At 39.2% G+C, this 144,179-nt stretch overlaps 1 protein-coding gene across 1 annotated transcript; it reads right to left on the minus strand.

The window, feature by feature from the left end:
- Positions 1 to 2,973: 2,973 nt before the first annotated feature.
- Positions 2,974 to 62,658, minus strand: LOC139732431 (N-acyl-phosphatidylethanolamine-hydrolyzing phospholipase D-like). The gene is made up of 5 exons (XM_071643292.1): positions 62,415 to 62,658; positions 36,260 to 37,055; positions 21,035 to 21,672; positions 8,484 to 8,598; positions 2,974 to 3,312 (listed from the first exon to the last, which is right to left on the minus strand). The coding sequence occupies exons 1-5, from the start codon at positions 62,465 to 62,467 to the stop codon at positions 3,181 to 3,183; spliced, it is 1,734 nt and encodes a 577-aa protein (XP_071499393.1). The 5' UTR covers positions 62,468 to 62,658; the 3' UTR covers positions 2,974 to 3,180.
- Between the last annotated feature and the right edge of the window lie 81,521 nt (positions 62,659 to 144,179).

Consider the following 144,179-nt stretch of genomic DNA (forward strand, 5'->3'; position numbering starts at 1 on the left):
ATTGCAACATGAGTCATTCATTCAAGTACAGCCTACATGTACAATGTATTACAACTGATGTTCATCCCAGAGTAGACTGATCTTCTAAACACAAGACCAACAAACTCAGAAAGACATTCTTTCATATGAGAGAGCATTGTATACAAAAGATTATCTGGAAACCACTGAAATAAACAAGAAAAGTTTAAGTAAATACAAATTCCTCTTCAGTTTGCTTAGATCATTAGCCAATACATCTTACATCTCAAACACCCTGCCATACTGATATGCAAAGTATCGAGAGTATGTCAATAAGATCCCTATATGTACATATGTGCCATTCAATTGACACAATGCCTCAAATTGCAGGTGGTACTTGAATTGAAGACATGGCTACCACATGTACTGCTGGTTCACGCCCACTTCGTTTGACCCTTCCTCCGTGACCTGGGGCCCAGCCATGGCACGTATCTGCCATAGTGACATAATCCCAAATCAACTTGGGAGGGGGGGGGGGAGGGAAGGGTGAAAACAGCAATAACAACAACAGCAATGATGCTGAAAAAAAAAGTGGGTAACAGGGGCAGGTTGAATCAAGAGGCTCAACTTTATGAAGTGTGTGCCCCTTATAATTTGGCTGTGAGAGGATTTGACCTCAACAATCAATTTTCGATGTATGACTCATTCAATCGGTAGATGCATCTTGGAAAAAGATCTTAAGTGGACTTCACATATGAAGGACAGGCCAAATGAAGGTCATGCACTGATACGCTTTTCACGTACCAAGTCAACAGTTGGGGTGATAAAGTTATACAGACAATAAGTAGTAAGAGTACTTAGTTTGGTTTAAAAAGATAGAAAAGAAAAAGAATTCCACTTGTGGCTGAATACTTAAAAATTGACTAAAAACATTCAAATCCATTCAAATACTTGAATGCTAACATATGTCTGAACAGAATGCAGAATGTATAATATGCAACCAAAACATGAGAAAAAAGTCAATGAAAACAAAAAAACAATATCTGTCAAAGAAGTCATTAGTGTGTGCATCTCAGACAACCATATGTCTTATCATAACACATCAAATTCTTTTAGCTTTGACAAAATATGAAAATCATTTCCTCTCTTTCAAAGCATCATGATATATATTAATAATCAGTTGATATATTTGTTCAAATGAACTGGGTATATGGTCGGGTGATGCATACTGGAAATTATTACAAAATATGAAAAATGTAACAGCTACAAACAAGGATGTTGAACCAATGCAATATAAACAAAGTAAGTCATCCACTTGCTTATATCAATTTACAATTACTTCTCCAAGAAAGATGAGTGCACCATTTAAAAGATCACAACTCCAGTACTGGTAGACAAGAAACACCACATTTTCTCTTTAAAACTTCAAATTCTTTTTTTTTAAAAATACAATCTAATCTAGCCACAACTGCACAATTGCCATTCCAAGTTCATGCTACGGAGTCTAGGAGCTATGCCAGCCAAGCAAAATTTCATCACAATCCCAAACCCTGAAGCTCATAGATGACACAAAATGACTGTGACTCAAGCTTCTCTGCCAGCAATTTGCTGGGGGGTAAAAAGTTCCTGTTTTCTAACGAGGCGGGATTACCACAGAACTCACAGCAGAACTTAAATCTATACAGCACTAGTGCCATCGATACGCCCAAAGCCATACTTACACTGCAGTTACACCCAAGACTATCACATCTTCTTGCTAGTTTTAAAGAAAGACACTGACAAATGTTTGTCTAACTATTAAAAGCAGCTTGCTTTAGCAGCTTATCACAAGTGACCTTAGAGACACGGAAAGAATTTACCAAGCTAGAAGCTCATCATTTCATTGTCATTTTGTTTTCACATGCACAAAAGATGATTTGCATTCATTTGCATGACAAGGCATAAATATTCATGAACAGATGCTGCCGAAGTAAAGTTCTCATCAGTTTCTGGGATTCGTATGGTCAAAGACACGGATGATGATGAATTTACATAAAAAAAACTTTGACCTCATAATATTAAGAGACAGAGTAACACAGACCATGTCATGATGATACTGACCCATACAAGGACAGTGGGAGAAATGTCCATCAAAAATTAATAGAAGAGCATAAAAAGACAAGTTTGGTAGTATTCAGACCAGGTGTGTGTGACAGTATTACAGAAAGCTGTGCAGAAAAGAAAATGGGGAGGGTGAACGGGTGCATTGTGTTTGTCTTTCCCCATCTACTGATACCACTGCAATACTTCATTGCAATGCATAAGTATTCTGCAGGTGCCATGAATACGATGATAGTACCATTCATTAATATCCTTTGTACACATCACTACATGTACTAATGAGCAGAAACCTCATGAGAGCATTTCCACTTTGTAGCAAAAAAGAATGAAATAAAAATCTGTAATTTTCAAAAGCAAACACAAATGGAAAAAAGTCTACAGACTGTAAAAAATAGAACTGATTGGGATTTCCCCAAAACATTTACTGAGCAGAGCTGTCACAGAGGTCTGAACCTAAATGACTAGACAGTGACTCATACAGTCTTCCTGAAGAAATAGTCTTTAAATTATCATCTCCCCATATTCTGATATTGTTTGGCTGTCTTTTTCCTTCGTGTTCAGAGAAACATTTTCCTAACTATAACCAACGTTAGAAGAAGTTCATTGTGGCTCGGAATGCAATTAAGAATTAACATAGGGACATGAATAATACTTGCATTATCCTGTAACTGTGACTGTACTGATGCTCTTTGCTTTTCCCTCATTCAAACAAACTTTTACCATACAAGATATCCACGTCACTATCCCAATGTCCACTGCTTCCAGTTTTTGATTGGCTGCCTATGGTAGGCCCTCTATGGCCAGCAGTGGAAAGTGCGTCACCTGCTGTTGCATGACTTTTCATTCCATATCTTTTCCCAAAAATTTGTCCCATCCAATCCCACCCCTTCCCCCCTTTCCTTTTAGACATCCTCGCATGAATCACTAATTTCCTGCAAAGTTTTATCTCTCTGTTACCATCTCCCGCTTGGTTGATTCTTGTCATAGAAAGACATTCACAAAGAGAAATCAAGGAGAATACATGAACCGATGTAGAATCACTGCATCTTCCTCCCATGTTCCACATAATTTTCTTGTCTGCACCGCAATGTCACTCTGCCATTTTTTCTGCCTCTCCCATCTTCAGTCGATATCGATGTTCAAGTCCTCCAGGATGAGACGTGACTCTCCGTGCTTCATGACAAAGAAGTCCTCTAGAGGGAGCCCTTTGTTCTCCATGGCTTTGTTCACCTCCTTGGGCGGGTCCAGATAATACTGTATGAAAAACAACAACAACAACAGCAACAATCAGACAAATAGAAGAAGAAACAACGACTGACAGGAAATCAACTCAGCAATCACAGAAAAAAAAAAATACAGAGAAATATGAACAATGATTTCTTGGCATATCGGCCATGAGAATTTGCCGGAAACGTAATGTAGGTGAGGTCTGCCATCCTGCCTTAACCCTTTGCAGTCCCATGCATAGGATTTCAAATGGCCTAATGGGATCGAACGCCTGTGTCGAGTACGCAGCCCTGGGATTTAGCATTGATGGGACGCGTTGATGCGCAGTGAGTCACGCACTGTACAGGAGGTAGGAGTCAGCAGCCATGGAAGTGTGTACACGTGCCGCATCACACATCGATGACAGCCGAACAAATGTTGACGCACACACTTCTCGTATCGGCATGAACTAATCAGGAGGAAGGGTGGGAGAGCATGGTCTACTGCTAAAAGGCCCTCTGGCTTACAGCATAGGCTGGCAGAGTGTGTACACTTGTCCCATACACAAATTAACCCACTGAGGACTACTGGCTGATTTGCTATTACACACATTTCCCATAGACATCTGCCCGAGTATACTTGGGACTAATCTTCAAGGGGTTAAGAAGAGTTCACGAGACATTTAAACTACTGGCACAGAATTTGAGACCGTTGGAGATTGAGAAAAAGAGAATATATTGATATATTTAGACATCAATTAGTCAAACAAAATATGGACAGATGCAATCTTTCCTCTGAATGTAATTTCCTCTATCCACACATTTGGGTATTGTGTAACCTAATATAATTTGTGACAATATACTGTAAAACAAGGAATGTTTGATGCATTTTAATTTCGCGAATTTCGCTAGAGCCAATATTCACAAAAGTTCTTGTCTACACTATATGCACTGAATGCCAGTGGCAATTCGTGAAAATTTCATGCCAAAAAAAAAAAAGGCCGTCGGCTCCTGTTTGCGAAAATTTCATGCTGCGATTATTTCTTGTTTTTGTATACAGTATGCTGTTCACTTGATGTTTGTGGTCTTCCTCTAGTAATACAAAGGTAAACCAGTACCAAAATTTAGAATAAATAATATGTTCATATTACAAATGAATTGAATGGGACAGGGCCATGATTGAGCTTCAGAAAAGCATCTCAGTGAATAATCTAATGTGACCACCATACATAGTACCCAACAATAATAGTGCTTTACACCATACTTCATTGGCAATAATTTCCCTAAAGATTTCAGGCAAAAATGGGAGCAGGGTGGGGGCAGCATGGGAATAACTGCTGTATATGTGTTTCATGTTGAACAAATACCTGTACTTCAATAATAGATACCAGCTTTCAGTATTTTCTGATTTGTATACAATTTGTGCATATCTGCAGTGTTTGTGTACCTGTGGAAACCTCATTTTCATAAGATCATTTTTATGCATTGAAGGAATAGGCCTATTTAGCTATCTTTATCATTCTCCAGAATTAGCAGTTCATGTCATGGCTAAACAATGAATGAGATGAAAATACATTGCAAAGTCTGTCAAAGAGTGGGCTCATGACCGATAGATAGATGATAGATAGATAGATAGATAGACAGATAGATCGATAGATAGATAAATAGATAGATAGACAGATAGATCGATAGACATATAAATGAATGAATGAATAAATAGATAAATAGATAAATAATTAAATAAACAAATACATAAATAAATACATTCATTAAGTAACAACGAAATGCATAGATAAACATATAGATTAATATATAAATGAATAGATTGATAATTAGATAGATGAATACATAGATAGAGAAATGAATGAATAGATAAATAAACAAATAAACAAAGAAATAACTATTATGAATAAATAAATATCAAAAAATGAGTTTGGAAGCCTCATTCAACTTCCTTGGTAATGATGGCAAGAATTGGTTGGTTAAGAAAAGACAGTTGAGAAGCAGAGGGGAGAAAGGGTTGCTGTGTTGTAGAAAACAAGATGGAGAATGAAGCAAGATGAAAGTATACAGAGCGTGCATGAGAGGGATTTAGTACACTTCAAGCAGTAGATGTGATTGACAAGTGGGGTACAACGTACTGACCAGCCTCATATTCTGTGGGACTCAAGGATTAGTGAGATTTATACTAATCATCAAAGGTTGGCCTTTCAAGGACTGAGTCATCTGAACAAAAAAAACCAACCAACAACAACAACAACAACTTGTGGACATAAGACTGTTCAAAACATATTTCAATATATTACCCACTATCAAAACGTGTTTGCAAATGCCTTTCAAATAATGTTTCTCCAGTTGTTGCATTTATCAAATCTGTTGTGAGTCAAGTGGGAGGCCTTGTCACTGTGCAGCTCCATTGAGCAGTTTGTTTCAAGGAGTGGAGATGTGTATTTGGCAGTGGTTGCTGTGGGCATAAAAGGCAGGTTGAGGTATAAACGCATTTCAAAATGACTTTGTGTTTATCAACTCTACAGAAACACATTTCTGGCTCCAACATATGTGTGATCACATTTTTTTTTTTTCACCATTTAAGAAATGCATGTCTAACCCCATAATCAAAACAGTTTTGTATTTATCAACTGCCCAAAACTCCCTGAAAGTTATTTGGAAACCTTTAATTCTGTGAGTTGATAGACGCACCCTTAGAAAACATTGAGGTTTGTACATGATCGGAGGCAAAGCTGTTTAGCCTCAGGGGCAAAGGTTTGGGGTTTGGTGTCTGAAACAAATTCACATCCACAGAGAGTGTGGGGACCTTGGGTACTCCACCAGGTATCAGTTCAAACACACGTCGGTCTCATCAACAGTTTTGAGCCGACGTAATCCATATTTCCTGAAGAAGAGAGATGCCTGGCCTAACATTTTGAGGATCATGTTTGACATGTTTACCATCGAAAACATAACAACGTAAGGCTGGGCTGTGTAAATGTGTCTCTTCCAATTGGGCCCATGTTGGTGACATATATGGCAAGAAATGAGTCCCGCCCCTTCCACAAAATCTGCCACACCCCTCTCTTGGTTGAACAAGGTTTTTCAGCTCTAAAAAGGCGTAAGGACATGCATGCTAAAATGACTTTTTGCCATGAGAAATGGGAGAAAAAAAAATTCTGTAGCAGAGTCTTGGTTATTTGACCAGGGGTGGTATAGTGACTTAGTGAAAGATTTACTATGCTTGCGAGACATCGAAGAAAAATCCTAGAGTAATGCTGTACTCTCTAAAAAAAAATCGAGTGAAAATATTCACTCCCAAAAGAGTGAATACAAAAAAGAATGAATTTAGAGTGAAATTGGAGTGAAATTTGAGTGAAAATGTTCATTTTCACTCATTTTGGAGTGACCTAAGGGATCACTCGAAGATTTTGGAGTGATCCCTGAGGTCACTCTAAAACGAGTGAAAATGAACATTTTCACTCAAAATTCACTCCAATTTCACTCTAAATTCATTCTTTTTTGTATTCACTCTTTTGGGAGTGAATATTTTCACTCGATTTTTTTTAGAGAGTATGGGAGTTTTGTTTCAGAGGAGTCAAATGCTTTACAAGAGTTGTCACTGGCACAAAGTATAGACTTAAAGAGGAAATCCAGTCCAAATATAAGCCCAATTCTCATCTCTACCCTACTATATCAAGCGCTGTTGTTAAACAGCAATAGAGTTGCACATAAGAATCAGACATTACATTGCCAGAGGGTGGGGAACAAGTTTGCATTATGAATGGGCCTCATCCCCAGTGGAGCTAATTGAATGAATTAACCAACGTCTGAATCATACGACAATATCAAACATGAACAAATCATGCGAACCTGTCATACTGGATCATAAACCTGCTTTACGCGACTGTCAAAAGCGATGTGATGCAATACAGAAAAAAAGTTGCGACACGGGTATGACTGGCCGAATGTTTTGTGCTGTATCATGCCCTCATCACCCAGCTTGGGTGAGCTTGCAATATGCATTTATTGCCTTAATACACTTGGGTCAAATCTTTCAACTTATTAAGGGAATTAGGAAATTAAAGGGGGAGGGGGAGGCAAGGGCAGAGAAGGGAAATGTTAAATAGTACCTCAAATTGCATAATTAATGCATGTCGGTCAATTTGTTTGTGTACGTGTGTGTGTGTTCTGGGTGTATAGAATACGGAGATACCCATAGTGCGAAGTGGCCCTTACTTGAATAAATGTCATATTCAAGAATTCTTGTTACAATTCATAAATGATACCAATGGATTGTACTTTGTATGAAATTCACAATGGTTTTAATCCTAATTCTCACCTGAATTTCACAAAGGGTGGATAATATAATCAGTATCACTACTGTTGTCTAAGTAATTCTACTAGTACTTGGTACCATTGTGATCACCATTATCATTGTTGACATCATCATTGTTACCATCAGTGTTATTTTATCATCATTATCCTTGCCAAAAATTGCCCTTAACTAGGTAGAAGTTAGCTGGTTTAGTTGCTGTAATCATAAATTCACTCAGTGATATCCTCCCAGCAAATAGTCCACCAATCTGGTGTATCCCTCCAACGCATCACGTGGGCAAGCTGGGTGTGGGCAGGGAGGTATTCGTCTTAAAAGCCCCCCACATTCTGTCTGATACCGGCATATACCTCATTTCCGAAGCGGAAGGTCCCCCAGTGGATTCCCATAGCTTGGCGCGCCTGCACGTCCTCCCGGATCCGCACCGCCTCGTCGGGGTTGCAGTGGACCTGGGCCTTAAACCACCTGGCCACGGAGATACCGTTTCCATGGCGAGGGATGCAGGGGTTAGGGGTGGGGATGTGGAAACCAGGGAGAAATGAGAATTGAAGAGGAAAAGGAGGAGGAAGAGAAACAAGGCACAATAGAGGGAAACAAAAATGTGTAAGATGGAAATAGGTGTGGCCAAAAAGAGGAAGCAAAGTGGACAGCCGAAAATTATTGTAAGGAAAAAAAAAAGATGGAAAATACGATTGGATTGTTCTCAGAATTAGAAATAAATGGAGAATTTGTTGTAGAAACGCAACAGAGAATACATAGCGTAGATGAAAGGAGCAAGAGTAGAGGAACAATTCAAAAGAAGGAGGCAAGTTGAGGGTAAGAGGGGGAGGGGTGGGGGAGGGGCAAAAATGAAAGAGAGAGAGATATAAAATGGATTTAATGGCTTGCATAATTACCTCATATGTTAGTGTGTAAGTACCCCAGTGGATCCCCAGGGATTTCCGTGCATTTACGTCTTGGTGGATTTGAACAGCTTCAGTGGGATCTACATGTTGGCCACGCATCACGTCCCTATACACAGAGAGAGATTCACAGAGAGAGAGAGAGAGAGGGAGAGAGAGAGTGAGAGAAAGTGCTACAATTTCTAAGAAAGGGAAATCATAGGAAGCACATTTTTGCTGCAAGATAGTTACCTATTTTCCATAGTGTTTAGTTCTCAAGACTATGTAGATGCGAAACGAGTATGTAATATAATGAGTATCAATTTGTTCCTGAGTTTGTAATTAAACAGGAAATGCCTTGTACAAATGTATGTGTGTAACCTCTCCAGGTATGCTTGAGATAACAACAAGAAAGTTGATCTCTTGTGCAAATGAGAATTATCATGACAAAGAAATTTATAGCAAATGAGTATGAAGAGCCAAGATTCATGAAAGTCAAATGCATGCAAAAGTTTTGTCTACACGTATTGCACTGAATGCCAATTACCGATTCATGAAAGTTTCATCCTGCGAAAAGGGTCATCGGCTCCAATTCGCAAAAATTTCATGCTGCGAATATTTTTGGTTTTACAGTATGTGACACCATATGTGACCCGCTACAACAAAAGGATCCTAAAGTCGCTGTCGGCTGAGCCGAGAAAATCGGTTTTGAAGATACATCATCAAAATTGGTCAAAACAATCGGATTTCTGTGTTTGGCACAATTTCGTAGTCTAATGTTTTGTCTATCATCTGCAGAAATTTCGAAGCTGAATGATCAAACGAAAGGCAAGATATTAACGTTTTTCTGGGCCATTATTTTCCGATTTTCAACGTAACAGAAACGTGTCCGAAGATTTGGATATAGCGTTGCAAGTAGACTCCACCCCTAGCAACGAGAGAGTGATCTTATTGGATCTTATCGCGTGGCATCCTGATTACTGATTGGTCATGCGTAGACCGCTGGCGCTAAGCTTGAATGAACATCGCGGAGGTCGCTAGGAGCATACCTTCTATTTTCAAGCAGGGAAAACTGTCTCGCCTTCCCTTGATCATGTTAGCATCGGAAGGAAAACTTTCAAGGCATTTTTCTCAAAACTCTGATTTCCTCAACCACTTGACATGCGCTAATAAAATCATCGATATCTCCGCAACCAAGTACTTTTATGAGTTGTGTTACATATGAAATTAAAGTAGAAGAGTAAGGGAATAATGTCATGTCATTTTCATAAAATTGTCCTCCCCAACTTTTGGATCCTTTTGTTGTAGCGGGTCACATTTTCTAAACTCAGCGTTCATGGCTACACAAGTGAGAATACCAGTCACCGATTTCTGTAGATGTGCACAAACATTCATACAACATCCTGAGTTCACAAACATCTACAAGTTAGGTAGAAACAGAAACCCCATTCGAATGTACATAGAAAGAAATGACAAAACTATAAGCACAGATATTAACCATTTACATGAGAAGAGAGAGAGTTAATTGAATTAGGCATCAACAGAAACTACAGGAGTAAAGAGATCAAAATCAGGCTGAAATCCCCCCAAAATATTAAAGCTCGGGGATCTCAATGTCAAAGGTATCATTCAAAAACTGAGATGACTTATTCATCTGTGATTCATATTCCTGTAGACATCCAGAGTAATTGGTTTTTTGCCAAGTCTATCAAACCACTAAGTTGCAAGCCTGAATCAAGCATATACTTTAATTGGGAGATTAATGGCCTCTGCCCAACAGTGCCAGTGTAGGCTTGATACGTAGACTCTTTTTCCACTTCTAAAAATGCATCTGGCTATTAACTCTGTAAATAAAAAAGAAAAAAAAAATCCTGGCTGTAGCATTTGCAAAATTTACACTACCATACTTGTTCCACTATGAAATTTTATACATTTTCAGTATGAGGAATGTGCTAAAAATAGAAATACTAATCAGATTTTGGCTAAACTGGAATGATGTTCATTTGCAAACATGTCTAGGAAAAGGAATCAGGGATTACAGTGTGTTCTGGAAGGTCAACAGAGTCGGTTTCCTCTAAGATTTCTCACAATGATACTTTTTACACTTGCCCGACTCTAAGGTAATACATTGTAATTTAGCAATTAGCAAAAAGTGAAACAAAGACAAAAGTTAACAGGTCCTTTGTTCTTGTGGTGCTTGTTTTTTGATGTGTGTATGTGTGTATGTGTGTTTGCGTTTGGCTGTGTTACTGTTTATTCAATCACTTTAATTATTTTGTACCCATGTCATATCATAAAGGAGATACACACTGCTGTGATGATCACAGCAGAAACTAATCAACTTTGTGCTCGACTCCCTCCCCCCCCCCCCAAAAAAAAAGACAAAGAAAAAAGAAAAAGGAAGAAGTAAAGACCAGTATGTGACTGGTAACGAGCATGAATGGCTGCCAGGGAGGATTATGAATAAAGCATGCGTGATTTCCTGCAAAAGGTGACTACCTCATTAATGGGTATGATCACAGGAGATTTGCTCATTCATAAAACTAGCGATGGCATGCAAATCAAATCTTTGCACGAACACCCCCTTTCACACCAGCAGCCAGAGCACTTCAGGAGTGGCCCGGAAACATTCTAAATCCCAGTATGAAATGGACCTAAAAACTACTGTCCTCAAAATCTTTTGATGTTCATGTAAAGCAAGCAGAAGGTGTAGAACTCTATCCACTACAGGAGACCTGTGGGTCATTTCATCAAGTGTTTCATCAATGACATTCACTGACAAATTTGCTCTCGGCAAATCAGATGCAAGGATTTCAGTAGCTTAAAACAGTTGTCAGTGACTGACAAGTTTCATGTAACACTGTCCTGATCTTGTATTGCAAGTCATTCACTTTCATGAGATGGGGGGTTTAGGATTAGGTTTTTTGTTATGTTTTGTTTTGTTTTGTTTTGTCCCTGCATGGGTCTGGGCATGAATGCCTCAGGTTTTTGAAGGGGCTTTAATTTAGACTGCTCCCAATATGTCCACTTTAGTAGAGCTGCAAAACTTGAACTCATAAGGAGTTATGTGACTATAGCACCGTAGAACATGTCTACTTGCAAAACTTGACATTAAAAAAAAAAACTCTAAATGTCAAGAACATTGATTTATGCTCTGATGGAAAGTACATAAGAATGAAGAAGGGAAGAAGGCTGAGGGACTACTGATCTAAACTGATGTGAGTTCTTCACTGCTCTCAAAGGTACTTGTCTTCATAGCCACTACACAGGTACCTTTTCTTTCCTATGCAGATTTTATCCACCTTGTTATCCCCCTCCCCCCCCCCCCCCCCACACACACACACACATAAACAAAGGGGAAAAACCCAAATAAAAAAAAATCTATACACTACAAAAGAAAGGTCAGCTGCACCAACATCACATACCTTATTTGTCTTTGTCATTTGAAAGTTTGTCAGTCTGTTCACATATGTGTGTGTGTGTGTGTGGGGGGGGGGGTACAGTGGAGCAAGGGGCTGTGTGAATCAATTAGCAACTTTCTTATGGTTGTCAAACTACATGCGCCTCAGAAGAACGTGAGACCCTTGAGAAAAATGACTCACAAAAGAGTGTCTAATGATGCCCCTCTAGCCTGCTTCAACCGGTATCATGATTATCTGTTAGGGTGAGAACATTACCCCTATCATGGAACTGGAGCTCTGGTGAATACTTCTATGAAAATGGAAGGAATACAGTGGCGGATCCAGAGGGGAGCGCACCCGGTGTGCACCCCCTCTTTACTTTTTTGTTAAAACAAAAGAAATAAAAAGAAAAAATGGGGGGGGGGCATGTGCGCCCCCTTAAATTTTGAAATGGCGCCCTTTCTTTACGGAATTTCTGGATCCGCCCCTGGAATATGTAGGCCTAGAGACTGATCTAAATGGTATCCAAAATATGATGGCAGTCTACAGGGGTTCATCAAATAAATTTCTTTGGCATGTGTAAAACTTCGTTAATACCACCACGTTAGGGTTAGTGGCATTTCTGATATCTGATAGCAGCTGGTAGTACTGTTTTGTTTGAAAATGTCATTTTCTTTTTTTGAAAAAAAAAAAGATGAGAGATCACATAGGGGTTTATATGGAGGGATGATAAAATAAGAGAGCAAAATTTCTCTTACTGTCATCAGAATTTAAAAAGAAAAGAGATATTGGTATTTTGTTAGCACTGAAATTTACATGATGATTTTATTTTCATGAATTTGGCAATTCGGGTTTTAATTTTAAGAGTAACAGTGCACAAAAATATATATTGAAAAAAATGGAAACAAAAAATTGCCCCACAGGCACTGTCTAAGGCCAGCACACTGAGTGTTGCATATTATTATTATTTCTTTATTTTTTATTTTTACTGAGAGATTTGATCTAATGTTTTAACAAAACGGTTTGTTTGAGATGTCACACTTCCTTCAGAATGTTCATATTTTCATTCATTGTTGTTGTTGCAATAACGATGATAACGAGAGGACCACGAAGCGTGTAATACAGAACTCCCCAAAATGTCCGATCACCTGCCATTCTCCAAAATTGTCTGTATGCAAAAAATAGCAGCGTTTACAGTATGCAAATGAGCAAGAGAAATGGACACTAAGCTACTCGTCAGGTGAATCAGAGATACCTGTCATCCACAAAATCAATTCCAGGTCTTGCAGCCTGGAGGCCCCAGGCCTAAAACAAAGGCAAGCTGTTTCGATTCAAATGTCATGGAAGTAAATCCACTGGTGGTACGAAATCCCGTCCTCGAATGATGACGAAACCCTGGAAGAGGCTTTATGGGATCATCTCAGTGTTACAGCTGCTATAGCTCGAGGTTAGCGACGTAACTGCGTTTAAACAATAATGGTTTGGTAGTGTGCTCTTTACATTCGAGACAGGCTTTTCCCTTTTGATGCCAATGAATTGGCCCATTAATTTTAGCAATCCACGGTTTATATATTAAAGCCATGACACACTTTGAATAAGTGTAAATGTGACACAATTGGCAATTGAAAACATACATGTAATTAGCACTGCCATCAGCGTTGATGATCAGCCATTTAAAGTTATGACATACACTCAGAATATGGCCATTAACCTTCCATGTGCCCATTGGGGTTTTGCAGCCAGTGCCAATGTGCTAAACCTCCATTGTTGCTTGATATAATTGGAGACAGAAGACAAATAACCGCAGTCCTTTTGTGAAAATGATTTCAGTTTAACGGGCAAACAAACAAAAAATGGGAAGTCGAGGGATTACGGAAACAATGGAAGCATTCACGCTCACAATGCAATCTGTCCATCGCTCACTGGGCATTGACAATGGTGGCATGCCTATTGTGAGGAAATGTGAACATGGCACTCTTCTTTGACTTGTCCTCTTGAAGGGAAAATCCCTCCTGATATTACATTGCTTTGTGTAAAAACAGAATATGCAGAGATCAGGGAAACTTTCAAAAAAAGATCAGATACATTCAGAAAATATGAAGTGTAAAAGTTTAGGAAGTACTGTATAAAAGGCAAATTGGCAACTGTGTGTGATCCAGGTGGTTATTAGCATATAAAAGGTGACTGATCGATTTTTCGTCCAGAGAAAAATTTTCTTCAGACTTGTTCTTGGTATATGATAGGAGTAGTAATTATGTTTTTGCTGTTCTCCTCAGCAAATAAGTTCTGCCTGCTCTCAAATATTTGAGAATAATCAAAATTAGTGAAATTTTGTTTCAGTGTAAAAAACCAAATGAAGAGCTGCTCAACACCTAGATCACAAAGATTTGCCAATTTGCTTTGCTCTCTAAACTTTTGCAATTCATAACTTTTTTATGTATCTGATTTCAGTCCCAAATTTTCACTGATCTACTCCTCTGATTTTTCTGTTTTCAAACAAAGCGACATAATACCAAGATGGACTTTTCCTTAAAACTCTTTGGGAACCATTCCCAACATGTTTGCATACGATCACAATGGCATTTTGAGATACCAGTCCTGTGAGGGTTAAACTCATCATGACATTTTGTCACGAGGCAAGTGTTCATGGATGTGACAATGTGACTGGTAACTGTAGCTTTCCCCAACTTTCCTGGAAAGGAAACTAGTGGATACATTAAAACCAAAACATGCACAGCAGGACGGGCACAATGCATCATTCAATCAAATGACAGGTTGTGGAACAAAGGGCAATGACAATGGATGGGATGTGAGCAGCCCCACAACATTTCCCCCACCAGGTATTGGGGTAGACCAGATTTGAGGGGCTTTGTTGCACCCTGGAGGGGGCCTTGTTGCACCCTGGAGTCGGCCGGTTCAGAGGTTCCTGCACGCTTCATTTTCCATTCGTAAGCCTTACATGCAACTAAGATTTCTTCTCTTCTTGAAACATCTGTAATATCCCTCACATTATGATTGGAAATGACACAGAGGCCTCAAGCTCTTTGCATTGAGGGATTTTGCTTTGTGTTCTTCTGTTAAAAGATGCATCAACTGTAGCTTGGAGCATGTAACCAGGGAGGTGTTCTCATTGAATCAAGACACCTGTCCTTTCATCTTTCTACCTTTACTATAACATCTATTAGTTATGACACAACACCCATACTATCTGTAAAGCAGGTGGTGGTCATTGTACATTGTAGTCTTTGAAGAAGCATCCAACTACCTACCTGCTTGTTTGTAAGAAACGGGGGAAGGGGGGGGGGGGGGGGGAGAGGGGGGTAAGGTGACATGACTTTTTAGCAGGGTGACATGACTTTTTAATCTGCCTCATAATACAACATGAACTACGTCCATCAGAGTCACTTTACTTATCACATAATTGAATCCACCATCCATGAGATTTGAAGGTGAAAACATGGAATTTCTTACTCTGAAAATGATCACGAATTTTCCTGGACAAGTGATTACCAGCAGGTAAAATGGCATTATCTTGCCCAATGGAAAGACTAGGAGGTTTATCGGAACTTTATTTTTTTTTCTTCTTCTAAAAAAACACCCAACAACAAACAAACAAAACAAAACAAAACAAAACAAAACAAAAACCCAAACTTTACAGCCTACTCTTATACAAATTTCAAACTTTACAAATAAATTTAAAATACATTGCATTACTTTTTCACCATTGACCTCTTAAATCCCTACACTCTCCTTTATCAACTTGTACATTGAAAAGGGTTGTTTTCACACACTTTAAAGAAATGTTTGGTAATGGTACGATTAAGGTCTTGATGCAATGACACAAACTTACAGTTAGAATGACACAATATTACAATCACATGTTCTTTATCCAAACAAGCAATGCTGTCATAGGAAATTGTCTCATTGGGTACATGTATGTGACTTCACAGGAAAGTCATTGCTTTATAAATTCATTAGAAAAATCATTCCGCCCGATCTTGCCTGCATTACTGATGACACTGGGGCTAGCATATGATTCACCTGTACTCCTCCCATACCAGGTATTTGGGTTAATCCAGGGCCATCAGTGCCATCAGAGGAGATATCTGGGCAAAGTGACTGTTAGGTGACGATGGCTCAGATAATCCCTTTGATCCCCGACAAGCTAAGTGGGTGAGAATTAAGTAGACTTGTGCAGTTTCATACCTGTCAAAAGTCCTCGAAGTTTTGGGGGTTCAAATTTTTTATTGGGAAGGGGTATGGTATTTAACCCGTTGAGGACGGGCTATTTTGCTACAACACGCATTTCCCCCACAGACACCTGCCTGAGAATACTCGGGACTAGTCTTCAACAGGTTAAGCGGAGAGAGCTTTTCAAAGCGACACACTGCTGCAATCAGCCAGAAAAAGACTAGTTGGTACAACCGGTAAGACATTACAGTTAGTGGTATGGGCTCTAACTAGGACTGTGAGTCTAGTGCCCTATTTATATGGGGCATTTAGAGCCCTTAGCCCATTGAGGACGAGCTGATTTTGCTACAACACGCAGTTCCAATCAACACCTGCCCGAGTATATTTGGGACCAGTCTTCAACGGGTTAAGGAGTGCTTCTGAGCCCCTCTGACCTCTGTATAAGCAGACAATCGGGCCCTGGAGCACTCTTAAGTTATGCCCCTCTCTGGGCCTAGGCTCAGGAGTACTCCTGAAGCACTCCAAATGGTCACCGACGTTTAGAGCGCTCCGAAAGTGAAATGTGGTGTGCACTGTGCATTTAGATTGAATGTTAGAAGAAGTTCTGTTCATAAGTTAGAAGGTCATCATGACAGTTATGCCCGTCTCAGCCACTTTAAATGTGATCTCAGGAAGCGGTGATTCTCTGTATGAACAGACTCAGAGGGGCATAAGTCAGCTCCTGGGCCTGACTTTGTGTATAAATGGGGTATAGGACGCAATATACTAATGTAAGGCTTTGCCTAAGCTCACCATGCAATATCAAACATGAAGACATTGCGTTACTTGACAATGATGTGGATCAAACTAAGTTGCCATACACTCACTCTACTGCGTAAGGGAAGCATGATGTTTGCATTAAGCCTGCCTCATTAATATTTCGAATCATGTTTTATTTCATGTAATCACTTAACAGTTCAGTGTGCGAATAACTGCTTCTGGTGATTTCCTTCAAGTATGCCACAGCTCAAATGTTTTAAGGCACCCTGTCACTTTTGATAAGAAAAACTTTTCACATAGTCTGTTTCTTTTCTCCTTGTTGGGAAAAATGAGTTTACAAAATAAATCCAATAGAAGAATTTGCACAGATTACTTCTAGAATTGCTATACCACCCCCATAAATCAAGAAGAATAATCACGCCAATGTGAAATTCCTAGACTTTATAATCAGGTCAATCTTTAAAGATCCTTTGCGGGAAGTGAGTAATGGTGATACTGTATGTGGTGTCAAGGAGTGAGTGTTTCAACACCACTTCCAATTTTTTTTTTTTTTTTTGCAGAAAGTGCAATAAAAAATCCCTCCTACTGATAACAGGACCAAAAGGGCATGGGGATGAGATATTTCATCATGCTTACATACTGGCCACTGACCATATAAATCAAAATCACCAAATGTTCTGAAATTGATGTGTTCCTTCTGGCTTTCAATCAGAAATTAAGCTTACATTCCCTCTGTTGTCAAAACTATTAAAAAAAAACAGCTAAAATTAATTGTTGTTTTTTTCTGTACACGGGTAACAAGTGTAATTCTGTATAATAGAATTTGCTTTCAGCAGACAGCAATCAAATATTGTGAGAAAGTATTCAAGGGGATGAACACATATAACCTGAGTATATTTTCCTGCATGGAATAAGGCACCATCTAAAAGATCACAATGAGATCACGGATTTCATATTTCTTGTTTAAATGAATTAGATGCAATGATTCAAATATCATGAATAATACAAATTTACAGGCAGGCTGGCTCTTTTCTCACAAACTATAGGCTGGGTCACATAGCTCTGAGAAAAAAAAAAATGGAACTATAGGGAAGCTTAATGTGACACTATTCATAAATGTAGAAGACAATCATTAAACTCATATTCTGACTTATATCCAGGTGTTACATACAATTTTCCATTGATCATGAAAATAGCCCTCTTCAGACATGGAAGGGACTTAATAGCTTTCTTCACGGATGAAAGGATATTCAGAAGAATATTTGGGGTGTTATGAAGATACTAAAAGCCATCTAGGTAAAAATCTTAATAAAAACAGAGCAGGGCTCCTCAAAAGGTGACTTCTATTCCTACAGACCACATAAGATGGAAAATTTGCCTTGGTTCACCCCATACAGGAGGTCTCCAAGAATCAGATAGAGTGGGTAGAGGACCTCAGGAGTTCAGACACGTTGAAGGCTTGGGAAGGAGAGGAAGAGACTAGCCTGTGTCACAGTCATTTGCATGCCAACATCAATTTCCCTTCCCTCGTCACTTGGGGATCGGTTTAAGAGGGGCATGGTGGGGGGGGGGGGGGGGGTGAGGTAGAACATCTACTATATTATTCAGTGAAGAAGTATGCATCACAGTGAGATATATCAGTATTGAATCAGCTTTCTTTGTAGATTTTTATCGCTACAAGCTCTGTCCCCGACACCTTAGGAAGAGTAGATTGAATCAGATCTTATTCCCGGAAAGGTGACCTCCAATTCATCTACTCATTTTTCAAAATTTCAGCTCCGTCCTTGCATTGTTACAAACTAAAATTTGATTCATTCGGCCTACGACTGTTTCAAAGAGCAGTGCATAGCAAAATGTTGAAGAAAACTGGAATCTGAAACTTTAACTCTAATATATCAAAGGCAAGTTGTAAAAAGATGAAATAAAATGAGTGAAATTGTGACAATGCTTTGGCCAAGGCTCTTAATTCTATTTGATATTTGGTTCTAAAATCTAAAAGATCTCTTATTTCTCTCTCTCTCTCTCTCTTTTTTTTCTGAGAAATTTTGGCATTTGTACAATCAAATATTGTACTGCCAGAGCAGAAATAGAATTGGATGCATGTTTGGAGCTCTGTTGCCTCAACGTCAATTCATTCTAAAAGTATAGACTTATGTCGCCTCTTTCCATGTTCCATTGCCCAAAAAGTCGACAATTGGCAACGTAAGGACTGTTTTTTTTTTTTTTTTTTTGGGGGGGGGGGGGTTAGGGGTGCAAGAATGGTAACTGCTCTGATACACAATGCATTGCTTGATGCACTTTATAACACAACTTTTGAATTTCCTTTTTTTTTTTCCGATCAGAGGTAATCTGCCTCACTTCAAAGCCTCGATATCAATGCACATACAAATCAGACACCCCCCCCCAAAAAAAAAAAAGAAGAAAAGAAAAGTCAAATTTAGACAAAAGTTGCTCGGTTTAAACTGGAGGACCCGTAACAGGGTCCCTAATTCAAACCTGCTTCACTCATTGGCAAATGACTCTCTATTCACACCAAAAATCTGAGCTTGAATGTTTGAATTAAAATCGGGTCACACCTGCTGCTGTCCCATATTTCATTATCCTGATCCCAGCTACGAAATGCATTAGATTCAAGTTCTAGCTAACAGATAATCGTGCCCAACCTCTTCCCCACACTAGCGGTATATGGCATACCCGGTAGATAGGCAAAAACACCTTGCCATGTGGTGGATAAAACGTGGAAGATGAGGATTACAGTAGGGAATAAGGTCAAAAGATCTTATCGAGATCACTCCTTCAGGTGTGTTTTGGCAGGCGTATGTCAAGCACCTCTCTAGGTCGATAAAGATCAGGTATTCCTCCGTGTTTGGTGTGCATACCCTGACCTGACTGCACTGTCAGTTTACTGCTTAAATGCAATATATATCTCTGATGCCGTCTGTCACTGACGGATTTCATTTCATAGGTCATTAGACCTAAACACAATCACAGTCTATCAGCATAATATCAAAATCGTCACAGCAAAAACAAAAAGATGCTTCATCATCGTTCTGACTGGCTCTTCTAGACAAAGTGTCTTTTTTTTCTTTTCAACATTTAAAATGCTTGATTGTAATTCTTTTAAACACTCGTGGATTGTGCTCATGCTTCAAAGAAGCCATAAAAATCATATGGTCTGGTTGACTGTGAATGTGAATGACACTGCAACTGTGCGAATGCTGGAACATTCTGGAACATTCTGGAAGATGATCCATGAGGTTAGTCAACGACAATAAGCAAGTTTTGATGGTTTGTCTTCTGTTGGCAGTCTGTTGGCTGCAAAGTTTCAGAAATATATATGCACACTCAGCTGAAAGCTTTACCCTTATAAGCTCAAAACACAGTATGATTGACAGGCACATATTCACTCATGGTTATAAATGGCAAATTTAGCATCTTTTCATCTACATGCATGTCATATTATACATTCACATTCACTTTTGGTTTCGTTTCTCCTTCATTGTACATTAATCAATCTCAAGTGGCCATTTTCTTGGTCTGTTTCCTTTCGTTGTCCCTTTCTCATGTATGTGATCTTCTATAAGAATATGGAATGTGACTAGTTCAATGACAGTGCTTGATGAATGTAAGTGTTTATAGTCCTGATTGTCTGTGTGCTCTGTGAAAGTCTTAATGTAGCACAGAATTCATACTGCAAGTTTGTTGAGTCATTTTAATGTGAGACATTATATATTTATATTTTCATGCCATTTAAATTTCTCATCCATCTACTATCACTAAAACAAGAACATACAAAAGAATCCATTTAATTCTTTAATCTCTTATTTAGCAATGTATCATTTTCTGCCTAAATAACAAGCAAAATACACTCTTTACTAACTACTTTGACTTGAGGTCAACACAAAACTTATATAAGCCATATATTCCTTTGGTTGGAATGCAGAAAATAAATCAAATCAAATACAGATACATACAAATGATTAATATTTTACTGTGATTTCTATGTAACATAATCAGAATAATATTTGCTGCATATTTTTTAAGTCAATACTTTTTAACATCACATATAAAAAGTGCATATCAAATTTAAAACAGCAATTGATTCAGATATTTGTGTGAAAAGAAGGTGCTTCCATAAATGCATTTCTCAGGGATGAATAACATCTCTTTTACAAAAAAGCTTTGGGCAAAATTTGACTCTGAACTTCAGCATACCTTGGTTCATACGCTCCAATGGGGATGGCAGCCAGATCAAAAGGTCCGTACCGCCTCCCAATCTCCTCAAAGCCACGACAGTACCCGGTGTCCCCGGCAAAAAAGAAGCTATGGTTGGGGCCCATGATGCACCACGATCCCCACAAGGTCTTGAACCTATCTGTGGGTGTGCGCTGCCCCCAGTGTTGGGTTGGGGTGAAGGCGAAGGTGACATCACTGTGTTCCGGGATACAGTTCTCCTGCCACCAGTCCATCTCAATGACGTTCTCACATCCCATGTCCGTCATCCAGTCTAGGAGGCCAAGGGGCACAAACCATCTCAGCCCGGAACCAAAGCGTTCGTTGAGACTTGCCACTGACGGGGCATCAAGGTGATCAAAGTGGGAGTGGCTTATCACTACAGCGTCGATCTTGGGGAGGTCCTGGACGGTACAGGGTGGAGGCCGGTAGCGCTTGGGACCAAACCAAGACACGGGGCCGCATCGGTCGCTGAAGACAGGGTCTGTAAGGACTGAGATGCCATCAAACTGAACAAGAGTAGATGCATGGCCGATCCACGTAACCCGAATCCCAGCGATGGGTGGGACTTTGATTTCATCTTGGTCTGGTTTCAGCACAGGCAACGTTTTGTCTAGGACCTGTGAGTGAGAGAATGGTAAAACAGTCATCAAAAGGTTAGCATTTGTATCTAAATCAATCACAGCGTAGATAGAAACAAGTAAAACTCACTACATCCTTACATAGGTGAAGGGTTTAATGACTTATGAGATCCAACACATCAATGATTGAAATGTGAAAAGATTCATAAAGTAACATGAGTGAGACAGTCAAGAGTTTATTTCATTTATTTCATCTCATAAGGTAATTTTCAATTTGCTCGTTTACAAAAGCAAAAGCATGATCACTATAATGCTGCTATTTTTTTTTTTAAATAATGACAAATTCCAATTTGAATAAGTCTCTTACCTGTCCACTAGCATAATCATGCCTTTCACCACACTTAAATTGATCTATTACCATCCAAACGATCACAAATTGTTTAAGCATATTAACAATCTGTCACTTGCATAATTATCCGCTTCCTTCACTTCATTATGTCAACCCCTCGTAATGAACGCATCTTTCGTTAGAAGGTGACAACGGACGGCAGGAAATTCAATTAGGGGCAGATGACCCGTAGGAATTTTCCCTATGGTTGTTCTTTCCAGTCTGGTTATCTCTGCTGCCTCATTGAGAGTGGACTGATACCCGTCCTGCCAATTTCTGCAGGAAAACGTCTGCTAACGAAAACGTTCAGGCTCTTCTAACAATCTGCAGCATGTCATGTGAAAACCAAAATCGTCTCGATTTATCTTGACTCACTGAAGGGTCAATTCTGTTCTTTAAACTCAGAGGAAATATGTATGTAAAGATATCGTATCTTGCTGTTATGTTACCCTAACATCATACCAATCATTAAAGGCAGAACAACTTCAATACCCAAAGTACAAGATTTGGATGGGGGAAAAACCACTATACATTCTTTTTTTTTAACCTGTTGAGGACAGGCTGATTTTGCTACAACATGTATTTCCCATAGACACCTGCCTGGGTGTACTCCGGTCTCATCTTCAAAGTGTTAATCTTACTCAGGGATGAAAATCTGAATACATTGCTATCTTCAGTATTAAGTAAAGACTTGCAACAATTATCCGAGTAAAATTACCTAACAAAATAAAAGATTTCAAAGACCATATGGTGTCATAAACATTGAAAGCTAGACCAAGTAGTAAGGAGACTGCCATTGAAAGCTAGACCAAGTAGTGCAGAAACTGCTCCTGTGAAATATTGGAAAGAGCAAAGGAAAACACCTGTTGTGGTTTTATTTTGCTTCTCTACGCTCATTTGCGATTAAAAACGTTTGAAACTCTCTTGAATGAGGGATAATCTTCAGCGTAAGCTCGAGGCACTCATGGTATATGGCCGTCACAGATGATTAAATTGATTCGGTCTGCTGCGAGGTTAACAAACTCTGAAACTCTCATCTGCTGGTGTTTCTACGTTCACCTCATCCATGTAATAAAAAAAAATGTACTTTTTTGAGGGTGTTCCATTCTCTTGTGGGATTTGAAATGTGGTTTGACTTTTCCAACCTCTCCCTCTCTTGCTCTCCCTCGCTCTTTCACTCGACTCTCTTTCCCTCGCTCTTCCTCTAATACTCTGAAGTCGGGGAATACGAACGATCAAATGAATGAATCAGATTGAGAGATGGCAGAGCCCGCCCTACAGTCTCAGACATGTGAATCACATCACTGGAGGTCGCAGGACGGCTAGCTCCATCCGGACATACCAAGAGTCCTCCTCGGATTGGACAGCTTTGATAGTGATGCACTTTTCACTCACACTCGAGTAGGGCACACATACAAACTTCAAATGCTCTTCGAAGCTAACAACGAACATGAGTGTCAATCAATAAATCTACTTGCTACCCGTAATGTTTAAAGTCTTCAATGTTTAATGGTTAAAGTCCAAACTCAAGTGGTTGATAAGTCAGTAGTTGTCATAATGATAAGGAATGTATCAAAGTGACATGGTAAATAACTAATGTTAGGACGTGATCAACACCAAAGCACAATTTGTCATTGTGACAGTTACAAATGGCTATGGTTACATTGCTCTGTGGGCTTTGAGTATGACTTTTAGAAAATGGATGAAAATTCTATATCTGAACTCCCATGGATGTCTACTTTTTACGAAGTCATATAGACAGCAGATTTTTAATGTCAAATTCATCTCTGAATTTATGTAAACTTCATATGAAGTTGTGTATGAAACAAGCACAACCTTCAAAAATAACTGTTCATACGTCGTTGTTACATTAAACACAAATGCCAGCATGGAAAGTGCCTGCCTGCTTCGTTATACTTGGAGATGAATTTAGATAGCTGAGGCATCATTCACACAGAATTAATGTCAAACAAGATACGTTCCAGATAAATTGCATGCATGAGAATCACTCATCCTCTATTCTGAGCTAATTCATAACCTCTAAGACACATCTAATCAAATTTCCTCCCGAGGAGCAGATTGGTAGCAAAGCCGAACTGTTTGGCACAGGTGAATTTTCTCCATACACTCTGAATCATTCCCCTGGCTCTTATGGATACACACAAACATCAACATAACACAAACAAACACAAACACAAACACACACACACTTTGTTTCTGTCTGAACATACACATACTGACAGACATATAAGCTGTACACAACATACCCCCTACATTATAAAGCACATGACTAGGCAATTTGAAACAATTACGTACTTGACAAGCATCGCATTAATCACTTTCAACGCTATACAGAGAAAGGAACCCCACAGTCACAAGGACAGAAAGAGAGAGAAATATAAAAAGACAGATATAGAGAGACTGGGGGATGGAAACGTGACAGATAGTGCACATAATAGACAACATCAAAATATGTCTACATTGATCAGAGAATTTCAATCTATATTGTGCATCTATCTTAATTGAAACAGCATCTACCCTTGAAAATATGTGCTCAATGATATTCATCTTTTTTTCCCCTTTCCACACTTGCCTGTCATGGGGAGTAAATTAATGTCATTTCTAATTGGTAATTACAAAGTAGATAACCTTCAAAGGATAAGTTTCATTTGCAAAAATAACATACTTTCAAAAATTGTGTTTGCATATTCTATACCTAAGCTTTACAAACTGCATGACTAATATTGATAGAGTAGGTAGTTTGGTTGCATCTATCTTTTCTTTTTCTTTTCTTGTCTAACAAGCACATCAACGTGCAACTGGTACAAAACAAAGACCGAACAATAGAAGAACATTTGATGTGACAAACTGTACAACAATCCTTTCATTATGCTGTTCTGATGACTTGTACTCACTCCTGTTCTGAAGACAATAGCCACTAAATCAATTTTAATATTACAGTTCCCTGATGGCGTGGAGCCTTGTTTATAACTTACATGGTACTTCATACTTCTTCAAGGTCTTTGCTCTCATTTGGACCCAGAAGTTGCATTTTTCTTGTAGTCTTGATAACTGACTTACACCTCACACTCCCTCAAAGGCCTAGATCTTGTATTAACTCCTTCAGACTCATTGGTATTGTGGCTGTACACAAATTCAACTGGAATACAGACAGGTAATCTTGAGAGAGTTAACAAGTTCATTGAACTTCGATCCATGGAGCTTCAAATTTCCACTTTGACCCCACCTGTTTCACTGTAATCTTAAGTCTCATGTTGAGTTGGGCAATACTGCCCCCTGGAGGTGTAGTCGATACAACTTAATTCGAATCACTCTTTCCTAAATGCCTGTGTCTCACACTTTACTACTGATGCAAACATCACAACGACCCATATATCGAATCTCTGTAGCCCTTATATCACCCTCACCTGTATCTTACATTTCCTTATGCACACTTGCGCTCAATTCTGACCTTAACCTCATATTTCCTTATACGTCCCACTCCCTTTACGTTGACCTGACACTGCAGCTCCCTATAGGCAATATTTCTATTTCTGAACCATACAGCACACTGTCCTACAGGTGGCAGCCTTCATAATTACCTGTGCATGGGAGTCCCTTACATAGGGTTTATCTCTCAACCTTCACCTATAGTTGGAGAATAAAGGCCATAAGGTTTGTTAAATTCATGATCAAAGTGCCACAGTCATTGATTAGTCATCTAGCTGATGCCTGGGCCCTGGTGCATAATAGTTGAGATTAAACATAAGTCAGGAAATCAAACATTAGTTTCCAAATACTCAATAATAATTGGCCAATGCTTGATTTATGTTTGATTTTCTGACTCATGTATGATTGCATATTTTATGCAACAGGGTCCTGCTGATTTCTCATGTGTGTGTGTGTGTGTGTGCAAGTGTTACAAAATTAAACACACACATATTAAAAAAAATCACAAGCTAGGATGAGTAGCATATGATGTTCATATATGTCATCGGTGTATCTTACAATGCATATGCCAATTCTATTTCCATCGGTCTCTGATTGATGCCATCCAAATGAAGGTTTCTTCTCACATGGATGTCCTGACAGTTTCATTTCAGTCTCTCTCATGTAACAGCTAACATCACTAATGTCAGGGGCGGATCTAGCTTTTTTCCAAGGAGGGGGTTTAAGGGTTGAGCTGGGGTATTGCAAAGTGAGTGAGAGCAAAGCGAGTGGGGGGGGGGGGGGAGGGTGTGGGAGGGGGGTATCCCCCCTCCCACAGTAGGGAGATTTTCAATTTTTAGGATTGCCAGCTTGCAATTTTAAGCATATTAATTACTTTGCATGCTCTATTTTCTCTCTCCCTCTTTTTTTGCCAAACATATATACAATGTATATATATATATTTTTTTTTTTTTGGGGGGGGGGGGGGGGAGGGGGGTTGGTGCAGCCCCACCCGCGCCCCAAGCGCGGTGGAACATGTCTGGTTTGGGGGGGGGCAAAATTTCGACGGGGATGGGCACATTGACGTGATGGTTTGAGATCCTCGGCGAGGGAGCGAAGCGACCGAGCGGGGGGAGGGGGAGTACAAAAGTCGCGTTTATAGAGCATTTAAAAGCAAATTTCTAGGAAATTAAAAAGTGAATAGAATCATTTGTAAATGACTATGATTATACGGGGGTATAACATTATTTCATGAGACGGTGTGAGATCCGCGGCGAGAGCGAAGCGACAGAGCGGGGGAGGGTGTGGGAGGGGGATATACCTCTTCCCATGTCCCACGCATAGGGACTTTTTGTAAAAACAGAGTATAAAAGTCGCGTTTCTAGGGCATTTAAATCAAATTTCTAGGGAACTAAACACAGTTAAAAAATATCCCCGCGAAGGACTATGATCATAAATTATGCAAACTATTCATTCTATTATAAGTATGGACAGAGCGAGCGAGCCACTCTCACTTTGCCATTCGTCTGAAATGTATTCATTAAAAGCTAAAACGTAATCGCATTGTTTGAGCAATAAAAATTATTTTTGTATTACAAGAAAGCATAGAAGAAAAGAAAAAAAGTAGGCTTTACTAAAGGTATGTTCCACGGGGCACACTCGAGGACGCGAGGCTATACCATCTATACACTAAATTTACTCATAAAGTAAATATTAGTGTATAAAGATATGATAATGTATAGTGTATTATAATTTTCGCCCCGTTAGGGGCGAAAATTTTGCATATTCAGTTTTAAAATTGACAGCTTTTACGCAAGAAAAGTGCCTTTATTGTTGATTTTGGTCTTCAAATAATTGACTAATTAGTTGTTGTTTGTTTGTATGTTCTTATTTTTTTTTTTACTTGGCAGCCCAAGAGGGGGGTTTAAACCCCCTAAACCCCCCCTGTAGATCCGCCACTGAATGTCATGGTCAAAGCGTTCTCTGAGGTACTTTCTTTGCGCTTCATTCATCTCTCCCTCTCTCTCTTCTCTCTCTCTCACCAAGGGGGAAATCCAACCATTACACAAAGTGATAACATACACGGGGCTGCAAGAAGCGTTATTCACAGGATACGGACACGACACGACCCGACCATTCCCCGAACATCTCCAGCTGACACATTTCATTCTCAAATCCTTGACCCTCATCCCAGAGACAGCCCTAGAGACAAGGAGTCAGGAGAGGGAGGCCTGGGGGATAGACCGAGGGAAGTTAGGGTTAGTCACTTGCTGGATGTCAAGACCCCCTGTGATGGATGCTGGTAGTATTGGATTGACGGAAGCCGAGCCAGGTGGTTAGTCAGAAAAGTATAAATATTGGACATGGCCTTCCTCCTTTGTCCCCTTGACTCGATTTCACTGTCCCATATATATTATCTAGCCTTGATGCATCTATTCCTACACCAAAGGTCCAAGCTGAAAAGGAAGTGTTTGGCAGCTGTGTGACTGAGTGGTGAATACTTTTCCTATTTCCTTTGGACATGAATCATTCCTTTGAGTGCTTGATCCAAGCAATGTCTTTGGCAGGAGGGAGGGACAATAAATGAAGAGAACTTATAACATTTGTATAGTTTAACTTATTTTCTGAAGCCAAGGCTATGTGCATAACTATGTTGAATGTGAAAAGTTGTAGAACTCTTACAAGCAGAGATCAAAATATTCCTAGAATGTTGATTTCTCTCAGAGCTAAACGCTAAAAGAGGTAAAAAGATTGGAAATCTGAATCCCCTATCAATTTACATCGGGAACAGGATATCATAGAATTGGATCATTAATGCTTTTGATCACACATAATGCATATAGTTTCAGCAGTCAATTGCCTAAACCACCAGTTCCTAAGAGATTTGCTATCTTTGCGAGTGAAGTGACAGATAAATCACATGGCGGAAACTGCAAAATTTAGAACCAGTATAAACTGCCCCCAGTCATGCATCCATCTATGTGCTAATCGAAGATATGATTTTCCACTCCCAGAAGGCTGATAAAGATATTTAGACTCATTCCCTCCAGCATCCAACATCAAATTAAGTCTATCAGTACCTCCGGCAATCTGTGTACACACAATGTCAGTGGCATTGTGGAATGATGGTTGTAAGAGGGGTACATACTAACACCAGTCTAATGAGCTTGCATCACAGATTTGGTGCTCATATGATAGACTGAACACAGGACAGCAGTGCATTATAGGTAAAAAAGAAAGAGTCCAGTCAATTTCTGCATCTCCCTTATAGATCTACAGTCAAAGAATAAAGACTGCATAAAACTGATAGCAATAAAACTCCTGGGAATGAGTCTCAGAGAGTTTGTCACCATTAACAAGGGTAGAACACCATGTGGAAGGAGCTATCATGGTAAAATCATGTACAAATAAAGGTAATCATTACATGATACTGTGTCCTACATAATAAAGCATGAACAAGGGCCAAGTTTTTTACCAGCAACAACTTTCTTTAGGTATGACCTCGGAATCATAATTGTTCAGCGCGTCGGCATTCCAATTTCACATTTTGGTTAATAAAGAAAAACTGACTGCCTTGAAGGAGAAAACATACACATGACTGGTGCATAAGTTTTCCGTGCGCCCATTATATTTGGAGACAATATGGGTCATTTCATGCTTCTTTTGCCTATGGGTGGCTTTCGTTGGTCTAGAGAGGTGAATCAGTGGTCCCTTCCCCTGAATAACCCTTCTCTTCCGTGAGGATAGGTTACTGTGATTTCTTTTCTTTTTTTTGGAAGTCCCCGAACCTTTGGATGAAATCAGCATTGGGAAACATTATTTTCTTTTTGGTTGCCGCAAATTCCTTAGCAAAAGAATTCACACTGAAAAATTGTAATTTGAATTGGAATGGAAATATTCCTATGCCCAACAGACTTCAAATCTCACATAATCTAAAGGGATCCACATACAGCACCTAACTCTAGTTTGGTTAGCCATTGCCTCATCGAATATCATTAGATTACATCAGAGCACTCACAAAAGTGTATTCAAGCACCGGAAATGAAATCAATGAGTTTTGCTACAACCTTCACTGTGCCTCATGAAACATGAGGTTTGTATTTACTTTAATATGTTGGGGCACAAGAGTTGTTTTTTTTTTTCACTCTAAGCTGCCATAAAAAGAGACTCAGATAGAAAGACTGTGTGTGAGAGAAAGAGGAAGAGAGGAATATGCTGATGAATAAAGCACTTTGAACTGCGTAATTTCAGTGGTCAAAATATGAAATGCGACAGCTGGCCACAATTGACTGTGGAGATGGGACTTATCAAATTCGGAATGGATTTGCTGCTTCATTAGGGGGCAAATTCCATTTGCTGTAATTCATTGGTCATCTCTCTACCATGATGATAAATTGCAGAGCTCGAGATCTTTCATCTCACAGGGATTTGTAAATATACTCCATATGAGATGCAATGAATTGTGATTTGTGGAATGCAATTTGCACAAATGGCATGCAAGCACACAGTCAGGAGCATAGGCATATCCACAGGGTGTACCTTGGGAGCCTCAAATTTTCCCCATTTGCATCAGCCATTTGGGATTTCCTTTAAATTTACTTTCATTGGAGAGTTACTGTATCATAGTCTGTTACAATTGCAGTGATCATTGACTCTCTCAAACAAGAAAACACACACCTGTGGTTGCTTTGGAAAGTGAAGAACAAATCCTATCCAATTTTTTACCGTTTTCCAGATTTTTTTTTTTGAATTTTAAATTTAAAAGCAGTTAACTCCAAACCTTTCTCTTGTGAACTTCATGTCTCTAGCAATGATGAAACAAGTGCTACCATAAGGACTCAATACTTCCCTGTCCATCAAACCAGACACCAAAGTCATTTGAGCAGAACTCCCAACACGGCCGTTCACTGCATGGGGAATGATGTCATATCTGCCTAAGATAAGTCATCTGACAAAATACTCACGCAATTATCTACCACACAATGACTGCATGTACAGAAAAGGTGTTAGGAAGTTCACCTTTACACTTCATTAATGTGAGTTTGTCGATCAAAACCTGCACTTTAAGTCAGGGAAAGACCAGGATAGCCAAAAGCTGTATATCACAAGGAACAACCACTAAAGACAGAACCTTTTCAAAGCCCCTCTTCACAATGATTTCAGAGTGTGGGAAAATCAAGCTGCCTAACATGGCCTTACAATGCTACCATAAGGTAGCATTGAAATTAAGGTAGCATCTGAATTATTGAGTTTCACATCAAGCAATTGAACCCTGCCTGTCATAAGTGAAACTGAAACCCTACACAGTTATAATAAAATTGTACTAATATGAACAAAGAATTTCATCTCTGGTAAATTCCCCTCTAGTCCTTTAATAACATGGATACAAATATGGCTTGAAGGCTGGTATCGGCTTTTTGTGTAGTTAGTACAAAGCCGGATGGATAGATATTTTAGTTTGGAGGTTCATATTAGAAATCAGAAACTTATGGATATGATCAAAATTTGACAGAATTATATTTACAGGGTGTTAATCCTTGCAAATTGCATGATCTTGCCCTGCAGAAGTATTTGACCTGGCTTTTGATGACATTGTCTGTCTGCAGCCATCATGTGAGAATGAGGACATCCAATTAAGGACACGTATGACCTACTACCCTCAAACTGCTCAAAGAAGAAATGTTTTGAATTTCAATTCCATTCCAATTTTTCCCATTCTCACAGCTTTTTTGACAGCACCTTGTGACACTATCAGCTCAAAACCAAACGAGCCAAATGAGCACAGAACAACAAACATATTTTCTTCTTCTAAAATTTAACAAATTTTGATAAATCTTGGTCCCTTTCTTCCAGCCCTTTCAAAAATGATACACGACTGTTTTCATTAAGGAACTTTCCTTCACTAATTGTGAATTGCAGCTAAGCATCCTCCTTTGCTGAGAACCTCTCATGAAAGTGGTTTCCAAGAAATGTGTGCAGATTGTTGAAAATACCATCTTTCTCATAAAAAAAGAGAGGAATACAAAGCAAAGTCAGCAAGGCAATAGTCTCATCGTATTGAAAAGAATGTGATATGCATGGTACTGTTAAGATATCTACTGTATATTTCCAAAATATAATGTTATGCCCCTCTTGCTCTCAATAAAAAAATACATGCCTACGTAATACAGTTGGCAGCAGAATTATTCAACCCCCTTGCATTATGGACACTATGGCAAATTAAATAACATTACAATTACTAAATCATATACAAGTGGTGAACAGATAGTTTATTACAAATGCTGACCTGATCAATAGTCTTTGATTTGCATATAGTTAGAAACTTTGATCATTCATGCATGAAGAGATATGGTCCAGTGAGCACATTATGGTCATTTCAGACCTTTCTGTGATCACTGAAGCATGACGTGTTATGGTCTGATGATCACAATTAATTTCTTTTGTTTTTATGGAATTTTAAATAATATCTTGCCATTCTATACACAACTCTTAGCATTTCAATGGGTTATATTCATTTTGACATGACTTAAACTTTGAATTATAAATATCATGGCTAAACCTCTGTACAAACTCTATGGTGGCAACTTTCACTAGAAATTAGTTCATTTAAATATTTTTGTACAATGAAAAATACCAATTGAAATATTAAGAATCCTACATCAAATTCAGTCATATTGTGTCACCTATCAAAACAATGAGTGAACAAACCATGTTCAACGAAGCATTCCACGTTACGCTTCAGTGATCACCGAAAGGACTGAAAATGACCATAAATGTGCTCACTGGACCATATCTCTTTATACATGAATGATCAAAGTTTGTAACTATATGCAAATCAAAGGCTACTGATCTGTTATTTACTTGTAAAAAACTATCTGATCACCACTTGTATGATTTAGTAATAATCTGCAGTTATAATGTAATTCATTATGCCAGAGTGTGAAAAATGCAAGAGAGGGGTTGAATAATTTTGCTGCCAACTGTATATGACTGAAGAGTGCACAATGCCCCTATTTGGTAAGATATGTAATTGCTACAGGAAAACGACCTATGATGCATTTATCACATTTATCAACCCTACTGTGGATTTTACAGTGAAAGATTCCAAATTATCCCTTAATCCAGGATTGACTCAATCTTAGATATCATCAGACGAGTTCATGTGTGTGCCACCGTCATATCGGATGATCAAATATCACAGTCACGTACGACGTATTGAGTGCGTCTGATGGCTTGGTATATGACAGCTTTCAAACTATAGTGCAGGACACCTCTCTGACTCAATTCCTAAAATATGAGGGGAAAGTGATGGGAATATAAGTTTCAGTTACAAAAACCCATCAAATCTTTGGAGTTTTGTCCTAACTCTGAACTAAAGCTCACCGATGACCTGGAGTATTATGTTAAATATGATGCTCCCGACATCACTCCAGCAGGGAAGATTTGAATTCTCTGCTGTTCCAAATAACTACAGCATATTTCTTGACTGACACCTTAAAGCCCGACATCACAAGATCTGGGTTCATCCCCTAATCCAGTCAAAGACCCAATTTGCAGCTTTGGTCTACAAAAGGGGAAAGGAAAGAATCCTCTGGGGGGCTAAAAATACACGGGGCATTATCTCTGGAACATGGGCCTCCAGCAATCTGTCCATACCACGTGGTGCAATCAGACACCGAGACCAGGAAGACTGCGAGACGTTCCCGGCCACAATCGTCCCGAGGAGATGGTAAAAAGGATGATAAACCATCAGCATGCCTCATCGGGGCTTTGTCTCCCAAAAGGGGTACACAAATTATGTTCTTATGGGACTACAATACCCGCCTTGGGTAAATTACCTTCTGGTTGTTGAGAAAGCAATTTAAATTCACGAGCAATCATGTTTATAAACTGACTTCATGCTGAAAAGGGAATTCCAGGGTGAAATCTGAAGATAAAGGCAGCAAACACTTATTGAAGTGGTGCAATATTATCCCTACTTGTGATATGGTTGGATGTTGAATCAAGGTGCCTTTAAGATGACTTGGACCTCTTGTTTGAATTAAATTACAGAAACAAGAGAGGAGGTGAGGACAAACAATGAAAAGAAACAAATCAAGCCATTCTTGTAATCCTGGAATGAAAATATTCTGCGATAGTCACTACATCGATAACACAAAGAAATGACATAATTCCAGAAGTGGCAATTATTTTACAGCTGCAATCATTTCAGAGAAGCTTGAATTGATCAAAATCCTTTCCTGTCGTTACATGTGAACAAACTGGAAAACAAAACAATGTTGTCGGTCTACCCTAGCATCATGTCAGTAGTCATTAACATAGGCCAAACCTGATGGCTCAGCCAGCAAATGTAGGTTTTCGATCCTCCCCATTTAGCAGTGCACACAATGCCATCACCAACAGTTGGTCTGGACATTTGTTGTGGGTGTTAACAAGTGGCTGTCTGCCACACCCACGGTGGGATATACAGGGACTATCAGGGATGGGGGAAGTAAGGAGGGAGAGGGGGAGGTGAGGACAATGGGTGACATGGTACACTCTCTTGGCTTGTCCATTGTCAGGGGGACATAGTGACTATATCACCCTTGGAAAAGTTCCATAATGGCACTCTCATATTAGCTTGAAAGTGCAGACAACAGATACTGCATACCCTCCACAGTATCAGTCCATTATACAAACTTGAAAAAAAAACAAACAACTTTCCTTTAAATTCACAGTGTCAATTTTCTGCAATACCTATTTACATGTATAGTCACCATCAACCTTCATTCTTGCTGTGACAGGTTGAACAACTTACCAAAGGCTAGATGAATATTTGGTACCTTGGTATTTGCTGCACCACAAGGATTGTTTTCATGCAGTTCTAAATGTATCTGACAGTTTATTCCAATCAAATGCAGGATATCGCTAACTTTATGCTAGACAGTTAATCCTACCATCATAACCACCAATTAAACAGCAATGACAAACTGCTTGCCCCTCTGGGGAAGTGATGATACAGGCTTTGTCTAACATTGGTTACAACATCATTCTGTGCAAATCTCTGCACACCTAAAACCTCCCCAAGGGCATGTGACACAAATTTTCCCTTCCCGGTCTATGTCTAGACATTGAAGGTAAGACCTCCCTTTTCCCCTACAACACATACAACCCCTGTCATGAATCAAATTATACTTTGCTACCGGTAGGAACATGCCAATTTTCATATTTACAAGTAACTTTTAATCCAAGGCTTTTATTTTAGAGGTACAAAAAGCTACAGATGCATTAATGTGGTTAAGTTGGCTGTACATTGCCCTAAAGTTTTTAATCTGCATACAGCTCATTATATCAAAACAATCAATAACACAGAGTACCACATATTTCTCTAAAGTTTTGTCTTCATTTGAATTTCATCTTGTGATAGGCAGTTCCTGCTTAAGTATTAATCACTGTTCCTTTCCAAAATATTTGCAAAATTTATGTGAGAGGCGTAGAAAGGACCTGCAAAAAGGCAATACAGGATTTGTCTAGACTGTGTACTTTTCTCAACGAATACAGCGTGGGCGGGACGAGAGAGTGGGTATGGCTGGGAAGGTCAAAGGGTCAATCCGAGGGGCTAGTGAATCAGCAAGTGCAGCCCAGAAAACAGGCTAGCAGGGATGACAGGGGCAATTTCTGTGAGAAATGGCGGTCGATGAAGAGTGACACGCCAACGGTTGGTGAGCAGCGATTAGCACCGTGGAGGTGACATCATCCATTTCATCTTCCTTCTGTCCTCACCTCAAATTGCCTGCCTTCTTGTTTTGTTTTTTCTTGTTCAGTTTGTGTGTGTGTGTAACAAACTAAGCATAGCATCAACTTTGCCTCCAGGAGGTGCACCAGTTACTGGTCATGACTTTTAAGACACTGTCTCCAGTAACACACTGTCTCCAGTAGCACACTACAAATTGCGCCAGATTGTCGCTTACAGCCTTTGTGTGGCTGTAAAGTTTTCACCGAGTGCAAGAGTGATTCAGAGCATAAGAAGACTAAAAAAGACAAAGATTACGAGTATGCGTCATGACCAGAAATTATATGACTTTTGTACTGGATTTTCACGCATCTCAAACATTACAAAACTTAAGAAAAGCTCAGCAGCTTCTTTTTGATAGGCCTTACACAAAATTGAACCAGTGGAAAGTTTTCTCACACCATTTTTGAGGTATACTATCTTTGAAATCACGAATGGATTCACTTTACGCAGGGATTGTGGGAAGTTCACCCCCTCTGTCCATGTCGTACTAGATTGATCAGCAAATATATAACTCTGGTGAATGATTCTTCAGGAAATCATGAGGTGACGTGTCACTTCCTTCAGAAGCACCGCCAAGAAATCCCCACAACACTGGAACCAGGGAGAGGAATTTGTATGCGGTCAATGCCGGAGGATAAGCCTGCGCCTCTGCACTAGAAGTCTCACAATTCGTCCAGCTATAGGAACAGAATTTCTTTACATTAATGCAGCTTGAGATCTGATGTGTTGAATTAGCGAATGCCGTGGATGTTATCATAATTATATAAGATGGTACAGCTTAGACTAAATGATTATCACAAAGCTGAAGATGAATTCAGATAAAATTAAAGCTGTTGTTTCACTGAAAGAGAAAAGAGTTATGTACTTTTTACAAAAAAGCAGAAGAAAACATGGTGAACTGAGGAAAGAAGACATGGCAATTTTCATATCATGACAAGCCTTCACATCTCTTCAATTAGTCCACTTACCATGAGCTACCTGAAAATGTAAGCATTTGTTGCTCAACTTCACTAATTTAAGATGGAGATACTAACCGATTTGGATGGGACATTGCTATTGTTCTTGGTGCAGAACCACCATTTAAATATATTGCCTATAGAGGGCATCCTCCATGTCTCCCAAGGATTCTCGTAGCGTCCATTCCTAAACTTAGAAGGGGTCACATCCTCCAGTTTACGAGGGTCCAATGAACCAAATTTGACACGATCATTACAAATCACTTTAGTCCTGCTCGTGTTGATATCAAAGTCTGAACCGCTGTTGCTCTTGCTTGAGCGCGGTGAGGATCGCGAGTTCGACCGCGAGGGTGGTCTCCGCCTGACCTCCGGCAGTTCGGGAGGCTGATCCTTCTTGGGAAGGGATGGACTGTGCGGTTCTGAGAAGGTGACCACGTGTTTGACTGCAGCGTAGTCTGGGTTCACGGGGTCATCCTCAATGACCGCCAGAGAGTGAGTCTGATTGCTTTGGTTTGTGTTGGCCGTTGCCATGGCAGAGCGCTTCGATAGCCACGTCCTGTCGATGCTCTGGTAAGGCGGATCCGACAGATCTTCGTAGAAGGTGTTGTTGTTTTCGTAGATGAACTTTCTGGATGGGGATGACTGGGTCTTTGTGGCTGCGGTGGTGGTTTTTGATGGGGATGCCAGCGGGTCAGCATCAACCAGGTTTTCTTTGCTTCCCTGAGTGGTGACGCTCTCTGAGTCAATGAAGTCGAGACCGTCCATGGACTCCGGGAAGACTGTAGAGGGCCCGAGGTCCTCGAGGCAAGCCAAAGGGTCAGGATCAGGCTCCCGGTCCGAGGACGAGTTCATTGCAGACACTGTGTAAGCTGACCTAAGAGAGGAAAGCATCAAGATAACACTTTCATTAGAGAATTACCACGGTACAATAATTTGTGATGAGAAACTAAAATTATGATGATTGACCAGTGCATCTTTGTCATGTTTGCACACCTATGGCACAGTATCACTCTTCAGCTAACTTTAAATTACATCTATTCAAATATAAAAAAGAAGTGAATGATTTTGCTGATCACAAACAGTGTTACAGGATTTACCAATGGTCTAGTGGTTTCTGTACATTCCACAAATTCTTACAAAGTTTAAAGATAAACTAAAAGAAATAATTTAGAAGGAAACAATTATATCTCTTACATTGAAAGAACCAAAAGTAGTACAATGATAAAGAAATTGTCATATCACTTGAAGAGACATTGTAATTATTGAATAATTGCAAAAAAAACCCAACAACAAATGATTTTCAAATAAATCTCTACATACAAGCAAATGGGAGTGTCATAAAGCTATAACATCACTGGTGCCACCATTGATAGATCTTCCTATCTATATCACTGTGGCTACTACTGACATTTCGCAAGAGCATGTTTAAGGTTAACATTCCAAATTTCTTTTAATCTAATCTCAGAATCGGATCACATCTTTCCCATCAATTTTTCTGATCTTAGTCTCTTTCTCAAGTCCATTTGAATACGGAGAGAAGTTACGGGTGAAGTCACCCTGTGCTACAGCATTCATTGGGGGAAGCCAATGACTTAGTGTCTCTTGACTTTCCAAGAAAATGGACTCAGTGAACGAGGGAAATATGAGCTGACAAGCTGAAGTCGTCACTCATTGTCTCAATTAAAGCCACACCTTGGTGTGACTGTTTCTTCTCTCCATCAGTAAAAAAAAAAAAGAAGAAGAGCAAATTTTCCTAATTGGCTTCACTGACTTTAAATGATTCAACATTGGACTTAAACCTCTTGAGTGAATCAAAGATGACACTTTGGAGAAGATGTAATATGAGACTTCAATAATTGGAAGACAACACAATGGGATTAGACCATTTTGACAATGAGGGAGGGGGAAATTTGGAGATTGTAGGGCAGGCGCCAGAATGCACCTTCCTTCTGAGCTGACGGTTGAGAGCCTGTGTGGATGCAGTGAATGGTAGGCCAAGTTTGAAAGAGACAACTAATGAGTAGTCTAGACTCCCAAGACTTGAGAAGCAGAGGCGGAAGAGATGGGGTGGGGAGAAAAAATGCATCATTACCATAATTGCTCACTCATGGAGCCTGATTCTAACTCACTCAGTCACTCCCAAGTCTTACAACAGTTCTCTCTCCTCTTTTTTCTCTCCCTACCGTTCTCTATCTCTTTCTCTGTGTCTCAAGACTCATTAGGTAGTACAATTTACGACAGTATACGTCATCCTATCAGCTCCTCATCAGTCCATCTCATCATGACTCTTAAGAAACATTCCCTGTGCTCAAGCAGGGATGGGTCGACACCGGTCTTATCTGAACTGAGAATTCTTCCCTTAACAGTTTGGGGCAAACTGTCCATGGGAGAAAGTCAGAAGTAGCACCCTCAGAAAAGAATAAACCAAACAAACTGTAAGCAACTATAGGCAAGTTGCATACAAAGACATAAAAACTGTCAGAAGTATGTCACTATGTATGCAATGAACTGTCCTTTAATTGCAATGACAAGATCAAAAGGAAAATTTCACAAAGATGTACTGCAATAGGTCGATAGAGTGCAGAATTAAGTATTACATAATAGGTATGAGTTTAGTGCTTAAAAGAAAATAACGAGTGTATATTATGAAAGAAAGATATCCAGAGCGAGACTTGAAAAAACTCACACCTGAAGTGTATATGTGGAGATATATATATATATATATATATATATATACACATACATACATACGTAGAGACACAGACAGACATACAGAGATGTCATGAAAGTAACAGCTAATATTCTAATATATAATTTTTATATCAATATATTTTTAAAAGCTATCATGAAAAATTCAGAATTTGGGCCTCTCTAAAATGAACCTCTTGCTAACACTTTAAATAGCTGTAAGTCATACAACACAAGAGACATTAATTACCAGTCTGATGACGCACGTAAAGCTTGCCATCGGCTTTCACACGGCAGAGGGTACTGCGTGGTCTTTAAATCTGTAAATACTACATTTTGACACAAAATGCACCATGTATTAGGCGGTCTGAGTGGATAAGAGTGGATATTTATACACTCTCATATGACCCTGTCCCCAAATTTAGACAGGAGATTCACCTCAGCTAATCTATGGCTGTACCAGTGGCTATTAATAGCCAATCCCATCCCTCACTGGCTCATTGATCTAAAAACCTTGTCGATCCAGTGTAATACGCACACACATTTGATGCTATATCCCAGGCATTTTGCATGAAAAAGAATCATTGTTGACCATGCCTTACAAATTACAGAGTGCAATCCTATAAAATTTTCAAAATCATACTCCTGTTACATGGCAGAGCACTGCTGCTATCTGAACAGCACACTAGAAAATATGATGCTGAAATCCATAGCAAGTTTTTGTCTTTCTGTAGACATATTTTGATGCTGATTATCTAATTCTGATATGAAAGAAGTCATTGATATCCTCTCATGGGAATATCTAGGGCTGCCTTCCCTGGGTATAAATGTACCATGAAGAGAAAGCACAATGAACAATCCAACCTTCTTTTACCGAGATGTATATTTCCTTCTTTATGAGGCACATCATTTGAGACAAATACATTAGATAGCAAGGTAGGTGGCAATCTTATACCTGAAAGTTGAATACAAAGACATGCAGCTTGCTACTGATAGAATATGAAGTTGGGTGTTAAGTTATCATGTTTGTTTGTTTGTTCTTTTTTTTAGGGGGGGGGGGGAGTGATGAACCTCAAGCTTGGTGATCTATCTAGTAGACCAATTCCTAGGTCAGTTTTCCTGTGCAATGATAACGCACACTATCTGAAGTGGAGAAGAGAGAAAAAAAATCCAGCACTGATTTACCATTTGATAGTCGCCATGACATTCATGCTGCTTACTTCTAGGTGGATCATGATACAGATAGCATCCCCCCCTGAGAACTGAACCATCCACAAAATTTATCATTTGATCTGACGATATGATGATGATGGTTTATAAGCAGATACTGAACGACATGAAAATCTTGGGCATCGAAACTGATACCGGAGATGGATTCCTTTAAAGAAAAAAGGAAGAGGGGAGGGCACGGAAGGGAGGGGGATGGAGTATTGTGGTTGCCGAGGAAATGTGGTTTCTTGGCAAAGGGTTCATCTACTCATCATGTTGCCATAGACCCCCCTGTTTCCTATTTGATCTCTAGTAAGACTTGGACTGCCTAATTAAATGCAAAACTGGCATTAAAGTAGAAGGATTGTTTGTACTTCAACTTGTAAAAAAAAAAGAATGGGAGGGGCGATGCAATTTTTGAATACTGACTTTACCTGTTCAACAAACTTTTATGTCTTCAAATGTATAATGGTAAATTTGATTTGATCCAGACAGCAGCTTACATGTCAATGAATGGTGGCAATTTTTTCTTTGTTTTTGTGTACTTCTTACTGTTTTCTGGCAAAGATAAAGGTAAGTCACCAGAACAAACATCATGATGTCATTTTTTAAACAAGACAGACCAGATTGTATCGATGCCTCTGAATTTGGTGATTTCTGTATCTCTGTCTCTGAATTTGGTGATTTCTGTACCTCATAGAAGATATTTAGAGAGAGGGGTAATTATGTGCAAGTGGGGGGGGGGGGTGGGTTGGAGAAAGCTTCATAGTTGGGTTGACTGCATCTGAACTCCAAGACTACATTCAGGGTGTGTCCATCTGCAAGGCATATGTATGTGGGCTACATTCTGTGTGGAGAGCTACCCTAGTGACCCGTGCCTCATTCTGAGAGGGCATATTAGAGGAAGGGGGGAAAATGCCATATCACCTACGTATGTACACTACCGGCTTCCACACAGCCATCTCCTGGACTGGCTTTGATTAGCGGACTTGGGGCCAGAGAGGAGCTCATTAAAGAAAGACAAATCTTTCATGTGGGAAGGAGGAAAGGGGCGCCATGGAGCCCTTTTGATTGACACGCAGACTCTCCATGACTTGGAGGAAAAGGAGGGAAGTGGGAATACACTGCACAGGGCAACCCAGAGAGAGGGGAAAAGTGTGACTCGACATCATCAAGACGGGAAGGCATGCATGGGGTGCTGACAAGCACGAATTGGCCCCGTCAATCAAGGGCACTAATGAGCCTGAAGGGAAAAATGTCCCTTCCTAACCCCCTTACCCCTCCTCCCCCCCCCCCCCCCACCCCATGAGAGGCATAGCATCCTGTATTGCCTGACATATCTGCATGTACATCCTACAAATACAGTCCAACTAATGAAAATGCATAGATCTAGCAACACCTAAAGTCATTAACATTCCAACAACACAGCTTACCTGATACAATAGCAGGCACTTTTATCATCTCGACAATACCATTGCCAATACTCAAATTCAGACTGGCACTCCAATCACAACATTTGACGGCACATTGATGATTGTTAATCTCACTGCGTAACCCATGCACCCAAACAAGGACTGGGTGTCAGACAGTACGCACATGATATCCGTGGCATTTGTTTGCGGCATGCTGAAAATGTTTTATCTTACTGAATTAGCAGTGTGGATCTTTGATACCCAGAAAATACCTTGCTCATCTCTGGCCATTTCTACGAAGGCTTCACATGTTTAAATGAGCTCATCCTTTCCAATCTCCTCCAGCATCCGACACGAATCCGTGATTACATCTCATTCGTCACTTCCCTTGGGGTAGAGAACGCTCCCCCGCAGGAAGCCAAGAAGTACCGAAGTGATCTCCACTCCAGATTGCAGACAATTGCTCTCATGAACATTCAAGCTGGCCAAGAATAACTCCCCAAAACCTCCAAGGTATTACTTTCTTCTATCACAAGACATCTTCTTCTACTCCTGAACGATTTGAACAGACCAGGTTATCAGCTCCTTCTCAGAGATAAACCACAACAAGCTTGGAAATGGACTGCCACTTCTATATTCTGCTGATACTAAAGATTAACGACAAAAATTAAAAGGGGATACAGAACAAGCAAGACAAAAAGCAAGACATTCACACTTTATGAAGAAAAATGCAGTTTGTATTCACATCATTTAGAAAGCTAATGTCAGTTGCTCTGAGAGTGCAAGAAAAAAAACTAGGCAGTCGTCCAAATCAATTTTATAGAAAGCAATAAATGTTGTACGTCAACGTTTGTGGTAATCAAACACTTTCCCTCAGAAACATTGTCATTTCAAAGTTCCCCCATGCGACTAACATTACACATTATACCAAGTTGAACGGGAAGTTCTTTGACTGTTTACATGCCTAGACGCACATGGCTGTAACTTGTCAAGCTACATATTGTATGTCATTTGCACTTTGTTAAATCCAACCTAAACGTTTTTTGTATGTGACAAAAGTGCTTTCAGGTGTAACAAGTCACACTCCAAAGTGAAATCCATGCTGTTAACTTGTGGATATACAACATACAACACAGTGAGATGCTTGTAAGTTGACAACGGGACTTCAGGACAGCTGAGCTGAATGGTAAAGAATGCTCGCCAGTACATGTGCCAAACAGCAAACAAATCACAGAAAACGTTAAGTAACCAAACTTTCTATTAAATGCTGCCTCACTCTTTCTGTCTTATTGTACATATGTACATCAGTCATCCCTGTCTTTGTGCACTAGCAAACACATTCTCATTCCTTCTCTGTCATCCTTACCATTACATGCCTTCCGCTAGTCCTTACCACCAAGACAGACACCATTAGACTTGACACAAAGTGAATTTGGCCCAGACAGGGGCAGAGACAGAAATGGACACTCAATTTTTTTTTCTCTCCTTTTGTGTCAAATCCATCAAGCTAAATTTCCAGCTCTTTTACTGTAAGACACCAGCAGCTGAGAATGGAGGAGGGACATTACACTTTCACTGCTTGAGAAAAAGAACATGAACTTTTCATTTCATTGTTGTATTTGTTTTGTTCTTTATTTAAGCATCACCAGGATGTAAAATCATTCAGCCTTGCCAGATATTGAGTCCCTGCACTTTAACAACTGAAAAACTCTAGAGCTCAACAGAGGATGTTGCTTCTCTTATCAATATCCACTCCCCCCCCCCCCCCCCCCACACACACACACAAAGAAAAGTATGAGCAAACTTTCACATTTCAAGAGCACTTATAAATTCTTTCTAATTTGGCTGAGGAATCCTTCAAGAACATTATGAATATAAAACATGATGCAAAACAAACAAATAAACAAAAAGACTAAGCATCAGTGGTTTTGGTCCCTTACTTTACAAATGTACTGAAGGTCACTCAACTTTGAATAGTACAATAACAGATGGGCAACAGAGTACAATATGGAGAATTTAAATGGCTGCCAAAGTTAACTTCCATGAATCAAGAGGGATTCCAGCATAGGAGGTGTGGCAGTAGGAACCTTCTTGATGTACAAACCACTATCAATGACTCCCTGAACATCAGGGAATAACATCGTAGAAAAGGGATTGGCAAACTTCATGTCATAGAAATGGTGAGTAGCCATCCCAGAGTCAGTTAGTCATCAACCAGCCGTATCCTAGCAACGGCCAAGTCATGGCTGGATGCGGTGAGCGCCATCTCCATTTCCAGCAACCTCCTTCCCAAGATTCAGGGCAGAAACTTTGGCTGAGCCTCCTTAATGGGGCAATAAAAAGGCAGCTACATCTTCAGGCACTTCCGAAAGCTTTATTTCTTTAGAGTAACTTCCGATGGACATAATGGCCGAGATTATTAATGGGCAATAGGCAGACATAAAATTGAAACTACACCTAAAAGATAGAGAGAAAAAAAACATCCCTCTCCCCTGTTCTAGTACTATTTATGGTCTTAATTTGAACAGAGAATTAGATATTACAATTTATACGGAAGTTTGCACAGTGTTGTGGTAATATCTTCTCCCATGAGTCATTGGAGCTCTGATACACACACCAGCTATTGTGATGTGGAATTGCCTGGAAACACTAGAACCAAGTCTACACAAATACAGTACTTTGAATAAATTCATTATTCGAATTTAGTCCATGGACAAAAACAAGTATGACATAGGTGTATCATGCAAACGCATGGTGTAGTATGCATTCATAATTGAATATCTCATGGTAAACTCATTTCTCATACATGGATCTACACAGTTAAAATTTGCATGATCTATAGAATAAAGTTAGATTACCTTTGTGAATTTTTGCAGAAGACTCCACCGAGGTACTCTTTTTTGTTTTTGTTTTCACTTCTTCAACAAAAAGGACAGTCATAATTCTTCCAATTACAATACTTCAGACACCTTCAATTGATGTCTGGCTGTGTCTAACTGTAGAAGTGAATCTACCTGCGATGTCTGAATCTGTGTTTATATACAGTGCATTTCACCAGCCCCAATGCATACTTTGTGCTTTTTGAAGTACTGGTACCAATAACAATATGGAATATTTTACAGTGATTGTGTGTGTGTGTGTGTGTGTGTGTGTGTGTGTGTGTGTGTGTGTGTGTGTGTGTGTGTGTGTGTGTGTGTGTGAGAGAGTGTGTGAGAGAGAGTGTATAGTTTGCAGTCCGTAAAACTAGCTCACTACTGAAATTAAAACATTACTTATGTTGCATGTTGTATTCAGCAAAAGCTAAAGGTAAAAACAAATCATAAAGGTTACTCATTAGAGTGCAAAATAAATAAATAAATAAATAGATGGATAAATCAATGAATAAATAAATAAATGAATGGCAAATATGTCTACTTTTAAGCACTTCTCTACATTCATTATTGACATATTTATATACATATCCAAGAAATAGAATATCTTCCAGTATTTTTTAAACATTTGCTAAATCTCACAGCCAGAAGCACTGGTGTACCTACTGTATCTTTTGCTTTTGAATGTTATACCTACGATAAGCCCCATGAAGTCTGATTAGGCAAAAAGAAAATGAAATACAGTACCGGCAGTATAAAAAAAGCACAGCGATGCCAAAGAGACGAAGCAAATCGCATCTGCATAGCAGAGAGGTCACCCACCAATCCTTAAGGATTCCGAAACTCCTCGAAATCCAAGACTTCCTGTTTCACTAGAAACCATCTCTTGGCACGGCCCAAGCCTCCCTAAAAGTAGCAACACAGTGGCAGGGTTCTACCACTCTAGTCCTCGCCTAATTCGGCCCCACACCTGACGTGTAATCCAGATTCGTATCGGGGGGAAACAGTTAAATTTGATAGAATCCGGTAATGCTCAGCCCAACTACAAGCAGAATTTGCAAACATGGTATCGATCACGTACTGCACAGAGTGATTTCAGAAAAAAAATGGGAAAAAAAACCCCTTATATATCCACAACACTTATTAAAGGTGTTAGTCGGTGTGACGTACTGAACTGTTCGGGCCCCTTTCAAGCATCAAACGTCAAGCGTGTTAATTTTGTCTTTGCTACAGATGATGAGTATGCACTTTTCTCTGTGTATTTCATCAAACATATAACTACAGTGTACACACTAGATGTACACTCAGAAACTTACACTCAGAAACTTAACTCCTATACAGACTCTGCACACAAAGCTGTAGTTAGTAAATCTATTGTTCAACAAATCATCCCATTCATGTCCAACTGATTTTAGAACACTACACTGCCATATCATTTGTTGCATCTGTTGCATTTACACCTCTAGTTTTTTAGTTCAATATTACTGCTAATTCATTTGATGAAATAGCTTACATGATTTCAGACTCAACAAACATTTACCCATTAACAGGACATTGCTCATCCCATCACAGCTACTCAATAATTTCCTGCAAGTTGCCTTCGCAAACCGTAATGGAAGTTATACATTTGAAATGAGGCCGACTTTTAGTACGCTAATAATGCACTACTGCACGAGCATGTACATGTGTAATAATGCTGTACTGAATGAACATGTAATTTTGAAAATATAAATAAAACATGGAAAAAAAACTTGTGCAAGATCATGCATGGAAATTATGAAAATAGCATGTACAGCAAGCATTGCTTCCCTTCCCGTGGTAATATCAACCTACATCAGAAAAGAACACTGATGACCTAGATATGATCCCAACCAGCCAGCCAATCAGAAAGATAACGGCTGCTTTCATCCTCAAGTCCTGATCACGTGTCTACCTCGAAAGATCACAGTCACCCACGACTTCTACAGCCACACCGCGTCCGCCTGCAGCAAATGTGATCCCCCTCCCCTCCCCCCCCCCATGATAAAGACAGACCCGCCGCTTCTTCAAGCGTTGCCCCAGCGACGGAGCAATGTATCCATCCTAGTCGCGCTCCAAAGCCAACAGTTCTGAAAAGTGTTTGAATAAATTAGGTCTACAGATTTCAGCAGAGGAAAATCTTACTGATAGCAGGATTTTGAATATATATCATGTATCCTTGATGAATCCGACTTAATGTTCCTTCTAGCTCTAAATCTGTTACACATTTTTCTGAACATCAAGTTACTTTAATATGCCACCCTTGTGGTGACCAGACGTAACAACTGTTGAGATAGTAATGACATATTCCTCAGAGCTACCTGATATGCAGCATTTCTAGTGATGCACAAACCACAATGGTACATGATGAATCAGTAATTTGGTACAGCAGAGTAGTGTAACCTTAAACGGGAAAGCTCATGACGAATTATATGTACAATTGTATTCTCTTCACGAACATGTTCCAACACCTATAGTTCAGAAGTCAGTTAGGATTTTCTTTAAGGGTTAGCAGGATGGCATGCAAAATAACAGATTGCACAAATTTCATAACTTCAACTGGTTCTTGAAAACCAAATATTATTTGTACATGTACAGTGTATGTTAATCTTAGTGAAAATATAGAGGGTGTACTGCAAAGTGGGCTACATCATAACTGTACGAGAGTCCTGACATTTCATAAATGGTGGCTGAAAGGGTAATTTGACACTATTTGCTGTATATTTGATAATCATCATTACTTTCATGCATGTCTATAAGAGAAACCAGAAATTGCTTGATCTCATGTTCTTTTTTGATTTGCCTACTGACAATTTTTATCAAGATATGGGGTTCAAATTGGTAAGCTCTACGGAGGACAACTCTCACAAATTTTCAGTTGAGAGGCCCCCGGGAGTGCTAGGATCTTATTTTCTCGAGGGATTGGGTCACGTGATCAAATCTACGTCACGAAGAGCGTCTCCGCAAAGAGGCCAACTTCACGCTAAACACATCAGCGGCCACACCTTGGCTTAATAGCGCTTTAGTCCCGCCTCACCTTTATTGCGAGTAATTCACAGCTCCTTCGCTGGCGCAAACGTCTCAGAGGCCCCTATAACAAAATCCCCCTGGGTGGATAGGGCGTGACCTTGTTCACAAGAGCCGTTGTTTGACCACAATTACTGGGAAAACATAGCAACGGCAGGATTCCAAGCTTTTGAAGGAACCAGGAAGGATCATGTGCATGGACATGATACGTTATAGATCTGACTGGCCAGCTGAGTGGTAGGGATTTACTTTGTTTGGTCCCGTTGCATTTGAATATTTATATTTACATCAGTTTCAGACTGAAAATGTTTGAGATATGAATCCAGAAGTATGAAAGAAGTCAAACTGCAAAAAGTCACTGAAATGACATCCATGATTTCAGGTACCTGATTTATCCTTCAAAATCATATAATAAGTCATAAGTCTAGGAATTGCTGTAGGAATATACATCCTCTTCATATTTCTGTATTTACATGTCAGTCCGAATCCCCCCCCCCCTCCTTATCAAAATATTTTGTATGACAGCATGGAATACAAATGCAGTGAGCCTGACATGACTACATCCTGGCATTCAAATAGTCAAAGCTTTCTCAATACTGTAAAACGAGGAATGTTTGTGTGCATATTAATTTCGCGAATTTCGCGAGAGCCAAGATTTGCGAAATGAAAATGCACACGAAAGTTCTTTCCTACACTATATGCATTGAATGCCAGTGGCAATTTGTGAAAATTTCATGCTGCAAAAAAGGCGGTCTGCTCCAATTTGCGAAAATTTCATGCTTGATGCCATGAATATAATACGTTTTACAGTAGCGGCAAAATTTCCACCTATCATTTATCTTCTAATTTTACTACAGCTGATCAACATGTTTTAACACTGTTTTGACCGATTAATTAGCGGTCAAATATATAATTCTTGATGTACATGTACAGTGCATATTACAAACCAAATTGTAAAAAAAAAAAAAAAAGAAATCGCTCAGTTTGTCAGGGAAAATCATTCTATTTTTTGTTTTCCACAAAGACAAATTTCTTTGGGATGTCATTTGAAGCTAAATGCATTAGAACAAGGTGTACTATAATAGTTGTGTGCATTGCTGCTACTTCATACAATTGTCTGGATTACAGTCATTGCTGACAATAGAAGGGTAGCAAGATATTGAAATAACCCCAGAGACTATGAACAATCAGATTAAGCAATTCCACTACTGTGCATGCAATATTATACGAATAATTTATGAGTTGTGAGTGCATAGGGCACGAATATCGCACGAGGCGCGAGATGAGCCACTGGTCTATTCAACAAGGCGCGTAGCGCCGCGTTGAATAGACCAGTGGCGAATCTCGCGCCGAGTGCGGTATTACGTGCCCCAATGCACGAACAAAATCATAAATTATTCGTTTTATACAACACCTTGTCCACAATCACAATACAAAATTAGTGACCGCCAACTCAGGAAGGCCCAAAAATAAATGTAACAATTAGGCAGAGAATTGTAAACCACCCTGTGTACTGCTTTCAAACACTCGTCATGATTCGACCACACAGTCACAGGAATCACGAACTCCGCAGGGTCTATACCCATTCTACGCTAACGTTAGATCGAGTTAGGCCTGGCTGTTAGGTCGATCTGAGATGTCGGTAGATCTAGTAGTAGGTCTAGACTTTGTCTATTTCCGAAAATGATTTTGTATAAAAACACAGAAAAATAATCAAATTACGGTTTCTCAACTTGAAATGAAGTCTTGATGTTGGGATCACTGTGGTCCACGTAGCAGATCAGAGTCAAAAGTAAAAACACAGCAGTACCGCTAGGTGTATACAGGCCGCGATACATGCAACTAGCTAGGTAAAGTAACTGCGCGTATACGTTAACGTTGCAGTACTCCGCCGCGCCTGGTCTGTGAGACTTACCGGCAGCGCAGCGCAGCCGGCCAGCACGTACACTGTACAATGTAGTTTGCTGGCGCTTTGCTATGGGTGTGAGCCACAGAACTCTGTGAGCGGCCATGCATTAGTAGCCCCCCGCGAAGCCGTGCTATAGTACCTTCGAGCCGTGCTATAGGCCCATGCCAGGGGCCTATTGTATGGCTGTCACTCTCAATGAGTTTGATAGGTATTTTCTATTGAATGTCATGTGACATGTTCTTGGCCAATCACAATTCGACATCATTCTGAGGTGTTGTATAACAATCACTATGTATCCCTCCCTAATTTTCCTATTGCTTGGTCATTATAGTGGAGTTCTATTCTGTGGTATGAAAAAATAAAAATAAAAATAAAAATAAACAGACAAAACAAGTACAAATCGGTATCCATAACACATAGAAAGTCAGTGTACAGGGCAATACAGAACATCAAAAAATATCTCTTGTGACAAGATTATGATGCTCCCATGGAAAGTATGTGGGAGCTATACAGACTTGGGTACATGGGTGTGTCAAGGGCGTGACATACAAAATTAAGAATTAAACTCTCTTTGGGCCAAAAATCTAACAAGATGTCAATTGTGGATAAGGGGATGAAACTGAGGGTAATTAATTTTGACAGCTTTTAGCCTGGGTGGTCAGAAAAAAAAAAGTCCTGCAGAGGGATGACTGTAGTGTGAAACCTTGACACGTGAGGGGCATTTCATGAGGCATTTTGCCCGACAAATTTTCTCTAAGTCAATCAGATACAATGATTTCAGTAGCTTGTAACAGTTTTGTGAGAACAAAAAATTCTGACAAAAGGCTTCATGAAATGCCCCCTTGGCCCTGTTTTACTAACATGGGAACTACATTGAGCCAAACAATGAACTTAAAGTTGGGACAGATTCAGATCTGATGTTCTTGGGAAGGACACCTTGACATTCAAAATGTATTCCAGAATGTGGCAAGGTGGGCTAAAGATACTGTTACCAAATGGCTGAGTCAGCTACAATGTAGTTCCTACCTTCATAGGACTGATTGATCCACACACTGGCCCTAAGATCAGTTGAATCGAATTTAGGACTAATTTTAGCCCTTTGTGAAACAGCCCATGCACCCCAGTTGCCTCAGTAGTACAAAATGCATGTAGCAGTAAGAAATAATTAAGTAAATTATATCTATAACTTCCAATACAAAACAGGATGTCCAAAATCACACCTGAATTTGAGTACTACATACAAACCTTATTGCAGGCAAAATTAATACACACATTTTTATGATAAAACACACAATGTGCATACTCTGAAGTTATTTTCTGAATTAGCAAAACATTTTTACCAAAATAAATGTAACCTTGTCATTTCATTTCTTTAAAGGGATTATATTTATCAAGTTTTATGGCAACATGCAAGCTAAAATCTAGAAGGCCCTCTCTGGTGAGATAATCTGTAAAAAGGAGTTAATACCATATAAAAATTAATAAAAAATAAATGCTTTTTTGATTTATCAGAGTAGAGCATTGTCCTACTATAACATAAGAAGTAATCTTTCATTATTATACATAGTCACCAATTGGTGGGTCCTGTCACCTCAGAGATATCAAATGCTAGGCATGAACAAGCATACTACCTTTGATCACTGAATTTGGTAATCCTGTCATACTTTTCTCATCAAGTAGCTAGAAGTGATGGAGCTGTAATCCCAAGCATCACGGTTACATGATAAGAAATCAAAGTTGCCATGAATGGTGACCTGTACAAGACATCTACAGAGATACCACGTGGTACTTGGGAGAACAATCTGCAATAGCTTCAGAGGGCAGGGATGACTTACTTGGTGCTGACATAACTCTCCTCCCATCTGCCGGGATGGCATCCAGGACCAAACTCCCCACAGGAGGTGATGATGGCCCCCCTCCCATGACACATACTAAACGCCATCCTCCAGGAATAAAAGCAGGCACATAGAAAGAAGGACCCTCTGGCTCCCTCCAGGTACAATGTAACTCCTCCTCGATCCCTTCTACCTTCTCCAAGCAGAGAACCCAACCCACCTTTCCAGAGATATCACTCTGAGCTTCCAAATTTTGCACACCTAGGCAGAGAGAGTCATACTATCACCAGCCCGAGGGAGAGGGAAGGGGAAAAAAAAGCACTTCTATGTACCAAGGCGAACATCTGTTGACTCAATGGCTTGTTGCATTATTTATGACGACCAGATTACTCAATTTCTGCATAAAATGCCTCACACCTTCCACCGGTCAAGTGGGAACCAACCGACAGGAATAGCAGAAAGAGCAGGAGAGAAAGATTGGGAGAAAGGTGTGAGTCACAGAGAGATGCTACATGGATCAATGATGCGGTTGCTATGGTTACATACTGACAGCATATCATGCTGCTCCACGCGGACATTTTGCTCAGTCTGTGAGTGCGGGAATTCTCTCCTTGGGTGATTTATACTGCCTCGACGTGCCAGCAGCAGCAAACACAAAGCTACGCCGCAATTAATCATCGCATGTGGCATGGATCTGCACACCAATGATATTGCAGTATGAAATGTTTTAAGGGGGCACAATACCACACAATAAATTAAACTACAGCCAACTAGTACTCCAAAGAAGGAAATTACAGATCTGCTGCAAACACAAAAGATCTCTATTAAGTGATATGGGGCTCATTAGAATTAATAGAGGAAAAAAAATACATCCTAACAGATTAGAAATAACATCTCATACACAAGGTACTGTATAGACAACAATGATAACCGTGGTCCAAGCTATGGATATGAGTTTTATGTATGTTTTGTAGATGTGTATTGCATTTAAGCAGTTTTAATCTTCAAAGATTACAACCTATCTCTAGTTCCTGAAAACCTAGGTTTCAACGATTAAAGATATAACAAATTCTTATCATGGAATTCATATAGTGTTTGACATTCATTTGCTAACATGGAAAGATATGAAACATAATATATAAGGCAACCAGCAACCTTAATGTAGATGCATCAATATCCATGTAATTACCCAGTCATGCTCTTTTGTGCATGCCGTGTGCATGATTCCGAGCCGTGGTAAATTGCGCTGCAATATTGCTTTCATCATCATAATGCAAACCTATCCTCCACATGAACGGATATTGAGTGAGTGCATTTTTCCAACATGAAGGTCGAGTTGAAGGCCGAAGGAATCAATGGCGGCTGAGCCAAGGGATTTTGGGCTTGGAGAAGTGGTAAGGATGGGTAACTATTCCCTGCGTTTTGTTTGATTCAGAGTAAATTGCTCGATATCAGATTATCACCATGGAATTATATAGTGATGTCTGCACACAGTAAAACTGAATAGAAAAAAAAAAGAACACCGTCGGTCAAAGAATCACTAATGTCAAGGGGTAACCAAATCATAGATTTACCAAGAGAAGGGTACATGAAACCGTGACACAAGCCCTGTCAGTAATTATCCCACCACTTGCTCACCATGATGAGCCATGACATGGATTAAATGTCTCTAATTCTCTAAAACCCTCTCCCACATTTCTACCCTAGGACACTTTGTCCCCAGGCAAGTGCACTTTCACCTATACAGCAGGTTTTCTGTTCTGGGCAATCCATTATCTTACATCCCTCATCTTATTCTATATGTCTAAAGAGTTTCCCCTATTCCAAGTCTAACTTTTAAACATTAATATTTTGAATCCACTGTGTGTGGCAGAGAAGTTCCTATACCACTAAGCAACAGGGCGATAATGGACAGAATTAATCATATTCTAAATAATTTATCATTCCTGTCCAGTCTGAGGGTTTCTACAAAGTTGCTTACTTTGCCATGGATGTTAAATGAAAAGAAAAAAAAAATCTGCACTGATTCAATTTCTCTAATGCATCAGCATTGCCTACTGACACTTAAAATTTGATGAAATGGGTGAAATTAGTGAATACCAAGAGACAAGTAAGGTTTTCTTTGTCAGAGGCAAACACAAAAAGCATGCCTTGATGCAGTAAAGTGGGGATGGGCACGTTTGGCTGCCCTATTTGTTGAGTATCCGCCGACAGCGAGCTGCAACCAATCAAAGTAGGGATGGCGAATACTCATCGGGCGTCGGGCGCTCAGGTGAAGGGGAGACAATTCACCTGCTCGGAGACAGGGGGATGGGATAGGTGAGGAGGATGTTATTCAGACGGTGACTCACCTCAAGTTGCGGCATCAAGGAATTGACTCAAATGTTTCTCATCGTCCATTAACTCCTTGAGAGCCAAGTAAGACTCCACTGTACAATAGCAATGACATGAGGGTTAATGGGATTCCTCCCGCCCCTTCACTCCATCTTCTCCCTTCTGTCTCCCCCTCCCCCCTCCCCCTCCCCCCTCCCCCCTCCTCCTTCTCTTTTTACAATTAATGGAAGACTGAAATGTGATGTTACAGGAATTGTGTCTAGATCTCACACTTGGCAAAACAAAGGAGCGGAAGCCTGCCTTACTCATGCGCCAAGATCCAGGCAGAAATATTAAAAAAAAAAGAAGCTGGGTTCGTGCGGCTGATACGGTCTGTGGGAACTTATCTGATCGCAAAAATGACACATTTTTGTTGCGGTAAGATGGCATCGCATGATAGTGATGACAGACAAAAGCAAACAGAAGGAAGAAGCACTGTGAAATAGGGGAGAAATGATACGGGGTAATAGAGATAGTGCACATTACATTCAAATACGCAGTATGCTCGCACGGCTTTACTGTGCCGAAATACACACCAGTGCACTCTCTTAATCTAAAGCTGACTTTCTAAGTTTGAAGTATAGGCGTTGAGTGATGACAGGGAGTTTAGAGTGAAAGTCGAAGAAATTAAGACTGTAATGATGAATAGCACTATTTCAGGTGAATGATAATTTTTGATGGCACATAGGCAGCAAGAATTGAAAAAATAAAATAAAAAAGAGAGATAATGAGGGAAGTACCACACATGCAGGAAATGAGGTTAAATTCCCAAAAGTAGGATGAAAGACATTACACAATTAGTTGCAGACTTCCAGATTTAAATATGTGAACGTAAAAGGGAGGAGAAGCATATGGAAAAAATTCCAAATATAGCTTCAGTCTCATATAATAAAAAAAAGCAGCAGTGTAGCCAAATGCAGTAATATTTGGCAAACTGTGAATAATAGCAGATTAGGTGCCTATATTGCTGATACCTGAAAATGGAAAACAATTTAGCAAATAAAGTGTATAATGTTGGAGCAGAGTAAAAAAACCCCCAAAGGACCTATTTGGTTATTGAAAGAAATAAATTCTCTGTGTACATACACACACACCCAAAAAAAAAAAAAAAAAGTCACTGGTTGACAGCCCAGAAAAGTGCTTATTCAGAAGTAAAGTCTCCTAGAATACTTGGAACCTGTTCGTGCAAGTGCATCTGCAAAGCCCAATCGGAAACTACATGTAAGTACATTCTGGCCAGTAAGTGCACCAAGGACATTGTAATACAGAATGTTATAAAGAAATACACTCAAAGTCACTTATTTATTCAATGATCCTGTGGTTCCCATCAAGGTGATAATTGTTGCACCCTCCTGTTCACATACAGTGTAGACATACAAACAAACCCGACAAAGAGAATGGTAACACGCACAGTCAAACACGGAAAACACAAAAGAATGAGAACTGAATTCTTCCTGTACAGGACAATGAGATCGGCAAAGTATAGCCAACAACTCAAAACTTACAAACTGACTAAATATCTATTTATATAGCTCTCAAAACTATATACTGTAAAACATTATATTTTCGTGGCATAAAATTTTTGCAAATAGAGCTGATGGCCTTCTTCACAGCATGAGATTTTCGTGAAGTGCCTCTGGCATTCAAAGCATATAGAGTAGATAAGAACTTTCACATTTTCATATTTTAATTTCACGAATCTTGGCTCTTGCGAAATTCATAAAATGAAAATACACAAGAGCATTCCTTGTTCTCTTGCAACGTCCTATCCAAACAAGGTGGGGGGGGGGGGGAGGGATCATAGTCTTGCAGCATCATCACCAAGCCCACAGTAGGCACTTGAACAGCTTTTGTGCCTCCTGTGCACTGTCTACTCAATCTCAAGACACACTGCTTCCCTCGTCTACCATTTGTTTACATGAAAATGTTTCCCCCATTGGAAACCATTCCATCAATGTTCTGCCCCTGACATAACGCTACAACTGATCCATGATCACATGACCGTATACATCCAATTGCCGACTGGCATTTGACTAGAAACCAATCAATATGTCCCTCTTCATCTCCTGCAAACTAAACACATGATGAACTTTGAATTGCCCTCACATCATTTCCAAAACAGCTTTTATCTACGCATGTTTGTGTAATGGAACACCCCCAAGCAAGCCCTTAATATTGAACTAGGAAGAAAAAGAAACAAAACTGAAATCTTCATTAATCCCCTTTGCCTCTCGGGCAATAAGACAGAGATGTTTTACAGGAGGCCAACATGATTACCCCTGACCTAGATTAATGTTTTCACACAACCGTCATAATATCTGGTATCCAGACACTTGGAACAAGATAGCAATCAATTCTCACATCTCAAATTTCTAAGCCAAAGAGGAAACTTATACATACTTCATGCTGTTTGCATTTGAAAAATCGTTCACGCTTAGAGCTAATCAAAGACAACTTGAAGATAGATAGAAAGAAAAACTCCTAACTACTTCAATAGGAATAGCATTCTAAGTTGCTGTGAGAAATCAAGAGAGTTACTCCCAAATTATTTCACATCCATTCATGGGTGTAACATGAATGTGGGGCTATGGAGGTAAGCAGACCATACTGACTTACAAGTTATGAAGGGACACTTTGAGAACTCCGAGTATACTTTAACAGCAGTGTATCTTTGATTTAGTGCTTTGAATAGGACACAGAAATGCCTATTTTTCTGCAGAGGCAGACATACTTTCATATTTTCACTTCGGAGAACTTTGGAAACAGGATATTGCCCAGTGAAGAGGTGGTACCTGAGATTCACACTCTGTTTGTAAGCAGGAATTAACACTCTCAAGTGTTCCAAGGCACGAATACACATTCAAGTACTTTGTAAGCTGGGGCCCTGCAACTATGGAAGAAGAGCGAACCAAACGACACGAGAAGTGATCGATAATTAATTGTTGGATGGAGTGTCCTGTTTGGAAAGTGAAAGCAATATCACCTCATCAAAATACTGACGACAGGTTTCCTCTCACTACAAGCATACATCAAGACAAAGAATAACAAGGAAAAGTAGAAATTACGCGGTGCGTAATATATGTCCCCGCCGGAAGTAGCATTTAGTAGCAAAATGTACAATATAGGTAAAAAGATCAAGGTCAAAGAAGTCAAAGGTCAAAATTCTATGTAGAAGTTTTGAAGCCCTCACCTAGTGCCATCACATAAAGCAAACGGAATTGAAATCGGGTTAGAAATGGCGAAGGAGTAGCATTTTGTAGCCAATGTACAATATAGGTAAAAAATCAAGGTCAGAGGTCAAAGAAGTCAAAGGTCAAAATTCTGTGTAGAAGTTTTGAAGCCCTCACCTAGTGCCATCACATAAAGCAAACGGAATCGAAATTGGGTTAGAAATGGGGAAGGAGTAGCATTTGGTAGCAAAATGTACAATACAGGTCAAAAATCAAGGTCAGAGGTCAAAGAAGTCAAAGGTCAAAAGTTCTGTGTAGAAGTTTTGAAGCCCTCACCTAGTGCCATCACTTAAAGCAAACGGAATTGAAATCGGGTTACAAATGGCGAAGGAGTAGCATTTTGTAGCAAAATGTACAATATAGGTCAAAAATCAAGGTCAAAGGTCAAAGAAGTCAAAGGTCAAAATTCTGTGTAGAAGTTTTGAAGCCCTCACCTAGTGCCATCACATAAAGCAAACGGAATCGAAATCGGGTTAGAAATGGCAAAGGAGTAGCATTTTGTAGGCATTGTACAATATAGGTCAAAAATCAAGGTCAAAGGTCAAAGAAGTCAAAGGTCAAAATTCTGTGTAGAAGTTTTGAAGTCCTAACCTAGTGCCATCATATAAAGCAAACAGAATCAAAATTGGGTTAGAAATGGCGAAGGAGTAGCATTTTGAACATTTTGATCACACACGGACGCACGGACGGACAGACGGACACACGGACACACGGACACACGGACACACACACGTACGGAGCCCGTTTCATAGTCCCCTGCTCGAACTCGTTCGGCGGGGACAAAAACATACACAAACTTGACAGCCAATTGGCATGCTTATGTGGACATCGGAGATCCTAGAAACTAACCGAAATGCAATTCATCTCGACAACAACATTGTTATTGGCTCCCTACAGCCACCATAGACCACATATCACATGATCAGTTCCTGTCAGACATGAACATAATTCTCTCTGCCTGTCAAACCAGGGGACCATTGAGGCCCAAACTGTGAGGGAACAGTTTCCCCACGCGACATTTCTCACCAGTGCTGGGGGACTGAGAACCCGACCTTCTAAGAAAACTAGCGATTAGCTATGTTATCCAAGGTGGCACAAGCGAGTCAAAGCTGACGTACAAGTGTAAGAGGGACAAATTTGACCCAAGGAGATTAGGATGATATATCTAAGCTGAGACTTGCTGAAAAGAGAGATTACCTCTGGGGATGGATCTTACCCTGATTTATGTCATATGTGCATTTCCACAGTAATTGTATGACAACGCTCTATGTGACTGCAAAATGGTACCCTGTTGTGTGTTTTGTAGTCATTACATCAATTTTTATTCATGAACTGAGTAGGATTTACTGAAAGAATTCACTGTTTTGAAAATAAATTTTGTTTGGGGAAAAATGTTGGAGGCTCTCATACATTAGATATGTGAGAACACACACAAAAGAAAATTGTACAGATTTTTTAATAATTCGATGGACGAACATGACCATCTCTCGATTGTTCATACATTCATCTACCAAATCAGGACTATGTGAATTTCAAAGTGATTGTACATCTTTGACAGATCTGGATCAGAATTTATAACTACACAAAATCACTTCAGGGAAGTCCATCCAATGGCACATAGTTCATATTAATGCACTCCATCAAAATTTCAAAGAAAATATATATAATAGTAGGTAAGCAAAGGTGGTGATATGTCTGGTTTGTTTCTTAAACTAAAAGGGACTTCATTTCTGCATCTCTTCTTGAAAGCAGAAACTTTCCCTCCTCTCTCTGCAAGACTAGGTTCAATGAGAGTTTGGAGAAACACCGCTGTACTTGCAATCATAACAGGGCATTAATGACATAATCAAAAGTGGGAAAGAAGCAAACTTCTTCACTGTACGGTGAATACAAAGACAACAAAACCTTGTCAGCTCCAGGAATTGATTTAGGCTTTCTAGAGCTTACGGCGCATAATAAGCATACAGATGTGAAACCAGAGAAATTGTGGGTTAATTCATACTCATGAACTTTATAGGAAAACAGTGCTGTTTTCTTTGAGCAATGTAACGTGCAGTTGTACAAACATTACAGCAAGTTTGTTTTTTTTTTTTTCAGAGCTCAATATTGAAGCCTAAACCAATGAAATTCCATCTGGGAGAGAAGGAGAAAGTACTTGCATGAAACAACAACAACAACAACAACAACAACAACCAATTTTGAACATCTGGCATCATCTTGATCATTGTGGTCATCACTATGAAAACAGTGACCATCTATCCCCTATCCTCCCCTCCCTCCCCCTTCAACCAACCAATCAGAGGAAATGGATAGCTAATAAGGTTATGTCACTTATTTCCTCTGTACGACCCACTACCAAATATCAGGAACAATTTGGCCCCTTCTAATTTGGCCCCTGTCCCAGTTCCTTCAAGTACGGATCAAAATAGTTCTTGAATGAGAAAGTGCATGCCACACACGCAAGATGCCCCTCCCCCTCCCTTTCCTGAGCCATTCTCAGTGATGGAGAGAAACAGTCTTGAGAAATCTGTCCACACGAATCCAAATCCAATGCATGTATTGTATCTGGAAAATATAAAATCATTCAGTTTCCATGTCAGGCATTATTGGCGCTTCATTGTAAAGTTCCAGGTTCTGAATCTCATCACAAGGTGGCATTCAAGCAATATGCTGCCTTATTTAACATATACCATCCAATGACAGCAGAGGACCACTTCACCAAATTCTCGTTTGAATGTATTATCTGAAATGCTAAAAGAAAAGGTCTCGGTACATTTAGCTGTATCAACTCAAGCAATATGCAAAATGTAAAATTACAAATTGTCTCAAAGGATCATACATTTTTAGAATTCCTTTAGAAAAACAAAAATTTCCTCAAACAGTTTGTCCTTTCAAGAGACGGCTAAGCAAGCAGTTCATTAAACCTTCCATAGACAGCACAAAAGTAAGCTCAGATAAATCAGAATGAAACTAAAAACAGGTCTATCATAACGTCAATTGATATAAAAGTATTACCCAGAGCACAAAGCTTCTCATATCACGACGATATTGACTTCTGAGTGTTGTAACCCACTTTTCAATCACTATTGATTTGATATTGAGTTTCACCAATGAATCAGCTTTCATTTCTTCAAAATAATATCTAAGAGTCTGAAATTCTGTACTCTGTCACCTTTTATTTTCAGCCTTTGTCTTTCCCTCCTCGTTTTTGGTTTTTATTGTTTTTTGAATGCTGGAAATAGCTCCTTTTTGTTGTCATTCCAATTCAAGTGGGTGAACACTTGTAGGTACAGTGTAGCTAGCAAAATTGGGCCTCCCTGAGGTGGGAAAACCTACACAGTCCTGAAATGTCTCTCGATATAAATTGCCTCCTGCCTTAATGTCAGTGCACCGAACCAAAATGACTTTGGACCATGAATAATTTGTTTAAATATTGACTTGACATTTCATGTTCCGCATTGCCAATCCGCAATGCCAAACTTTGCTAGAGGAAAAGCCCAAATGGGGAAGCTCACAGCTTGGCATGAAGACTTAAAAGGATACACAGAAAATCACCAGGCTTTCAGTTTTCATTTTATAAAAAAAATGTGTGGTTATGCCTAGCGTGTAAAAGCAACACAGTATTTAGCTCCTGCAACACATCAAGACAAATGTTTCAAAAAAACAGAAAAAAAAATGCTTCCCCTTAAGATATCTTCATCAAAAGTGTGAAGTAATTTTGCTCAATAATTCTGTTGCTTTCCCAACCTTTGCACAATTTCCAAGTGCCATTTAAAGGAAGTTCAAAACTGAACAGAAATCACAACATTGCAATGGTGTACACACACTGCTTATTTCAATCTCAGAATTATAAGACTTTACTGAGTAATTTCATGTTTTGGTTATCATACTTTCAGAGGAGAGAGAAATAAGAACTTTCACCTTGTAAATTGCACAGAAATACACAGCCTCTCAAATCCTTTGCTGTAAAACTGCCAGAAGAATACACAACGGCACATGGCAAATTCATAATTTTAGAAGTAGATGCTCATGAAATCTTAACAGAAAGTGACTTCGTGAAATTCTTCAATGACAAATATTCAACTGTTAAAGGAAAAAAAAAAGAAATCCATGCAAGGATTTCTTCATGAATGTAGACATTCACTTCACAAAAATCTGTGAATCAAAATGCTCTGCTTATTGAAATGTCACTTGGAACCCATGACCTAATGAGAGATTAGAGGTTACAAAAACCAACAAAATTGCTTCAGATAAGATCAGTAGAATCTAATCTGGATTGCTCTTCATATGGGATTAATGGTTTTTGCGTCTATCACGTTTTGTCACGACGGTCGTGATTAGACCTCAATCATTGGTGAACCACATGAGGCCAGCCTTGCACAGAGTCGCCCTCGCCAAACAACGACATGCTCACAGCTGCTCTGGCCCGTCTTCAAGATGGTAACAACATGGGCAATGCTTCCTTCAAATAGTTCCACTTAGCAGGGCCAAGACTGTCAAACGAGGCCATTCAAATCTCACGCAGCACCCAAGAAATCTTTGACGAAATGCCAAGCACTCACTCAGAGAGGCAAAGCAATGTAAACAAATGTGACAACTAATACAAAATAGACAGAAATCAAGATCATATTCAGGGCAAAGAGGGTAAGAGTGGAAGAAAGGAAGAAAAGGACAGAGTAAAATGAATGAATGAATGAATGAATGAATGAATAGATGAATAAATGAATGACAGACAGACAGAACAAAATATTGACTAAGTATTTGCCATTGCAATGTAAATGAACATTTAATCAAGCTCTCCCGGCTAATGGTCAGTAGGTAGGCCTACAGCATCAACCATTTCTCTTGCTCTGTTGAGTGCATGAAAGTAGTATGGACTACATTGTGCAAACACAGGCATAGTATATTAGTTTTCATTAAAGGCAATGTAACACAGCTGGTTATCAGCATTTCCATCTACTAAAATTTCAACTATCTCCTATGCCACGAGTTATTGAGGTTCTATCTAACCTGAACTCTGGGGTATGAACAAATTAAAGGGTTTAATATAAGTTTTCTTGTCCTCAGCATTTGGTGTAATGAACAATTTTAATGACACAGAGTTTGAAAAAAAAACACAAATGAAAAAGTATTTACAAAATGGAAGACTCCATATAAAATGCAGCTTTTAAATGGAAGGATTTTCAACTGTCCGATTTTATCTCATAGAGTAGCTTTTCCAACAAACCACTGATTATCAAAATGCCAATTGTTTTCTTTTCCATTGAAAAGCTCACAAAGTGCAGCATTTATGTCGCTATTGATACAAACAGTACATCCATATTTCTCACATATCATAATTTATAACCGAAATTTGAAAACTCAATATTTGGGGGGGTTTTTTGCGCAAATCACTAAGATCAAGCTAAGAGACAATTTTGCCTGATCGTTTCCTGATTTGTGCTGCTGAGTTTGTTACATTAAAACAAAAGGACAAACTAACAGAAATAACTCCACAACAAACCAAACAACAAAAATTAATGTCATTTGTTGGCAGTTCTTTGCTTGAATACATTTAGTCTTGTTGCTGCATTTATTCAAAAGAAAAACACGACTACAAATGCTATTTCTCTCTCCTAAAACTAAACAATGACAAGAAAACAAAACCGAGAACCCTGCATACCTTTTGTAGACTGCAGCATCGCAGTAAAAGAACTGATGTGACATCGGAAGCATCTTGGAGCAGTGAGCTTTCCAGTCATCAACAACAGATACAAGAGATGTTTCTCCAGATAGCCCAGATATCTAAGAAGCTAACACTGGTTTATTATCACCAGATAGATCAAGAATTCCACTTGGGATCCACAGAAACAACACACACGAGATGGAGAGGAAGGGATGAAGCTCCGCCTAGCAACGGTATATCCTCTGGAATTCACTGGATGATGCCTCGGCCGGCAGCCGAACACACACTAGGCTCCAACAAAGATTGCCAAGAGATTGATTAAGACAATCTATGCAGTGTCCACTAGAATGGAGATGGCCAGCAGACTCAACGTGCCGATGTTGGCCCTATGTTTAAGAGCACGGATTACTTCTCAGCAGAGAAGAATTTGCTCAAGGAGAAGAGCTGATGAGTTGCATCTGCGATGACAAGCCACCTATCCACTCATCTTTCCTGTTGTGAAAGAGATGGCACCAATCTTGCTCCCTAAAATTCTGTGGAAACTTCCAAGACCTCCCTGCTTCTCCCTGCTGCGCCTTCCTCTCTTTCTGGGTCGGACTGAAAGTGCGGACCCAAGACAGAGCTTGCAGTCACAGCTTGCAGTGAAGTCCTGCTAAAATCCCCCTGACTCAAACCCCCTTCCCCCTCCCCTTCCCCTTCCCCTCCCCCCCCCCCCCTTTCCCCTCTGTCTGCATTGCTCTTCTCTGATTGGCTGAGCTAATGCACCACTTTGCTACTGTGTATTCATGGGCTCTGCAAAATCCAAGGATGATAATTGGTGCAATGGCTGCTAAGTGTCACACTTTTTAATGAATATTCATCAGCAGGATGCTTGCTGCATAGTCTAAACATGCAGACCCAACTGAGATATCAATGTGTCATAGTGATTCTCAAATCTCATAAAGAATGCTCTGACTGCAAATGCACAAATATCTTAATACTGAACAGTGACCTATTGCAAAATTACCTCTTATGCACAGACTTGCCATATTGAGATCAGATAAGTTAACTGAGCAGTGCAGCCTGCAGAAGTGCATCTACTGGCATGGGTTATCACTTCTTTGAATATTTCCATTAAACATAATGAGGAACGATACTCCTGATTGTCATCACACACTGCATGCACAACTCTAACTTGCACCAGATTGTGACGGGAAGGATGATATCCTATCATCTGAGCTAATCAGATTTTCCCCGCAATGCGCTGGAACCATCACGCTGCAGCGAGCCAGCTGGTAAACTGGTTGAGGCATCAAGCTTCAGCACTTTGCAGGTGACGTGATGAGAAAACGAATTTCTCCCCTCCGTGCTAAAGTCGTCAAACTGAAGCCGAGGGGACCCTGAACTCCTCTTCTTTTTTTTTTTTTATCCAAGACATCAATGAGAAAAGTGATGAATGAGTAAATAGTGAGATTGATACATTACGCTAGATATCTGTACCACAGCACAGCGACAACCTCCATTATTTTCAATATTGGCTTAGATTACAGAGTATGCCTGTGAATGTCACTGTGGCTGGTATGAAGACTAACATTATTGCCATTCAATATTCCCCTCAGCCCTCAGGTTCTGTAAGTAAATTTCTCCTGTAATATTTGTCATGATATGCTTTCTCTGTTGCGCCCTTAATCAAGAGCAGCATTGCAGATTGGTAAGGTACCTTCATTAAATGTATTGATATGTGTGGATTGAATGAATGCAACAATATATAGAACACGGCAGTGAAAGTTTAAGGGAAATCAAACAGTCTGTTCAGTGCCGCCATCACTGGATGAGAAGACTACAGTTTGTGATGTCACATGTGTAGAACAATATTTAAGGAAAATATACAGAGAATTTAATTTTTTTTTTTGGGGGGGGGGGTAAAAAGTACACATTCCCTCAACTTATTACTGATGTATGTTAAGGGTAATGTTATTAGCCATGCCTTCTGAAAGAGGCAAGTCAAATGCTCTTTTATCATGTGAGAAAAATATGCTGAATTTTCTTCACATCATTCCACACACCTTGCTTTCTCAGAGAACGGAACTAATACACAAAGAATAGAGAGGAAGGGAGGAGAAGAAATGTTATAAAACCCATCAGATGTAAAATCTGCTGACTAGTGATATAACGAGTTGAATATCACATAACCAAACAACAAACTGCCATGATATAGACTCCTAGACAGTTTACTAGCCCCTTATGTAATTCAGCAAAATACCCTTACGCATGAAAGTCTATACATGCAGACAGTCCTCCACAGCAAGTATGTGCCACATTTACATGCTTACGCATACAATATTTGTAGCCATATGAATGCTTCGTTTCAGAGTTAATCAGCAGTAAAGCCCAGACACACTTGAGAAACTGATGTATATCCTCTTTTACTCCTCCTTCCCTCCTCCCCCCCTCCCCCTTCCCCCTCCCCCATCCCCCCCCCCCCCCCCCCCCCCCCCCCACACACACACACACACAAAAAAAAGGAGAAAAAGCAAAGCCTGTGTCAGGAAAATGACCCAACTTTTCCAGGGGAATTTCCTCTGGTTATTTCTTCAACCATGGAAACAAAGCTCTACTGCCCTCAATTTATCAGAACAAAACGGGGGTAATCCTCCCATCCCCTTCCCCACCCTCTCCCCACCCCCATCCCCCCCCCCCAAAAAAAAGAGAAAAATCAAACAGACAGGGCTTGGGGGAGGGGTAGAGGGAGGGGAATCGTGCAGTTGGGAAGCTGAGGAAATCTAAACAAATTCAATGAGAGAGAAACAAACATCTTTCAGAAGTGCTTGCGTCAAAAATCCCCTGGCTTAGGGCTCTTCCTTTGGGAGAGGAACCCCAGAGATCAGGGACTCTGACAAAGATAGACACCCAGAGTTCACACCCTGAATTACGCACCCCCTCCGAAGAGAGAGCGGGGGTCAATGAGCACCTTAAAGGTGGCAATCCTCCACTGTAAGTCATTCTTGGCATTCTCACAGACAAATGTGTTCATCATAGATTTATAGGGGAATTCCATTCTACACCAATTAAAAGTTAGTCTGATAAGAGTGAAATTCTAAATGCAAAGTGTGAAATATATAAGTAAAACAGTGAAAATTTGATCAAAATCACATAGATATGAAAGAAGTTATGAAATTGTGATGCTTTACCAGTTTTCACAAAACAATTTGTGAATGGTCAATATCAATATCATGCAAATGAGTGAGTTCATGATGTCTTTGCCTCACTACTTGCTGTATAGTTTCAACACAAAATATTGAAATTTAGATTTTGGTTTCTTTTTTTAAAGACAATTACGCTCCAGTGTCAAATCCTAATAAATCTTCCTGATCATTACTTTGAAAGTATTCAGCCAGAAATAACACTGTTTTACACTTTAATAGCAAACAAAAAAATCACTACTTTTTGTCTGATTTTGATCAAAATTTTGCTGTTGAGCTCATAAAATTCTACTCTTTTTTCTGACTTCTTTTAAAATGGTTGGGAATTCCCCTTCAACTCTGTGATTACAATGAGCATCCCATCCATGAACAATTCCAATGCCATTTTGTATTAGTGGTTCTGACAGAATTAGGAAACTGATCTTGTTTCACCAAAGTTTTCAATTCAGTATCATGATGCAACATTTACATGATAATACATTAGATTCTTTAACCCTGAGGTGACGGGAAGAAAGTATTTTTGAGAGATATTACAACAAACTATCTTTTTGATCTCATATCCTACATCTACATGAGTTGCTTGTGCTGAAAATATCAAACACATCCTGTTCCAACACAAAATTCCACCTTCCGATGGAAAAAAAAAAATGATATCATGAAGGGGTTCATGAGGGTGCTTACTGCCTCTAAAGATAGTACACTTTGGTAGGTCCTACATATTTAAATAACAGCAAAGCAACAAAGGACAAAGAGACACTACTTAAGGGTTTTTCACATTTGTAAATTTTTGCTTAGTCCTGTACCACTGGTGGGGCTAAGGGGGGGCCTTAGCCCCACCGTTGGTACGGGACTATCCTTAGCCCACTTTCTGTTTACACTCTTTTTTGCCAAAGTGGGCTAGCCCCACCGACAATCCCGTACTATCTGGCCCTGCAAAATAGCAGGGTTAGCACCGCAATTGCGGTGCCAAGCAAGTGAGTGTAAACAGAACGAAAAAATAATCCTGGGCTAAAGAGACGGAGACGAAGTCCGACCCTCACTGACCAATCAGAAACGAGGTAATCAAGTGCTGCCGGTGCGTGCGTGTACGTGTACAGTACACAGCGTAATCATGAATATTTATGTGGTTTGGAAAGTACCGGTTTAAGAAATACGAGTGTAAAAAGGTCAAGTTTCTCCTTAGCCCCGGACAAGAGCTTTAAGTACGGGACTAATTGGCGAGTGTAAAAAGCTGAAAAAATTGGTACGGGACTAACGATAGTCCTGGGTCAGAGAAAGTCTGGGGTTAAGAAACACAAGTGTAAAAAAGGCTATATAGGATACTTGTTGGAAGCACAGAGAATATCCATTTTCTAGCTCCATGAAGAAACAAAATAATATACATCTTCTTTAACCCGTACCATACGGGAGTCTGGTGGGCCATGTATTAACTCTATGGGGAATTCAGTATTGAGTATGGAACGGGTTAATATGGCACAGACTGCCTAACTTCGATTCAAATGGAATAAAACTTGTTTTTCGTGTACATACAGATCATGTATGATTGCCAATAAATTGCATTTTATCTTCAGTCCTATAGGATAGAATTATACACACATACACAAAGATATTTCTATTACAATATACAGTGTATGATACAGATTCCTATCAAAGTTGAAAGCTTCTCAATACACTTTGACTCTTAATAACACTCTGATTACTATTTGGATGGAATCAAACCCATCCACTGCATTATGTATCTTACTTTAAATGACAAGAAAAAAAGAAGAGTTAAACTCTGCTACATCAGAATAATGACAGACATGTACTCAAGATAGTGACTAGTAAATGCAGGGTATTACAAAAAACAAACAAACAAACAAACAAACAAACAAACAACTGACAACAACAACTTTCCCACAGCGCGCAAGAGCCCAGTACTTCTAGGTGGGCAAGTGCCCTTTCATCGTATTCGCCTGAGAGCGAGTTTTAGTTTTTCATGGCAAGAGGGCCAGTATGTTTGCAGCACCATAAACCACATACGATATGCCCTTACTTGTTGCTATTACAAGATTTATGCTACCGACACTCACACTAAACTTCGTATTCAGGAATGATTTATAAGTGAAACACTTGTGATGTTTTCAGAATGCAATTTGCAACAAACACACTAGACAGCTTACTCTGAGCAAGTAAAATTCACAGACTAGCAATCAACACAAATGAACACTCACATGTTAAAAGCCAGGGACTATTGCCAACACGCTCATTTCAGTAACAATGAGAAAAATGCAATGATATTCCCTTCATGGTACCATCAATTCATGATGCAGTCAGTTTTGAAATAGCTCTCCAAACCAGTTTAATATGAAAGTCCCACTTCCGATGAGATTCCCTATCAACTTTATTCTTTCCTGAGGGGGGATTAATTACTGTTAGGATCCTGTCTTTTTTGCTTCACAGTGGAGGTGTGGTTAGATTATGTTTTGGTTACTTCATAAGTATCTATAAACCATGGCGACAGTATTCCATGGTGAAACACTCAAAACATAAACCTACCTCATAAAGTAAAACACTCATAACTAAAGAGCAACAATGAACTAAAAAGATGCAATTCAAACATAAATTCTTTAGACACACACTATAAAAAAAAAAAGAATAAAAGGATTACATTTGCTCCCTAATGTGTAGACCTACAGTGCATCTTATGAAAAACATTGTATGAGCAGTAAATCATTTGCAAATCCCACAGATCCGTGTGTCCAGCAAGCATGTAGGACGGTTCACAATAGAACATAAAAGATGGAAACTCCTCACCTGTCATCCTGCGAAAACATCATTAATTCATAACCGTCACGTTTGCGAATCGTTAACTTCAACGTCTACGTATTCCAGCAGGACAGAGAGAAACAGAGCGAGAGAGCAATAGATGGGGACTTGTATCCTTGGCAGAGCCCGTACAGAAATGGGTGCTGCGTAACGTGGGTTCAACTATACTCAACATGTATTGGTTGAGGATTTCCCAAAGGACAGGGGACAAACGGGAGCTAACCAGCACCTGGCTCGCCGCATCGATGACTAAAACAGTCCAAGTCTGTTTTCAGCCAAGCCACTCCGTAACACATTAAGCCTCTTGTCAACTCCACGGCAAAAATTAGCCGAGCTGGCAGATGATGGCTGGCAGGTTACCAACACACAGAACCAAACTCTGCTCCATCCCGAACTTTCCACAAGTCTTTAGTTCAGCCGCTGATTCCACACACGCTGCTGACAAACGTGCAGTACTTCACTCTCAAAATAAACTGACAAAAGATAGTACCTCAAAGCGTAAGAGTACAAAAAGTGAGAGGAAGCAATATCTATGAAAATAGATTATTCACCATTCTGTGACTTGTTTTTAAGATTAGATTTGGAAACCATATCTGATTCAGAAAGAAGTTCATGGCTCAAATAGCTGAAAAAAATAATAATTTGCATTACTTTCTACCTATAAATCCCGCAATAAACTTACCCATGATGGGACTTTCGCAAAGCTCTTGTACACACTAGATAATAGACAAAGGACTTCCGCCTTCAGCCTCCAACAGTTTACATTCTTGAATAGTGCCGTAATTTAACAACAGCACATACTCTCTGGAATTGCTTTGCATTCAAGAAGAATTCAGACAATGCTACTACCTGCAACACTCTGCTACACCAATTCAGAGTACATATTGCGAAATGGAATGTGGTCTAAAGTCCAGAAATGCTGGGTCGCAAAGGATGCAAGCATTATTCAAACTTCACTGATCTTGAACTTTAGCACTGGGGCACATTTGGGATAAGAAAGCATCTGCTTTCAATAGGATATTTCAGTCATTGACAGAGATCATTACAGGGTATGTGTTTCTATGAACACATTTTATCGTAAAGGTCAATACACAGTCAACCTACTGTGTACTGTCATATGCTGAGTTCAACAAAAGTACTCATTGCTCAAATAAGATATAATATCAATAACATGTGCTCAAGTAAGAGACCATCATTTGGATCCACAGCACTGGAATCATGTGACTGGAAATATACACAAAGTCAAATGAATTTTGGGGAAATACTTTTGCAGATACAGACATTTGTTAGATTCTCATCTGAACTAGCCATTTTGCTTTTTGCATTTTAATATCAAGGCTGACTGAGAAATTAAAAGATTATTGTAATATTGATATGAAAATTATATGCATACTGGCACATTTACAGTCAAAATCTGATACCTGGTTGTGAATCCCTCTCTAGAGAATTCCTTTTGTGGATGTAATTGTAAATAAAATATTGGACATGACATAACCGAGCTCTTGAAGTATTTAAGCAAATGTGACTGGGAAATCAGTGACGGGGTTTGACAAGTCTTGTTGCGACGGTGGTGACGTATCTCTGGCTGGCTTAATCTTTGTGAGTAATTACCTCCGCTAGATGCGGCAAAGAGGCGTTAAGACAGCCTACAGCACAAAGCAACATCACTTCCATGATGGACATGGTGTGATGACAGCAGGGGCACAAAAGAAGGGAGTCTATAAAATGGTTTGTTGTTTCCTCAGTCAAATAATCAAGCGGCCTTTATTCTTATATACCCATTTATTTATCTATTTTCTGTTTACTTATTTACTTGCCCATTTGTCATTCATCTTAGAATTCATTGTTGATATTGATCAATTTCTTGTTTCATTTATTTAGACCTTTATTCATTATCACAGTTTGATATGGAAACAAGCAAAACAAAAAACAAAAACACACAAAAAAAACCCCACAAAAAAACAAAAACAAGAGTAGCTACATTTGGGGCAATTTTACAAGTATGTCAATGCTTCAAAAAAACAAAGAAGAAACAAAATAAAAGACAAAATAAAGAATAATTACTAAAGAAGAATAATGAAATTACTAATGGAAGATACACAATAAGGCTTTAATATGGCACCTATATACCACATTCAGTTTAAATTTGCTGATTGATTTTGTCTTTTCAGTGCTTTCTGCTTTCTTTCTCTTTTTAATAAATGCTACTTCCCACTTGTGGCAGAGCAACTCTTATGCAGCTACAGCGCCAAGGACCATAGATATCACAACATACTACAAAAATGTTAAAATATTAACAGACAATGAAATAAGCAAATGCAAGACATACAAATTAAGGGTTATTTGTTGTATTTTATAAGCATGCATCATATTTATATGGGCACACGTTATACACCACTGTTTGAAAATGATGGCATTTTTTGACATAAAAAGAAAAGAGTCAAGTGAGTAGTTAGAACAATAGAGTGCAATTATGTAGAAAGAGGAAGTAAAGTGTCGTTCTATTTTTCATATGAAGAGTCACCACGCATATCAAAATAGAAGAGACAAATAATAAAGGGTACAGCTACCCACACACATCTATCCTAAAGGTCAGAAGGAGGTTAGCCACTGACATGCGCACATTGCATGACTCATTAACAAAAAGGAAGAGAGAAATTAGGGCCCTAAAATCATTGTGATGGAATTCCTTGCAATCACCAACACATCGCCAGTTCGTGCACACACGGCAGCACAGAGCGGTTGCCTTGGAGTTGTTCACACACAACTTTAATATACAAAGGAAACTTTCAATTTCGAAATGACAACAAAACTCTACCCCACTGTCATGTGTACAGTAACTGGTTATATCTCAGACTTCGTTTGATCAGTTTGCAACCATAGTGAAGATGAACGGTTACACATCAACATGCACTATATGCCACAACGCCAAAGTGCACAAACAGCACAATGTCAATCTGTCCCATATCTTCGACAAAGTTCATTAAATTCCGAAAATAATCATGTTTCACACTTGACATGGCATGAATGTCTAAAGGAACAGTACTGTAAAACGAGGAATGTTCGTGTGCATTTTAATTTCGTGAATTTCGCGAGTGCCAAGATTCGCAAACTTAAAATGCACACGAAATTTCTTGTCGACACTATATGCATTGAACGCCAGTGGCAATTCGCGCAAATTTCATGCCACGTAAAAAGGCCGTCGGCTCCAATTCGCGAAAATTTCATTCAGCCAATATATCATGTTTTACAAATAAGACTCCAAGAATCAATGTGTCCATAGTCAAAGAAGAAAAAGTTAGTCCCATGGCATATCAAATAGAATCTCTGCTGTTCATAATTAGCACCAAAGAACAAATGTCTATATATGGATTTTTATTAGAAACCCTTGTAATACTGTATAAGCACGAATGAGTAGGTCACAGACATTTTTGCGAGATGTTGTTTTCATGAATTGACAACAAGTCTAGTGTAAGTGCACTAACTATTACCCTAGTGCATGTAGACATTTACGCATGTTGTTAAATTTGCGGTCTAACAGGGATTCGGAAAATTTACAAAAATATGCAAAAAAAAATTTGATCTTTCACCGGATGAAATATTCTGTCTATTGCATGAATGAAAAACATTTATTATTTAAACTTTGTAATACCTAACAATTGATCCTTGTCATTTGAAGTTTTATGAATTTAAAAACAAGAGAGAATGTGCGAGATGTGAGATGGAGAGAGTGTTGAGCACCATAATATGCTAGTGCGCTGCCCGTCAATACATTCGATCGCATGCACACTGCAAACACAAGCATTTTAGATTGTACGATTAAGAGCGCTGGGCTCTTAGCACACGTGCAAATGGAGCAAATCGCACGCATCCAAGCCTGCACCGTAAATGGAGCCCTAACTGCATGAATGACGACTTAATAGTAAAATGGGACAAATGATCAATATCAAACAACCAATGAATCTAATGACAAGGATCCATTTAGGTGTTATATAAAGTGTGATATGATAGAGTGTTTTGCATTGCTATGTTCCATCATATTTTCAATGTTCCATTGCTTTGCTTTAGATGGCAAAAAGGTCACTAGAAGGTCATACAAGGAGAGATAACATCCAGGTAGAAATCTGAGTCAGAGTAGGCAACCCTCACTCAGTGTGAAGCAGGTTACGATATCTTTAAAATAATTCAATGCCATGGAAACTGGCAAAATACAATCCAGAAATCAGGCGCACACTCATCCTGTGTGATACATTAATTTTTCGTCATATTTCGTCGAGTACAAATTGTTTTTTTTTTTACTTGAGGGGAAATAGTACAAAATTTTTATCAGGTACGTGGGCTTTTTTTCACCTGCAAAAAGGTGTGCCTAGAATGTCACTCTTCCTTTGAAGTGATGGGTCTGCATCCCGTGACTGAGGTGCCCTGAATTCTGGGGAGGATGGAGAGGAGAAATGCCATCAGACATTAATCTAATTCAGTTCCAACTTTTCTCAAATCACACTACCTTCATCGCCATCCACAGAGCTTCCCGCGGAAGTGTTCAACTATGCTATGAGTCATCGTGGACGGGGTCCACTTTAAATGCTGCAATGTGCAACTTGGCTTCCACTAGGACTGGACTTTGCAAATCGTACAATCTGCCATAATATAAAAACAAGCTTTTAATTATTGGCAATATAATAGCTGTATCATGTGAGGCTTATTGTAAATTACTTTAGTTCATTTCATCATTGTAAGAGGGTACAAATCATCCTTGTATTTCTGTAGTAGCATCCTTTGATGCAATCGATGGGCTCTTAGTAAATGAAAACATATTATGAGGTGTGATCCAGAATTGCGTTTCCATAGTGATTAATTGAAAGCCTGCTGTAAATTATCCAATTGCGTCATATTGCAGCACACTACCCCTGCTGTCTGAATGGGAAATTTAGTTCCTCCACCATCAAAGCTTGCGGAACAGAATGCAAGCTATTCACTGGATTGTTCTGTAACTAATTTCCATTTTTGTTATCATTTGAGGTTCCCCTGGGAGTACTTTCACACACTTTTGCTTCATGCAAATCTAGTTCACCATGTGCCAAGCCAGGATATAAATATATTCCATTTCTATTCTGTCCACATCCTATTGAGGTAAATCTCTGCTCTGTGGCAGATGAGTGCCCAAATACACTCACACATAAGAACTGCATATGTTTTTGCTAACAAATTACACTATACACATTTAAACAAAACCTATAATTGTTTATCCCTTTTTCATTTTCTGCAACATTACCAGGACTTGCAGAATCCCTACACCTTGTGGGCAGACTTAAAGGGGATGGCTAGTAACTGATCAGTGGGAATCAGTGGGAATGCTGGGGATGATAGTTCCAATCCTTGTGGGATTCATTTAAGAGTACATTATATATCTATTGTTGTGTGAAAATTATTTGCTTCAGAATGGTCTCACATTCAAGTAATGGGCAGATCACTGTTTCCAGGTTAGCATGCCTGTACAGTGACAGCGCGATTAAACTGCACATTACTTGAATATGAGACCATTTTGAAACAAATAATTTTCACACAATAATGTACTCTTAAATGAATCCCACAAGGATTGGAACAATCTTCCCCCACTGGTTCCCACTGATTCCACTGATCAGTTACTAGCCATCCCCTTTCAGTCCTGCATGTGCTTTTCAGTTTCTACAATCTGTTTCGAAAACATTGTATGTAAAATGTATCCTGAACACATATTGCTTACATTGTCAAATGAATAAAAGACACTCATGTAAAAAATTATGGCAAGCAGGTGAAATGTTTTGCAGCATGGCACGTTTCACATCAGACTCCTATTTCAAAGCTTCATATTTTCTACACGACAGAACCAGATAGTGAAGACTTAAACTTTAATAAAACACTACGAATTGTCACTATCACATGAGGCTGGCTGAGCCTATAAATATGTCGGGTGTTATCAGTCTGCACCCTCTAGAAAAAGGCAATACACTCTGTCTCTACTGTGAAGGAGAGAGGGTGAGGGCTCCCTTGTGTCACAAACTATGCAAGCAAAAGATCCACTACTTGGCTTCTCACTTCAGGCTGGGTGAAAACCAAGTGAAGTCGTCTGCTCCTCCAGAGTGGGCAAAAATAGGGGAATGACATCAACCCCTATGCAGGGGGGCATGTCATGAAGCGTTTTGTCTGACCAATTTGTCGGACAAATTTGCTCTCAACCAATCAGATGCAAGGATTTCAGTAGCATTATATAACAGTTTGTCAGAAAAAATATCTCACAAACCGCTTCATTAAATGTTCCCCAAGTTGGCCCCGAGGAGCCTAGTGCCAGAGAGGGAAGAAGAGGAGGAGGAAGAGAATAAAAGAGGAGGAGGAGGAAGAGAATAAAAGAGGAGAAGGAGGAGGAGGAGGAGGAGGGAGAGGAGGAGGAGGAGGAGGAGGAGGAGGAGGAGGAGGAGGAGGACAAGGAGGAGGAGGAGGAGGAGGAGAAAGAGGAAAGAAAGTTTTCTGCTTCACACAAATGGGCAAAAGTGTGTGAATGACATCAAACCCTATGAAGGCTGCCTTACACATTTTGGACTGAGCAGCTAATACTTGTTTATGAGAGTTGAATCCAAGGACTGTCTCTTTGAGCATGAGTATTGAGATGGTTACAAAGGTATAAATCGCAACCTCAAAGGCTGTTATATTGGGGGGGGGGGGGAGGATTGTGCGAACGAAGCAAATCAAACCTGCCGGCAATCTGTTTCACAAATGGATTCCGATATTCCCCAAAGTCATTCATTGATAAAGGGAAGCTCATTTAGTTGCATCTATAATCATGACAGAAAAAAAAAGCACCGGCACAAACTCCAGGGAGTGAATTTTCATACAGAGTCGATTGCCAAATTGTAACAGACGACATTGACATCTCCCTGTACAAACAAAAGGGCCCAAAGCACCAGTAAAATTGTGATATTTCTTGAAACAATCTCAGCTTCCACATATTGGAATTTATGGTGCGCAAATCTTACAAGCTGGAATAAAACAAAATTGAACATAAATCCACATGCAGCCTTTTTGAGGCCGAAATGGAGAGTCAAGATAAACTCCCAATAGAAACAAACCTCGGAGAAGGAATATATTTCATAATGAGTGAATTGTCAAAGTGGGAGATGTCGGGAGTCGTTCATTAAATCTACAATCTAGACAAGAAAATTTGATTTGGAACAGAGAAGGCTTCCATGCAAAGCAGTCCAAAATGTGCAATCTTCTCTACAGAGCAAGAAAAACAACAACAAATACCTCTTGCAGTAACATCTCCCCAGTTTACGTTGTATTACAAAGTCAACATGGAAAGACAAAGTCAGCGCTGAAGGACAAAATCAGCGTTGAAGGACAAAATCTACATGGCATGCATACGCTATTGCCTTTTTTTCTTACTCCAAGTACTTCTATGCCACATGAAGGTGAGCGTCTACAATGAAATTACCCCCAGCAGATTACATTTCATTATTAAAACTATAGTCATACTACTTCATAGGTGCAGAGGTATTATCATTAAAGGTTCTCTGAAATACAAATGCATGTTGATTTGTGTTGATTTATGATACCCTCAACATCACTTTTGCAACGAAACGAATATCTAGAAACATTCCCTATATTTTAAAGCAATTTTTCTTCTATTTTTCTTCAGATTACTTGGATACGCCCACAAAAAACCCTTCCAAACCAATACTGTATACTCTATAATTTTCGCGTACATAAATTTTCGCGAATTGCCGCTGTCACACATTTTCGCGAGTGGTTAAATTCGCGATTGGGGGACCAGAGAAAATATGAAGTGGCAAAGAAAGTGTGAATTTTCAACTTACTAGCAAATAAGAATGATATACACTGCATGAAAATGACTTGCCAAACTCTGCGAACTAGTAAGTTAGAATTCAACATTTTTGAAGTGGTTAAGTCCATCGTGCGAGATTTCTGATGAGTGGTCCCCTTGCGATAATGGATTGGCTCTCTACAGTATTCGTAAGTAGACGTGGACGTGCGTAAACAAGCTTAGCCAGTATGGTCTGTTCGGTAAGCCGTGACATGGTATACTAGTACTGAAATGTTCGTATCATCAAGGCAAGGGATTCATTTTGGAAGGTAATATTTTCGCGTGTTGTTAATTTCGCGAATAGCTCCCGACTCGCGAAATTCGCGAAAATAAAACCCCCGCGAAATATATAGCGTATACAGTATTCCTGTTGTGACCTCATCTGTCAATCACTGCGTAAGTACCAATATGTTTAACAAAAGACGTGGGAATGCACCTTCTTCTCGACTCAGCATAGTTTAACTTGCATGTATCTGTGATACTAATGTGACTAACAAAAGACATGGTAGCCACTTCAGCCATCTATGCACTGTTTTTCCAGTGGGCTCTGTTTACATTAAAAACAAATACGAAATAATACAAATACTACACAACACCAGAATAGAACTTACTAAATCACGTCAAAGAAGCAGTAAATCTGCAGGCATTTCCCCTGGACTCCTTGGTAATCAACAAGAAAATGATCCCTAATTCCTACACAACTAGGGTTCATCTTGATAATTCCAGGTACTGAGGACTGTACGTGTCTCTGTCACTCGACAGAAAAGTATTGGAATGTAGCCGTCCTAATACACACATGACATGCTCACATTAATATTTCAGAACTGAAACTACTCATACCCAATAGTCCAGTATAGCCATAAAAACACACCTCAATATCAACTCCAAAGTATCAGACTAGAGTTCGACGGATGGAGGCAGTCCATACATGCATGTATCCTACCTGCATAAATTTGTTTACATACAAAGTATACCAACGGCGTAAATCCGTACTGAGGAGTGGGGGGGATGGTCACCATCACAACGATTACAAGCCCATAACCGGACCGGCTTGGGGGGGGGGGGGGGGAGAAGCTTGGTGCCCCCCCCCCCCCCCCCCACACACACACACTCACACACACTTTACAGGGATCGGATGTCCAACTCTTTTGCATGAAATATAAAGTGGGAGGAAAGTGGCAGCAAAAATATGAAGACTTTTTGTTCTTGTTGCTTTTTTTTTTTTGCTTGTCAGATGACTTTCGGCGGAAAATCAGACCTTAAAAGTATGAAAACATCTTTTTTTTTTAAATACCTGTGAGAGGGAGCGGAACGACCGAACGGGGGGGGGAGGGTATGTGGGGGGGGGGGTATCCCTCTCCCACACGTGGAAGATTTTGCATTTTCAGACCTGAAATTCAGCGATCTGGTGCACACTTTTGGTGAAAATTTTGTTTTCTTTTCTTTAAAAAAACAATAAGAAAATGAAATATTCACAATATATTATTGAATGACTAAATCGTGGTATTTCAGCTCTTGCTCCGCCTGTGCGACATCACTGTGAAGGCCTACTAAATAATGGGGCCTATCACCGGCGTAGACAGGATTTGATCTTAGGGGGAGCGGTTATGTGAGGGAGCGAAGCAAGCGAGGGGGGGGGGGGTTATGGTAGGGGGATTTCCCTCTCCCACGGTGAAATCTTTTTGCATTGAAAATTTTGACATTTTACAGTCCCCAAACTGCCGTTTGTAACTATATTCTTCGCTTTGGAAATTAAGGGGGCGGGGGCGCACCGGGCGAAAACTGCTTGCAATTACTGGCAGCAACATCAGGAGAATGGCATAGCGATTAAATGCGAGCGAGCGAAGCGAGCGAGCTTGAAAATTTTGATATTTTACAGTCCCAAAACTGCCGTTTGTAGCTATATTTTTCGCTTTGGAAATTAAGGGGGGCGCACCGGGCAAAAACTGCTGGCAATTACTGGCAGCAACATCAGGAGAATGGAATAATGAATAAATGCGAGCGAGCGAAGCGAGCGACCTGGAAAATTTTGACATTTTACAGTCCAAAAACTGCCGTTTGTAGCTATATTTTTCGCTTTGGAAATTAAGGGGGGCGCACCGGGCGAAAACTGCTGGCAATTACTGGCAGCAACATCAGGAGAATGGAATAATGATTAAATGGGAGCGAGCGAAGAGAGCGAGCTTGAAAATGTTGACATTTTACAATCCCAAAACTGCCGTTTGTAGCTATATTTTTCGCTTTGGAAATTAAGGGGGCGCATCGGGCGAAAACTGCTGGCAATTACTGGCAGCAACATCAGGAGAATGGAATAATGATTAAATGCGAGCGAGCGAGGAGAGCGAGCTTGAAAATTTTGAAAATTTTGACATTTTACAATCCCAAAACTGCCGTTTGTAGCTATATTTTTCACTTTGGAAATTAAGGGGGCGCATCGGGCGAAAACTCCTGGCAATTACTGGCAGCAATCTCAGGAGAATGGAATAATGATTAAATGCGAGCGAGCGAAGCGAGCGAGCTTGAAAATTTTGACATTTTACAGTCCCAAAACTGCCGTTTGTAGATAAATTTTTCGCTTTGGAAATTAAGGGGGGCGCACTGGGCGCAACTGCTGTCAGTCACTATCAGCAACATCAGGAGAATGGCATAGCGGTTAAATGCGAGCGAGCGAGCTTGAAAATTTTGACATTTTACACTCCAAAAACTGCCGTTTGTAGCTATATTTTTCGCTTTTGTTCGTCCCACTTTATCGGGGAACCATCCCCCCCCCCCCCCCCCCCCGCATCGACGCCTCTGCATATGAGGGTGCTTTTGTTAAGTGAAAGATCTGCTGCACACTCTTTGATAAATTAGGGAAATATACGTCAGTGTCAAATTATTGTACAAAGTTTATCGAAAGGGATCCTGTATAGCGGAGCTTTTGCATGTTTATGATTGCAATACAACGATCTGGTGCAGAGTTCTGGAGATTTTTCGACAATTTTCCATTAAGAAAGTTCGAGATTTGTCCTCATCTCGGGAATTGCTTGGGGGATAAATTATTTGTCTGCCTAAACACTTCCGCAGGGGCGGGGCAAATGCCCCTTGCCCCCCCCCCCCCCCCATAGATTCGACGCCCCTGATCTTCCCTGGGTATGCCCATAGATGTATCTTGACTGAGTCATTAGTCACTGTCGTTTCTCAGGAATGATTCAGGAAATGGAGGGGGTTCAATTATGGCGATATAGTTTTTGTTATTGTTTGTTTGTTTGTTTTCGTACATATTTTGCAGATGGTCCCCAGTTACTCGCGCATGTTTAGGCCTACATGTAGGCCTATATTGACGTTGTCAATGTCTGAGCCATACCTTACAGTGTATGTCAATGTTACTTTCTTCGCGAGCGAGCGAAGCGAGCGAGCGCTTGAGAAAATTATGTACAATTTGTATACATTTTCCTACAAGATAGAATACTGTTCAGCTCTGTTACCTGTCTGAAGGCCGGCGTACAAACGTCATGCAATATGCCAAAATTGATACAATCACATTTCTGCTTCCTCCATTTTTCCCCTCAAAATTCAGGGGGGGATGATTGTACAGGTCATCCCCCCCTCCTCCATTTCAGGGGGGGATATATCCCCCCCATCCCCCCTGGGATTTACGCCCATGAAGTATACACACAACGTCCTGTCGTCTCACACCTACCCAAGACAGAGAGAGGATGACCAAAGCGGATTTCTTCCCTGGTCACACGGCCGGCTAGAGATGACCAAGGCACAAGTGGTGGGCCTTTGAACAAGGGCACTCCTAGGACACAACCCGGGGACTGTCCATTTTCTTCATTTCAATTCTTGGGACCGAACTCCTGTGATGTGAATGACAAACGAGAGGGAAACACACAAGAAAAAGAAGCTGGTTACGGCTTGGGCTAGAATAATCTTTTGGCAGTGGATGAACTGCCTATCATACATCTGTGCATCTATACGTATACATTATACTGTTTACGCCGTTATTTTCGTGAGGGTTTAATTTTTGCGAATTTCGAGAATCACAGTTGGATCGCAAATTTAACAACACACGAAAATGTCGCCTTGTGCTAGGGTAATGTGCATGTACGATAGCGTCGGTGTCAGTTCGCGAAAACAACATCTCGTGAAAATGTCTGTCAACTCCTCATTCGCAAAAATATCTGTACAGGAAAACAACAGCTTATACAGTATCTTAATTCAATGTGCACTATACATCTATATTCACTTTCAGACAGCCATAAAAGCATTGCCTAGAAGGAGGGGGGGGGGGGGGGCTGTGATGCAATTTTTGGGGAACAAAATTCTTTCCTTAATACAGTAAAGGTGTTCTCTGTATGGTACCGGTACATAAACTCTCACTCCAGTGTCAATTTTTGAAAAAAAAATCATAACCATAATTAAATGACTGAGCTTCAACCAACCTTGAATTGTAGAGGGCAAGCTTTTGTCCTCTCCTGAGGACTTTCTAGTATCTGTTTTTAGTATCAAAATCATTACCCTTTAGCAAAAGCTTTCCCGAAGTAGTAGTCAAATATCTGATATATAGCACCTATTGCACGGGATACAAAGTTCTTAACTGTACAAGTGTAAGACCTGTGCACATTAACCCAATGACATCTAGTCCCGAATATCCTCGGGCAGACGTCTATGGGGGAAATGTATGTTATTATAGCAAAATCAGCTCATCCCCTTGTGGGCTAATGAGCGTTGGCTGCTGTGGACTCATTACAAACCAAGGTCTTGTCTGACTGCTCTCATATATAATTGTCTTGTGTTTGAATGCATCTCCAACTTGACAGGTCATGTGCTCATATGTGACCCTGCATCACCAAAGCCGCAAAACGTCGCATGAGTTGATTTTCTAGTATACGTTAGGCCTGACAATATCACTTGGGGCCAACTCGGTTGATTTGGGGCATGGTTGTTTCTATCAGTTACCCTCTTTCTATTCAATTTAAAGTTTAGAAGCATGGAATTAGGCATTAAATGTGTTGTTTTTAATGTTTTTGGACCCTTTTTTCTGTCTCATGACGGTGTTTTGTGTGTATGTGTCTCATGACACATACACACAGAACCGTACACACAAAACTGCTACAATATCTACACAGGATGATTATGGCCCTCGGCAGAATGATGTATGAAGCACTGCTGTTCTCTGAATGCACCCTCTGTGCCCTCACACTGCATGTATGTACAACAGAGATTTTGTTTTTCTTTTAACTTTTTTTTTTCTATTAAACACAAGACAGAGACAAGTATACTATTATGTGGAAACAGACATTGAAATCAATGCCACATGTTGAGAGACGCAGAAATAAATCATCACATAATATTGCTGGTTATTAAACCTAAAACATATGAAAGTTCACATATCTGTCTGCTGTACAATAAAAAAAAGAGAAACAAAATCTATGTCTGCACACTATTTTGTTTCATGGCGATTTCCAACACAAGCTGACCTTAAAACTAACACAGTAGTTTAGATATTTCATTTTTAATGCCTGAAAGAAGGCACTGCATGCATATTTTCAAGCTTGGCAAAATTATACACATTGACATTGTACTTGTCACTGTATTGATTTCTGTATTTGAAATACACCCCAAACAAACTGAAATAAGTAAACTATGCAGCTCTGATGATGTCATTGCTGTGGTAGAGGAAGTTGTTGGCGATTATACTATTGCAGAAGGAAACTGTTTTTTACATTTCATTGGAACTCCCTTGAATTGGTAACCGATATGGGCACTCCTTTCCTTAAAGGGGATGGCTAGTAACTGATCAGTGGGAATCAGTGTGAATGCTGGGGATGATTGTTCCAATCCTTGTGGGATTCATTTAAGAGTACATGATGTATCTATTGTTGTGTGAAAATTATTTGCTTCAGAATGGTCTCATATTCAAGTAATATGCAGTTTAATGTTTCCAGGTTAGCATGCCTGTACAGAGACAGGGTATTAAATTGCACATTACTTGAATATGAGACCGTTCTGAAGCAAATAATTTTTACACAACAATAGATACAATGTACTCTTAAATGAATCCCACAAGGATTGGAATAATCATCCCCCAGCATTCCCACTGATTCCCACTGATTCCCACTGATCGGTTACTAGCCATCCCCTTTAAAAACACACACACAAAAAACAACAACAACAACAAAAACAAAACAACAACAACAACAACAACAACAACAACAACAACAACAACAACAAAAACCAATCCAACCTTTCCTGATGCCGTTCCCTTCAGTTTTCACTCTATGCTTACAACTGTACATTGCTGGAGATCTTTTGGCTAAATTCTGATTTGAAATGTCATCTTAATTTGTGATCTGACCAAAACAAAGCTGATGAGGCTGGAAACTAAATAAAAAATCAGTATGCTCAAAGTTCAATAAAATTCTGCATAGTCCCATTTCAAATTCTCCAAACACACAAGATTCAATTCATGTGCTCTTACTACATATCTGTATGAGGCATATGCATGAAAAATTATGTAGGTCGTGAAAAAAATAATATGATAATGCTACCACCCCCTGAGAAACTTAGTACACAGAAGAATATTTTCAGACATTGTGTTGTCTCTTTATTTTAAGAAATCAAATCATTTCTTGCTTGCTCATATTCAAGATGATTCCAGGGTACCAAAGGCAGGTCCTTGGCCAATATGTGACAACTTTTATTGGTAGAGTCCTACTTTCAAAAGGGCAGACCACTTATTAAGAGTGTTGGGGTTAATGTCAAATCCCTTCTTCAGAAAGACTGAGCATCAACTTCTATCATATCTTTTCTCTCATTCTCTGAAGTCAAAGGATACATGGACACAAAAGCAGATTTATAAACAGAATCATAAACAATTCTGATTAGATGCAGCTACCTAAGACTAGACTTTTAAACATTACGTGTTTAATATAGTAAATCATACCACTACCCAGCATTCCAGCATATGCTGGTACATTGTATATGAGTTTATTTATCAGCTTTTAATACATACCATGCAAGCACCATATCTCTCTGACTATTTTGTTTCTAATGCCTGATTTGTCGGAAGAATGCTATTGACTTGTTTAAGCCTAAATGTCACTGGTAATACCACCTGCCATCAGTCTTCCTGAAATCAAACACTCTGTTTAAATTCAATGTGTGAGAATGTCTGTGTTGGTGTGTATCCGGTGGGTGAAGAACACCATCCATCATCCACCCTCCTCACATTCCAAAGTTCAACGATGCCTTCTTCCCCCACACCTCCAGCAATCTCCCCATCTCTCCTGGGTCACTGCTCCTTGTAAGACTTTCCTCTGACGTGTAGGAGGAGGAAGCTGGGCTAGGAGGAGGAGGAGGAGAGAGAGGTAGATTCCTCCATCGCCATAGAGACGGAATTAGCCTCGTCCTTGATGAAGCGATGAATATTTGTCGCTCGTCAATCATCGCGGGGCTGTTTCAGCCCCGCTTGCCTTTCGATGATACGGTCTGTCAGGGGTAGCCAGAGGGAGATACTCAAAAGAAAAAGGGGGGAGGTCCCATGTGTCGTGAGGGGAAGGGGATGGGATGTATCACGGTCCTCCCTCCCTACTCCATCCCTCGGCCTTGCTGTTGTAAGGTGAGTCACTGCCAGGTGAGGCAGGAGATATGTCTGTGCCTGTTGTATGATTAGCACCATCACGGACCTTGGCCTTCCCATCTGCTGGCTATCCAGCCTGTCAGTCCAGGCATTTTTTTTTCTGTGCTACTTGTCGAAGGGCTGGCATGTCTTTTCAGCCTGCTAGACTGTCTGTCTGTTAAGTATCTGTCAATCTTTTAAAATTCATGTTTCTATGATCTCCTCAAACAGTAACTTCTTCACATCATCTTCTCCATTCTTTTAAAGTCTCAACCATCTTTCCAGTGTTCCTCCATGCTATTGATGTCAGTCCGTATCTTTATCAGATGAATGAGGTTGATCAAAACACTAAAATCCCTTATGAACTTTGCCCACTTTCCTTTGGTATCCATCACTTACGTCCCTTTCCCTTCCTTTGGCCATCTTTCTGTCTCTTTCTCTGCCTCTGTTGCTCTTGCCCTATCTTTCCATTTATACATACCTTCCGTCTATCTGTCAATCTGTCTATCTTTTTCTACTCATCTACCAACAAGCAGCTATTTCTCTACCTACATGGATCATTTGTCTATCAATCTATCAATCATATGTCAATCAATCTTTACCCATCTTGACTTTTGATTTGACTTACAGCTGCATAGGACAATGTGTCCCTTTGCACTCCAATGAGTGATCCTTTTCCAGTTTGGTCTTCCCTGGGCTTTATGTTGTGCCTCTTTCAGGGGAATGCCCAAGTAACTTTGAATTTGGTCTCTCCAGCAGATTGGAGAATGTCCTGTCTTTGTTTGTTGTTTTTTTGGAAAAAGTCATTCTTGAAGGCTTGGAATGGGATCCTATGTGAGGGCATACAAACTACAGTACGTGCCCAAACCATTTCAGTCTCCTTTTGGTTACTTCGTCACAGATGTGCTAGTAAGATGAAGCCTCTGCCTAACTTCCTCATTCTTTATTCTTACCCATCAAGTTAACAGACAACTCTTTTATTCTCATGCACTTAAGCAGATAGAAGAGACAGACACTTCTTCCTGAAAATCAGTTTCTCTTCCCACCTACATCTAGATGCTAACTACTGCACTTTACTCTAGAGATTCTGTCCCTATTTAACAGTACACTCTTAATCCTAGTTAATGTTCATCACAACATTCTTTTTATTGTTGCATGCTTCTTTGTTATTGATCCATTCCAAATGCTTGCAATCTACATGTTGGTGAACAAGATCCATGAATAAGGAAATCAATTTTGACATGAATATTTGTTTCCAAGTAGCAGAATTCAACTTATTTATAGTAAAGGTAATCCTGCAACAGAATAAAGTATGCTACAGACTACTTCATGGTCTGGTTGGGATGTGCTATCACTCTGAGAATTCAGAATAACTGCAGCCACTATGGCAAACCCAAACAAACATATAAAAAAAAAAACCCACCCTATCATCATAGCTGATTGGTAGCTGTCTAGCTGCTGCCATAGAAACTACAATCATCATAAACTGCAGTTGCTGCATTGTACTCTATGAAAATGGGGCCAGGGCATTACCAACTGTCAACAAAAGACCTTGGCTGCCTCCATCATACCTTTGAACTCTTCCCTCCCCCCCCCCCCCCCCATCCCTTCATGATCCCTTATTTCAAGCATGAAATGTTTTTCATGTCACTACAATTTATGAAACATCTACTTTCAATGTGAGGTACTTGTATCAAGGGCATCATTGCATTACATCCAGGGTATGTACTGGACATCCAGGGTATGTACTGGAGCAAACAGACCTGGGCAGCAAGTACTCCTGTACCATGTATCTGTACCTTAATTGATTTCATCATCATGCTTGAAATTCTTTTCTTTCTTTTTGGACGTACTTTCATGCTGAAGGCTTTGTCATATGATGCGGCCCTGGTCAACTTCTCAAGAACAGAAAGTGCAGGCTCCTTGAAAATGCACAGAAACCAAGAATTGAAATAAGGAATATATTGTGACATTGTCTCACAGGATTAATTACGAAGTGGGGCAAAGTTGTCAGAGAAAAAACCTAAGACCCACATCTAGTAATCAGCTAGAAATCACAGGTAATCATCACTATTGTCTTGATTGAAAATTACCCTGCATAACAATGCTTATATGTGCACAGTGCAGCAACTAAACAGAGATGGAAATGTTAATTGATACCATTGCAGAATATCTATGAAGAGCAATGCCTCCTGAAAAAGAAAGAAAAAGAAAAAGAAAAAAAAACTGCATGGCTTAACTCTAAAGCCTTGTCAGCATTCTAATAGACAAGATGGTCCCTTGAGAAGAAATTATCTACATTACATATTTACAGAGTTGACCACATTTCCAGTTTATCGGTACATAACTGAGCAAAAATTTATTGTGTACCCATTTCTATGGTTAAAGGTCAAATTCTGCACATTTCACTAGCAAGTAGCATATATCATAAACCAACAACATAAGATTTGATACAAAGAATTTCTAAACATTCTTTGTTCCAGGTAAAGCAGAGTACAACCTCAAACTCTGATTGACATATGGGCAACAAGTGCATATCACATGCACACAAGAACCCTCATTTCCCAGCGAACATCTGAAGGGGGGAGAAACCGACGCTCTCTTAAGATGGATTGCTCTTGCAAATGCATCACCGCCACGACGTTTTCCATCCCGCATTGTCGCTCTGGCATTGAGTGGTATCCTTTCTCCTCCTCCAGTCTGTAACCAAGCACTCGAGAGTCCTCCATCTCCCACATCACAAGAAGACGGAGACCCCTTCTTTTTGACAGAACTCGAGAATGGCTCACTCCAATCAACTACGGACCAGGCTTCACTGCACACTTCACACGATCCGCTTGATAAATCTGCGCATCTTTCCTCCATTCTTGCCACTAACTTTCGCTTGTTTCTACTGACAAGGTCAACATTCTTTTTGTAACATTTTTATTTAAAAAAACAACTACTGTCTTGACTTTTTAGGCATTCCATACAATAAAGCTTCACTGTGTCATTCAAAAAGCTCAAAACCAAGGGGCAGAATTTACCGTATTATTATGTATACTGATCAAAGTTATTTTGAATGACACCTTTGAGAAATGAAGGAACCTTTAAAATATCAAAAAACTTTATCAGCAAAAAAAAACAAAAACAAAACAAAAACAAAACCCAGACAAAATACAGATGCAAAGATAATGGTATTATTAGCATGTCAATGCTCTTGTGTGGTCAGAGAATGAATCTTTCAGGCATTGGAGAAGAATATCTCACTCATGTGGCTGCAAGATTGTCTGAATCATCATTGCTTCAAAGGAAAAAATAAAGAATCACAAGTTGTATACTTTCACAAAGGACAGCCCATCTTAAAAAAAAAATACTCCATATCAACTTAACAGGCCCATAGAATTTACGTTTTAGAAGTAGAAGGAAATTATTTGTATTCATTCTTTTTACGTGAAATTCAAGATTCACCTTTGTGTGTGAGTATGTGTGTGTGTGTGTGTGTGTGTGTGTGTGTGTGTGTGTGTGTGTATACATTAGTATTCAAATTCACTGAAAATAAAAATGTGGATTTTATCCATATCCAGACAATCATCTCCCCCCCCCCCCCTCCCCACCCAAATACTGGTTAGTGATAGGGCTAGGGGTTAGAGTTTAGCTTAGGGTTAGGATGAGGCCCAGGATTAAGGGTTAGGGTTAGGGTCAAGGTCAAGAGAATGGGTATGGGGTAATTGTACATGAACCACTTTATCTCATACGTTGTAGAAAGCGAACATTTGACACATCACTGTCACATGACCATGAGTAGTCCACCACAGCTGTCGACACTTGAAACAAGGAAGCGGGGTGATCGTCTAATGAAGAAAGTAGAGCACCTGAGCTGTGCAGGTGGTGGAGAGGTTGGCTCTTGGACCTTTGCCAGGGTGTATGGGCAAGCCATTGCAGGTGTTGGTTGTGCAACACTTCTCTAATATTCTGGGGAGGGGTGTTTCACAAAGAATTTAGTCAATCTTAAAAGTTGCTGATATTAACTTAAAATCATGATATGCCATTTGCTTTCCCTGTTCAGTTTTATCAGCCTCTCGGAATCCACTTAAAATTGTTATTAGAATTGTTATCAGAATAATTTACATAAATATTCCTTTATCACTTCCTCTATTCTATTTATAGCTGCATGAAAAAGTCTCAAAAATTTTCAGTTTCATTACGAATTTAGAATACCTCAACTGAAGAACCATTGAATATTTGCACAATCAGTTCCCTTTAAGTAAGAATTTGCATGCAGTACACACAATCACCTGATGAATAATTTCACAGGAAAGGGAAAAAAAAAGAAAAATCTATCGTCACACAACCCACCAATGGGTTGACAGGCAGTGGTTCTAAATCCACCTGTTGACACATTCCCAGACTAAGGGATTCACATGACACATGGTGTAACAAGAGGCTTACATGTTACAAGTCCCCCTCCTAAACATGAGTGTGAGATAGAGCAACTGCTGGCCTGGTCTGAGGGGTGGATGGGGGAGGGGGAGTGGAGGAGGGTGGTAGAAGGGGGTAGGGGTATCCAAGCATCAAAGACAAGGGAGATGTATAATGATGACAAACCTCTGCGGAGTAACTGTAGGTGAACCGCAACCACGGAACCGAGAAAAACATGATAGAAATAGATGACTGTGTTAGAGACAGACGAGACATATTTTTATGCTTGGCACGTATGTGAAAACAAAAACATTGACAGGGAGAGATTGTCTTATCAAACAGTTTTCATGATTTGCCTTGGGATCAAAGACAGATAAAGACATACCAATGATAAGTGGAATCATTCGGTCCTACGGACTTTCTCATGATCACAGCTGCATGAAATGAAAATCCATCTAGTCTTGTGAGGTGAACACGAGGCTAAGCACGATTAGTCATCTCTTACACATGTACATCAGAGTTTTGGGAGCGTCCAGTTGCGACTACCTCCAGGGCACATTTCAACATTCTTCTCAGCTGTGAAAAGCTGCTGAGGACGGGAGGACAAGTGCTTTCACACTGTCAATCAAAGTGTTAGACTGTGAGCCAATAACAGCAGTGACATTAGTGACTTCTGACCTAACTTGTATGACAGTTAACCCCCCTGTCAACACCTCCCTCATTAGAGCCAGTGTAACTGTAAAGCTGTAGAAAAGCCTTCTCAAAGCAAAGTGCAAAGCTTGGTCATTCTTTTGTGATCACAACCTAGGCTTAAAATAACACATTCCTCTTAAGACAACAAAATTACTTTAAAGACCATCTACAGGCTGAAGACAAACTAAAGCCCAGGAGTTAAAGTGAGTCATCCTTGTCCCACACCTGCACTTTCATGTGAGCTCTTTACATGAGTATTGTCCCACACCTGTACTTTCATGTGAGCTCTTTACATGAGTGTGGTCACTGGCATCTTTTGTCAAAATTTTTGACTTCATGCACTTGTGGGCTGCACAATAAGTGCAAATGTTTGCTGGAGTGTGTGCAAACAACCAACCTAGCCCAGACTCCAGCTCTCCTGTAGAAAGTGGTGTATATCTCACTTTGAGGCCACTTTCTCAAAATCTCCCACTTTCGTGTTCAAGTTTGATTTTCTCCTGCTCTGACTCTATGACTTTCCCCCTTTAAATTTAGCTGTCTCCCACAGAATTTAAAGTTTTGTCATACGTTCAAAAATAATGCTAAGAAGGCATCAGAGAACATTTAACCCAGAACTTCCAGGGCCCTTAAGTGGGCCCTGGAGACCAACCACAAGGGACATCGCGCTTCAGGCTCACGATGTGCGCTACAGCGCATGAAATATTGTGTGCATGTTCCAACAATGAGAGTCTCTGGTTTGTATAGGGAGTCCAGGCAGGAGAATGTCCTTGGGATTGGAGTCACTGTGTTGTCAGTAAGGAAGCTCATTCAGGATTATATATCTTGTGGACATCCTCTGTTGATGTATTTTCAAATATAGTATTCTTGTGAAGAAAAAAAAAAAGTCTTTACCACAAAGGTAAAACATTGCGCTGCCATGAAGTACAATCAAAATATTGTGGCTAGCTGCAGCCCACATTGTAATTTCAGACCAAACAATTTAACTTGAAACATGCGTCACTGCATACTCACATGCGTTCAATCATATTCTCTTAAAAAAACAAAAACAAACAATTTAAGTCAAAATAACTTGTCCTTTAATCCGCCAAATCCAGCATTTACAATCTGCATCTCATTTTTATATTTGAGTATAATAATGTAAGAGTTATAACTATTACAGAAGTCCTGCTATGGGAGTGATCTAGGCACTGCATCTATATTCTAAACAGACATCAACTGGTACCAAAGTGTCTTCTCATCAATGTATATTGTGCAACTGAACATATATCTGGGCCCTGCAAATCACCTACACAGCGAGAATCAATTTGAAGTACGATAAACCTGGTGAAAGATGCATTCATCAATGCTGCGTACATTTCAGCCAAAAGACAGTCCACGGGTTTAATAGCAGCAGCAGCTCTGTAATGTTAGTCATCACTAGCAGCTGACGAATAATCTATACACAGGTGCAGTCAAGCTTCAACACGCTCTGTCGTCGTTTAAAGCAATCTCAGTCGCGAAAGCATGCAGGCACCTCCTTCCTCGAGAACCATTAAATTCTGCATACTGACATTAACAGGTTCATCTAGAACTAGTTGAATAATGAGAACTTGCTCCAGAAACAACGAATTAACTCACTGAGGATGAGTCCCAAGTATACTCGAGCAAGTGTCTATGGGAAATGCATGTTGTAGCAAAATCAGCCCATCCTCATCGGGTTAAAAAGACAGAATTTGAAGTGTATTCTCGAGGGATGGCTTGGTAGACAGAAGATTTCAAACGAAGACTAGTCATCACTCAATTAATCTTGAAGGATGATACTTTTTACTCTAATATTAAACAAAAACTAACAGAACAAAACATGTAATTGGTGCTTCCTTACAAATTGGATCAATCCATTTATGATGGTAATACCATGGCAACAAAAACACTGGATATTTTACTGAAGTGTTCATTCTGACATTCTACAGGTATGCCATAATTATTTACTACTGTAAAATGAGGAATGTTTATGTGCATTTTAATTTTGTGAATTTCGCGAGAGCCAAGATTCGCAAAATTAAAATGCATACGAAGGCTCTTGTCTACACTATATGCATTGAATGCCGGCTCTAGGCACTTCGTGAAAATTTCATGCCAAGAAAAAGGCCGTCGGCTCCAATTCGCGAAAATTTCATGCTGCTAAAATATCATGTTTTATAGTACCTACGGTAGGCCTACTAAGCACCTGTGCACATACGTATACACAAGATCAATACAAAAAATTAACAGGGCAGTGTTTTGTAATACATGATCACTGGCTTCTTTCTAACATAGTTATATTGCTGAAGATACAGAAAGCTCTGATCTGCACTGATTCTGTCTTCAAGTTTCTTCAGTAAAACACATTTAAGTTCATTTATGATATATACCGAAATAATGAAGGCCATAAAAAAAAAATGAAGTCAAATTGATTCAACATGAAATATCTTCCGATAGCAAGAGGGTAGTAGGGTACTGGATGCTGCAAGCCAAAGTTTTCACCCTCTCACGGACATGTCTGGGTGCACCTTGTGGTCCGGATGGGGGGCAAGAAACACGTCAGGATTGCGGAAGCAAAACGACTCGATTAACAAACCTGTAGAAATCACCTGATTGCACAGGTGCAGTGTCCAGAAAATAAAAAAGAGGGAGAAGAAAATCAGGTAAGAATAGAGAGGGCCTGCTCCCTGTCCGTGGGGGGAAATGAGTTCTGACAAGGGTTAGCAGCCATTGTACACCCTTTAGCAGTGCCTGCCCCCTCACTCACACTAATTTTACTTCTTGATAGAACAGCTTTACTTGGAGAGTACTATGTCCACATTTACAAGCCACAACCTGTGCAGCTTGGGCCTACACATATAGATAAAATACACAAAATACATGAGTTGTACGTGTCAATCTTCTCTGGCACACATTGTAGTCCTTTGAAGGGAATTCACTGAGAAACACCACTCCATATTCACACTGACTTTATAAATCTTAAAGTACCGGGAACTCAAATGCAAAGAAATTCATTAGAATCATGAAGAAAATGAAGAAGTTATGGAAAATGTGTTCACAAATCAGTGATATTTGTTGTAACTGCGCATGTACATTATGAAAACCTCTTAATGTCATTGCCTCACAACTACCTTGACTCCTGGGGTGTTGTACATGCTATAGTCATTGTACATGCTATACAATGACTAAAGGCATACCTGTTCTTCAAAACAAGATTGAAATGAAATACAAATCAATGGGAAAATTGTGAGATGACGACTTCAATTCAGTTGCTTACACTTCAAACAGGTAAATTATCACAATTTCAGGAAAACACATGGAATTCAGAAATCCCATAACTTACTGTCTTGATAAGTGTCTGCATGATTTTTGGCAAGAAAAGTCTGTGATTCTGTTTCTGTGATTCTGTTTATTCTCAAGACTGATATTGAAATATCATGTTATGCTTTTATATGATATGATATCATTGGTCAGCTGGTCAATACAGGACACAGACTGTTGATTACACATATTGAACATGAGAGCAGCTATGTGCAATGTTACTGCCTTCATAAATTTAGCGGCACTGTGCATCACTTACATCAGCCAAAACTTAACATTATGTAACCAAAATGCTGGCACCTACATCTTTTCAACATAGAATTATGGCATACAGTGTGTGCTTGATCAAATCAAAATCTACCATTTTAGAGACAGTATGTCTCCCCACAGGATATCAATCTCACAAAAAATGTGAAACAGACGGATAAAGGTGAGAATGATCAGTTTTGTTAGAGCAGGAAAAGTGACACAATTGAAACTTTACACAACGGAAAAGCTAGATAATTTGAAAAAGGCTAGTATTGTAAGCTAGAGTGAAGAGAAATAAACAAAGAAATAAACATATGTCTGGAAAGGAAATGATGAACCCGAAATAGCAAATGCACTCTGAAATTAATGTTCGTTATAGAGCACAATAAAAGACACCATAAGGGTCTGTTTCAAACAGCCTTAAAGACATGAGCTTGTTGGCCTAGATGACACATTAGTTACCTGGATACCAGTTCATGATGAACATCGAGTTGTGGTCTGCTTGCAAAGTGGGCAGTACCAAAATGAACAGGTGGCTTACAGTAATCTGTGCAGGTATTTTAGAATTCTCCTAAAATGGAATACCACAGCCTCGTATTGCACCTGTCATCAAGTTATTTTTTTCTGGTCTGATGTCTTAGAGATGTTGGACTCCTCATCCTTGGAAAAAAAAAATCAAGATTGCTAATACTGTAAACGCAGAAATTTCGGTGGAGTGGAAATTTTCACACATTTTGCGCAATATGAAACGAAGGCAAATCAAAAGAGTGCAAAATTGTTGCTTGCTATATTTAATATCATTCTACAATTCTGATCTCAAGGATCTCAAGGGGCATAACTTTTATGTTAATTGTAGTTTTCTTCATACTTGCTAGTCCTGTAGTGTGAGTAGTGGTGCAGATCAGTGTACCTTTTACTGCAGTATGTGCTGCTAAGAACGTTATTAACCACATTGGCATCTGTGAGTTGCTTGAAGTGCTCGCTTACTTGTTGCGACCGTCCATGAAATTCATCTCATTGCACTGAGCGGGAAGAATTACTAGAGCAAAAATATCTGCTTTTACAAAAGTGGACACCTTGCCAGAAGCATGCAAATAGTGACTACAAACTGCGCTCTGTCCGAGTCCAGAAGCAGGCTGAATTCTAACTGCGACCAGCAGCCCCAAACGCGTAGCGTAATGTGGCCCATTACGCTACGCGTTTGGGGCTGCTGGTCGCAGCTAGCTGAATTCATGCGTAGCGCAATGCACCACTTAAAGTGCTCAGAGATACTGTAGACATGTCTAACATCCACTCAAAGACCTAACCTTGTCTGAGCCATTGTTGTTTGAGTGTTATGGAAAGTGATCACTCATGAAAAGTGAAACAGGAAATGGTGTTATGAAATTCAGAAACATCTTGGAAGAGACAATACAGAGCTTATACTTTTAACATGCTACATGAGTATGCTAAGAGGATGGATCACATGTGAAACCCAACTCAGAGGCTTTATAGCATACGATATCTGTTTGCCGCAAGATTGATTAAAGATGTGTCTGAGTATATTCATCTGAATTTCATCCATCTTTTGATACAACAAAAATGAGGATTGTCGAATACGATTTATACGGATTGACATTCTATAACTGGATTGTTCATAGAGTATGCGCTTTAACACTATATCTGTGGACTTTATATCACCTGGAAGACTTCTTCAAGTATGGTCAATCAAACCAGATCCTTATTTGCTACGTAGGTAAAGTTAAAAAACACAATTTTACATGTTTGTTTGGGGAACTACTTTGTCTGCATGCACAGAGATAGGGTGTTGGACCAAAGTATACTACATTTATCTCCACATTGGAAAACCATGACTGACATTCATTGACATAATTATCTTGCTGATCTGTTTTAGCATATCTTTAATATCTCACAGAAGTAGTGCAAATCAGAGGAACTTGTATCCTGTCCACAATATGACTTTCTTAGTTACATCAGAGTGCACTTCAAAATTGTCCTAAAAATTGACACAGTTCTGGTACGATGCATCTTCTGATGGAAATTATGGAAGACCTTTATGAGCCTGCCACGGTGAAGCTATTCACAGGCATTTTTAACCCTCAGTTCCATCAATAGTACCCTGTCCTGACTCACACAGCATCTTGTGGAAACATTGACGTTGTCACCATCATCCTGGGCCTAAATCAATGTCAACATCTCGCGAGAAGACCCCTAATCTAATTTTGAACCATCTTCAACATCGATCGACCGCTAGAAAGCGGCTTCTTCCTAGGCAAGGGGTAAAAATAACGTCCGACTTCCTCCCTCGCTTGGAATAAAAGATTAGCCCCATACAGTGGAGCTAAGATCATTTTTTCTTTTCAGTCAAAGGGGTGTCAGCGATGACCTAGCTCTGATACCAGAGCTATTAAAAGTTCAGCTGGATGCCCTTTGAGGGCAAAACTCCCTCCCAGGCATGGTAGCAAGGACTAGAGCACACAAGTGAGGAGAGGAGAGGTGGAATTTCAGAGTTTACTCTGTCATGAACTTGATGACGATACTCCATGAAGTCTTAGAAGATGCATACTTATAAAGTGTATGTCAACCTCAGGAGGAGCTGGATCTCTGTTTGAATTGCTTTAGGTCACATGAAATATCTAAGGCAGACATTCATGGATTCATGAACAGGGCTTGACACTAACTTTTTTTTTAGTGGCCCCATTCGGGCTACTCAAATACTTAAATCTGAAATTCTGGTGGCGCCAAACAAAGATTTATAGTGGCCCGAAATACAAGCAAACATAATAAACCATTCTGAATCTTAGTTGACCGATTGGGCAAATTTGGTGTCCAAACATCAAATTTTAGTGGCACTGCTAATGTCGAGCCCCGATGAAGAATAGAAATTGTTTCCTCGTGCCATCACTAACCACTAACAGAAAAAATCGCATCCCCTGCATTTAACTCAAAAGTTGTATGATAGGAAAGAAAACAGGTCCTTGACACAAATTACTGTGCCTACTCAAGGTTGTTTCAGTGTCTTAATGAGGACTGAAAAAAAAAATCAGAGTCTGTCACAAGCTGGACCAAACATCAGTTTTCCACTCTGCTTGTGTGTATGATGAATTCATCATTAGGGCCTAAATAATTTGTCATTAGATGAGTCACAATCAAACTTTCAAAATCAACGCTATCAATAAACTATTATCTGCAATGTCTATGGACTTGCAGTATATGAAGCATACATGTACTTCAGATCTTTTTACTCAACCAGGGGTGGATCCAGGAATTCCGTACAGGGGAGACGCCTTTACAAAATTAAAGGGGGGGGGGGTGCATGAGGGCCCCCCCCCTTTTTTATTTTTATTTCTTTTGTTTCAACAAAAAATAAAGAGGGGGCATGCACCCGGTGCCCCCCCCCCCCCCCCCCTTGGATCTGCCACTGTTAACTTACATACTTGACAAGGTCACAGGCAAGTTTTGAATGACATACTCATAGCTTAAAATTATACATTGTACAATATCACCCAGTACTATTCAAGTAAAAGAATGAGATATGATGAGTAGAAAGGGTTATAAACATTAGTAAGCAGTGTTCTATAAACTGGGTCAATGCATTTGTAACTCGTATGTGATACAGGCAATTAACTTTCTGATTCAAAAGAATGATTCTTGCGACAAGTTGTTTTCTTGCAACTGATTGACAAACTGCCCTTCACCGAAATGAATAACCATGAATCATTCAGTGATTTTCAGTTTAATGGTCTTCTTTTTTCATGGCTATTACTGAAACAAAACTGAATAATTGGTGGTTGTTCATAATGATGAAGCATGATTTGTAGATCAGTTCAAATGTCTTTAAAATTTTTTAATCTCATACTTACTGGTGAGTAAAGAAAATTCTCCCAGTACAGGACAGTACCACCCCCTTCATGCAAAACAAATGCAACCTCTTTTCCCAACAACAAAGTGCAATGTACCTCACTGGGAATTGTTGTGAACCACTTTCTCTGTGTCGCATCACATGGATGGCAGGTCAAGCCGTATTTTGTTCTCACTAAACACGCTGGAACGAGAGTGAACTGAAGTTAATCTTCCGATAGCCCACCTCCCTTCCTGGCTGACAATCCTGGTTACGGGAAACATCGGACTACAAACAAGATTCTGTTTGGAAAAATAACAGCAGCAAGAGTTCAGATCCACAATGATTTTTATGTGACCTAGAAACCAAAACCAAAACCAAAAACCCTTTACTGGACACTCAATTATGTTTCTAATGGATGGGAAATGGATTGATAAGACAATTCTCTTACACAACATTCTTGCTGTTAATCTTGAACCTGCATCTTCACGATTAGTGTTTACCTGGCTGAATATCAAACTCTCTCCCTATTTTTGGAAAGAATTAGGAGATGTTGCATACATCTCACTAAAACAATGCAAGAACTACAAGATGTACATTCTATATATCTCTATTCAAAATGCTGCGTCAAACAAAACCCTAGTTTATAGCCAATCCTATTCACAATGTGTAGTCTGTTTACAACGACTTCCCTCTTGATGTCTATCTCTGCTATTCACTCTCAACTACCTTGTATATTTCACATCTTTGTTTGTTTGGTTTTTTTTTCAGAAATGTCTATAATTCATTTTGCAAACACGATTAATGGATTTTTGAAGGACTGCAGACAAAAGACAATAATGACAGAGCAGCATTAGTGATTACATAATAAACTCCTTGAAACACAGGCATTAAAATCTATCTTGTATTAGTGCACTGCATTCGCAATTAGTGGTACTAGTGTGGTATGCCATATTGATATCTAGATGTAACGCTGTGAATAGACAGTGATGACTTCACAGTATGTTATTCTGCAGTACTGTGCATAACATGTGGTATGTTGATAGAATACTCTATTAAAAAAAGAAAGAAAAAGAAATCAGCCTTTGGTCTTAATTCGTATCACTCCAATTATCTCTAGAACTGAATATATAATTGTCATTAAAAAGATGCATCACTCCCCAAGATTACAAATGCATAATGCACTGGTTAATTTTTACCTGTTAACATCATTAAAAAAAAATGTAAACATCCCTCATATCAATTTCAATTTTCAGACTCACAACTTCATATTGTTAATATCTGACTCAACAAATCTGTGTCACACTATTTTTAATACAGAATGAAAAAAGGCATATTGACGAAAATGAAATGTTAAGTTATATAATGTCATGCTTTGGTTCCATACATATCATATTCCCTATTTTTGTGTTGCCATGTTATACTGTATCATGTTATGTTATGTTATGCTTTAATTTTCAATGTGTTGATTTTGACATTCTATTTTGTTGTTTTCTGTTATGTTGTATGTTTTGTTTTTTCCAAACAGGGCCCTCAAGGAAAACAGTCTTTGACCAAGTACTGACATGATCGATGCTGGATTTGATAATACTTTATAAACAAATAAGTACACCGTACAAAAGAATGAGATGATAGTATCAGTATCAATACAAACAAGTTAACAGTCTTGATTGGCAAGAGGTGCATGACAGTTAAATATTGACAATGTTTCATATGATATGAGTAAGAACATGTATTGACGTCGTCGAGTGTGTTGTGCTTCTAGATTTTTTTTTCTCCTTTTTTATTTGCTGTTCCTTGGTTGCAAAATAGGTTCCATGATCCACTATTAAAAAGCAAACATACTTTAACTGTCTCCACTTCTAAATGATCAAACTTGATTGTGTATAGATATTTGATCGAAGAGGAAAATATAATCCAAAATGCACTATATCACTATGGGTGCAACTTCACATGGACCACAATGTGTCACAAAAAAAAGAGATAATAATACCAAATTTAAAATGAAAGAATAAAAAAAATCTGGCCTTCAAGTCAAGCTTCTCTTAACTAAACAATATAAAGGACAAATCCACTTTTATAGAATTTCACAAAATATGTTTGTCTGTGTGAATGTGTGTGCATGTGTGTGCAGGCTTCATTGCTAGATGATATGCAACAGTTGTTGACCATATGTACATATGTAAGTGTGGGTGTGTGCATGTGTGTATGTGTATGTATGGCTTATCAAACTATTTTGAGAAAGCCTCATCATGTAGCTTCCAAGTGTGAAAACAAAGCAATAATGCCAGCGGGATCTATTAGTGGACCTATGGGAAACAATTGATTTCCACTTGGTCTGGTAATTGGTCGAAACACCCTGAAATCTGGCTTTACCAGGAAATAAGCAGCGTCTACAATTGGGGGGGGGGGGGGGGGGGACTAAAAATGGGCGTATGTAGTGCACCTGGTTCTCAAATTAGTGCATTGGAAGATGGCATTGTCCCCATCGCCAGCCTTTCAAATTAGCTAACTCCCATTCAATGCCACAACTATTAGCCCCACTGTAATAACAATGATTGTCTCTCGTTGAACTGTGCAGCGGTAATCAAAACAGACACAAATTAAGAGAAGGACCACTAATGACAAACAAGACAAGAGTGCTTTGATATATGTCATCTGATTTCAATGCCTGTGAATGCATCACAACTTTGAATTCTCTTGATATTGTGTGCGTCATATATTCACCATCTTTGAGAATCTTTCTGAGTGACCATCCATTCTGAAGATCCCGTGAAGGAGTTCATTTACTTCAGAAAGTAGAACTCTCTCTTTTTTGTTTAAGAACAACACATTCGGAGAAAAGCCTATCCCTCTTCAGATAGTTTAAGAAGACACTTAAGGTTAAAATTGCAATTTACTAAAGATTGCAATAATGTTGATACCAGTAATGTAATATCAATTACATGCTACAGCAGGTACTACAATTTTTCATGACATCATTGTGAAAAAAAAAATGAAATTTAGTTCTTTTTATAATGGCTCTGCAGTTTAAACCATAATAAACTTCATGAACTCATCCATTCCATGGTTGTTCTTTGTTATTTTTGAGAGTTTTACTCTACTTCAGAGTTTTATTCAATTTTTACAGTCAAATCTAAAGGCTTTGAAAAAAAAAAAAGAGTGATGCAAACTCCTGTGTATCATCATTACCTCTTATTCACACATCACAGGATTCAATTGTGTTTTGGATATGTTCCCAGAAAAATGATAGGGGTTTATCATCCATTTCCCAGGGCACCTGCTACTGGAAATTCATGGGGTAACCCCGTAAGTAATTGGAATTTCCCCGAGAAAAAAAAACGAAGACATATGCCAGATATGATGCAGACCACATTACTACTAGCATCACGCACAAACAAAGAAAATACATTACACTTTCAAATCATTATGCAAGTTTTGTTAATGCTGTACCCCTTCGACGATTATGAATACCGCAGCGAACTGCATTTCTAGAGTACCAGTAGATGAATTACTCTTTCTAACAATAATAATGATAAAGATGGTCATGCTGTGTCTGTCACATGGTGACAATCCTGGCGCAGAAGTGAGAGACCTCTTTTTAACATTACATCAACTGAAAAGAGCCAAAAGCACTCATGAGCATTACTGAACAAGGTTTGAACAGGTTTTAAGTTTATTCTCGAGGAAGAAATTATTGCACTGGGAAGATTTTGAAAATTATACGCTGGTCATATGCCTGACAGCTTGGAATAAAATTTGAGAGCATATCATCACTTTAATCATTATTTACCCCAAAGGACAGAAATTGTCTCAGAGAGAACTTAAACACGAATCATCTCATTCCTTGCCCCCCCCCCCCTTTCCTGTAGTTTGGGGGTCCATCAATCCAATCCAAGACCCGACACCTAGTTCAGTATTTTAATGTTAGTACGGTTCATGTAGCTGTGACTATGATGGATCTCAAGACAGATGTCCAAAAATAGACCATCTACAAACAACCTGATCACTTTATAGATAGAGTCAAGGCAGGACGTCCAACCCCCTTCACCCTACCCTCCCCCCCCCCCCAATTATTTCAGATTTCATCTTCTCTTCTAGGTCTTTGCCCTTGCAGAGTCTGATTAATCCATCCAGTACTGAACCTTGGAATAGGAAAAGAATGGCATGTAGTGTCCACTAGAATAGTCTGGCAGATGACCAAACAACTATTAAACATTGCAACTCCCACAAGGTCCAGCTTCTAAAAATGACCTGACCGAATTAAAAAAACAGGACAGTTCTCATTATGTTCCTTGGCAATGGTAGACAATGAGTGATGCTAACCTGCATTCTGTCAACTGTTCAACTGGAGGGAAAAGAAATTATAAAGCATTACACTGTAAAACATGTTGTCCTGTATTGTTCATTCTTTTTTTTCTTTCTTTTTTTAACCAGTTGTGCAAGTTGTGGAAATAAATGAAATGAAATGAAATGAAATGAAAACCAGAAATGTTCACGAATTTCTCACAAGCCAAGATTCACGAAATTAAAATGCACGCAAAAGCTCTTGTCTATACGCATTGAATGCCAGTGGCTATTCACAAAAAATATCTTGCTTCACAGTACAGTTATTTTTATCTCATTAACAGTAAGGCTTCTATCAGTGTTAACCCAAGCTGAAGACGGACTGATTTTGTTACAACATGCATTTACCATAGACACTCGTATACTCGGGACGCGTCTTCAATGGGTTAACAACAAGCCTGGATGTTGTTCATCACACACAATTTCTCGTACAAAGCTCTACAAAATTGCCAGGTCATGCTATGCCGTGGCGTTGCCTACATCTACAGAAGCAAGATGAACAATAGACTATTTCTTACATTCAGGTTCCAAGTAGAATTTGCCTCACACATCTCCAGTCTTTACACAGAAAAAAATTCTCCAGCATGGAAAGAATTTACTTAGCGATGGTGACATAATTATTATCTTTCACTCCTTCCTGTGAATTGAATATCATATCACAGGATGTTCTGTCCCTGTCTACTATCAGCGATCCTTCTAATTTAAACTATTCTCTAACTGGCTTTTCCCATTCCTTTGTGCACTCAAGCTATTTATAGTGATATGCAATGATGCAGGGCTCTCTAAATGGTTATCGTTGCCAAGGAAACCACTTTATATACTGAGGCCTGTATTCTACATTGTGAGGAACTAGCTTACAGGTTAAGACCTCAATTTAGTGCCAGGTTAATAAGTCTGCATGGTGGCAAACCGCCAAATCTTACATGCCACATTTTTTTCCTACTCTGTTTAGTGTTACCAAATGAAGTGAAAGAACACAATCATTCCTTATGATATTTGATGACAACGAATACAGTTCTGCAAATTGAATATTGATTTATTAGATTTTGTTGCGCAGGTATGACCTTGGAGCAAGATGACAAGTTACAATGTGATACCCCATAAAGATGGACAAAAAAACATGTTGGTCAAGAAGACAGCATGAATTGGTATGAAGGATTTCATCCTACATTGTATAATTTGTTCTATACACACTCATTTCTTTCGCTTATAACACAAAACCAGCATGCTTGATGTGGGTGTACATGTATGTAGGTCTGGGGAAACGTAACTACGACCAGCCCAAACACGAAGCATTCCTTGACAATGGAGTGCCCCCAGGGTTAGGGAAATCAAGCTCTAGTATTACTAACTTTACACAAGACCATTATTAAAGAATAAAGACAGAAAATATCTATTTGGAGGAGCTTTACACATTTTTTTTTTTACTTTGATGGTTCTCCCCGACATTTTTCTCCATAAAAAGAAAGCAAAGGTCAAGGCTAGAATCCCCTCTTGAACTTGAAGAGTAATGGTAGAAATGAAATGTAAAACATAGCTTATACACATCAGGAGCTAGAGACAGAGGGTCAGAGATGCCTTTTGGTTCTAAAGTTAGAATAGATCCTCGATCCTCCATCATTATCCATGGACATGGTTATTGTGTATTGATGCTCATAACATTTTTTTTTTTCCTTTTTCAATCTTAGTGGAGGAAACTCCTTCCAAAGTTGCTTCTTCACAAGAAAGGTTGCAAGACTGGGTAGACTAGCAAAAACAAGTACACTACTGTGACTACAGTAGACTGAAGGAGCAATCACCATACCACTGTGCACTGTCTTTACTGATGCTGTGGCCTGTGTTGCTTACATTACAAAAAGGAGAGCATTCCACAAGAAAAATAAAAACATAAGAATAGGTGGGTGGGACTACAGCGGAAATGATCTATGTGGCGATCGCGAGCTACACGACACTTGATATTCTGCTCATCTCACTCTCGGGTGAAAACTGATCTCTTGAAAACCGACAGTTTCATTACAGAAAATGGTGGCTGCAGCTGAGGCTTGGAGAAAAGATATAATATTTACTCTATGAAAGTATATGCGATTTCTCACCTCGCTTAATGATGGGTAGATTCCTCCACTTGAACGCAGCGTCGCGAATGCTGAAATGGAAGGCGGCAACCCTCTGCCTTGTCAACAAAATAAATGTTATGCAATAAGTTTGGTATTCAACGTAGTCGCCGGGCGTACTGGTAGTCGGAAGGTTCGCATGTCTTGATTTCCGACTTTGCTCAGAATCTTCAACAAAGGGTGCTTAAAAGACCTTTCATTTTTCGACTGGACATAACAGAAGAACACTCTAAATCAATTATTGTGTTCGTATTTCCCTAAACTACTTGCAGTGCAGTGTTATCTCTTTGCTGTGTCTTTATTGTAGAACGACATTTTAAAGGGATTATACAGTTTCGGTTGGGATGGGGCTTCAGGTTTCCAACTTTTTTGATGATAATTTTTTGAGATAATGAGAAGCGTCTTATGAAATATGAAAGAGCATAAAATTATAAGAGGAATTCAAAGTTTTTTGATAAAAATTGGTTTTGAAATAACTGAGGTATGCATCCAAAACAATGCGATCCTAATAAAAGGTATGGGATCCACCTTTTATTAGGATCGCTTTGTTTTAGTTTGTTTTCGGATATCTCAGCCATTTCAAATCCGATTTTTGTCAAATAAACTTTGAATTCCTCTTAGAATCATATGCTCTTTTACACTTCATAAAGTGGTTTCTAAGTACACTGTATCTCGCAAAAAGTTACACGCTGAATCATCACCGCATACATCCCTTTAACAGCAAATCCTTTTCTGGGGGCGAGCATGAATCTATATCGCTATCTACGTCACATATTGTATGTTAATTCGACGCTCATGAGGGAAGTTAATCAATGCGTAAAGATCAGCACAAAAGGAGATATACTAGTATACATTTCTGTTTGATTAACAATGCACCTTTTAGAGTGAAAATATATATATATATATATATATATATATATATATATATATATATATATATATAGGCCTACACACACATACAACATTCATTGGATGTTCTTATCTTCAGCCCTGACTGGGCTGAAAAAGTAGAAGAAAAAGAAGAAGAAGGAGAAGACGAAGAATAAGGAGAAGAAGAACAAGAAGAACAAGAAGAACAAGAAGAAGAAGAGGTTAGGGATATAAAGAAATTTACGCATTCATGAGAATCCCCTTACACGGAGAGAATCTTACTATCTGATGAGTTGTAAAAAAGGCCTAGATATTTATTGTGCAGGCAAATTCACACACACAAACGTACCCACAAAGCAAAGACTGGAATCAAGTAGGAGACAGCTAAATAAAGAAATATACATTATGTACACAGGACCAGCGTTAAGATAGATAGATAGATAGATATAGACTCCCATAATTAGGCCTATATTCGTAGAGCTTGTATTCTGTATAGACACTTAATGAAACAACAGCAAGAAGAACAGTGATTATGAAGGAGCGCGCATGACAATCGCATGTTTTTGTTTTTCATTCAAGTTGTTTTCCTCGAATTATGACTATAACTGCCTTGATGAAACTATGCTCTGCACTGCCTATTGAATGTTAAAAAATGGTAAGAAAACTTTGAATCGAGTTTGAAAATGACAAGAATTGATTTTCCTGTATCTTTCTCATTCTAGTATTACATAAAGAGGGTTATGCCTTGGCCCCGCACGTGCATTTACAAAGTTTATCACAAGGGCAAGCCTGCAATATAAAGCATTTATCGCAAGAGGACGCCCTGCTAGCTTTGAGTGCAGAGTGTATGTTTTGAGAGTTACGATTGTTGGAATAGCTGGACTATGTCTTCTCATATTTGCACCCTCTCGAAATGATCAAACCACACACTTAGTCGTACGCCAAGCATTTAGGCGCTACATCGGTCAAGAGTTTCGCCCTAGTGTAAAATGACATTTTTAGGAGGATATGAAACACAATTAGACCAAAGTTTTGTCTTCTTTCACAAACTTTAATTTCTTCAATGACCCATTGTGATCGTCTGACAAGGCAGCGAATTACATACACGTGTACGTTTCATAAAGCGTACGACAAAGATCGTGTTCAATGGCTAGGCAAGCGTTAGGGCATTTAATTCAAACGACTTGAGTAAAGTTAAATGGAAAAGTAAGTTTTCAAAAATGCCATGAGAACACCCGCAAGCTGTCGCAAAATTAACAGTGACCACATAAAAGAAACCTCATTAAAACACAATTTAATTTCTCATACTTGTTTGATGACTGGTTTTCATCGGATTAGACGATCACTGCTAAGAGTGCAACATGCTTATGTGTGGAATTTTTGTTCAATATTGTAAGTGTGGACATAAAGCCGGTCGCACGATTGATAATGATAGTAATGTTAATGACAATGATAATGATAATGATGATTACAACAGTAATTACAGTACGATGACAATATTGCACTACTACCAGTGATAGTAATAAACCAGATTTGCATGTCATAATCAAAATCTTTCATCATTATCTTCTTGCTATCTTCAATGACCGCTTTGCCGCAAGAGGGCGTGATTACAGAGCTGACAAAGCGCAAGAATGATCACTATCCAGTCGACATGATCTACAGTTTGAAGTAATCTTACTCTAACCAGGGAGGTGAGCCTGCTCTGACATGCACCCAGTCATCATACATGGCACTGTCTCGGAACTGCGAAGCGAGTTGTTGAACGCTTTGTGATAATAGCGCCCGCTCTTGATTTGTGGCTGTCAGTCGAGAAATGTTTCGATTAGTCGTGTGTTTCAAGGGTATTGGCAACAGCCAAATCTATAGATGATACGACAACACATGTAGGTTATCATCATCCGTTCCTGGATCTTACAAATAATAATAAAATGTTTCAGCTGGAAATGAAACACGTGTACATGTATCAGTAGCTACCTAGATATAGCAGAAGGTCATCCTCTAACTAACCTCCTCCACATTCTCTGACCTCATTTTTGTTTCGGCTAGGAGATCATTATTGGCCAAAATTATCAAGTATTGGTGCCCAGTTTCTGAAAACACATTGCTATGATGTGACTGCCAATTCATAAGTATTGATTCATTCATCAAGTCACGGTATTCAAGAGAGTACAATTGAAAAGCTACTGTTCTGTATAAAAGGCAAGAAAATTTATTCGCTAGAGATATTTGTGACGACGCATCCAGGGTTTCCTCTCTCACACAATCCAAGGTGGTGATATCAGTTGACATCGTGAGTCTCATTGAGAGATGAAAATTGAAAGAAAATTTGACGACAGGGGTTCTTGTTGTCCAAAAGTATGTCATGCAGAACGTAATACCATACAAAATCAAAAGGACCCATCATTTCTATAGACCCATGGTGTGAAACATCACCTTTGGTTACTTCAACGCACTACTACAACAGTGTTTATCTTTTATTTTCAAAGCGATTGACAGTAGAAAGGCATTTTCATTTCCAGCACTCTTGCTTTCGTAAAAGCTTGTTTGGTGATGTCGATGATTTGGATGATAACTGCAAGGTTGTTGCGATGTCGTGGTGGTAGTGCGTTGTCGACGGCGATGACAAGGTAGTGGACAGGTTAGGAATGAAAGGTATCGAGGGGAAGTCGTAGTGGAATCCAGAAAACATTCGGCTATGACGGTATGCCCACCCGTCGCAGTGTGCGTTGGATATATGCTTTTCCGTGGATCTGGAAGAGATTGCATCGTACGGAGCATATCTGAAGGAGGAGAGACACCTGCTCCGGCATGCCCCTGGATGATATCCGAGATAGGGGTACACATGCGACGGTAGGAACCCCGCCTCGAGATAGAGGAGTGGGTGCGGCGTAGAGCAGGTGGGCGGAAGGGATGGGTAAGGGTAACGGGGTAATGCACACCTTTCCCCTACTAGCGGCCGTAGAGGATGAGAAGCACCGTGTGCCAAGGAGTGAAACCGGCTCCCCCTTCGCTGTGGTCGAACTTTGGCCGTCACAGGTGAAGCTGCTGGGGTCGTGGCTTTGATGCCCGAGCGTGGCGTTCGGCCATGATTTGCTGGAGGGGGTGGCGGTGATGGGTTAGGGGAATCAAGGGTGGGCGATGAAACTTTCGTGGTCGACGAGGGTGCAGAGTTGATTGTCAGGCACAAGGCCTGCAGCAATGCGAGTGGACTTTCTTCGGCGGCAACATCGTCATCATCAGGCATCTTTAGCAAGATCAAGAGAGAATCCAAATGAACATTTCGCATGATTTTGAAGACATAATTATTTGCACTGCACGTAGTGCTAAAATATCAAGATCATGTATATTAACAGAACTAGTAGCAAAAAGAAAATCTTTACAATGATTACATACATGTATGGTACACTGTATACTACAGTAAAGATCCCAAAACTCTCATCCGCAAGAGAAAACAAAACAAAACAAAACAAAACGAAATCCCGGAAAGTGTGAGGGATATTAATGTTTTGATTTTTTTTTTAAAGCCATACTGTATTCCCAGCTTACAGAAAGTGTACAAACATACAGTTGAATACTTTCATACCACTGCTTCATTAACATTTCAAACTACTCAAAGCAGGTATACACACACGTAATGCGTCAACCAGGAAAAGAATCAAATCGAATAACTTGATTGCTAAGACTTTAGTAGCACTTAGAGCTCAATAATTATCAAAAGAGAACTGAATCGTATATGACCAATGACTATGAGTACATTATGTGTAGATGGTATGACATACACTGTCTTGTACATGCAAAGCATAGAATCTCGAAATGTGCATTCGAAATTAAAGTTACGATTTGCACTTACCTTCACATACTTGAGTGATAAATCTGTAGCCATCTTTGCCTTGTTTCCTCAGAATTAAATCTCCAGTCGATGAATTCGAGACAATCAACAATCACAGATCAGATACAAACTTGGGACAGGAGTCAGAAATGATGAGTTACACTCTGTTGGAAAGCAGCGAAAGTAATGGAGACTTGAATGGAGATGTCCACGATTTGTTTCTCCGGCTAACCTCTGCCACCATATAGCTACATTGCTGTACACTTCAGCTGTTGCAAACAAAGATACAACGTGCTCGTACTTTGCCCGGCCGGCAAAGTGAAAAGATGAAAGTTGTGTTTGATTTCTGCCGATGGAACTTTTGTTCTTACCGCGCTCTTTCAAACTTCTTGACCAATCACGCGTCCTGACTGCCCACTCGACAAAAGACGCTTTCGCACAGAAAGAGCGGCGCGCAGCTTCGTGATTGGTGGGTGACGAGACAAAAGAACTAGTTAGTGCGACAGATTGGAAGGAAAGGAGAGGGTTTATTATAGTTTGTCTTCCCCGTTGTTCGAGAATGCGCAGAGGCGCACCATTAATTTGTAAAGACGGGCAGGAAAGGGGGCAGACGAGCACAATAAAGTTTTACAGTTCATCTGCACGTCCAGGCTAGATCCCAAGAACAATAACTAACAATACCTCGCAGTCGAAGTATAGACTAAAAGCAAAGGAAGAATGAAGAAAAGGAGGTCCTCCCTTCGCAAGGTATAAACATTGTTTGACCTTTGAAAGTTAATGTAATGGGATGACGCCTTCTCACTGGTTACTTCGTGCTAACCATTCTGTTAAAGCCCTTTTAGCTTCATGATACTTCTACTGCTATACTGCTCCTTCATCTACTATACTTTTTTTTGCACTCATAATTTCACTATACTTCTTATCCACTGCTTCTACTACAATCTACACTATACCATTATCACAACTTATACAACGACTATTGCAGTCCTTATCTGCTGGTACCTTTAGACATTATTGCATTAATAGGCTTTGGGCCCATTTACGATGACTGTTCTTATCATTGAACATAACGATAACCTCAACTGACACTTTCCACCTCGCTACTACACACACCTGCTCGTCGTGTGGACAAGCGCCACATTCCTATATAATTTATATTACTCCGCTGTTTTTATACCGTTGTCATCTCGATTAGGCTGCCTACGATTACAAAAACGTTCTCCATCGATAACGTGCAACCATTCCCCTCCAGAACACCAGCGTTATTTTATTCGAGGAGCAAGGTGCGGATGATCTTGAAAATAGTAATGTAGATTCATCTGCTTCTGTTATGTAGTCAAAGGGTATATTCGCTCGAATACTAGTAATAGTTTGGAAATCAGAAGACATTTATGCAGTTTTTGTTTTATTCTGATTACTATTTTTCTTATATAAAAGTAGCCTCTACAAAACATGTGCAATATCAAAAGCAAGCCGCCACTCATGACGATGTGTGTATGTATATATATATGTATATATATATATATATATATATATGCGTGTGTGTGTGTGTGTGTGTGTGCGCGCGCGTGTGAATGTGTGCGTGTGTGTGTCGTTGTATAAGTTGTTATGTTGAAGAGAGATGATCGGCAGTGTAAGTTGATAAATGGATTTGTATTTTTGAATGGCATTTGTACTGTTTTATGTTCATGTTACACCCAAAATGGGTTGATTTGTATGAATGATTTGAATGAAATCAATAAGATATCATTGAAAAACAAAAAAAAAGTGTCTGAGAAAAAAAAAAGTCTGACAATCATTCTTACTAGGACATGCTGGGCAAGCATGACAAATAGTACAACATTGTCCAATACTCACAGTAATATTATCATTCATCTTCAGTAGACTTTCAGTGCGTACCATCATTATTAAAAAACATAATATACTATTCAAAATGTACCCGGATATGTTGGCCCTATATGTATTTGACTGAAGAACACGTATTATAATGATACCATACGAAATTCAAAGACAATGCTCACTACTGTACATTTTAACAACATACTCTTTTATGTCTTCTCCTGTTGTTGTTTTTTTGTCCCATGTTTCTCAACACTCTTTACCCTCTAACGGTCCATAATAAGTAAATTGATAAAACAATTTGATCTGTGTAATGTTATGCTTTTGCATTTTGTTTCACATGGATGGAAACAAATGATAATGAATTGCGATAGAAATTTTCAGACATTGTGGGAACATTGCCATGTCTAGACTCGATAATATTGATATCTCTAAGCGGGGCGTCTGGTTGCTAGAACCTCTGATGAGACTAATAGATTCAGATTGGAACTTTCATTTTCATTCTTTTCACTCAGGTGGGCCCCACAATCGGTAGAAATCAAACTGTCGGAAAATATTAGCTGAAAGCATGGATGTGTTACCTTGTCATATTATACATTAACCGTGAAGCAATATACGAGCCGGCTGCCCGTACGTTATTTCATAAATCATGAGTAATAACCATGCATCTATCTTTCGCAGTGTTCACTTTCATCTAGTGGACAAATTTGCACGAATCCATCCTAAGATGATTTTATGAGCTTGGGGCCATGTTAGACCACAATGTTCACACAATATTCGATTCAATTCAATAGCAAATACAGTTCATCAAAGGCCTATATAAGCCAGGCTTTTGGTTTGAAAGTTGTAATCATGAGGAAAAGTTTTCTTCACTTCCTGTTTCTTAAATATTTATTCAAGCATATAAATGAAAAACAAACAAACAAACAAAAGAAATCGAGACCATAACAGCGGCATAGCTGCAGCATCATTAAAATCCATTATTACAACTCGTTGCCTTTATAGTCGATTATGTATTTCACAAATGTGTAAACTTTTCTCGTAAATTTTGCGAAATATTCATGACCTTTTGTTATACTATACCATTACGAGGAAGGGAATGGATTCTGATGGGTTTAACTTAAAGATAAACAATCTGTGGTTGAACGGAGAGATTATTAATAATGACTGAGGTTTCGCTCTTACACAGTGCTCAGTGACTGGGACATGTTGAGCTTTTCATATGCAACAAATGCCTCAATCAAGATAGTACGATATACACGATATATACACCAAACGTGGCTTATGAGAGTGAAGTCGTTAAAATGACTGTATTTTGGAGTGATTTCCTTATATTATGTTGCATGCCTTGGTCAATTAATGTGTTATCTATGTTCAAATAGATGTTGCTATAGTATACCATTAACCTTGTTTAATTGTGTGTAAGTTCATTGTAGCAGCATTTTTTCCCATTATTTCTACGAAAGGCTCGATTTATGATTGCCTCTGAGTCTGATAATAACTGTATATTTAGAAGCAATGATATTGTTTAGCGGTTTTAGCGTCAGTAATGTGACTACATTAACTACCACTACTGCCGCTGCTGCTGCTCCAATATTAGAACTGCTTCTTCATTGTGACGAGGATGATTTTGATAGTAATGATGAAGTTAAATGTAATGGTTAGACAAAGATTGATTATACTAAAGCTCTCATGGTATCATTATCATGATATTGAAGTTAAGGCTATACGTGATAAGATATATTTATGATGGCGAAATCGAAACGTATGATTGATAAAAGGAACGAAACAAGCAAAAACGCAGAAACATCCGCGTCAGACGGGGATGGCGTCAGCAGCACATGACCCAAGACTTCCCCGCGGGGGATTCACGCGTGATGCCTTCGCATCGATTCAGTACACCAGTCTGTGCATTGTGAACAAGTGGGATCGATGCGGGACATTAATTGCGGCATCAGACTATATCGGATGCAAAAATGTTCCATATCGACGGCTGGTTACTTTGCTGGCAACAAAACGATCCTATCGCCCGCTGTCAGTAGGCAGAAACTCTATAGGTGGCCATTGACTAATATAGGCCCTGGATTAGGCGACCTTTTGAACCTTAAACGGTAGCAACGCCCCGGACACAAGTGAAGCGCATAGCTCATGTCTGCAGTTGTGATGGAGTGTGAAGGTTATATTTCATCGCTCCTCGCGTCGTCCTTGGCAAAGGAGAAAGATGCATTCATTTGGTCATCATAGAACTTTGCATCATAACACTTTAATGACTCGTTGGGATCGAGGTGTCCCCAAGATGTGGCGTTCCCCACTTTGTAAAAGGCACACTACCAGCTGAGATGGTAGGCCATTAGTGTTCTAATTGATTGCTAATGGTTTCCTCGGTAACTATGTATGTAGTAGTAGTAGTAGTATAGTAGTAGTAGTAGTAGTAGTAGTAGTAGTAGTAGTAGTAGTAGTAGTAGTAGTAGTAGTAGTAGTAGTAGTAGTAGTTGTTGTTGTTGTAGTAGTAGTAGTAGTAGTAATAATAATAATGATAATAATAATAATAATGATAATGATAATGATAATAATAATAACAATGATAATCAACAGTGCTTATATAGCGCATAGCACATAGTGCATAATGTGCCTCTGAACTAAGAAAATGGAAAGATTATACAAAGACATACAGTTCCAATTACCAATGATGGTACCGAACTTCATGTTTGCTTACACTGTTAGAAAAAAATGCGTTTTCAAAGCAGCCTATTTATAGTTGGAATATGAATGTGTGCGTCTGTCAGTATGTTCTTAAAGGAAAAAGAACAAGAATAATAGATGTGTTGAGGGAAAGCGCACTAGAGAGGAATTTAAATCTAATGCAAGAATGAATTCAATATCATGTGCAAGTACTTTCGATACCACAGTTCCATCCATCACCCTATTCACCCCGTAAACTTTGCCCCAGCCCCCAACCCCCCCCCCCCCAAAAAAAAACCACGTCAGACATGTATGAAAAGGCCTTGAAAACTATATTGAATAGTAACATCATTTGCATTGTGTGCTTGCGAACTGATCGTGGAATTATCGAATAATTGCAGCTACAGCATGCAAATGAAGTGCCTCAATAAGCAAAGTTGAGGGTACCTTATGAACTCAATTATTTAGCAAATAAGCATGGGATAAAGTTCTTGATAAGAGCAATATTATTATCTCTCGCAAAGTACAGTGACCCTCCAGTCGTTTTATGGGGAAACCTCACCACCAGACGTCCATCACGTAGATGGTATGATTGTTTAGTTTTGAATGTTATCTGACAGATATACTTATGCATAGATGAGATGGAAAGCGTGGAAACGAGAAAGAGAGGGGGAGAGAATCTCTCAGCCTTGAAGCACCCTATAGCAATTTGAAAACGAGCATTATTTCAAACAGAACTCAGATTTTATTTTCTGAATTATCTATCAAGCATCATTATCAAACGTCAATAGTGAATATTGAATCCCACCCTAGGACCCCCAAACTCGCACACACGCACACACACACACACACACACACATACACACACTCACACACATTCACACGCGCACACACACACGCACATACACACACACAAATCACGCACACAATGACGTGCAAGCTTGCAAGACTTTAAAAGAAAGTATAGGTAATTAAGACATCTTCTATTAAACGTCTCTCGCCCCCCCCCCCTTGATGAATTTCCATAATTACAATAATTGCTCTCAACTGAAGTTATATCAAACGGATGTATCAAGAATGCCTGGTCTTACCGATTCCCTATAAGATATGTATCACGCTCCCCTGTACCGCACGTTGTCGTAGTAGTCATAGGTTGATAAAGTTGACTTCTACCTCGCTTCTACTCTGTGTGAATTAAAAAAAAATCGTCGGTTCGTTCAAGTGTGGGCAATATTTCATGGTTCGCGTCTTGCAGTCGCGTGCTCGTATACAAAGCTGCTTAGTCAAATGTATGCGTTCGCTCTATCTTCACAATACTACAATTGTTGTCTTCCTCCTCAATGACTGCAACTAGCGCGGAAGATCTAACAATAAAAGGAATATGCTGTACCAGTTGCCATGGTTACGGAACCAATTTATGCTAAAGCGCAGCATGATGCCCAGTCAGGTGATGTAGCAATATGAATCTCACTTGGCTAGACCACCATTCTTTGATGAGACACAAATAAAACAAAAGTAAAAGCAAAGGAATATCAGAGTCTTAGTGAATACGACAATGGATTTCAATATTATTTGATGTACAGCTCGTACAGCGAGTTGAGCTGAAATATTTTCATCCGAGATCTTACAAACATTTACTCTATGGCATGACTGCATGTCTCATGAATATATGTCTGGCTGAAAATTATTCTTGGATGTCTTCTTCTCCTATAGTGACACAAGTCCTCTCCGTATAATTGCACTGTAAATAAGGTGGTACTGAGTTGCAGTGTGCAATTATCAACAGATGTTTAAGAGCCACGAACAGGTTTTGTACACATACACTGAATTGATTCAAACTTTGTTTAACATCAATGCCACACAATTAATTCCTTTAACTAAATGTTGATGCATTCCGTGTTGATGTGTGTAGAGTTATTACCTACGTCAATCTTTGTTTCTCATGAGATATCATCGCCGATGTCCTTGTTCGGTGTTCGTCGTCATGGTGGCAGCGGGGGTAGTTATTACCATGCAGCTATCCCGCGTTAATTCTCATTATCAATATAATTATTTGCAACCGGGGCCACCCCATATAGTCCTGAATATAGTCAGTATAGGCTGAAATATTTATAGCATCATCGTCGTCATCATCGCTGTCATTATAGCCATTGTTTGAATGGTACTCGAGATCACTGGCATCTTCAGTATGATTATCAGTGTGAGGACTTTTTTGTCTGTTTTTCATCATCATCGTTATCATTCTCGTCATCATTATCGTCATCATCATTGCTATCGTCCTCATCATTGTTGTCGTCTTCACTCAGCTTCATTATCGCATCATCATTATCAGCTTCATCACATTCTTCATCTTTAAATAACCACCACCACCACCATCATCATCATCACCACCGGCACCACCACCACCACCATCATCATCACCACCACCACCACCATCATCAACACCATCATCATCATCATCACCACCACCACCATCATCATCATCATCATCACCACCACCATCATCATCACCACCACCATCATCATCATCATCACCACCACCACCATCATCACCACCACCACCATCGTCATCATCACCACCACCATCATCATCATCACCACCACCTCTATCATCACCACCACCACCACCACCATCATCATCACCACCACCACCACCATCATCATCACCACCACCACCATCATCATCATCACCACCACCACCACCACCATCATCACCACCACCACCATCATCATCATCACCACCACCACCATCATCATCACCACCACCATCATCATCATCATCATCATTATCATCGTCATCATCATTATCATCATCATCACCATCACCATCATCATCATCTATATCATCATCATCACCATCATCGTCATCATCAAACAAACCACTCAGCTACATCCATTGTTTGGCATAATTATTGTGACCCTTTATTGATACATTCTTCAACATTCTGCTACCCTCACATGAACGTGACCATCATTGCTAAGGCAGATGTGTGTGTTTTAGTGACAACATTTACAACACCACTGCCATATTTTTTGCTTGTTAAACCTCACATAAACTCGTGGCTCTTTGCTACCGCTCACCAAGGCAAGTGTCTCGGCACTGTGATATCGATTTGATTCATGTAGTCTCTACGCTTCCGCTTCCATATCGTCTGTTCTCACTTCTCCTTCATAATTGATCAATGCAGCTTTTTCAGGGTCATCATTTTGCGGTGCAAATTATGAAATTATTACCAGTCATTCCGCTTATTTTTTATTTACATGATTTTGAGTCAACGTAAAGTTCATAAGAGAGAGAGGGAGAAAGAAGAAGCAGTAGATGTTTACTATGGGCCGTGAAACGTTTGTATGTGTGTGTGTGTGTTGGGTGGAGGGGCTCCGGATGGGGTAGTGTTCAGGGACGGTGGGAGGAATCTCGCAGCAAAACCCTTGAAAGTCATGGATTTTCGTATTTATTTTCTTCCGATTTGTTTTTGTGTAGAGTTAAAAGTAATGTGTGTGTGTGTGTGTATTGGGGGGGGGGGGCATGGGGGATGCAGCCCCCTCCCCTACTCCCTCCCCTGTCTACATTGTGTGCGAATACATGAAGAATGAATGCATTTAAGACATTGTTACAAGGGACTGGGATAAGTAAGATTTGTGTATAAAACTCTCTCTCTCTCTCTCTCTCTCTCTCTCTCTCTCTCACACACACACATGCATGCCAATAGCATGACTATGATTTCTGCGAAGAGAAAACCAATTAAACATCAATGGCGTATACGAAATTTATCGAGTATCCATTATCAAATTCAGTGGAAGACTTTCGTCTCTGCTTTTAAATGATACGCATATGTTCAATGCGTATTACTTCTAACTTATCGGATCTACTGTATCGATAATAAAGCAAGGACAGCATTCATGCAGTTATATAAAGATGGAAATAGTTGTGAGAAACATACGTTTATTAGCGTTTGTGGGCCTTGTTTGCCTATAGTGTCGGACTCATGGGCCTTATTTGCCTTATAGTGTCGAGCTCATGGGCTGTATGACTCGTGGGCAGTCTGACTCATGGGCTGTATGACTCGTGAGTGTCAAACTCGTGACGTGAACCCGTTTATTAGAGTTGTTACTAGGGTATCTATATACACTTTACGGAAAAAAAATCTTTGCCCGGTGTAAGAAAGAATACAGTCTTGGATCAGTGTGGAAATGGAAGATCTAGCTGCGCCGAACAAAATTCATCGTGTATTACAGTCCGCAATACGGCATGGTGGACGTTTGGGGCAGAGCCATCATTTACACAATATTCAGGAGATTTGATCATGGCTATATAGATACACTGTTGGTGAAGCGGCGGACGTGTAACGATAATGTCACTATATAATACACCACACGGTTTGGCTCCCAAGGCAGCAAGAAACCATGGAAACATCACTTCAATGGTGAAGAGCCTCATGCGTTGGCTGTGAAAACAAAAGGAATGAAAAAAAAATTGTGCTTGTTTTAATATGTTTCATTCTCTCTGTGCTCCTTTTATCATTTGGTATTTTAATGTTTAAATTGCAATATGTGTATGATTTGTTTTCAAGGGTACATTTACTATTTTGACAAGCCTCTGGGCAAGCCTCTGGCTTTCTCAGAACTGTACCTGCTACATTTTGTAAACATTTTATATCGAAACGATTTTTATTACTGAATAAATGTATGAATTGAATTGAATTGAATTGAAAAGGAAACAACAAGAATTACAGCAGCAGCAACAACAACAGCAGCAGCAGTAGCAGCAGCAGCAGCAGCAGCAACAACAACAACAACAACTACAGAGTATGTTTCGATTTTCTTTTATAGCCTACATAAAAAAGACGGCAAAATGTTATGTGTACAGTAATATAGTCACTGTAACTCAGTTATGTTTGTTTCTCTACTTTTGTGAACACAAACTGTGGATAAATTCAAATCAATTAGTCAATCAAAATCACAAGCAGACTTTGAGTGCACGATTTTTGCTAGAGCTATGGAGATCTCAGAGAGGTTTATCTCAAAATTAGTTAACCCCATTGAGTTAATAAAAAATGCTTGCAAACAGAGATGATAAGAAAATATGAGACATTGATTACAACTTCGAGAATATTTCCTTGTTATGCAGCAAGTGAGGTATCACGGAGCATTTATTCTGCTCCGTGTGATGATGGACTTACTTTATATTGTTTTTAAAATGGCGCTTAAAGGAATCGTATAGTCTTGGTTGAGACCTAATTTCAGGTTTCTAACATTTTTTGGTGAGATAATGAGAAACCTCTTATGAAATATGAAAGAGCATGTAATTCCATGAGGAATCCAGTGTTTATTTGATGAAAATTGATTTTGAAATGGCTGAGATACCCAAAACAGAGCAATTCTAATAAGTGTGGGACCCACACTTATTTTTTTACCATCGCTTTGTTTTACTTTGCTGTTGGATGTTTCAGTCATGCCAAATCCGATTTTCATCAAATAAACTTTGAATTCCTCTTAAAATAGTATGCTCTGTACTATTTCATAAGTGTCATCTTGGTATCTCGCAAAAAGTTAAAAGCCCAATTCTCATCTCCACCAATACTGTACCATCCCTTTAACTTGTTTGGCAATCAAATTCTTCATCTTCTCTTTTAACTGACGAGAAAGAGAGAGAGAGAGAGAGAGAGAGAGAGAGAGGGGCAGAGAGAAGGAGAAGAAGAGAGAGCGATGAAATGGAGAGAGACAGATGAGAGCAATGGAGAGAGAACATTGATAATGTTTTCTCTCCGCCAAAACCTATGTCAGACTGAGTTAAACCTTTAAAAAGGGGGAAAAAAAAGGGGGGGGGGATGCAATGACCAATGCAGATGGAAATGCGATTGCTCTGTGCAGGGGAACAACTGAAAACGGTGACTTGGTATGTTATATTTATCCTACGCCTTCTATTGTAAAATTTTAAACCGCCAAATTCCAAGATTCGCAGAGGCCACTCCCAGATGCCGAGTATTGCACACGCACGTATCAGAAAAGTTTTATACCGACCTCTGAAGATCTATATGGAACAGCCCGGTACCAGACCGCAGGGCCGGCGGAACGTTTCCAAAAGTTGGTGGGGGGGGGGGGGGGGGGGGGGGGGGGGCTTCAGGGTTTAGAACATCAAGTGCACCTCTCCTCCAATGCAACATCTTCAGCTCTGCTGAAAGGCAGGAGCAATTTTTAGCTGCACACGTTTTAATTACCACTGTACATAGTCTATGTCCTCGCAGCAAATGTTTTTAAAGTACACTGTACATGCCTTCACCTCACACCATACCAGTACGTTGATACACCACATGGTGGCCTGTATAATCATCTAAAGAAGAAGAAGAAAGTTCGTTACGTGTCATGTTTCGAGTGTTAGGAATCAATCCGAAAATCCGATCCGACTAATCGTATATCCTTTCTTCCCAGGCGGACTTGGTCGGGTTAGTTCAGTCTGGGCTATTATATGCGACTCTTCATGGTCGCTTATTATGTCAAAGGAGCACACGCCATGCATAATATAGAAAGGCCCAAACACTGCGACAGTTTGTTGTCGGCCGTAGGGAAGCAACGAATACGATTCGATTCCTAGACATCGTTATCTCTAATTGTATTGTATGCTGTTAACTCACAGTCGATACGACAGTTAAAACACTTTACACTTTGAACACATTTACACAAACACATACACAGACAGACAGACAGACAGACAGACACACGTATACACATACACACACACACACACACACACACACTTGCATACGCAAAGAAGAATTAATCTAATTGCACACCAAATAATTTGTGTTCGTATGCTCAAATAATATGTTCGTATGTGGTTAATGAACCAGATTCTGTGCATTTATTGACGCAGTAATCTAGTGACACAGTATATGACAGCAATACAAGCAAAATAAGATCCGTTCATTTCAAAGGATACTATAAGTAATCATTCTGTGCGTAGATCTCTTTGGGACACCCATAGCCCGCTTATGGACGTATAGAGGAGACATTTAAACATAAACTATTAGAGACCCAGCTTTGAAATATATGTCACCCTATGTCTGTCTAGCTATCTATCTTTATCTATCTATCTATCTATCTATCTGTCTGTCTGTCTATCTATCTATGACCTACCTTGACCTATGCCTTTCACTCCAACAAAGGGTTGAGTGGTGGCATCGGCTTCATGATGTCCTGCCATTCTTGGCGGTTGCTGGCTAGATGACTGGCTTCTACTATAGTGAGCATAATATGTTTTTGCTCCTACAGTCTGTTTTTACACAGTGTGTCCATCTCTTGGGTGGTCTTCCCTGTGGTCTCTTACCAGAGATTCTTCCCTCCATTGCTAATTTAGGAAGGCGTGTTACCGGCATACGTATGAGATGTCCAAAATATCGTAGTCTTCTTTGGGAGATTCTATTTAATACTGTTCTTGTTGCATTCAATTGGTTCCTTATTGTGGTGTTCCTTATTCTATCCATTCGTGTTATCTATCTATCTATCTATCTCTGTCTATCTCTATCTATGTATATAAAATCATTTTCACAAATACACGCACAAAGATAGAGAGGATGTGTGTGTATGCAGGGCTCGACACTAACGGTGGCCCGGTGGCCCGGGGCCACCAAAATTTTTTTGAAAAGTATGTCAATAAATTCGTAACTTTTTGCGCCGAAAATTAGCAGTTAAATTTGTTCAAAGGATGGATGAAAAGGACTGAATGAATGCCTGAGAGTGAGTGTTGCAAGTTTGTTGAAGTTTATTTATGAGTAGATATGTCCAACTTCTAATTCTTACTATCATAAATTTTAAAAATTTGACTCATTAAAAAAAAAGGACTTTTAATGTTTTTTATTGTTTTTTTTTCGGGACACCACATTTTTCTCTCGGGCCACCAAAAATTTGAAATTTAGGATTTTGGTGGCCCCATCGGGCCACCAAACAAAAAAGATAGTGTCGAGCCATGGTGTATGTGTGTGTGTATGTGTGTGTATATGTGTGTGTGTGTGTGTGTGTGTGTGTGTGTGTGTGTGTGTGTGAAAGAGAGAGAGGAGAATTGAGACAATTGAGTCATTTTATTTCATTTATTAAGTCCACACATCCATATACATCTGGAGATCAATAACTATGGTAACAAATATAATGGTGGATTATTTGCAAATTCAGTGTATACAGACTTAAGATAACATTTCACGTTACAGAAAGGATTTACATCAGTCTAGAGTACGTCACATTCGAAAAGGATAATTGATATAATGCGTGGCGGAACCTATACAGAAAGAGCAGACACATGTGGGGGTAGGTCCTCAGAGAACAAGTCAAACACAATCACTAACAATTATTTTCAATTCCCTTCGGATGAGATCCGAACACACACATAATACACATTGCACGCACCATTTTTGACATTGCAAGGCCAAGACAAGCCAATACGATCAAGTTAGAATATAAGCTCGTCTTTGGAACACAATAACAATTTTATTTGACGATAGGCGTCAGTCGTCTCCACCCATCTTGTCGGATGAGATAGAATCCGAAAAAAAAAAAATCGTACCCACGACGTTCCATCAAAACATTGCATATATCAATATTGCATATCAACACGTACAATGTGCAAATAAATAAAAACACTTACGTTTTTCTCTTCAGCAATGTTTATAGTAAAGAAAAAATATTCGGAAAAGCTGGGCGACGCACATTTAACAAGCATAAATAGTCTCTGTCCTTTCTAAACAGAGATTTGGGTTACTAGTGATCTAGAGCAGAGAGCGATTCAACAGCGCCATCCCGTGAAAACAATCAGTCAAGGTACGGCGCTTTCCATCATTCAAACGCTACCGTATGTGGTGTAGTTCGCTGATTCTTACTCACGCGAGCCTGACTAGATCATGCTGTAAACAATTGCACGCTTTACCTGAACACCACTGAATCGGCCAAATCACACATTAGAAATATAATTTTAGAGAAGTGCATGGTAGTCACGGCTCAGTGCAGCTTTATGAATGCAGCTTTGTTTATTGCACGTATGCATAATTTTCGTACCGCAGATGCACATAAACATGCATAAAAACACTTGATACTTGATCCAGCTGAAACGCTAGCTTAAAGTGTCATGAACTTATCAAGCATAATATATTATCAACATTTGGAAGTGACAGCGATGACATGACCTGAAAAAAAAAAAGATGTAGGCTAACTATTTCTATAAACTTCCTCGTCCTTCAAAGTCACTATTAAATTCCGCTGACGTGTATCATAACCTAGAAATTTAAACTCTGTGCGATAAAAAATACATCGTGTGTATTTCATCCATTTGTGAACACATTTTCTGTTTTTTCCTTAATTTCCTTAAAACCTCCTTCACGTAATGATTGCCACTTATGCACTTTCGAATCACAAAATGTGTCTGATCGCACTAACATGATTATGTGACAAGATTTAAAAAAATCCCTTTCCAACTTTAAAATGTCTAATTCCAACAACTTTAATTTTTATTTCATATTAGTATACTGTTGCATAGTTTCTTCATGAATATATCAACTTAACTGTTTTGCTGTAATTGCATTTTTGTCGGAAGTGAAAATGGAATAAATTAAGTGAAATCAATAAGAATGTAAATGACGCTGTTGTGTTATTAATCTGAAGAGTCACAAAAGGGGGGAAAAGAATCGGTGAGGAATTAACAGCACTTCTGTTGATTGCCAGTGTAGTTTCCACCAGAAAGGATGACATTGCTGTTGACATTATGATTATTCCATTCTTCAGGTGCAAGTTTCTTCACTTTGTCTCCCTCTACAAATTAAATTTGTTAAGATCGCAACTGCTGATCTGTAAATTAACAAATATGTCGGAAAAAAGGAACCAGTGGGACTCGAACCTGTCATCTACTTGCACCTGAACCTTCACCCCTCTGAATAATATCTTTCTTTCATTTCATATGCCTTGTCCGCCTTGGACTACTTAACATAACAATGTCGGAATTTCGGAGCTTGGGTATTTGTTCCATGTTCATCATGTCACTGCCAGCAACCAGGGACAGCCTGGTGATAGTGTCGCTGCCCGGAAAGCAGTAGATGACAGGTTCGAGTCCCACTGGTTCCTTTTTTCCGACATATTTGTTAATTTACAGATCAGCAGTTGCGATCTTAACAAATCTAATTTGTAGAGGGATACAAAGTGAAAAAAACTTGCACCTGAACCTTCACCCCTCTGAATAATATCTTTCTTTCATTTATTTCATTCTTGTCAGAGCATGTCTCTGAATTAAATGTTTTGAGATAGTAAGTAAAGTTTCAGCAAAAGTTTAAGTAAGCAAAATATAAGATATGGATCTGATTTAAATAGTCATAGATTAAAAGGCTCGTCAAAACATGTTGGATTCTACCTGCCAATAGAACACTGAAAAAATATTTATGCTCAAGTAAATGAGCCAGAAAAGTTTCATTATTTGCGTCATGATAGCAAAAAAATAACACTTGTCATGAATTGCTCCCCTTACAAGATAGTAACACTTTGGTGAAGTGACAAACTTTGATATAATTTGTGTACAATTTATTATGGTTTAGGGGTGCAGAAAAGCATGCGGATTCGTAACTTTTTTTCTGATCCCCTTGATAATGTTGTATCAATTTGTCTGATGAAATACTATGCAGTACAGTACAATAATACCATACTAAATTGCTATAGATGTGAGATCGTTTTCAGTGATGCTAATGGCCAGATATACATACATATATATATATATATATATATATATATATATATATATATGTGTGTGTGTGTGTGTGTGTGTGTGTGTGTGTGTGTGTGTGTGTGTGTGTGTATACAAATAGCTGGCTCCAGCATTAGGGAAACATTGTGTGGGATATGTGTGCTAAGCAATAAAGCAATAAAGCATGCGATCAAATGGGATAAAATAATGATTGCAAACGTTAAGAAGACACAAATTATCCGCCTTAAAGTCGAGACTGAGTGTTTCCTTCCATTATCGTATGACCGTAAATGTCTCACTATAGCTGGATCCACAGTTATATATATATATATATATATATATATATATATATATATATATATATATATAGTGAAAACTTGAGCCAAGAAAATGGGTTTTCATCGGGATTCGAACCCGAGACCTCCGGATTAATAGACCGGTGCTCTACCGATGAAACCCCATTTTCTTTGCTCAAAGTTTTCACTATTATTTTTTTTTTCTGGTCAGTTTTCCCTCTCTTTGTTTATATGTATGTATGTATATATATATATATATATATATATATATATATGAAATGAACTATCGCGTTGCGGAAACAGCTGGCCTTACAGTTTGAAAGAGCCAATGTAATTTCTTTTTTAACCCACCAGAAAATCGATACAATTCTTCCAGCATATTACGTAACGCTGGCACCCTGCTCGCTAGAGGGGTCGATATCATGCCACACGAGGAGGGTGTATTTGTAGCGACCGCTTACAGACGAAGAAGGACACAAACTATGGGTAACGAGTAGTATTGAGAGAGAGGGAGTTATATAAAGGACCATTTAGGTATAGGCCAATTTGCTATCAAACACATTTTTCATGTTGGTTATTGAAATAATAAAAACATACACTGGTATACAGACATTTCATGGCCACACGTCATGAAATTACCCATGGTATATGCATCCAAGCACAATGTACAACGGGTGTCAGTGCATACAATGAATGAATGTATGTCGGTACTATGTATGTATGTTTGTATGTGTGTATGTATGTACTAATGTATGTATATGCGTGGGTGTATTTGCGTGTGCATAGAAATATGTATGTGCATATCATCGGCATGAAACATTATTTTGTTGATGAATGTTGATGAACAATTTCTGTATCATACGCGCATACGGACAATAGGTGTAGGCCTATCATGATCCTTAGTGAATTATGAGTGCGTGAAGCGAGACATACATTGTCATGCCTCCCATTTCATCTTTACCAATCTGAACACGGATCCATAATTTGGAATGATACATTATCCCTGAATGTTACGCAGTCATTACTTAGCAAAAATGCGTCAGTCATTGCACAGAAACATATCGCTGAATTACACTGACTACTGCCCTTGTCTAGAGGGTGTTCTTTCGCTCTCTCCCTGGACGTTTAGCTACCATTACGGAGAGTGCGCAGTCAATGGAAAATATTACCACCGAATAGAGGAGAGTTCCTCTCAAGCACATAACGAAAATCAATATTTCGGGCTAGTTCTGTTACCGCACCACGACACTGCAAAGCACTCTTGCTTTAGCTGTCTGACAAAGACCTTTGCCGGGCTTTACTTATGTCAAACTCTCGTCATTTTATGGACAGCACTTCGCAACGAAAGCATTAACTTGTTCCTTGAATTGGCGTGGTTAAGTTGGAACGCAACATCACCACATCGCACACTATTTCGCCCGCTCCAAAGGACGCGCGGAGCCCCGAAGATTATCATATGCTCGAGCTCCGTCACACGGTGTGTGCACATAACTCGCTCGCTCGCTTCGCTGTTAGCTCGATCGAGAGACCTCCGAGACGGCCCTGCGATCCACGCATTCCTCAGCGGTGATCATCGACGACTGAACATGACTTACTGGCCTCCTGGACAAAGGCAACCCTAGCTAGCTACTCATCACACAGCACTCGCTGACTGCGAATGATGTCGGTGTGTTCTTAGCTCTCTATGCTCTCAACGAGATATTTCGAGACATCGAAACAGAGTAGATTGTTTCAGAGATGGAGAGAAAAGGCATAATGCCCTGTGCTGCATGCAGTGGAACCTGCACCTCTTCCTCCGGCAAGCTATCTCCAGTAGCCTGTTGGTCCTCTCTTCGTGTATCCATGGTGCTACGCATTGGAGTTATACTCGGAATTTTACTCATGTCTATACCAACGAGCACCAACGGGGAACTAGTACTCAGACAAAATACGTAAGTACACTATCATTATCAAAGTATAATATTACAAAACTGGAGAGAAAGTGCAGTGACCCAATGTGATCTGACAACACTACATCTAATGAAGATGACAAATACATTGCTAAAGTTGTTTTTGCCTACATACGGCGGTGACACGACATTTGCTCCTGAGACAGTTACCTTTATTTTATTTTCTCCAAGGACTTAGGGTAAGGGTGATGGTTTGTAATTAGATGTAAGATTGAGTTTCATGTGAGGACTGAGATTAGGGTTAGGGTTATGTTTATCTTAGCGTGCAGATATTTCATGGGAGCTATACACATTGTCGCAGGAGCAAATGTCATGAAACCACATACGGCACACGGGCTGGAGCAAACACATTGGCAGATGGATAGCCCTATGTCTGAATCTCTTCAATGATATACCAGAGATGATTATACCTCTGGGATATACCAGAGTGCGATATCAAAACTGTGTGTATATAAGCCTACACTCTGGGAACATGGGAACACATTAGCTGAAAAATATATATATATATACTGCAGTGAAGTCCCTCAGCTGATGTAAAGTGTGTAATAATTTGTATGAAGAGTTGGTAAAGTTTACGAGACCGACTAGGCAGGATCATTTATCATAATTATATTACAGTATATGATTATTTGCACCATCTTTCATGGCTGAATTAATTGTGCATTTTAATTTTCAGAATCTTCTCACTTCTGTCTTCTTATAGCACCATTTGATATGATGCCATTTCTCAACAATGGTAACTATGATAAGGGAACTGGAACGTACACAGGTAGACTGCGACTGAAAAAAAAATGGCGGAAATAACTTGGTAAACACATTTCTATATACAGTTCATGAGAATTGTACTAAAATAATGCAGCTAACGTTTGACCATTATGATGATTGCTGAAAAAAAAAACCTAACAAGAAATAGAATGACAGTGACAGAGCGTTCACACGCAGATGTAAATAATCAGATCGAACTGTTGACTAAGTAAGTATATTACCCTGACGATTGAAAATAAAGATCTACAGAAACAAATGTATCGGAAGGGCATAATTTGTGAAACGAGAGTTGATGATTACGTGAACTCAGAGAATATTATAATTATCTTATGTGTCCGATATAACTCTTAGAAATCATAGTAACAGATTATCGCTATTTTCCCCGGACTGTTTCACTCACTGAATTGTGACACATTGTGATGCTGAGTTGTTACAATATAAGTTAAATCATTTGTTTTGTTAGATATTCGAGAACAGAAATCTTTTAACCGAAACAGAAAGAGGGAGTATAAATAAAATTGATAACAGGACAGTTACAGTTTATATGCTAGCACAAGGAAGTATCACACACATAAACCTTCCTAATTAGCTTTTGTCTTTTCATCAATAGATCTTGATTATTACTTGTATCTCTCCCTCCTCTATACTATTTATAAGAATACATAATAAATTCATAAATCGTTATTGTGTGTATATATATATAATGGACATCTGAAGGTGAACTAAATTGAATATTCAACATTTTCAACATTATGCAATAAAAAGCATGTACCTACTTCACACTCAATTTATTGTTTCATAATCATATTTCGATGTCTGTTAATATACATTATTTTTTTCTTTCTTCATTCTGTGTTCTGTATATACACTCACACTCTTTATTAAAATGAAAATAAATGAAATGAAATGAAATGAAATGAAATGAAATGAAATGAATAGAGGAAGGTTTAACAGGTAATAGGAAAAGGTAAATGCGTGAACGAAAATAAAAATTACCAGTCTTGTGTTTTTGTATACGTACTTCATTCCTTTGATTATTTTGTTGTTTACAGCCGACGTTGAAATGATAACCTCTTTTTCATAGTTTATATTGCAGACCATGGATATTTTCATCTGTCAGATTATCACGAACATGACAAAAGATAAAGTTTTACTATCAGTAGACACTTTTTCAGACTTTATATCACATCATCACATGAATTATTGTGTGTTTAGTTACAAAATTAAAAGAGTGCACTTGTCACATATTCTAATGTTGAAGGAAGTGGAGTACGTTCTCTATTGTAAGATCCTCTCGAAAGAGAAGTATGTCAACCAAACTTTTTGCTCCTATTTGACATCAATGACTACCACTGTCACGACAGTTGCCAAAGATTTCGCCCCATGTTATCTGCCAGGAGGAGGTATACAGTCGAGGACAATAATATATTCTCAACTTCTTTGAATGATATAACTAAATGTGTGATGTCACCCAATTTACACCAATTCCAAAACATTGAAGACCAACGCACTCTCATTATATCAAATCAGCGTTTGCAAAACGTTTACTCTGTTTTACTCTCATAAATCGTATGGGATTTTATGGTTCATTTTGGGTCGGAACTCAAATAAAAATGCTTCCTGTTGATGCCACTAAAGAACTAAAAAGTCTTTATGTGTGTATGTGTGTGTGTGTGTGTGTGTGCGTGTGTGTATGTATGTATGTGCGTGTGTCTCGAACCAAGGTGTCCACTGCTCTATCAGCGAATACAATGGGGTATATGTATAATTATATATATATATATATATATATATATATATATATATGATATCGCAGTAATTTACTTGTTGTTCATGCTTCATCACTTTCACTTTCAGAAGGGTATCCACGGCTGGCTATCAATTTTACAGGCACGTGGACTATTCAAAGGCTACCAATTATTCGCAGTGAACGCGTCTTTGTCACAAGTGAAGGATTAAGCGAATAAGCTCCTGTCATAATCTCTTGTCCAAAGACCTACACAGAATTAGACGCTCAGTTGTCCCCCTCAGTCTGTCTCAGGATTATACTCTTTCCACATCTTTCTTTTCCCAAGTAGCTAAGGATTACAAGCTACATTAACTTAGAACTATACACGCAGAGAGAAAGAGAACGATGAAACTCTGTATGATAACATCGATGTCGGACGGAAAAAGGTCGGCCGATACAGTCATGATCACCTGATCACGGTTATCATACCGACTCGTCAGGTGCTAACCTTTCAGAACGCTTGTCGTTTTGTGGTCAGAATACTATTATCGTGATTGCATCCAAATTCATTTCCGGTCCTCGCTGTGTACTCAGATTCCTGATGATCTGTCAATACATTTGTGTACGCAATTCATATAAATGAAATCAGTTCTCATGAAAACTTATTGACTCTACATTGAACAGAAGAGTCCACGACAAGCTGTGTGTACTGCTGCATGATGATAAGTAGAAAAATGACTCGTTAGTTAACAAAGTATGCCTAAGTTATCGTGTAAAAGCCCCATTTGATTAATTACATAGATTCACGCCACCACGTTCTGGCTACTATGTGTGCGGGTGCCGTATCAATTCTACGTAAGTCAGAGGTATGTGTGGAATGTGCACCCCCCCCCCCCCCTTTGCCAAATCGATAGAACACTAGTTTGTCAACATACATGGACTATAGGCGATATGCACACGCTCCGAGCGCGATCAAAAAGGTATAGGCCTACTAAATGTCGTGTGGTTTAATACTCAGACTTCGAGTTCTCGGCAAGAAAATGAAACAAAACAAGACAAAATTGTCCTCAGGAAATTTGCCATTCCCAAGATATCCAGTTTTACAAACACTATTGTGCATGGAAGTTTACTAAGTAATTGTCAGTTTCATTTGGGCAGACCTTTTCTCTCCTGTAAGAAGTTATTCAGTCAAACTTTGCACTACCGTATAATGATCATTACTTGCTATATCGTGATTAATGTGGCTGGTATTTTTATGATCAACATTTATGGTGTTATTATTCAGTGAAAAAACAAATGACTTGCATTGTTCATTCAACCACGTCGTTGATTCTACCAATTCCCATCTACTCTAATTTGATCAGATTTCACTGGTCTAGAATAACAGTATTATTAGAGCAGTATACCATCGGATGATTGTCACCGAAATACTGAAGACATTGGCGTACCGTCGAATCATTTTGAGGACACAGATTACATTTTTGAATTCTTAACATCAGTTTAATATTCTGATACTTACAATTGACCTCTCATGACCTTCCGATATCAATTTTTAAGTTATGATTTATTGCCTTCTCAATCTAGAATAAGGTAACACATCAACATCTGTCATAAAGAAATTATCACTTTTGCTTCTTAGGCATGCAATAATAAAAATCAATACATGTATGAGAATTAGGGAAGCACTATAAAGTATATCTCTCCTGATTTTGTGGGCTAGCTGAAAAACGAACTCGAATGAAATTGATAAGAAGGCATTTTCAGACTCTTGGTGCTTGTGTCCTCAAATCTATGACTCTTAGGAAGGTAAAACTTGAAGCTTTCACAACACATACCTTTTTCTCGAAAGACCCATTATGAGTATAGCATCCTTCATAATTATTTTTTCTTTTCCGAAAATGAAGTCAAACAAACCCCTGATTTTCCACGCAGAATAAAACCCAGCCGTGTGTGTAAAATGAACCCAAGTATTCTACGTTGTGGCCAGTGATGACAAGAGCGGCCTTCATACAAAATACAGGAACAAAAGGCGGTGGTGTCGAGTAAATAAATAATGTTTGTTCAATCTTGCAAGAATAATTCACTGTCTTCTTCCTATTTGTTAAAACGGAGTAGTGCCTAGTATCAGTAGTCTTCTAAATACACGACTTGTTGTTTTTTCCCCTTTGTCGCTTTGTGTCTCTCTCCCTCTCTTTCTTTCATTCTGCCTTAGGACGCGTTTACACAGAGCAAGGTAACAGCAACGGTCACGTGTTTTGCTATGGTGCGCCAAAATGAATCATGTCTGGTTCTGTTTAAAAAAAAAGAATCAGTGATTCGGTACAAAATCACCGAAAATGTTATGTTTATGTCAAAATCAAGAGCAACGAAATCACAATTTGAAAATTGATTTTTTTTTTTTTACAACAAAATTATTAGTGGGGAAGTGATATTGTAACAGAACCAGTCATGGTTCCTTTTGGCGCACCATAGCAAAAACCAGACCGTTGCCGTTACCTTTCTCGGTGTAAACGGGCTCTTACTCTATATAGTCCATGGGCCAGGCCAGATATTGGTACCATCTGAGGTGGCAATACCTTTTTGGTGTCATTTTGTTTGTCGGGCATAGATATGCTTATCAAGCTATGATAGCATTTCCAAATGAGTAGCTTAGTCATAGTAAATGAATTTTAAACCAATTTGGTTTCGCTGTTATATCCCTGTACTTCTGAATCGAGACCAACCGCTATACAAAGAAGAGCACTGTCTTCTGTATGTTCACAGGTGTTCTGTTGTAAACGCGGTGCGCTTAGTCTTTATTCAAGGCAGCGAAGGGAATATCCAAGGGTTGTGATGTCCACAGCGCTTAGCCTAATATTCAAGACGGCGCAGGGAATATCCAAAGCTTATGATACAGTGTATATCCCTTTATCTAAAAACAACAACAACAACAAAAAAGCAATTTCTCGTGAATTTTAGCGTCTTTTTCAATTATTTATCATTTTCCGGTGAAAACGCTACGTTGAAAACGCTAAAACCACGCCAATGTCGCTTTATTTCCATCCAACAATGAAAGATTATGCAAAAACAATGTACCTGTACACTACAATACATTATAATTAATAATGTTATAAATGAACAGAGTGATTTTTGTTTAAAACTGATATATTTGTTGAGAAGGTGGTATAAAAACAGTATAGATAATCCCTTTTATTATAGGAACTTTAGATATGATAACGGTACATTGTTCTAGATAAAGACTAAGCGCACCGCGTGACAGCTGTGGACATCATAACCCTTTGGATATTCCCTTCACTGCCTTGAATAAAGACCAAGCGCACCGCGTTTACAACAGAACACATGTGGACATACAGAAGGCAGTGCTCGTATTTGTATAGCGGTTGGTTTCGATTCAGAAGTATAGGGATATAAAAACGAGACCAAATTGGTTAAAAATTCATTTATTATGACTAAGCTACTCATTTGGAAATGCTATCATAGCTTGATAAGCGTATCTATGTCCGACAAACAAAATGGCACCAAAAAGGTTTTGCCACCTCGGGTGGTACCAACAACCCATTTTTCGGCTCTTGGCCCATGGACTAATATAATAATCGTATGGACGAGTTCCTTGTCTGTTATGGCACAAATCTCGCCCTTAGACCCATTAGTAGTCGCCCATGTCAGTGATCGTCTCATACGTACTCTGATTAATAGTGTTCGCAGGTGCATAATGGTCAGATGTATGTAGAGAAAAAGAAGTGCCGAATCAAATCGGCTCCACCCCCAAAGAAAGACACAACAACAACAATCAACCAACCAAAACAAACAAGCAAACAAACAAACAAACAAACAAACAAACAAAAACAAACAAACAAACAAACAAACAAACTCATACTGGACAAATTTCTATCGAAAACTGAAACATAAAAGCACAAACTCTCAAGGCTTCTCAATCAAGTATACCTACAGTATACAGTGTTAATTGTTAGATTAGCAGTATAATTGTAGGTGTGAGAGTAGGCATATATATCTACTCAAATCCAATCACAATGTTTGACACACATGCTAATGTACACATCATTTTGAATATCCTACATATGAAGAGCTTGCTTCCAAAAGGCGCTAAATTCATCATTTTCAATGGATTTAGCGCCTTTTGGAAGCAAGCACTTCATCTGTACATGTATGTATATTATCATATACAGGTTTTATGCTACAAAAAAAAAAACTTCATGTCTATGATTATGTGTGTATGTATTTATATTCTCTATATCTTTTCCTGCATATCTACATTTACGGTAAAGGTAAACCAGGTATATCTTGTGGCGCAGCAGAAAAGAAGAAAATGAGACTTTATGATTCAGTGATGTATGTGTCGCAGGCCACATCAGGACTGGCAATATGCAGGCTCAGTCATGCTAATCGACGAATGTGATGTGGTAAGATAGATAAGTGGCTCATAATCGCCCCCATCCTACAAGACAAACGAAGTGTGGCGGAAGGCATTGTTTTCTGCTTGTCCGTCAATGTCGTAACATCTTGTTTTGAAGTCATGAAAGAGAAAAAAAAAATTATGACTATACCACCCGATTCTCGATGTGTACCAATTTAGACAACCATGCAATCTTGCGGCACGTCCTTGCGACCCAGCAAGTTCTTTTGGCGTAGTTAGTGGCGCATATTCTGCACTGTCCTGTAATCATCATGTTTCAGGTGACCACATATCATATGAGCAAAATGTAAAAATGTATACACTGTATATCTGTTTTATGCAAGTTGACAGGTTAAATGACATGAAAAAAGTATTTGCTAGGTAGTATAGAGCTTTGGTTATTGTGTATTGCTCATTGTTATAAACAACCCAGTCATTATGTACACAACGGGTATGGGTTAAAAGAATTCGAATCAAACTATCTTGACTGCGTAGAGTCAATCAAACAAAACAAAGAGGTAAAAATGAGTATGCATGAGCCATTAAAAGGACCACCTTATACGTCCATCCTGAAATGTTTGCATATGGCTACCAGTCAGAGGGCGAACGTTAGTAGTATTGATCATGAAATTCTGTCCATTACTTTGAAAGTAATCAATGGTTTTGTTCCCTCGTATATTAAAGATCTTATTTTGGAATATGTGCCAAGTCGTTGCCTTCGTTCTGCTGATAAGAAACATGTATACCGCATTTGGCCTTTTGAGAGTTTACAGTGAAAGGAAGACGGGGCTGAACCCGGCCTTATCACTAACTGTTCACAGGGTGTTAGCATTACCCTTTGCAGAACAATATGCTCGTGATTTGCCTAGCTCGTGGGCCGTATAACTCGTGGGTGTCGGGCTCGTGGGGTGACCCCGCCACAACTGTACTTTTTTTTTTTGATGGGGGGAGGGGGGGGGGGGGGGGAAGGCGATTGTAAAATGTCACGTATTTCTAAGTTTTCAGCTGTAATAATGAAATAATAACCGTGCTCCGTAAAGCGAGATGGTGATCGATAGTGCGTGACTGACACCAAACGAGTAACAACATCAATAACAATGAATTTAAATTTTTCATGATGAATGATTAACTTTCTCTTTCAGACACACTGCTCTTATATGAACTTTGCAGTGCGAAACTCCATATCAGAGGGGAACAAAAAAACAATGAAGGAGATACCGAATTCATTACACCCACGCACAAGGCATATTGTTATAGACAAATCAAATTTCATGAAGGGACACATCGCGATGATTATTACGATTAATGATCAAGCCAATTTCATCAGGCGAAGCGGCTCAACTCAAATGGCGCTTGCAACATTGGAAAAAAGAAATAAGGGAAATACTGAATAAATCAAATTTGTCCTCGCTACCCTTGGCAATGAAATAATAATGATAATGATAAAAACAAAAAAACACCATTCAAATTTCCGGACGGTATCAGAGCACCATTTAGATGGCAAAATGCTCGAGCGTTTCAACATTGTGAACAAATTGTGTGAATAATGTCAATTCACAGTGGACAGTCTGTGAAAAACCGCACCACGGTGCGAAATTATTCTCACACTATTTAATTCGAGCGTTTTACGTAGAGACTATACTTCGATGGAAATAAAGAAATTGAATTGAAGATCTTACTTGCAACTCGAAGAACAAAGTCATCATTTCGGGACGGAGCTTTCTCAATTGTTTTACCGTGTTTGTGGAATCAGTTACCCGTTCACTTCCGTTATTTGCAAACTCTAGATTCTTTGAAAGCTAACTTGACTATCCTCTTCACAAAGGCATATTGTACTCTAATAGTTGACACACTTTCTTTTTAATTGTCTGTATACAGTATATAATATTTCTTCTCCTTGTGTTCTTAACCGTTGCTTCAAAATGCGCCTCAGATTAGCTTTACTGGAGGGATAACGCAATATTATGTGTTGTTACGTTATCACAATTAGATTGATACTATATTATTATTATTATTATTATTATTATTATCATCATCATTATGGTTATGATTATGATTATTATGATTATGATGATCATGATTATTATATTCATTATTGTTATTATTATCATTATTATTATTATTATTATCATTGTCAATCATCGTCATCATCAGGATATACGTACATATATATATATATATATATATATATATATATATAGATATATACATTTATTCGTTTATCTATTTATTTATTCATTTATTTATTCATTTATTTATTTATTTATTTATTTATTAATTTATTTATTTATTTATTTATTTATTTATTTTGCTATACCAAAGTAGCGGGCGACTGAATTGTATTGCCTACCTGTGCAAACTTTCTTCTTCTATAGATGGATAACTGGACTGGTTACTCACAGGAAAACGGGGAAAAAAACGATTGTAGAAGATTGCCTTGATTGTAAAAAAAAATTATGAAGACACAATAAGGGTTCTAAGTCGAGTTGGACTCACGTGACCTGATCAGCGCAATAATCACGACCAATCCTAATTTCATTTACCCGTACTCCGCACAATTTTTGCCCAGAGTGCTTTTGTTTATACAGGTGCACATTTGGAATCAATTAAGTGATGATCTAAAAGATGCACCGAGTCTTTTTGTATTCAAGAGAAAATTAAAGACAGTTTTGGTTGGTTCTTAAATGACATTCGGATTATATATATACAATCTTTCATTTTGTTTCTAAAACTTCCTTTATGTCAATTGCCTTGCCCATACCATAATAGAGCCTGGCAATAGCTCAGCATGTGCTGTGGACCCCTGCTTCCTCTCGATAGTCATCTTCTCCTCCCCTCCCTTCTTTTCTTCTTTTCCTTCCATCCTTCTCCCTCTATCCTGTCCCTTCCCTTTGTCTCATTGTTTGCCCTGTTTACATTCTTGTTTACTGTGATTGTCTTGTACCTGTGTGAGTGTGTGTGTGTTTCTGTACTTCTACATTAACTCTATTGTATTGCAAGTTCAACGCATTGAGTGGCCCACATTCCTACAAGCTTGTCTTTTACGTGGGTCCCTCTTTTCCATTAACGCAATTATTTTGAACAATTAGTTTCATAAACTATGCATTTTTGTTGTCATACATTGTACTTTGTCTTCATTGAATTTGTGCCACAACAAACATGTGTTACTGGAAATAAAATTTCATTTGAATTGAATTGAAAAGTCTAATCATTTCGAAACGCTCTGGCAGCATATACAAGGCGCGTGGCCTATTGCATGTCGTCCAGTTATGAACTGCATGGGTGAGTTTATCATATTGCTGGTCGGTTGTTTGCCCCACCCCACCCCCCTTTCTCTGTCAACAGAGAGGGAAGAAGACACAAACATTGTGTCATTGGCTACGAGAGAGATGGACACACAAACATGATTGTGATAATTCTATTGTCGTCGTTGGGGAGACTGAGTGGTGAGGGCGCCCACAAAATTCTTGCATTGATGACGTCACGACACGAGTGTGGCGACGCTGCGGTAGTGAAATTCATATCGACGATATTCTGACCTTCCGTATACACTCTAGGGCGAGAGACGCATTTTTATAGGTTTATTTGTATATCTGTATTATATACATGACTGTGTGTGTATATGTGTGTGTATGTATGTGTGTACATGTGAGTGTTTGGGGTACAAATGTGTAGTTTAGTCTTACGTACACGACCTCACCACGGTTTCATAATTTTGCTTGCACAGCTCCCGACGAGAGAGATATCATTGCTTCATTAGTTATCATTTTTCAATTTTTCAATTTCAATTTCAATTTCAATTTCAATTTATTTTCATATTTCTCGATGAAAAATTACATCAAATATAACAAAATTAAATGAAATACATGACATACATAGAATATTGCAAATATATAAAACATGATAGTGGTCGACCTGTTAAGTTTGGAATCTGTGAATGAATGCTAAAGAAATATGAAGGAACCTACTTAAAAGCGAGCTTGTTGAGCGTAGGTCCCAGTTAAAAACGAGTTTAAGATTGAGAAGGGGAGCACGGGTACAACAATGACCGGAACATAAGAGAAAAACAAAATAAAAAAGTACAATTATACAATTGACAACGTTTCCTCACCAATGTATTCTGGATTAGGACCAGGCCCTTGGATTTAGAGTTTGCGGTATGAAATAAAATGAAATAAAATGAAATGTAATAAGACGAATAATCAGAGCATGCAAGTATAGGATTTCAGATATAGGCCTACAACTCGAAATCTTCTTTTGAAGAAGAGACAACACGTGTGTCTCCTTTTTTTTTTTTTTTTTTGCGAGATGTCGTTTAACTTGATTACGATAGCTGCTGACTCTTGGCTGCATTCAATCTGTAGGCGCCAAGTTGCGAGACATTGCATGATGGCGACGTGACGTGTAATAGACATCAAACAAAAAGGGATACGGCAAATTAGATTGCTTGGACTACTAACTAATGCTGCTGTCTACCTCCTCGACTTCTACTAAAATTCTACAAAAGCATCAGCGTTTCCCTCTGTTTCGTGCCTCACATGTGATAAAGGAATATCGACACAACGTATATCCTTCAGGTTTGACGTAGGCCTATAAGCGGTCACTGTGAGCACGCCAGGTTCCCGATTTCCATGTGCGTACTGGGAATAATTCCAGCAGATTGCAAATTATTGTAATAGGAATCCACTGGCTTTTGGATGTTGTAGTAGACGTGTGGTACGAATAAACAAGTTCATAGTCTGCAAGATTAAGAATCTGTCGCACCTTATCGAGCCGGTAGAAAAAAAAAAACAGACAATGATGACAGAGAGCCCATTTTATGAACCATTTCTTGAAAAGAGGGTTCTTTCAAGGACAACTTTTAGAAATGAAGGCCATTACATTTGAAGATACAACAACTGTTCGGTTTGATAAACAATGATACATTATAATGCATTCATATGATGCCATATCTGTCAGATTTGACGTTCCTCGTATATATCAGTTGGCTAAAAAGCGTTGAGAAAGACGAAAACATTATCATTGGGAAGGTACGTAGTGGAGAAAGATATGATGTTGTAGGTTTCAAATATTCAGCATTCTTCAGAGAGGATTTTTTGTTGTTGTTGTCACAGCTCAAGAACCAAAAGCTCCTCACGAGACATAACACAGTATGACACGACGACGAATAAACCAGAATAACATAATTATGTATTATATTGTATATAACCATTAGATTTGACAACGAGAAGCAACATACAAGGCATGACTCTGACACAATTTTCAAGTGAAATCAACGTTGAAATCTCAGAGTTTAAATGAAAGGGGGAGGGACCCTGTCTTTATGAAAACCGAGTATACAGACTAGATCCATAATGAACCCATTATAGACTGCCTGAAGAAAAGAGATTCATGTAATTATCAGGTCATCGCCTTCACAGAATTAGCGCCATTCATCTGTGATGAATGATAAGATCATCTGATTACCACCAGTTGTATAGTCATGCCTTCCTTGAAATCGGTAGTAGGACTATAGAGGATCCTTCGTTCACAACGGGTGACTAAAGCGATTGTCGGCATCAAGAATATCAAGCAAGATAATCGTGGATTTGAAAGACTTGGACGACGTACACTATTCTTAAAAAACTCGTCTCTCTCTCTCTCGCTCCTCTCCCCATCTCTCCATCTCTCTCTCTCTCCATCTCTCTCTCTCTCTCTGTCTCTCTCATGATCATCTTTATCTACTCACTTATCTGTTGTTATCTAATGTATCTCTTAATGTCCCACTCGCTCTTATGATAAAAGTTGGATCTCATTTTTACCTTGAATACCAGGAGGCTTTTAATCAGATCGATATGCCATGAACAGCAATGCCTACCCCGCCCTTTCCTCCGCACTGACTTTCATTTCATTTCATTTCATTTCATTTATTTCCAAATTCTCATGAAAATACATGTAACAAAGAACAAGGCGAAGATAAAAGCATTACATTCGGTAACAGTATACATGTACAAGAAAAAAAAAGCACAATGGAGAGGAAAAAAAGATTTAAAAAAGGAAATTCTAAGAGAGAAAATGGAGGAGCCAGCAGAGGCCATTGGCCTTTCTACGGCTGGACTCCCACTTGAGATTTTATGTACATTATAAGATACGCTTAAAAGGATGGAAAGAAGAGTACTTTGAATACATAGTCCCTTCATCGTTCAGATTTACGAACTATTCGATTTCATATTTCTCCTGCCCTGCGTGGATACATTTACGCATATGAAAAGTGTATCTTTCTGTTACTTGCCGTGTACTTTATACATAACCTGTACTTTTCACGGCAGCAAACTTATCCAAATACATTTATAGTCCTCATTTCATTCTCGTTATACCTCATCTTTCAGAATCAACGAATGGGCCAAGCAACTAGGCACGAAGCTCTACAACCTTAGCAGGACTTACAGCGGAAGTGACGTCGTGAAACAGGTAACAATAGCCATTTTTTGGATTAGATTTATAGATTTTTTAGCGCAATGGTACAAAGAAACGTCGACGCATGAACGTGTGATGAATGCACTTAAATTTTTCCCTCATTTCCATCAGCTGATCAGTAGAGGAAAAAAGGATATTATGGCAAAACTCATGCATCGTTACCTATTTATATCATACCCACTCGTTGCCCTGGGAGAAGCTGTTGATAATTTGAGATTATGATATGACCATTTTCTGTAAAACTTACAAAGTAACACCATGCGCTTAAATGGGAAAGGACTAAACATGCTAAGTGGAGTTTCATGGAAAAGAGTTTTTCTTCACTACTGGCCTTTACCGCAGCATAAATTGGAATTTGAAACGAAACAAAAGTGCAAACATTCTGTGACCATTCCTCACGAAATTCGACGGACATGCGGGGACTTTCTTGGCTGTAATTCCACTCTTGCATGTCTAGATTCTTAGCCATAACTAGCAGAAGCAAATGGACGTATGTGTCATGTGCGTCAATGAATAATAGAATGTCTCCGTGGAAAGGATTAAAACTAAAACTAAAACTAAAAACAAAACAAAACACACAAATCTCGCACCATCTCCTAATATAGCCCCAGGGCTCCGTTTTATCAAAAGATAAAATCGATTCTAAAATTCCTTACCACATTACACATACTGCCATAGACTTACAGTTGAAATCAACTTAATAATCAATTTTAACTCTTTATAAAACAGGGCCCTGGTACGTGTACATTATTACACTTTTGACAATGCTTTAATTTCAAAATGTTTAGGCAAAATCACAGCGCACTCTTTCCCACACATGCAAATTTGAAAATATAGATATATAAATAAGTATTGAGTAAATTTTGTTGGGACAATGATTCTAAAAAATAGAACAGAACTCAAGCTCATGCTGTCAGTACCAACAGTTTATTTTTTGACACACAAATTTTCCGGCTCCTCGCCCTTTATCAAGTGTTCTTGATTCAACTTTGACCTGGTGAATTAAGCCTACTACTTAAGTTTCCATTGTCCAAAATATCATTTTAGTCTTTTTCCTTATATGGCGCATAACACAAACTTTACATAGCAGTTTGTTAATGCATACGTTGGCTAATAGGGCATTCCAAGTTGTCAAGAAAAAATTCTCAAGAATTCCATGTACAGAAACATGCAATTATCATTTCATCAATTTTCGAGAAAATGCACATTGATATGCATGTTGTATGCCATCGTTGTGAACACACCTCATTTTGTATTTAAACTTAGAGCATCATTTTAAAATAACCACTTGCAGGATCCGCGGAAAGTTTTTTTTTTTTCCTTTTCTTTTCGGGGTGGGGGGGGGGGGGGAGCTGCGGCCCCAAACCCTATGGTTCCGCGGCCCCTGCCTTGAGTGTAATAAAAAAAAAAGAATGCATAATAAAAGTAACGGTTGGACCCTATGCCATATAGGTATATACTTATCCTTGATGAATATGTATCATTCCATTTGCCCATGCTATTGGTATGTTCATATCTCAAAAACTAAACTATAGTGGGATAGTGCTTACACTGATTCAATTTTCAAATGATATGGCGCGTTGGAAGATCGGCCTCAAAATTTTTATGGTGTGAGCATGGCGTATTATTGGGCGTGGCCGGGCCAGTCATTTTGTAGCAGGGAGGTGGGAAGAGACACCTCCCTGTTTGTAGCCTTCCTGTGCCTCACTGTACGAAGCGTCGTTTTGCGAATCTTGCTACGTTGTAAATGAGCTAACATAATCATATATGATACAAGGTCATACTGCAGGTGTAGGAACCTAATTGGTTCCTATGAGGCCTTTATTGGACGGTTTAGGTTCCATACAGACTCCCATTGCGTCTGTTTATATTTTGCTGTATTTCATAATTCAGATTAATGTTAGCTCATTCGATGAAACCCATGACTTGTTATTTGGTAAAATGATAAAAACTTGGACATTTTCACAGCATCTCGACAAGACAATTATAAATTATCTTCGATCCTATTTTGATTCAGTTAAAATAAGAAATGCAATATTAGATGGAAAGCATGGTGTAGATGTAAAGGTGCTATCTAATTTACATGCTAATTTAAAGTACTTTTCAAAATCATTCTATGCTTGAGCCTTTTCCTTCCATTGGAAATGGACATTGATTCTTCTTACAAACACCTTGCTTTTTCTGGTTTCACGGAGCAAACCAACGAATTGCCAAGGATGCGAATGTCGAAAAAAAGAAAATAACAACATTCAACTTTGTATTTTAGACTGCAAAATTATCATTAAATATAATTGATGCTCTTTATTCTATTAACGCATTCAATTGGAAGGGAACTGAGTAGTAATACTTCTAAGCATTATTTTTCTCTCTCCATCGGCAACACGCACACACACACACACACACACACACACACAAACACCCACACACACACAAACACACACACTTCTTAATGACGACAGAGAAAATGCCAATTAATAACATGCTCCTGTTGCAGAGATTGTAGGGCGAAAGTGGGTGTCAAAATTGTCGTATTCGTCTTTTGCTCTGTAGCTTGTTAACAGCTTTGTCACCTAGATGCATTTTTTATTAACCCGTCGTCGTTGGTGGAACACACTGCTTTATGTCCGCAAACATCCTAAATTGCCTTTTGCAGGGGGCTGCTAGTCAAATATAGTAACTACAGTATTTTCACACCTACTCGCTTATGTTATGAACCCATAGGAAACGAATTATTTGTGCGCACACACTCATAAACGTAGAATTATAACGCGCCGTGGTTATACAGGAAACTAATAACAATGAGACATTTTAGACAGGACGTGCATGATATTTAATGCACTCTGGCGCAATGTCGTAACGCGGATGAGCAATGATGGCCCGCTTCAGACTCAAAATCCCAAATTAAACTGAAATCGCGTAGATCGCATCTGATTAAAGTTTAATTTGCACATCGCTTTCCACCCCAATCGGCCAAAACTCATTTTCAAGGTTCGCTGCCTACTATATCCTATTACGGTCAACTCATCCCTGTGGATGAGGCTATATCGCTAGCAGAATTCACGCTCAAAATGTTCTGAGATGTTGGTTCCTCTTCTCACATAGTGGAAAGCGGGTTTTTACATTATATCGTTCAACATTACTCGAGGACAACAGGGCCTTACATCTTATGTAAACAGAATGCTGAAAGAGACGATGAGAAACAGAGAATGTGAAATAAATAGACTAAAAGATAGAGAGATGACATGTTTGTGTCTTTAGATTTGTGCCATTGCTGTAGCTTTCCTGTTGTTCAGATGTTTCTAGAGTTTCTCCTTCAATCAGAGACATACTGCGATAGGTTAATTCGGTCGTACTTGTAGGTTCACTCTTATCCTTAAATTACCGTATTTTGTAAGATAGAACGGATGCATGGTCACAATCAATCCGACACCCACGAGTCATACAGCCCACGAGCTCGTCACTAGGTAAATAAGGTCCATGAGTCTGACAGTCATTACATCATTGAACTTGATGTGCGCAATATCGGTCTCGTGGGCCTTTTTTGCCTTAGTGTCAGACTTGCGGGCCTCTTTTGCCTAGTGTTGAACTCATGGGCCTTCTTTGCCTAGTGTCGGACTCATGGACCTTTTTTGCCAAGTGTCGAACTCATTGGCTGTATGACTCACCATTTTTTTTCCAATGTCGAGCTCACGGGCCGTATGACTCGTGGGTGTCATGCTCGTGAGATGACCCCCGACAGAACGGGAAAGCACAGTTTTATGATGCCATATAGGAACAGATGGCAATATAATCAATGATATCATTACACACATTCATGACATGCACCAACCATTCAGTGTTCTGATTTGTCTCTCTTAGTGTCCAAACAAAATAAAAAATGGCGATGATGATAGCCTAAGACCGGTTTATCAAAATATTCAAATTATCCATACCTCCACCTCCCTGGTAATATGTACTTTTTTTTGTAGATAACTATACAACATGCAAGATGGTCGCCTAGCAACAACTGATCAAATACAAGGTGGATTCCTAATATCATTTATTTATTAGGAACAGGTGTTCCCTCTTGCAAGAGAACATACCAGTAGCCAACTAGGATATTTCAAATCCAATGATTTTGAGACTAATTACAAAAGAAAAAAAACAACTTTCGCAATCATAAAGAGATAATTTATGTCGAATTCACATGGCTATCGCCCACATGTTGAAAGCTTATCGGTAAAATTCAGTTCGTGAAATCTTACAACATTGGCAATTGTCTTATTTTTTTCATTTTTTAAAAGAAATAACATGGAGGCGTTATTAGATCTATCAATATGTTAACATCATGATCATGATGATCTTAGTATACTGAGGTCATCATCAAGAACTGACGTACGTTCTCGCGTGGAAACAGCTGGCAGCCGGCTGGTACCAAAGACTATTGTCCCTCGTGTGCACAATGTATCAGCTTGATTAGTCTCGTCAGCCACCTGCTGAATGTAAATGTAAAGCGTGGAAGCTTACCACCATTATCATGTCACTTTCCTGCAAATACGCGCTCCCTCCTCTCCTGATCACCATCGCTACATAATTGATTAGAAGCAGCTTCCACTTAGACGTTCAACCATAATAAATAGCCTCCCCAATGGTCTTATAATTAGGTAAAACATCAACACATACGAGAGGTGGCGGGTGAGAATATTGAGGAAAATTGACCGACATTATGGACAGAATCGTCCTGCTATCGATCGCGGTCTACCGCAATCTCCGACGACGGATTAAAGCCAGAAACCATCTTCAGTGGTGGAGCGCGAAGTGGGGAAAAATCCGTGGCGGCGATTCACAGTACGTAATGCCCAATGCGCGTTGCGGAGTGACAGATATCGCACGCTCGCGTCGGGGGAAAACAGCATGTTCACTTGCTCGTGATATCGATTGATCCGCTGTGGTCGTGTGCTGGCAGCCATCTGGTTCACGTAGCATTAATCGATACCAGATTCAGCTGGAGGGAAAAAGTAGGTCTGATCAGTCACGTGACATTTAGACTCCCACATCGGGATGATAAAGAGCAATGCTTATACAGAACCCATGGATGCAAAATCACATCATACAGCGTACCTGTATTCCACGTGAGAGAAGCGTATACCTCTGATGTTGACTCTGATGTTGGATTCATTTAACTTACTCATTGCAATACAAGGAAGGACGCCATTTTGTTTCTCTCAACCGTCAAAATCTCCCGAATAATAAGATATTTGTATATGTCAAGTAGGGAACATTTTTATACAATTTGATAGATATTGCGGAGAACTTGAGGTTCAAACCAAAAGTGATAACTAAATCATGGAACCCACTGTAAAGTTGAGTTCTGACAAGCTGTGAGGCAGGAGAGCAGAGATTCTGCCCAGCCTAGTCATGCTGATTCAAGACCCTCTCTACACAAATCAGATCAATAGTCAGATGTGATATTTTAGGGGGTCACAAACTGGTCTTGGTCAAACTGAAACTGCTATAGTATTCGTTGTTATTAATCACGAAAGTTTATTGTGGGTGAAGTCCTGCTTGTTATGGGTTTATTACACAGTCACCATTGTAGGTAAGATTCAACGCTCGAATGAGTGAGACGAAAAGATTGCAAATATGACATTTTGTCATAATAATCTAATAATAAAGCTCATAATGATCAGCGGTGCGAGAAACTACCTCGATGGTGAGAAATCCAAGACTGCTGCAATTTGTTCGTTCATGGGCACGTTCTTCAAGTTTCAGTAGGTTTGTGTAATACTTGGCCGATTATTGTCGGTGGAAGATACACCAGGT

This window comes from Diadema antillarum, unplaced genomic scaffold (genome assembly GCF_040938485.1).
Source record: "Diadema antillarum isolate AM-2024a unplaced genomic scaffold, OU_Dant_1.0 seq00000423_RagTag, whole genome shotgun sequence".
NCBI lineage: Eukaryota > Metazoa > Echinodermata > Echinoidea > Diadematoida > Diadematidae > Diadema > Diadema antillarum.

Bases quoted from the DNA above. Each gene is read 5' to 3' on its own strand.
- LOC139732431 (XM_071643292.1), bottom strand. From the start codon at position 62,467: ATGCTTCCGATGTCACATCAGTTCTTTTACTGCGATGCTGCAGTCTAC. The intron at 37,056-62,414 runs GTATGCAGGGTT...TTCCTCTCTTAG, and splicing joins GATGCTGCAGTCTACAAAAG to GTCAGCTTACACAGTGTCTG. The intron at 21,673-36,259 runs GTTAGTATCTCC...TCTCACTCACAG, and splicing joins GCAATGTCCCATCCAAATCG to GTCCTAGACAAAACGTTGCC.